This window comes from Electrona antarctica, assembly GCF_951216825.1.
Source record: "Electrona antarctica genome assembly, chromosome: 16".
In the NCBI taxonomy this organism is placed as follows: Eukaryota; Metazoa; Chordata; class Actinopteri; order Myctophiformes; family Myctophidae; genus Electrona; species Electrona antarctica.
Window position 1 is genome coordinate 32,743,139 of NC_136797.1, and position 123,940 is coordinate 32,867,078.

At 44.3% G+C, this 123,940-nt stretch overlaps 1 long non-coding RNA gene across 2 annotated transcripts; it reads left to right on the forward strand.

Annotated features, from left to right (window-relative positions):
• Positions 1-8,590: 8,590 nt before the first annotated feature.
• On the forward strand, positions 8,591-90,702 carry LOC306939626. Of its 2 annotated transcripts, none has more exons than XR_013791896.1 (5): positions 8,591-8,690; positions 35,236-35,286; positions 51,398-51,501; positions 84,840-84,949; positions 89,745-90,702. It is a non-coding gene; the product is annotated as an uncharacterized lncRNA (long non-coding RNA). The 2 variants fall into 2 exon arrangements; XR_013791897.1 differs by lacking the exon at positions 8,591-8,690 and adding an exon at positions 33,335-33,671.
• Positions 90,703-123,940: the final 33,238 nt, after the last annotated feature.

Consider the following 123,940-nt stretch of genomic DNA (forward strand, 5'->3'; position numbering starts at 1 on the left):
TGCATGCGCTAGCGTGTGTGTGTCTACTGTACGTGCATGTGCGTCTACAGCACACACGGATATGTGCATGTACAATTGAGTGTGCAAGTGTGTATGGACATGGTCGTTGGCCATTTATTTGGCCCATCTGTGTGTCTGCTGCAAGACTCCCTACATGAAATATTCAAGGTCCAGTGAAAATTGATCTGCTGATCTGGAGTCTGCCCCCTCTCTCTCTCTCTCTCCTCTCTCTCTCTCTCTCTCTCTCCCTCCCTCCCTCCCTCCCTCCCTCCCTCACTGACCATTCCCCATGGAGCTGCCCAGAAGAAGTATTCTAATATCACATATCATTTTAGATGACCAAGTTCAGGGCCTGCACGGCAGGTCAGCACACTGGATCCTGAATCAATGGAACACTGCTGGGGATATATGAATGACCCCACCCACATGCTGAACACACCCTCTGATTGGATATCACATGGACATTGCGACCACTGTCTGCCATTGGCTTCATGGCATGGAATATACAAACTGATAAAGGTAATTTTAGACACTTTAAAGCCAAGCACGGCTTGTTAAAGGAGTGAACTGCTGCTGTTTGGATTGTAATTTGTCCTGTAGGCCTACTCTGTGACACAGCGTGTGTGTGTGTGTGTGTGTGTGTGTGTGTGTGTGTGTGTGTGTGTGTGTGTGTGTGTGTGTGTGTGTGTGTGTGTGTGTGTGTGTGTGTGTGTGTGTGTGTGTGTGTGTGCGTGTGTGTGTGTGTATGTGTGTGTGTGTGTGTGTGTGTGTGTGTGTGGGGGGGGGGGGGGGGGGTAGTATACTTATAATTATGTTTATTTTGTTCTAAGCACGGCATCACTATACTGACTGACATCTTCATCCTGGCATTTTGCATCTCAGTACACTGCAGCTCTACCAGCAGATACACTTGCACACTGTTATTGCTGCTACAGCAGAGGTTCTCAAAACTTTTCATGTTAAGGACCCCCAAATTAATATGTATTTGGCTGCAGGCCCCATCTGAAAATATTGTTGGACCTCCAACAAGTTTTGTGTTGAAATGTGTTTTGTTTTATTTTATTTTATTTTATTTTATTTTATTTTATTTTATTTTATTTTATTTTATTTTATTTTACTTTACTTTACTTTACTTTACTTTACTTTACTTTACTTTACTTTACTTTACTTTACTTTACTTTACTTTACTTTACTTTACTTTATTAAAAAAAATACCAAGATCTCGGCTATCTTCAAATTGACAAGAATCTATAGGTTTAAAGTGGTTAAACTGATATTCATGCTGCATTAACTAATTTGGCTTGGGAGTCGGGACCCCCTTGAACCCCCTCAAGGACCCCTGTGGGTCCCTGGACCTCATTTTGAGAACCACTGCACTGGCCTACAGTATACCTTCTTATAGGCTACTTCTAATCACGCGTTTATACATTTCATTTCATCCAGGCTTTTAGAGAAATATGCAGTAGAGAAATCACACACCCATACATAGCACATGTCCACACGCACACACACGCACACGCGCACGCACGCACACACACACACACACACACACACACACACACACACACACACACACACACACACACACACACACACACACACACACACACACACACACACACACACACACACACACCCATTGTGGCCACCTACCCTGAGCGCAGGCGGGACGTGCTCTCCTAAATGTCTGTGGCAGTCCACCTCACCTTCTGAGAGCGGTGTGCGGCTGCACCCTGACTAAATGAAAAACAATCTGAGGAAACGGGGAACAATCCGAGGCAGGCTCCAGCGGGCTGCCATAAAAACAGAGGCTGCCTCGCTAGAGAGCCTCTCCTTTCGCCTCCTGTCCAACCTCTGTGGGCTGATGAAAGATCAATGGGTGCCACCGGTGCACTATAGGAAACAAGCCAATTAAAGGAAGTAAAATAGAAAAGAAAAGAAACCTTTTACTCTTTGGGAACTGTTTAAGGTCAGGGACAAGTGTTAATATGTCTGTGTTGTGTGTTATGTGTTTGTGTTTGTGTTTGTGCGTGTGTGTGCATGTGCGTGCATGCGTATGAATGTGCATGCCTGTAAAATTGCTTTCCCTATCTGATAGAACATAGCGTTGAGATTTCCCAGTTTTGGGAAACGTTGAGCGTTTCCATGACAGTGGATCATATGCCCCTCCTCCCTGCCCCCCAGTAGCCCCCCCCCCCCCCCCACACACACACACACCACCTAACCTGCTATCAGCCCTCTTTCACACCCCTCCACCCGCCCCCACAAACACACACCATGTCCAGGAGCCGATCTCCCAGACTGGGCCAACTAGCTCAGCCTCTCCCTGGATCTCTCCGGCAGGAGTAATGGGGCCTGGCTGGCGCTCAGGGTTTCGGCGCAAACACGCAGCAGCAGACAAACAAATCATGTTAAGTCTCTGCTGCCACGGCTGGCAGAACGCTCAAAGGAGAGCCGGAGCCCTGCCAGGGAGGTGTGGGCACCCATTTTCCCAGGGAGGGGGTGAGGTAGAGGAGGAGGAGGATGAGCAACAGGGAGGGCAGTGTTGAAGGGAGGGGAGGGGAGGCGGACCATGATCACGGACACCTCTGCCCCTTCTGGCAGGAATGCGTATAACCCTAGTGGGAGGAGGGATGGGTGGAGGGATGGGTGGAGGGGGTGCAGGAGGAGGAAACAACCAGACATAAAGAGGGGAAGTAAAAGGGAAAGAAAAGATCGAGTGAAGGGAACCTGAGTGACAGACTAAAAGGAGGGAGAGAGAACGACTGAGAGAGAGACCGGGCCGACATATCGGAGAGGGAGTCTCTCTGAACACACACACACACACACACACACACACACACACACACACACACACACACACACACACACACACACACACACACACACAATCATGCCACTCAACACACTCTCGCTGGGTTGAGAGCAGCACAGGGGGATTATGTAGGAAAACAAATAGGACATTATGCTCCCTAAATACAGCCCCAACCATGCAGTGGTGGTTATCACAATTACCTGCAGGTTTAACCCCTGTGTGTGTGTGTGTGTGTGTGTGTGTGTGTGTGTGTGTGTGTGTGTGTGTGTGTGTGTGTGTGTGTGTGTGTGTGTGTGTGTGTGTGTGTGTGTGTGTGTGTGTGTGTGTGTGTGTGTGTGTGTGTGTGTGTGTGTGTGTGTGTGTGTGTGTGTGTGTGTGTGATGACAGCTAGAAACAGAGCACAGGGCCAAAGTTGTGGTTACGTGTCACAGTGCTGTTGAAATTTCTAGGTTTTCACGAGGGTATCTAATGATAAACGCCGTCGCGGTCAGGCAGAAAAATGTGTATTTCCGTATATTTTCTTCATAAATTACTATACACAACCCAACGGGTTGAGATGCGACATGTCGTGAGCTTGTAGATCTGCTATTTAGTCACTATTTGGGAAAAACTGTGAAAATTGTCAAATGAACATGCTCAATATAGGGACACCACGTTGGAAGTGGTCTGTCTGTGGGTTTTATGCATATGAAAAGAGCTTGTAACTAAATAATAACTACATTGGATCCGTTGGACGATATGCTAGTTTGCTTTGCTTGCATTCTTTAAGTTGAAAATTGAAATATAAACTTCCCATTGTTGGGACGAGGCCAGTGAATGAGCATACAAGTTTATCATGTCTATAATTTGTTGACAGCCCCTTCACTGCTCCCATTGCGCCCCACAGAAAAAATAATAAATACTCTTCCTGAGTTGTCAATGATTCCCTCTACGAGAACCTAAGTACCAAGTATCATATCTCTGCATATTCATCTTTTATTTCTTCCGAAACAAACACATAAAGCTGGGAGGTGAAATATTGAGCGTATAAAGATTGTCTGCGACTGTGTTGTATAATGTTTCAATGTTGGCCTCTCTTGAGAGGGAAATATTTATTTGTAAGGCCTGTTCAGAAGCAAATGTAATCTTTAGATGGCATTCTTGTGTGCTGGTTACAAGTCTTTATGGCTATATGTCAGGGCGAGGAACAGATTTTGTCAGGTGGAGATCGAGGTTCGGGAGTTCATTCACAGTTCAAGCAGGAGCATTCCGTGCAATCTTTACATCTTTCACCCATACTCTTCTTCTCTCTTTTTGTTAGAGAAGTTCTCTTTTTTTTGTCTTTTTGTTTTGTCAAAATGCAAATCCCCTTAACCAGTTATTTCAGTATTGAATTCTGTATTATGTTTTTTAATTCTGTTTGACTGGACGTTGCTAAAGTGTAGAATTGTAGATCTTTCGATTTCCCCCCCCCTGCTGCACATTTATCTGAAAGCGCAGGAGCCTGTTATACTGTACCCGAGTTGGAAGTATGAGGGAGACTGTGTGTATACTGTAACTTCTGTACACAGGCCCGGCGGTTAACCTGAATAACCGCCAGGGTGTGTGTGTGTGTGTGTGTGTGTGTGTGTGTGTGTGTGTGTGTGTGTGTGTGTGTGTGTGTGTGTGTGTGTGTCTGTGTCTGTGTGTGTGTGTGTGTGTGTGTGTGTGTGTGTGTGTGTGTGTGTGTGAATACATGAATATAAATAAATAAATTATATATATTTATAACACGTATATCATTTCTTACATACATTTCATACAATCTTAAAACAATTTAATAACACCACATAGGAAAAAGAAAAACGTATTTCTAACCCCAAGAGTGTAAATATGTACCCTTACAGTATACTGTATATGGTTTTTGACTAATTAAATTAACACTTTTTTTGCTGTGCTCTTCTTTGTTTCTATTCTCAATCCCAATACATTTTGGAATAACCTTTGATCCTTTATGTTAATATTATAAGATGTGCCAACATTGATGAGGATGAAATATTTGTCTTAGCTGAGACTGATTACAAATAAAATAAAATAAACATCTTGAGATTTGTATTTATATGATGTCTATAAACTATATGATAAAATATCCAATCCTTTTTCAAATATATCTGAGCATTTATCCCTTATCCATTTATACCTGGGACCGATTCTAAAAAATTCCATTCTAAAACAGTTTTCTGAAAAACTCATGTTGCTATACAGCTAAAATCTAAAACATGACACGGATGCTTTGAATGTGTTCAAACATATAATTTTACCTTTCAGGACTCCATTCATATAGACAAAGCTGATTGTAGTTTTTCAGTAGGCTATTTTATGATGACTAAGCTTGTACTCAACATGCCGTGGTGCTATTGAGTACAAATCTATGTCTGAGTCATACAAGGATAATAATGCTAACTGTCTGAATACAAGCTATAGGGGAACATTTCATTGGTCACATATGTGGAATTTGTCCTCTGCAGGTACCCATCCAAACTATAGGCACAAAGGGCAAATATTGAACAACACCATAACCACTAATACTATTTTTTTGTTTTAGTTTTTTTAGATTTGTTTTTGGCTTTTCTGTCTTTATCGATAGTATCAAGTGAAGATAGACAGGAATGGGCGAGAGAGAAGGGGAGAGACATGCAGCAGACATGCAGCAAAGGTTGTCATGAACGAGACTCGAACACGCGGCGCACTGCGCCTGGACCAGCGGGCGCCCCACCACTAATACTATTAGTATTGTATCAACTGTTGATCACGATTGGGAGTCACAAATGCAATGTTGCAGAAATTATACCTTTCCTGGAGACTGTAATTTTTAATTTCTAATTGCTCCTCACCCCAACAAATATGAATTGTCATTTTCCCCCTAACCAAAGACCAAAGTTCCATCTCTCAATATTCCTTGAAAAACAAACTCAAAATTTTATTCTACTCTACTTTCAACATTAAAATGAATAAGGAATAGAAGCTGAAAAGCAATTATGGGTAAAGTTATGTACAGTATAACATCACCGATGCCAAATGCTATACTCCTGAAACAATACTAAAAGCTCTCATATATTATAATAATAGTTACTTTTCTAATTTGCACAACCTTTTTTGTTTTAACCCATTAAGCCCTGAGGCCGTTTCTAAAAATGACACAGATGCTTTCCCGGTTTTAATGGGTTTTTAATTCAACACTGCATACTTACTGTAGCACCCTATAATGCCAGAACAGTTTGAACAAAGAATTGCTGTTTTTGTCAGTGTTTTTACTTTCAGTGATATTTCCTGTCTCAGTTTAAAAAAAAGCCCTAACACAGTTCCATCTGTTTGTCTAACCAAAGTGGCAGCGAGGCTAACTTATTGCTAGCACATGTGACCGGGTGAGCGTGTGTATGTGCCACGACCTATCACACAGCAACCCCTTGCTTACGAGCCCCCCCCCCCCCCCCCCCCCCTACCACCCCCCAGATGGGTCTCCAACTTCATTAATGCAGGCCCACGGCAAGCACATATCTCCACATTTTGGGTCGGGATGCAAACATCTGGCTTATTTTGAATGTTGTGGGTCGCATTCCCTCCCTTACTCTCCCCCTGCACCTCGCGCTCTTTCCTGGTGCCCTAAAAGAGGTAAGCCACATTTTGCCTCTCTGGAGGAGAGGAAGTGGTGCCGGCCCATGTTGTGGTGGTGAAGGACTTCAAAGAGGTCAGGACGTCACTCATGAGCGCGCAGGAGGTAGAACCTGGTCAATACCAGGGATTTGTCGTCTAATGGCCCCTCTGGGGAGACTGCTGGTCTAATTTCGGAGGTGTTGAAAGTTGGTTTTATTGAGCATGCCGTGTCTCGGGGTCAAAATGCTTTTGTTTTCCGTGATTTTGCTGTTAAATGGAGTTATTTATGTGAAATTATAACACCTGTTTTCTTTCTCAGTTTGGTTAGTGTAGGGGAGATAAGTGTAGGTTTAACCACTTAAAGGACAACTTTGGTGTTTTTTCAACCAAGGTTCATGTTTAAGGTTGTTATTAGAGAAAGTAAAAGATGAGTGTTGTTTTTTTATTTGCTGCTTTCTTTCGTTTTAGCTATTTTTGACAGGGGGCGGGGGCATTCGAACAAGTGGCTAAATATGACTTTTTTTAAAAACATTTTACAGCGATTTCTTTATTGTTATTTATGTGGGGATGCTGTCATGGCGTGTGTCATGGGCTACCTCCCCCATCACATTCAGTAGATCCTGTGATCTTTTGTGGCTAGATGTAATTTACTGGGGTCTATAGAAGGACTATAGTGAATAATAATAAAGAAATCGCTGTGAAAGTTAGTTAAAAAAATAAACATATTTAGCCACTTGTTGGAATGCCCCGCCCCCCCTGTCAAAGAAAGCTAAAATCGTACGAAAGAAAGCAGCAAATGAAAATGAAAAATGTAACACTCACCTTTTACTTTCTCTAATAACAATCTAAAACATGAACCTTGGTTGAAAAAACAAAAAACAAAGTTGTCCTTTATATAAATATTATCGTATCGTTTGGAAAACTTAAAAATCGTGAAAAAATATTCGTCTTTCATTTATTTTCTTTCTTTCTTTCTTTCTTTCTTTCTTTCTTTCTTTCTTTCTAAAAAAAAGAATAAGCCTATTCGGTACATAAACACCATTAGGTCACGCGGCTAAATTCATGAGAGATTCAAGTAATTCAACACAAGTAGCTATAATTCATGGAATCTTTGGTATTATACATGTAACTTGGCAATGATGTCACGCACATGGGGATTAAGTGAGGGGCTATACCTGCTATATCTTCACTTCCCTTCCATATTGATGTCTCCCGCCCCTTGTCTCTCCATCAGCAATATATTTAATGGTCACATTCTGCGCTTATTCAGCAGGAGGAAAACACAGAGCTAGGTAAACATGTCAGCCACAGAGCACAAGACATTATTCTTGTTGGTTGAAATAACCGGATTGCACTGGATCGGACGGGCACATTTGTTTTGCTCCTGACAGCATACACCAAATTTGCTCACTCCTAGCAGACTTCTCAGATGTTGGGACTTTACAATGTCTCGGGTACACATCAAGACAAGCTACTGATCTGCAGAGTTTGTCGGTCACAAGGCCGTTTAGAATAAATGCTCCTTTAATTGTTTGATCCATTGTGATTGGAGTAGTTAATTGATGATCCGGTCATAAATCTCTGTTCTCCTGTCTTTCTTCCCTTCCTTTCTCTTATCCCTCCCTGTTTCCTTCCTCCACTTTTCCCTTTATCCCTCTCTCTCTCTCTCTCTCTCTCTCTCTCTCTCTCTCTCTCTCTCTCTCTCTCTCTCTCTCTCTCTCTCTCTCTCTCTCTCTCTCTCTCTCTGCTGTGTGGAGAGACTCCCTCTCTTCTCTGGTGTTCTTTTTTGCCGGATGGGAGGATGGAGATGCATAATCCACTTGAAATATTCACAGTTGAAATCCATCTAATTGCCCAGTTGAAATCCATCTAATAAAATTATTCACAGTTAAGGAGTGGGAACTGTTGTTGTTGGCTGCCCACCAACACACTGTATGGCGAATGCCAGATTCAGAGTTTGGGGTGGGTGGGGGGGTTGCTGCTGCAGCAGCAGCAGCAGATGTGCCGCCTAATTGCAGATCCCACCATGCGGAAACTATTCTCCACAACCATTTCAAAGCCTCTGCAATAGGTGTCACTGCAAGGTTAAGCCAACTTCAAAATGGAAGTCCCGTTTCCATTCCCCACTGTGGAATTGATTGTGCGGTGATTGTGTATTCTTACAGGAGAGAGGGATGGATGGAAGGAAGGCAGAAAATATGGAGGGAGAGACATCAGTCTGATATGCTGGCTGTTCACACATGCCTTTGACCTGAAACCTGGGGTAAGTATGTGCAAAACATTAAAAGTGATGGGCACTGTTACAGCTTCTTTTGAAGATATTTTTGTCCCAGCTGACTATATCTCCATAACTTTGGCATATGGGTTTGCTTGAGCACATCGCTTGAAACGTCAAGATACTTTCTTCTGACGAGACTATAGGTCGGATGCTGTCATACGTTCTTAGAACACAGCCCTTCGTGTTTATCGAAATCATTAACTGTTATTGGCATTGAATGTAGAACAGAGTTATATACTATATTTCATGCTGATTAGGATGCATTCTGGCATGGGTATTATTGATTACTTCTAATGAGTCGTCAATTAGCTAATGGCAATAGTAGATGCTAACTCAAGCCTGGCAAAGAAACTGATGACTTGATGAATATTAGGATCTACATGCATGTAGCTAAAGAATACTGGAGCAGAGGAAGGATAAACTACTCAATTATAAAACACAAACTGTTGTAGGACAGGGAGTGGGCAGACATTGTTTCCTCAAACGTAATGTGAATGCAAAATCTAGAAAGAAAACCACTGAGTCTGAAGCCCAATATTAAGAAAAAAGTAACCTGATGATCAACTAATTAAAGGGCCACTTCACACCTTTTGAAACCAGATCTTATTTGGATGCTATTTGGGAGACAAGAATCACTTTCCTGGGGTTTTTATGTGGGTAATATGTTTTTTTGAGATATTTTAGTATTTCAAAGTGTCTGTGATGTCACAGACACTGGTGTCACTTCCTTCCTGGACTATGTTGTCTCAGTAAGACCTCTCCACAAAGTGGGGTGAGTGCACCAAAGCATTGTGGTCATTGTAGTAATCCTACAATCCAGTCAAACCCTAGTCAAACACATAGACTACGTATTATTTTTCTTGCCATAGAGTGCACATTTCAAATTGTGCTACTGTTATCTACTACAAATACTAATAACATTGAGTGACTGGAGTTTCTTCCAGCGGTGAAATGTCCCGCTAACTAATAACAAAATACTAATGCAACCTGAAAAGAAATGATCAGGAGGCCAAAGGGTAGACTATATAATTTGTTTCTTATCACACTGATCCTGTACCCAACTGCCCACATCTCTTGCTTATATGATTCAATACTAACATTTTTTGCAACTAGGCAATGGACATTCATAACACAGCCACAAAACAGGATAGAAAGTTACTGTCAGATAATTTCTTAATGTGTGATACTTTTATAGAGAGATAATATAGAATAAATATGATCCAAATCCAGAGTGTTAATTGATGTAAACATTGGCCTCTAAGGTCTCAACTAAATAAACCAGATTTGACATCGTGCAGCCTCTAGCTTTTCACCAGAGGAGAAAAACTGAAATTATTTATTTTTTATCCAAAATGAGTAAGTAGCACAGACAGACTCTAGACTTTATTTAAGACATACTAGAGCATGTCTCAAATAAATGTCAGAGCTGAAATCAACATGTAAATATGAAATAAATGCTTAAACATGTAGCTAGGTGTAATGTTAGAGACCACAGAAGTGAACCTTTCAAGCCTGTTTTCTCAACTCGCTGTTTTCTGTAAGACATCACTCTATAAGCCATATCTCCAAAACTGGTGGGTCTAACAACTGAACAACCTATATGTCAATTTGAAGCTATGATTCCATGCTTTCATATGACATGAAAAAAAAAAAAAAAAGCAGTCCCTCAGTGAACTCTGGTCACTAATGAGCTACTGACAGCCACACTGGAACCTTGACAGCTTGTCCTACTTATCTATTTGAATGCATTGTTTTTTGCCTGAATGATTTTTATAGTTGCACTCCAATGTCCCACACTGAACATAGCCGATCTATACACATGCATACGATGCCTCACAGTGTGACGGATTGTGTGCTTGTAGGCTATTTTCCAGTTGTCAAATACTGTAGGCACAATGGGCTCATGTTGGCTGTCAGGCTTTTAGAGTCTGCAATGTATTCTGAATGACTGTTTGCCTGAAGATGATTGCCTGTTTGTATGAGTGTGTGTGGTTCAAGGTGTAAAGAGTGTTTGTTTATGCTTCCTCACAAATGTCTGTGTTTGACTCTTGAATTTGTCTTTGTATTTGGTCTGTTTGGTCTTTATCGTTTTGTTACTGTGCAGTAGGCTACCTTTTGTAATAGTGCAGTATTTAAAATCTAAGATCCGTATAAAATGCATCAATAAGTAAACCCATACAGCATTTTGTGCACAGTCGGTGAAGCCGTGTGTGGGTGTGTGGGTGTGTGTGTGTGTGTGTGTGTGGGTGTGCGTGTGTGTGTGCGTGCGTGCGTGCGTGTGTGCGTGCGTGCGTGCGTGCGTGCGTGCGTGCGTGCGTGCGTGCGTGCGTGCGTGCGTGCGCGCGTGCGCGAGCGTGAATGCGTATGCACACGTCTGGCCAGCCAGGGCCACATCTGTTTGTCATGTTTGCACTTAAGCGCCTGCAGGAGCCACAATACAAAGTGGAGACAGGGTCCGCTCTCTGTCTGTCTACCTCTGTCTGTCTGTCTGTCTGTCTGTCTGTCTGTCTGTCTGTCTGTCTGTCTGTCTGTCTGTCTGTCTGTCTGTCTGTCTGTCTGTCTGTCTGTCTGTCTGTCTGTCTGTCTGTCTGTCTGTCTGTCTGTCTGTCTCACTCACTCACTCACTCACTCACTCACTCACTCACTCATTCACGCACACTCACACTCACACTCACACTCACACACGCACACGCACACGTACACTTCTCACTTTCTACCTCTCTCCTGTTTTTCCTATAGTTACATTTGCCCGTAATCCATTTTCTGCCCACTTCTTCTTGTTTGTGTTCATGCTCTCATCCCCTTACACCAGCAGACACTGACCTTTAAGTAGATGCCAAAAGAGTCTGTGTAAGACAATGTTACCCCTTTACCCCTTCACCCCTGCATCACACACACACACACACACACACACACACACACACACACACACACACACACACACACACACACACACACACACACACACACACACACACACCTATGTACGTGCACACGCGCAGCCCCCACTTGGCCCCTGAGTATCCCCTCAGGCCATCTCCTTCAGAGTAGCTAATGGAGTTAGCCTAATGTCTGCACAGTGCCAGTCATAAAACTGATTTGGAGCTAAAGGCTTGGTGCCGAGACCACCACTCTGCCTACAAACAAGAGAGATGTGAGTGAGATGTTAAAAGAGACTGAGTGAGTGTATCTTTAGAGGGGAAGAGGTTGGGGTGGCGGTGGGGAGCGTGGGGGCCGAGACTGGCGTAACTAAGGCAACTGCAGACAATCTAATTGGTATTGACATCCTTGTCTCGGAGGAAATTTGACATCTAAGGGCAAATCATTCTATTTAGTCGCCTGAATAGTCTCCAAGGCGGGGCCTGAGGAGCACAATCACGCTGCCGCGTTGTTCTGGTTCCTCGTGTCTGGGGCCGGCGCTGCCGCCCCGCGCCGCCAATCGATGCTAATCCGATCTGGGGAGGGGAGGAGGACGAGGAACAGAGGGAGAGGGAAAAAATGAAAACAAAATCAAAAGCACTGTTGGGGTAATATTTAACAAGAGCGAGTACAATCAGGCCCCGTCGGGGCGCCGGCCCGTAATGCACTTGTGCTGCCGCAGTACGGCTAATGTATATAGGGGGGAAAAAGGTCTGGGAGTAATAGCTCTTCAGTCTAGGTGGCCAGGCTTCAAAGAAATGTGCTTGCTCCAGCTAAAAGACTGCTGGGCTGGATCGCCAAAGATCTTCATTTTGTTAGAGCATCAGATATGGCCCCTATACCCCGGACCCACACGCGCACGCACGCACACACACACCCTGATTTTATTAGGCCTCACCCCCATGACTGAAACTCATCTCATCCCTTTGTGTGTCCAGCCATCAATGTGAAAGAGTGAAGTAGTCCTGTCCACCACAAAACACACATACTCATGATGTATACCGTGTAAAGTGTGTGTGTGTGTGTGTGTGAGTGTGTGTGAGTGTGTGTGTGTGTGTGTGTGTGTGTGTGTGTGTGTGTGTGTGTGTGTGTGTGTGTGTGTGTGTGTGTGTGTGTGTGTGCGCGTATATATATATATATATATATATATATATATATATATATATTGAATGAGAGAGAGAGAGAGAGAGAGAGAACATGTTCTCTCCTCCGCGTCATCAGCGCCCATACTGTAGGTGGAGTTGGCAAAAGGGCCTTTCTGGAGTTTGCATGTTCTCCCTGTGTCCCCTAGGGTAGGTACCCTCACAAAAAACATGCAGTAATCCTGGTCTCCATACTGCCTCCCCCTGGTCAGCCGGGGCACCTGATGGAGTGGAAAGGCACTGGTTGGAATAACCTTCCACGTGAAAACAAAAAATCAATAAAACATTGTCTGTCTTTGACGGGCATACAGATAGGCCCATATATGGAATGGACATTCGTGACACGATGTCACAATAACCACAGAAATGGCGGTAGCTATAGATAACACTCTGCACTCAGTGCACTGTTATCGCCCCAATTAAAGACGGACACACCTGATGTCGGCTTAACAGCGGGCCTACATGCAGCGGCGACTTTGGGCGATAAAATCTCCTAGTGGGTGTTCCTCCTGTCATTACGATAAGTAAGTACCGTAATGACGCTGCTGTGGTCCTGTACATTTTGGTGGTATGGTTCCGCGTGGAGGGTAAACAAAGCAACAAATGAATAGCTATCGGCTATGTCGTCCAAAAGATAAAATACTTTCATGTTTTAGAACGACGTTCCTCCGCCCACTTTTCAACCATCGCCTCTTCGCCTGCTATCGCCAGTAGTTGCCGGCTCCCATATAAAATAACCCACTTCCGGAAAATAAGCCAGGCTGTCGCCTGCTGTTAAAACGCACCCTAAGAGTAGTAAGTAAAAGTAATATCATAGCACACTTTGAAGTGCTTGAAGATGAATTAACCTAAAAGTACAAGTACCGTATGTCCAAGTGTCTCCTTCACAAACAGGCCAGGCCTGGTTACACCAGCATTGGTTTGTAACTGTAACCAGTACCACTGTGAAGCAGTTGTTTAACTAGCCTACTCAGGAACCATGCAAATAGGAAACCATGCACGTTGGGAATGCATGCCCAACCCTTTAATGCATGTATCCGTTGTACACATTGGACAGATACCATATCTGATATCTGCGTAATTTATCATTTATCATTAGAAATGTGACAAAGGGTAAAGCTTTTGACACACAACATTTACAATAAAGGCACGGTGTCCAGTCAGGCACAATGTGGGGAAGGCTTTAGCGTATTTGGGTAAAGCTGGGTAGCTTGGGTGAAGTAAAAAAAAAAAAGGGCATTCATTGAAAAAAACAGTGCCCCCAGCAGCCAGAACAGTTCATTTATCATTGCACCTGACAAATGCTCAGAACAGTGAGAGAACTCAATCTGAGAGAATTATAAAAACCTTTATAAGGGCCTTAGCAATAGTGCAGTAATAGTGCACTGATGAGCACATTAGTGTTTAAATGAATCAATTATTTGTCCTTCACCTGATGCAGATCTACAAGCTCACAACGTGTTGCGACCTTGCAGATCATCTATTTTGGGCGCACAACACCCGCATGCAACTAAGTGTAACTCAGCTTTAATGGAGCAATCACTAAACCAAGAATCAAAGCTGTGTACCTGGGCGTCTCCATTGTGACGGCACCAGTGCTTATTATGCAGCTATTAAAGGGGACTTGATTTACGTTGTCTGTCTGTCATCTGTTAGTCACAGTTAGTGTGTGTGTTGTGTGTGGTGTGTGGTGTGTGTGTGTGTGTGTGTGTGTGTGTGTGTGTGTGTGTGTGTGTGTGTGTGTGTGTGTGTGTGTGTGTGTGTGTGTGTGTGTGTGTGTGTGTGTGTGTGTGTCTGTGTGTGTGTGTGTGTGTGTGTGTGTGTGCGCGCGCGCATGTGCGTGCGTGCGTGTGCACACGTGCACTGTGTGTTAGTAAGTATGTGACAAGGGTGTACTGAGCTGATGGCTGCAGATATCAGTCCTGGATACTTAAGTCATAAAAGTGTATCTCGGAGCCCCTTGGCTGCAGACACTGGTGCCTGATGTTATCAGGGTGAAACAGTGGCCACTCTATCAGGCCAGGAGAGTACTGAGGCATTCCTCAGTGGCTGGAGCTAGTGTGTAGGGTCTGGGACATACAAATGCACAGTAAAATCCTGAGTCTTAACTTAACTCTGAGAGTGTACACATGTAACCCATACGTGTTCATTTGGTTGCATTTGTACACATTCGTACACACATTTCTTTTTACACTACCAGGGTTAATGAACACTGAGGATTTTACTGCTTGGGGTTCTGGGGACCAGCGAGGGAGAGAGACAGATAAGAAACCGACAAGTTACAGCACAGTATTTTGGGCTTCATTCACTGCGTTGACTTGTCAGTGCAATGAACAAAAATTAAACTTGCCATAAAACATCTAACCGAAAGATACCGGTAGAAATAACAAATATACCGATTGACCCAGAGGGGGGAATTCAGTTGTCACTACAGTAGATAAACATAGAGGGATAGAGAGATGTATAGTTAATATAAACTAGCAATTTCTTAACCAAGAGGGGAGTTAACCATTTAAACTATATTTCTGCTGTCGGGAAGAAACTGCACTAACTCCAAAATGTTCATTTATCAGGAAATGAAAAATATAAATTTTTCAGGAAATGAATAAAACCGAGCCCCTTGGCTCGGTTTTAAAAGTCACAAAGTTGGTGTTGTGACTTTATATATTGTCAATGACTTGCATGAGGGGGGGGGAGAGGTGGTAGAGTTAGTTGCTTTAGCAGACAGTTTGAGGGTCCAATGGAGTTAAGAGGTCTTGTCAAAAGCGTTTTTTACTACTTTACATTGGTTCAATATTTTCTAAACAACACACAGACGAAAAGGGTGTTCAATAGCACTGATTTATGCAAAAAATAATAATCAAAAACCTCAAAAATGGAGTTAGGACGTTTCCTCCCGACAGCAACGATAATGAATTGACCACAGTAGGCCCCTTCCATTTCCCCCTCTACACCAAATCTCTTTGCCGAAAATAGCTCATCTACAAGCTCACAAATGTTCAACCCAGAATAGGGAATAGGGTCTGGTCTGGCCATATGTATCTGCCATATCTGCTGAATCGATCGGGATTTGCATTATGCATGGCTGATGAGGTAAACCTTTCTATTGCAAGTTATTACAAGTTACTCGGAACCTGATGAAGTAGCTGAACTACAAGAGGAAACAAGTGAAGGACTGCTGCTTTACCAGTTTACCATGTTCTTATCACTGCAATGCTTTGCAAAGCAAGGGTTTGCATAATGAGACAGGGAGAAATGGATCGAGTTAGAGGGGGCATATAGAGATAAGCTTTTACTTTTAGCTAACGTGTGTGTGTGTGTGTGTGTGTGTGTGTGTGTGTGTGTGTGTGTGTGTGTGTGTGTGTGTGTGTGTGTGTGTGTGCGCGCGCACGTGAGAGTGTGCATGCGCACGCGTGTTAGGGAAGATTATACTGTTAGTATAGTAATATATTCATATATATTTTTGCAATAACTTCTATTTTACTTCTATGTTTTGTCTTTGCCTATGAAATGTGCTATACATCAATACATTTAGTATGGTGGTGTGACAGGTTATGTCTTCATTAACCCCACCAACCCCTCCACACACACACACACACACACCCACCCGCACGCATGCACGCACGCACGCACGCACGCACGCACGCACGCACGCACGCACGCACGCACGCACGCACGCACGCACGCACGCACGCACTTGGTTGCCTCAAAGCAGGACTCATGGTCCTCGCCACAGAGACCAAATCTCGTCACAGGGGGGTATCAGCACCTCTCTGGTCCCTGTATGCCAGCAATTGTCCGTGGCCTGGATTAGTTTTTGTATCCAGTTACGGACTTTTATTCCTGTGGAGTCAAGTTCAGCAGGGCACTGCAGGCCAGCAGTGTTGCTGAGAGCCCAGTGATTTATGTGTTGCTGAGTGAGAGAAGCAGGTTCAAGTCAGAGGTCTCTGGGCAGGGTGAGCACACACGCATACAAGTGTGTGTGTGTGTGTGTGTGTGTGTGTGTGTGTGTGTGTGTGTGTGTGTGTGTGTGTGTGTGTGTGTGTGTGTGTGTGTGTGTGTGTGTGTGTGTGTGTGTGTGTGTGTGTGTGTGCATCTGTCGTCTGAATGAGAGCATGCGTCACTGTAAATGTATATGTGAATATGTGTGCATGGAATGTGTGTGCGTGCGTGCGTGCGTGCGTGCGTGCGTGCGTGCGTGCGTGCGTGCGTGCGTGCGAATGCAGGGGCAACCCAACGCTCATAGCAGGGTGCGTTGGTCTATTTGAGTTGGAGAGGCTTCATTCATTTGACTCAGAGCATACCTGGGAGGTTTGCAGTGCTGTCAAAATAATGACAGGGTCAGACAGGCAGGACTATCTGGGCATGTATTTGTTTTGCTGCACTGATTAGTTGAGGTGGGAGAGTGAATGATGGGTTTGGATTGTGAACTAAAATTCTGAAGTTTTATTTTGGCACAGCGTTCAGACAGGAAACTGAAGGCAGAGACAGGTCTTGGGCATTGTACTATGTGATGGACACACACCATCTAGTCAGCTATATACCGGAGGAAAGAAACAAATGTCTTTGGCAAACTTTCAAAGCCATCCATTGAGCAACAGTCCCTATAACCTTTTCAAAGAGAACAGTGAAATTGTAAATTGTCTTTAGCTATAGATTAGAGTTCCACACATCGACACTAAGCCCTTGTGACTCAATTACTTAGTCACGCCAATGAAGTCACTTCCTCCGGCTCTGGTTGGGCCTGTTTTCTGGTCTTTTTCTAAACCTTACATCATGGTCTGCTGCCAATAGCAACAATCTAGTCTAACTAGGCTGCTAATGTCATTGGCAGTGCAGTATATTGTACTGAGAAGAAGAGCTCTTATTTCTCTCACTATAAGCAGAGGTTGCTCTCTATATAACTATTTTTACATTTCAAGGAATGAACAACCGAAACACAAGATGTAGAGAAAGCAAAGCCTTTTCACAGTGATTGGACCGTGAATCAATGTGACACACTTAACACCTTCACTCATCCACTCCACTTCCACCGACATCCATATTGTTGGCCCTTTGAAATATGATGTCCCAAAGATGGAACCATATTTATTCTCTATGGTGGGCGTCTTGAATATTACAGATATTTCAAAGTGTGGCATCTGTCCGATGGCCCATGGGCCAGTGGCCCGGGCCATCTGGATGAGCCGTGGCAGGGAGGAGAAGATGATAATGCACTTCACGACCAGAGAGGAGGACGACACCTTTGACCTTCCCTAGCCTTTGACCTCCGTGGCTGATATGGAGCCACTGACACTATGGGTTTCCTATATCTAGCATATGCCAGCCAAGCCGATATGTTAAGAGAAATTCCTCATCTGCTCCACAATGTTTATATAGCCCCCTGTTGTAAACAGTCGGCCTGTAAGAAAATAGATATTTACTTCACAGGCTTTCTATTTGATTAGACACCGAGAGAAATTGACATGCATATTGGATATGTTCTTATTGCCACATATGCTAAAGGAGGCCGGGTCATGGATACCTGAACAGTTTGTGCAATGCGGGATTATAGTTGGAATTTCTGTGAGTGTTACTGTTGGTTGCCAGTCGATTTGCAAATCAATCAACCTTTATGGAAACCTTGGGAATGCATTGTGGGGTAAACCATGAGACCTTTTCACTTCCCCATGTGACCGGGTTGCAGCAAAACAAGCAACATCTGTTACTAACTTACTATAATATTATATACTGGTACAATTATAACAGTAAAAATATCAGTGGTTGTCATTTGTGTAGACGCACGCACGCAAGCACACACGCACACACACACACGCAGAAATTGGTTTCGCAAACTATATTGGTAACATTGCATATCTCACGTTTACTCCATATCTCCTACTCAACCATAACCATGCTTGACCCTAACCCCTCTATACCTAACTTTAAACCCTACCCTTAAAGCCTACCCTAACCGTATAACCACTACCCTAAGGTCAACCCCTACCCTAAACTTAAGCTCGACTGATACAGTTCAGGCCTAACATTAACCACTACTTTAACCCACCAGAACTGCTGTAAAATCTTATTGGGGATTTTCCCCCAATTAGACACACTAATTGTTGCCTAAAATGCAACGCACGCACGCACGCACGCACGCACGCACGCACGCACGCACGCACGCACGCACGCACGCACGCACGCACGCACGCACGCACGCACGCACGCACGCACGCACGCACGCACACACACACACACACACACACACACACACACACACACACATACACACACACAGCCATTAGTGATCTGTTGACAACAGAACAACAGTTCCAGCATTGTAAAATTCAGTATCAATTTCCTTTGCACATCATCACAATACCACATGTTTGGAGCAGCATGATACAGTATGTTAGTGTGGCCAACTCCTCCGCTCGTTAGCTCCATTCCTCCGTTATGAGCTTTTAGATCGCCTATTTTCGGCATGCAACACCCGCCCCGAGAAAAACAAAGTATAAATCACACTGGAGGGCTAGCACTCCCTGTACTTTGGTGCCTGTAACCCTTCCGGTGGTGCTCCAGAGTGCTCTGACATTTGTACTGACATTATTTCCCAGGGGGTACAGCCACAGGGCCATGGTGGGTGTCTGGGCACCAGGGTTGGCGGGCGGAGGGATTCAGTCCTTCTAAGTGTGAGGCCATCATAGCCTGGGACCTTGTCAATAGTGGCTTATAGGCAATGACAGATCACTTTTCTTCAATGAGATTTAATTAGAACCCCAACTGCATGTCACCCCTGACCTCGAAAGCTACACAGCCCTTGTTGTGGGGAGAGACTCCAAGGGTATTCAATTATAAGCTGCCTGTCTACCATAGATTTATGATGCAAGGAATGGTGCTTGTTACAGTATGATAGGCAAATGTACAGGGAGGGCAAGGCATTGTTAAAATCATTATTGATGCTATAGGGAGATTGTAAATCTTTTGAAAACCATCAAATATCTCCTCATCATCCAAGACTATATTCGTAGAAAAGCTATAGCAATATAATATTGGTTTAGATAGTAATGTCCTACGTACGACAGGTGTGTAGGAGAGAACAGGCAATGTAATCTCAGGTACAAGAAAAATCGAAATAAAACACAAAAGCGCAAACACAAAGCATATCTGAAAACCTGGCTATAAATAAGTGGTTAAAAAAACTTTTTGGAGGAGTGATGAGGAAAAGCCTGCGATGTAGATGTTCTATTATTATTATTAAATATGCACAGAGTTAAGACATATAGATAGAGACAGTGCCTAATAGACTGAGAGACAGAGACTGTCAATCAATGACAGAGGCTGCAACACGTCCTTCTCCCAGAGAACAGAGAACTGTCCTGGATGCATTTCTTGTCATCTGGCCGTACCAGCGTGCTGAGCATTGACATTGTGACCCCTGCTCATGGCCCCTGACCTGTGATGTTGACCTCTTGTCCAGGGGGATGGGTTTCTTATACATCTCCATCGGCCGTCTCCATTGACTACCTGCCAGGCACCTGCTCTGAGAAATGAAGCCAAGGGGAGAATGTCTCTCCTGGGAGCCTTTGGGGCTCTTGCAGACAACAAGGCCTGGCCTCAGCCCTGCATGTGAATGGGTCTTGAGTGGCCCTGGTAAACCAATCTCCCTAATTATCTATTGAAAGAACATTCTTTTTCCTTTCCCAGTCATTACCCTGATTTCAATTGCTGAAAAGTAACATGCAGGAGCTAAAAAGAAAGGAAAGGAAAGACAAGGGACAAAAACATATAGTAGGCTATATGCACAGACACACACACACACACACACACACACACACACACACACACACACACACACACACACACACACACACACACACACACACACACACACACACACACACACACACACACACGTACAGTATATGGAGAGACACTCAAACGATAATGTCCCCAATAGGATCAAGGTTAATTACAGGACGAGGGAGGGGTGCAGATGCCAGATATAAATCCACTGTTGGGGTGCAGGGCCAGACACTGAGGGGAAATTAAAGATGAAGATGGGCTTTTAGCTCTGCCTTGCTACAACAATGACTGCTCTCAGGGCAGGTCACCGGTCAGTCAAATGTGATTGGTTTGCCGACAGGCCATTGTTGAAGATGCCCAAACACTGGCTTTCGCTTGAATGTAAACAATTGTGTTGGTCTTCAATTATACATGGATTTAATATCACTATAGACCGGTGCACAAAACACCTACTCGGAAACAATGCAAGTCGGGAACGATGCAAGTTGGAATTTCATGCCAGCCCAGTTATGCAAACCTGTTGTACCCTCAGTCTTAACTGGCCACGTAGGTCTGACTAATGGGAGGTCGGACTTAATGGGCAGTACCCGTTAAATGTGTCCCTTTTATGCCCTATAGAGATCCCTGTGTCTGTCTGTCTGTCTGTCTGTCTGTCTGTCTGTCTGATGGGCATATTTAAAAAAAAAAAAAGAAAGGTGGAAGTCAATGGGGCTCAAATGTTTTTTCTATGTATTAATACAATGTGGAATTGTATATATATATAAGATTATACTATGGATGCCAAATACGAGATATCTCGTATGTATCTAGATATCTAGTATTTTAATGTACTTTATCGATATAAAAAGGTCTCGCTAAAATCAGCTTTTCAGCCCCGCCCGTTTTGAAATAACCTCCCGTCCACGTCCTGTTATACACTCCATTTTAAAATGCTTTTTTTCTCTGAATAGGCTCCATCTGCACTGATTGATCATAACGCGGACATTCTTGGCTAATCTTTTACTTTTTGCTGCATCGCGGTTACAATAGTAACGCTTCTAGAGAGAAATACAGTACGTTTATTAGCAGGACTTTCAGGACATTTTTGGGGAAAGGGAAAGTGGAACGCTTCAGAATGAAAGCTCCCTGCATCCGTCTGACGTTCAAGCGATAGCGCCAGGATGACTTTGGTGGCAGCCAAAGTGTTTTAACCAGTCCCATTTTATATTTCATCGTATGCCAGTGTCATGCCAAAAATAGGGACGCCAGGTTGAAAATGTTAACATACACAATACAGTATATCTTTACTGATATAAAGATAGACGATGGCGGTGGCTCAGGGGTAGAGTGGCCGGATGGTTACCGCAAGGTTGCCAGTTCGAACCGGGCTCCCCAGAGTTAGTGTCGAAGTGTCCTTGAACAAGACACTGCACCCCTAATTGCTCCTGATGTGCTGGTTGGTGCCTTGCATGGTTTCCGCCGTCATCGGTGTATGAATGTTTGTGTGAATGGGTGAATTGATGCACAATCTATGCAAAGCGCCTTGGATAAAGGCGCTATATAAATGCACCATTTACCATTTACCATAAATGTACCCAATGCAACTTGATATGAATCTTACCCCAGGAGAACACGAGAGTCAACCCAAAAACCCTGAAGGTTCTTTTTGAGTCTGAGGACCTGTACAGTAAAAGAAAATTGTCTGGCATCTCGGCAGAGATGGGAGACAACCAGGGAGCCAGTCGTTTGTGTCCTGTCTCTGTGTGTCAGTTACCGCTGACCCTGGGTCAAGAGCATGGAGATAGTGACAGAAGAGGAAGCTCTTAGGGTTCTAGGACTGTTCTCAGAAAGAACTCTTGGCTCGTGCGTGGCCTCCAAGAGGAGTGCACCACCATCAAGTGGAGCAGATAAGAGACAGAGGTACCCTTTGAAACCAAATATAGACTCAGATAAGCAGGGTTAGAGCCATATCCCTGCCTCTGTAATGTGTCCATATTGTGCATATTGTTCTTCCAAGTACCCAAATGGTGCTTGGATATGTACTGTACTATAGTCACTGTTGGGGGCTTGTTACAGTATTTTGCTGGACATTTGAAATATGTCAGGTGGATAGTGGATGTTGTGGAGATTAACCAAATCCTATTTGTACAATAGATAGAGTTTATAGACAATTTAGAAGCTCATGACATGTCTCATCGTAAGCTTGTAGATCTATGTATTCATATGAATTATCTATCTTTTATTATTAGTATTTATTCTACTTTATTTCACCTACAATGACATGAAAGTGGTTAAATAAACTCAAATGATGGAGTCATCAAGGATAGAAGGAATATACACTGATATATTCAGACATTGTTAGCATTAACACAACTCATGAAGGTTCAGTGTCTTTTTCCAGACATCCTGCTCCATATCTGTGTCTTTGAACTTCTGTGCGTGTCTGTGTTGAAGTTCTTTAACCCAGCCTGCCTGCCAAGTGACCAGCACCTCTAAATCTACACCGCTTCTAGACACTCTGACTGGTACTCAAATAACCCCCACTCTCTGATCTTACAACACTTACACACTCACTCACACAGACGCGCACACGCCCGCCCGCACGCACCCACCCACCCACGCACGCACGCACGCACGCACGCACGCACGCACGCACGCACGCACGCACGCACAATTTACAATTTAGGCATTTAGCAGACGCTCTTAATCAAAGCAAGAACAAAAAAAGCATGGCAATACATCATATACATACAAAGTAGTAATCACACACGCACACACGCGAACGCACGCACGCACGCGCACTCACACACAGACACATAATGTAATATACATGAATACTCACACACAGATGGCAGCATGGAAATACAAATGGATGTATACAGTATACAGACATGGACACAATGGACATGCATATCCACGTGCACGCTGCACACATTCATACAGATGCGCATATGCCACTCCATTTATTTTATTTAACCATTATTTACCTAGTAAAAAACACATTGACCCTATAAATGTCTCTTTTACGAGTGTGAACTTGTGTGCATTCAAAAGGCTATGATCCCGTTTAGCAAAGTGACTAATATAATATTCCTACATCTATAACCACACATCATCTATGAAACCCTCTATCTGAAGACATCTGCCTTGAGCCGTTTAGCCTTGGTCAGCTCTGACATCGAGTCAAAGCCCATTGAACCCTATATACCGACAAAACTGTCAGGATGCAATATAGCTGGCCATAGTGGTTAAAACAAATACCCCCATAACATGATATGGTGATTTTCTCAGCAGCTGTGACTGTACCCACAGCCCCAGTGTGAGAGCTGTCATGAACAATAAGCTCTGACTGTGTTTCAGCCCATGTTCTGAAGGCTTAGGAGACTCTGAGCTCATGCCCTCTACACCAACACCACAAGCTCCCCGTGCTGCCACTGGCACCAGTCAGCCACGCAGAGCAGACTTAGAGTCTACATGTGTTCACTGAAGCAGTGGTTCTCAAACATTTCCATATCAAGGACCCCGATATTGATATGTTATGGCCTGTGAATCTCTATATGGAATTTTGTGCCAGGGACATTTAAGTCAGGATTTGTCTAAATGAATAGCAGATAATACAAGCTTGTTCATTAAAAAAAAAGAAACAAAAAAATATATAGGGCTGAAGTTTTGTTACTCATTTTGGTGGGGACCCTATGCATGGAATGCCTTAAGTTGCCCTGGGGCTCTTCGGACACCACTTTGTGAACCATTGCCCTAAAGGGCATGTGTGTAGACTGTTATCACACACACACGCACGCACGCACGCAAACACGTGCGCGCGCATCACAAACACATAAAACTCTCCTCACACACGTGCAAATACACCAGCCATCTCGCACCTTCCATACGGACACACTCATCTGCCATGATGGAATGCTGTATAGAGGTTCCAGCCATTCTAGGCAGCTCTGACAGGCTCAAGCTTTGACACGGGCCTTCTCTGTAAGGTTCTGTGTGTCTGTGCATGTAGTACTGTGTGTGGCGGCTGCAGGAAGTAGTGCGACCGTCTCAGAAATCGGAAGGTTCATGGTTTTTGAGCTATGTAAAGCTCTGCTGGCTCTCTCGTTTTCTCCAATGTCTGTGAATGAACGTGTGTGAATCTCAAATACATTGCAAAGTGCTTTGGGTCAGAAAGACTATAGGAGGGTGCGATAGAGCGTCGCAGTCCCGCCCCCTACCATGGACCAGGAAATGAATCCCAATGCATTTTTCTCATAGACATTTCAAAAAGTATTTATTTAAAGACGGTTACGCCGCGGACAAAGCCAACTCGAGTCGTGACAACTCATGACAACACAAACAATATTTTGGACCAAACAAATAATTACAAAGAAGAAAAACAACAAAAAAAGTGTTGTAACCTGCCGTTTTTTTCTTCTTTCTAATTATTTGTTCGGCCCAAAACATTGTGTTTGTTGTCATGATTTGTCACGACTCGAGTTGGCTTTGTCCGCGGCGTAAACGTCTTTAAATAAATACTTTCTGAAATGTCTATGAGGAAAATGAACGGAGAATCATTTCCTGGTCCATGGTAGGGGGCGGGACTGCGACGCTCTATATGCAGTCTGTTTAGTGTTTACCCTTAACTGACAGGTTTCATGGGCTGTCTCCATCAGATTTCTTGGGCTGTCTGTCTTCATTAGGTGTCGGGGGCGGGGCCCTCTGCCTCTCAATCAGGTTTTCGTGAGGCCTTTCTACCAGGTTTCTTGTTCCCTCTCGGTTCGTTTTAGTAGACCCTTTCTGTCAGTGGTGTAAAGTAACTGGGCTATAGGGTGGGCTGACCAAAAAAATATAATAAATAAATAATTAATAAATAATGATGAAATTGTAAATTATTGCAACCCAATTTAAGTGAGATTTGTGTTTATTTAGTTTTTATTAGGGTGATTTTGCAGCTCCCCCCAGAATTATTCGGCCAAAACGAACGCACGTACTGCTTGCCGCTTGGTCGTAAGGGCCCGGGGGGGCTAAAAAAATACTCTAGCCCGGGGCCTCAACTCCTATAAATCCGGCACTGAAGTATATATGCCCAAGTACAATTCTGAGGGTTTTATTTTTAACTTTCTTCACTATTTACAATATTCAATACTTCTACTCCACTACATCTCAGAGGCAAATACTGTACTTTTTACTCCACCACAATTATATAACAGTGTTAGTTACTATGATTATTATCACAAAACATAGGCTACATTATGCACTTCAGCCCTATATATTTCAGCCATTTGAAAATAGCCGATCTACAAACTATAATGAGTACTTTCTACTTTTGGTATTATACATTTCGATACCAATACTTTTGTGTTTTTACTCAAGTACAGTACATTCTGAATACCGGACCTTTACTTGTAACAGAGTAGTTCTACATTGCAGTATTGATACTTTTACTTAAGTAACGAACATGAGTAGTTTACTTTGTCCATCACTGATCATGGTTTAGATCTTTCTGGCAGGTTTCTCTGGTTCTGTCTCTTATATGGTTCACGGCCTTTCTGTTTGATTTCGTGGACCCACTTCAGGTTTTGCGAGTTCTCACCCTCAGGTTTCATGGGCCCTCTCTGTCAGGTTTTCGTGGGCCCTCTCTGTCGGGTTTCAAAGGTGCTCCAATATAGCCTGGCTAATAAACCAGACTAATATCACACAACACTGTCGCGGTATATCAGTCTGGGCTGGCTCCACTTGGATTTCATTTCCCGGGGAACATTTTCTCTTTGACGCAATTGGTCAGAGCTACTGTCAGTCAAAAGTCTCAAGCATTGAACGTCACTGTACCAAAGCCCGCCTATATTGCATACCGTGTCCCGATTGGTCCGACCTGTTCTCTGCTGTAGGAAAGAGGCGTGCTACTGAGCCTCGCCAGACCGTAATCCGCTGGTAGGCAACTTTTTTTTGCCAACGACTGATTCGGTCTGGTTTATTAACCAGGCTAGCTCCAATAAGCCCTCTGTAGACAGTGGTTTCTCACTCACATCATTTGTCTTGTAGGCCGAGACTGCTCCATGGCCCTGGGAGGTATGTGAGGAGGAGGTCAGAGTGAGGCAGAGTAGGGCTGCAAGTTCACTGGATTGTCAAACTAAGAATGACTGGAGAGAAGAATGAGAGGGATGTGCTCACTCAGTGCCTTTGAATCAGTGGAAAACTAAAACATTTTTTACCCCTTATTTGTAGTTTGATTTCATATTTCACATGCTGTGAAATGTGGATGTATACAATTAATTAAATGATATAACACATGATGGGGCATGATGTATGCACTGTATGTTGCAATCAGCTGTACACTTATTCACACGGTTGGAAATGTGTTATTCAGTCTTGTAATATTATTACAAAACAATATTATGTCCTGTTATCACAGAGCTGATTGATTCATGAGCTTGATTGCAGTTTGCTTTGGTTTAGCTTAGCCGTACGTGTGAAACTGGCCTGTTTACCTATTGACAATGATCAAGCTCACCATGTATCACTAGGGAAACTCCACTGACCCTGTGTGTGCGTGCGTGCGTGCGTGCGTGCGTGCGTGCGTGCGTGCGTGCGTGCGTGCGTGCGTGCGTGCGTGGAGGTGGAGCTGTAGGGTGAGTGATGACACCAGGGTATAATCCCACCAACATCTGCTTCTAATCTGCAACATGAAAAAGACACAGTTGTGACCTGCCCTCCCCCCATACCTGAACCTCTCCCCCTTCAACCTCCTCCAACCACCGTGCTCCAATCCTTCAACCCAACATTGATACAAATACAAAGCAGAGAATAAAACATAGATTTGTTTGGGGCAGATCTCACAAACCGCTGGACTGATCAGCGCCAACTTTAGTGTGAACTGCCAGAAGGCCAAGGAAGTATAGCTTCCTGCATTTTTTCCGCATGTGTTTTATACAGTATATATATATTTATTTTAATTGAATATTGAACTTTAATTTTATAATGGAAGTCAATGAGTTTAAAACCATGCCCTACGGCATACATGGGCAACTGGCGGCCCGCGGGCCACATGCGGCCCCCACCTTCACTTAATGTGGCCCTCAGGTTAATGTCAGAATACTGATATAATATTGGTTTCAGCTGTTACAATTCCACAACATGCGAACATGACCCGCTTTAATTACTTACTGTCTAAATTAGTAGCTCATTGCGCAACACACGTATAATTAAAGGCATTTGAAATTACATAAAGATTTTCATTTTCAGGATTCCAATTAAAATCCTGAAAATTCGAATATAGCAAAAAAATAGCCGATCTACAAGCTCAAAACACGTCGCGCTGCGACGCGTTTTGAGCTTGTAGATCGGCTATTTTTGCTACGACAGTAAATATGGCCCTAGGGAGTGAGTATGGAAATAAAATGGCCCTCTCTATCGTCAAAGTTGCCCACCCCTGCCCTACGGAGTCATATCTCATTGGTACGTCATGACTGACCACATGAAGTCTGTGATCCACATGTGAGCCACGCCATTATTAGACCCATGTCTTGTTTTCTTTAAGCCATTTCTTTCACATCCACGGCTCCCTTATAACAACGGATACATGAAGTGTTAAGGCCAGGTTCTGCCTCGCCAGCATCAAGAAAAGCATTCTAAATCTCCTCCGAACATTTCCTCCTTCCTCAGTTACATCACTGCGGCACGCACCAGTGGTGGAAAGTAACTAATTACTTTTACTTAAGTACTGTACTTAAGTACAATGTTGAGGTATTTGTACTTTACTTGAGTATTTCCAATTTCCAGTACTTTTACTTCTACTCCACTACATCTCAGAGACAAAATTTTTACTTTTATTTCACTACAATTATTTGAAAACTTTAGTTACTAGTTACTTTGGCGATAAAAAATGTGATTTGAAAACATACATTAACCACTTCAACCCTATAATTTTGGCCATTTGAAAATAGCCGATCTACAAGCTCACAATGTGTCGCAACGCGACGCATTGTGAGCTTGTAGATCTGCTATTTTCAATAGACTTTGTACACATTTTGAACTTGTGAAGTGGGACATTCTGCAATATGAGTACTTTTACTTTTAGTACTTTAAGTACATTTTGATGCCGATACTTTTGTACTTTTACTCAAGGGCATTTTCAATTTCGTACTTTTATTTGTAACGGAGTAGTTCTAAATTGCAGTATTGGTACTTTTACTTAAGTAAAACAATTGAGTACTTTTTCCACCACTGGCACGCACACAGCTCAAAGCTTATTTTGAAATAACAACACGGGAGAGACGATGGGAAGGCTTCCAGTTGATGGAGATCTCGCCTCCCGAGAGGGAAGTATTTATTCAGGAGTAATTGTGGGAGGAATAACACTGCGGCCAAAACGGCGGCCTGGAGCGGATGGGCAAGCAAAGGACGTGTAGGTGATTTGTTTGAACTGGCTGTAGAAATAAGCATGGCGGAGAGGAGAGCTCTCTCAGTGCGCTGCATGCAGGGCTCGGTAGTTGTAAATCTAGAGGGTTCTCGTGGAAGCTCTGTCGGTCACTAACCTCTCTGTTTCATGCGCTCTCCCGTGCGCCTCCCAGGGGTACGTTTAGCTGGGGAAATGGAGCTTTTCTTCCCTTTATTTGACTTCCCTTGTCACTGGCAAACTCTCTCTCTCTCTCTCTCTCTCTCTCTCTCTCTCTCTCTCAGCATCCCCTTCCCCCTTGCTCTCTCTTTCTCAGTGACTCATACTCCCATATACCTCTCTCTCTCTCTATCTCTCTCTCTCTCTCTCTCTCACACACACACACACACACACACACACACACACACACACACACACACACACACACACACACACACACACACACACACACACACACACACATACACCCCCCCTGAACCGCTGTCCGGGACCCCTCGCTATGGGCATGCTGGAGGAGGGAGGGAGGACAAGGACAGAACGCAGAGACACATTAGAGAAAATCACTTCCTCTCCTCGGCCAACAATGGTTCTGGGAAGTCGTGTAACTCTACCCTGCTCCCTGTCTGCATGTCCCTCTCTGTGATCTGCATTGCTTCCAATGCTCCAGTGTATGTTTGAATAGTGTGTGTGTGTGTGTGTGTGTGTGTGTGTGTGTGTGTGTGTGTGTGTGTGTGTGTGTGTGTGTGTGTGTGTGTGTGTGTGTGTGTGCGTGCGTGTGCGTGTGCGTATTATTCAGTGTTTGTTTGAAGTAGCAGTGGCAGATATAGTTATTTAGCATATAAACGTCTCACCTGTCACACATGCCTATCCTTCTGTGGAAAGGAAGCGGTGAAAAGCGTTCCGTGGGTTAAGCGGATGTCCCGCCTCCTCCTAGCTTCCGTTTCGTCTTTGACGTCGTGTATATTTGTCTAACTGTAAAGCAAATTAATCAAAGCATATTTAGCTCATTGCCGCTCATAAAAAATGGGAATTCAATGATTTAAAGATAGCCTGTATACTTTAAGATATGATCTTCCTTTCTCAGCTTCCAGGAGGTGTAGTTCCAGACTCTTGTTAAATAATAGGAAAAAGTATGGTTGGAGTGCCAAATCCATTATAAGCAGATCTCTCTGTTCACACACTTTGGTTCAAGGCCCTTGTCGTGTCTACCCACTGGTCTGTGTGTTCATATACTGCGCACACACATCCTCACAAATACACTGGCACACGACCTGAATGCACTATAGTTTTACTTTAGAACATTGTTTCCCAAACAGTGGGTCGGTAGTCTCAGGACCCATTTGTGGGTCACGGACCAATTTTTATGGGTCCCATTTTCTTTTCCTACATTTATACATTTTTAGACAAACAAACAAAACAATCTAAGAAATTCCATACATACGAATAATAATAATAATGAATACGTTTTGAAAATAGCCGATCTAAGCTCACAACGTGGTGCGAAGCGACGCGTTGTGAGTTAGGTGAAAGTCAACAATACAAATGCAAAAAGTAAAAGTACAGATACTAAAAAAGCAAGTGCAGTACTCAAGGAATTAGTTACTGTCCACCACTGCCAACTATGAATTGGGCCTTTGGGCTTTGGGTCACTCTAAACCCTGTCTGCTGTGGGTCCGTACACAAGGTTTACACATGGGGCAAGGGTGTTAATGCTACATGCCTTAAAGAAGTACAACATGTCTTCACTTCGGGGTAAAAGCTGGAACCAATCTAAGAGATGTGGGTGTGCGTGCATGCGTGTGTGTGCGCATGCGTGCGTGCGTGTGCGTGCGTGCGTGCGTGCGTGCATGCATGCGTGCGTGCGTGTGTGTGTGTGTGAGAAAGAGAAGGTGTGAAAATTGAAACGAAATGAAGGGCCTCACAACTCACTCCAAACTTTATTTACAGCTACAGAAACGACATTTCGACCTTGCCGTCTTCTGCAAGTTGGAAACATTGTTTCTGTTGATGTAAATGAAGTGTGGAGCATTAAAAGTGAGTTGCAGCCCCCATTTTTTTCCGCGTATCATTTTTCTGCTTTGGCAGTTTGGCTCAGCACCGACACAGTCGTCTTTGAATTGAGAAATGCAGAAAATGCATGTGCACATTTCCAGAATAACCCACAAAGTGCACTTTCTCCAAATAACTTGGGAATAGATATTCATTTGGTGGGAAGAAATTTTATACATTTTCGGATTAGAAAGGTCAAGGTCACACTCACAGGTCAAGGTCACAATCAACTTAAGAGATGTAGTACACGAAATGCTGCATAAAGGTCCTCAGGTGCATTTGTTGTATGTACAGTAATGTACAAAGCTAGTCTAGAGATCCTTACACACCGGGGACGTTTCATTTGTGTGATTAATTTATTCGCCAGCATGAAGATGTTTTAACTGTTGCCTGTGTCATGATTACATCTATACACAAAGTGAATATCACATGGCGATATAAAGCAACAGAATTTGAATTAGGAAGTAGGTTGATTTTTTTACCGCAAATAAAGGCATCAAACTGCATGAATGAATCATCAACTATACAAATAGTTTTGACACAAAATATTTGCCGGAGATTTTCTGATCGTTTATCCGTCATGCCTTAAAGAAAGTGCCTTCCATTTCCCTGCTGACTCTTACATCCATTTCTGCACCCCTTCAGCACATAAGGTAGCTCTTTTATACTGCATTGAGGGTTTATAGAAATGCTTTATATGGCATTTTATAGGGCACAGGTATTTATATAACAGCATAGTAACATGTGTCTGTACATGTTTTCATATATTATGTCATGTATATCCCACAGGCTGCAACAAATAAACCAATATTACTGTAAATTATGTTTGCAATTTGTAGAATGTTCATAGTGTGTATTTTCAACTAAGAGATTTACAATATTTAACCATGAGGTGTATTTGGTGCATGCTCTTCTATTCTCTGTTTATTGATTTTTATCAGTCCCATAAACACGGCTGTGTCATTGTTTGCTTCAAGCTGCCAAGTCATTCTTACCTCATTAGGACAAATTGAATCTGTGCACCTGTTGCCAACTGCTGGGTATGTGCAGTGACAGTGTATTGTGTGTGTGTGTGTGTGTGCGTGCGTGCGTGCGTGCGTGCGTGCGTGCGTGCGTGCGTGCGTGCGTGCGTGCGTGTGCAGCGATATTTAGAAGGGTCTTTGTCATACAGTAGTGACAGTTGCCGTTGATAATTTAATCGGTTCCCTGAAGCAGTGGTGAAAAGTAACTAAGTACATCTACTCAAGTACTGTACATAAGTACAATTTTTACTTTACTGGAGTATTTCCAATTTTCAGTACTTTTGCTTCTACTCCACTACAATTATTTGAAAACTTACTTACTAGTTACTATAGTTACTTTGTAGATTTGGATTGTTATTACAACACATACAGTAACTGCCTCAGCCCTATATACATTTCGGCCATTTGAAAATAGCCGATCTACAAGCTCACAGTGCGTCGCATTGTGAGCTTGTATCCACTATTTTCAAAATATTTATTTTTTAACTTGTGAAACGAGACATTCTACATGAGTACTTTAACTTTTGGTATACTTAACTATTTTATTGCGGCTAGCTGTTAAGTTAAGCTATGCCACCATCAGCGTTCACTTTAAGAGTAGGAGTTTCCACCCCCCGTCAGCCCCGTACACACACTCACTGTAAACATTTGCTATCATTAGCATTAGTGCATACTGTTTACCTGTCGCCAGAAACGTGTACATGCCGGGAGCGATGCGGTACAAAGTCACCAATGACATCCGAACTTTGAATGGCAGAAAATCCACCAAGGACAGCTCTGCTGGATTTCGACTTATGGAGGTTTGAAAATCCTCCTTTGAACTGCGGTAAACGGAGTTCAGATGTAACGTCCCATAGCTGGTGGTGACGGAGGCGTTGCATAGCAACCGGATCTATGTAAAAAGCTGCCGTGGGGCTCAACCATTATATACACGGAGTCAGCGCCGGCCCAAACGGCAAGCAGGGCACGCAGCCGCCTGGGGAGCCAGGTCCTTAGGGGCGGCGCTGAAGCACTCCAAAAATATATATATATTTGAAATAATGAAATAAAATTAAAATAAATGAAATAAAATAAAATCTCTGGTGGGTGACTAAATATTGAACAAATATACAAGAATAAATACACCCCTGTTCTGCTCCTCACAACAATAATGTTTAATTTGCTGCACTATTTGCATGAAGTGGGGGATATCGTCACACACTTAAACAAACTGGCAACCCCCCAAAAAAGCCCTGTTAGTCTGTGTATTGGTTGCTTGGGTCACATGACCAGAAACAGGTACCAGGAAGCAGGTAACAGAATTGTGTACTGTAGAGACACACATGAATGAAAAAAGCTTTGTGTGTATATGACTCAATGCAGTCTGCACTAACTAATAAGTTATAAGTTAGGCACACAACATTGGCGATGAGGATTAGTGTGGACGTTTGAAAACTGAGTTGAACGTTAAAAGGAGTTGTAAAGTTACTCTCGGACCAAGAGTTGGCTCACTTCGAGTTCGAGTTGTTCGAGTTGTTTGCAGATGGAAAAGGACTAATAATAATTGACAGAGGGGATGATGATGGCGATGCCGAATTAATTAATTAAATTAAAGTGCGTCCAGCGATCCAGCGTGGCTTTTACTTGTGCCTGCAAAGTGCAAGCATAAGGCGTCCAAGTTCCAACTCCAAGCATCACTCAACAAAAATTGGTAAGTTAAAAATAAAATAGGATAGATGGGTATAGCCTAGGACGGTTAGAACCGTGCCTGATGTCTTAGAATTCGACTATATAACCGGGAGATACCCAAAATCGCACATGCACGCACATGCACGCACGTGTGTGGCGGCCGCTACGGATCTCGCTTGCAGTGCCACCTAGGTCCCAACCGGCCCTGCACAGAGTATACGTTGGGGTCCGTATATATACGGATAGCTGGGGAAAGAAAATATTTTTTTATGCCAATACTTTTGTACTTTTACTCAAGTACATTTGTAATACTTACAGATTATCTCTACATTGCAGTATTGATACTTTTACTTAACACCTATGATGCTAAAAACGTGTATACACGTCCTCTCAATTAAAACCGTGGGGTGCCTCGGACGTTGCTGTAATCCATTTTTTGACAGCTCCCGTTGCTAGGCAACGTCTTGAACAGAGCTCCTGGACACAGGCGCGCAGCCGTTCACTTCCTTGTTTACGGGCCAACAAATGTTGCTATTGGCTGGATTTCCCAAACGCATATATGGTGTAAGACTTGTAGTGCTGCACATGCTCAGATGCCCTCTAGGCCTGGTATGGTTTTTATTTTTTTATTTTTTTTAAGAGTAAAGAGAGCCTACTGTCAGCTGTCCAGCAGTCCAAATATTATTAAATAAAATTTCAGAATGGTAGACCTGAGGCCTACCATACCAGGCCTCAGGCCTGAGGCCTACCATTGCGTGGCACATCTATGCACGAAATGTCTATGTTCACAGGCTTCTGTGTGCGGCCTAGAGGGCATCTGAGCATGTGCAGCACTACAAGTCTCAAATTCTACGCGAGGTAGTAATGGAACATTATACCTCCCGGTTTTGGGGGGAAATGGAAGGCGTGGCTTTTCAGAATAAAATCTGCCCCTCTGCTTAGCACTATATAGTGCCTTTATTCTGAAGAACTCTGACAGCATTATTAGTGTTACAACATGTGAGTACTTTTTTAACCACTGCCCTAAAGTGATATGGCATGAGACAGGTCCCTCAAGGCTTGCTACTGTATGTTTTTAATTTTTGAATTCCACCTCGGCTACTCAAAATATCACTCTCAAATCCTGGGTATTAATTGGACTCTGAGGAGTGTACAAATGTAACCAAAAGGTTCAACCGGGTCCATTTGTTTCCGTTTTTGTGCAGTACATTCTTTGGAGTTAAATTAACACCGATGATTTTACTGTGCCGGTGGTGACACATTTGGTTCTGCAAGAGCTGCTTAGGTCATAGCAATGAGAACGAATGAAAACACATTCATGCGGCAGATCAATTTTTATAACCTTTGCCCGTTTACAAGATATTCCGAGGCAAACGCAATAAAGTGGCCAAAGCCAATATAATGCCAAGAGCGTAGGTGGAACGATTCCAAATAATAAATAAAGTCACCTCTGTGGACCGAGTGCAGATATTACACATGCAAGAAGCATTGGAATCAAAGTGGTGTATTTACAAGAGAATATCTTTGATTAAACCCATACCATACTGGAAATGACAAAACGGCCACTTTTTTTTCCTTCTTTGCAGTGCAATCATCTTTGGCTGATGAGAAGGATGGCGACACGCATCATGGATGTGGTGAGGAAATGAGCAAACGCACGCACATGCATGCACACACACACACACACACACACACACACACACACACACACACACACCCGCACACCCTCACACGCACACGCGCATGCACACACACACAACACGCGCGCACATGCACACATAGTACCCCATTCTACAGCCAAGGGAAGTAATGAAAACAAATGGCAGAGTTCTATTCCCGCCGGAGCCCAAGGAGGAACTTAGTCATCAAGCTAATTTTATTCTTGTCTGGCCCAGAGACTCCATTTCCTCTGGGTGTTTTTACAAACGCCGGGCTGCGCCACACCATGGGCCCAGTGATGGATATGAGGGCCTGATGGCCGGATGGCAGATGCTGGCCCTGTAACTCAAGCCCCCAAACGCTCAGCGATGACCCCCCCTGCACCCTGTGTGCTCCTCACCCTGCCCAATATTTCTTGCTCGGCACGTGTTGTACGCACACACACAAATATGGAGTATGTCTGTGTGTGTGAGCGCACATGTGCACGCACGCACACTGCACAACCACAAATCAGTTGGTACTCTCGACTAACAATTTGGGTTTTGAAATGTGCGTGCGTGCACACACACACACACACACACACACACACACACACACACACACACACACACACACACACACACACACACACACACACACACACAATGTATTACTTACTTCTCTTCTCTTCTTACATCACTTCTCATCCAGTAAAGACTCGGTGCGGACTTAATAGCTGCATACCTCAAATGACGTCATTCAGAACTTCGGTTTCAGAAGTCCGGCTGTTCTGCGCCTCTGAGATGTTCCGACTAGCAGAAGTAGCTCAGCTACTGTGATTGACCAGCAGTTGATCAGATGTTTGAGGTAGGCGTGATATATTTAGTTGTTAGTTATTTTCCACATTCCCCCTGGCTTCATTATGGCAGCAGTGACAGCATATCGCAAGAAATGGCAGAAGCCCCATATACCTAAGAATTCCCCACAGCACGTCAGAATATCCAGGTACTGCAGCCACTGGTTCCATCTCTGGATGTATACTTATTCATTGGCTTGAGCGACTGATTGTTGTTGTTGTTGGATAGATTAAAGATGGAGTGCCGTGATTTTTTTCCACCTTAAAACTTGATCATCAGGTCTTATTGTTATATAAGTTTTTATTTATTTTTTCAAAAAGGTGTACAGTATTTGTTAAAATGTTGTTTTTATGTGGGCACGCCCACCAGTTCATTAAGTATGCCTGGTTTGCCTGGTGGGTGGTGATGGGTGGTGATTCACCTGAACTGAAGCCGCACCCACAGCTGTAATTGTATGATAAAGGGGGAGGGGTTAGGGGAGGGGCTGATAGTGTGATAGTGTCACTATATTACTGTTTATTTCATTGGCCCGTTTGACTGTCAAGCGTTCAGCCTCCAGGAAGAAACCCTAAATACAAAGTTAATACACCATTGCACATAAAAACGACCCCAGCGTGTCTAATGAAGTACTGTCACCTCATAGACACATGAAAAACTGGAAGAATTGTGGAAAAATTGTGGCACTCCATCTTTAATTGATCAGATTTCTGAGTGGGTGGACTCTGGCATTCAGAACATAGAAGGGTTCGGTGGCAGTATGTACATATATTGGCATTTGTCTGTTGTCGGTTAGACTTTCTGTGAAGTATGTATAGTACTTACTGCATCTGTGCATCACATCTCTTGCAGTGAGAACTCAGTGTAGACTCATTGCATCAAGAGCTTGTCGTTTACATTACAGGATAGCAAGCAGCGGCAGCACAGCATCTGGAGCCTGAGAATTGTTCAATAGCGCATTTTCACATAACTCACTTTAGAGTAAACTCCTCAGACTTATGCTATTTCATCATCTAGAAACATTAGAGGAGAAATATGTTATAATACAGTAAAGTTCTCAATGAGACCTTAATGCTGAGTGTAAAAACAGACTTATGAGGCACTATAGGGACCTATACGCTTGTAAGTATAAGCGTCCATTTTGGTGCTCACTAATGCTCATGCTCATGCTTATAAGTTGGCACAATTTACAGCTATCCACTCTGCGACTCTATGGACAGTTCCGAAATTGCCTACCAATGACATCATTGATGGGGATTCCAAGCTTATAGAAACTGTCTCTACAGCCTCTCTTTTTCTTGGAAGGTTAGCATACTGAAATGGAAGTCATTGTTCTTGTGTAACGCCCTGGAAAGCTAACATCTTAACCACTGGAGTGAGTAGAGTAGACTAAAGGGACATCCCTATTATCTGGGAGACATATTAGTCTTTTAGGTCAATAGGCTGAGGTTGTGAGCCACTCTGCTACACTCACTCCCTTTTGACCTCCTCTCACAGGTGTGGATCCCAGGACAGGATCCACATAGAAATGGTGTGGCACAAAGTGGATCCCAGCCCGTGACATAAGCCATCTATTACCACAGTCGTCTTTGGCATATCTATGATGTATGTCTCCAAATTTGGGAGGTTTTCAACGCGTTCACAGCTGTATGAAAAATGATGGCGGTACATCTGTGGCCCACTGGCAGCGTGCATGCAAAGTGTGGCGCGGCGGTTTTGCTTCAGACAGACGGACACACCCTAGTCAAAAAAGACATGTCTGCAAAACATGCTCGCACATTGTAGATGATGGTTGGTTGATCATAAATGGTTGCAGCCGGCTCAATGTGTATTTTGATTTGAATGAGTTTTCTTTTGGAAAAATCTATTCAGTGGTCAGAAAATCCGAATCAAAATCCGTCAGTCGGTCACTTTTCAGTGACCGACTGACGGACGGACGGGCGGGTTTTGCAGGTTTTCATAGTAATCTGTGGTTGTAATTATGTCAATTTCGTTTTAATGCATTCATCATAAATGCTTGTAAGTTGTCAGTGACAAACCCAATTTCTTTTCAGCTTCAACTAAAGAAATTCAACCATATTTATAATATAAATATGGTTGAATTTCTTTAGTTGAAGCTGAAAAGAAATTTGGTTTCACATAACATACTAACATATTATGGATGTTTAACACAGTATGTTATGTGACAGTATGTTTTGTGACATGTCATTATAATAATAGCATTATCTTCTGGTTTAAAGTTGAAAACGTATACAAAATTCCAGCATAATAGAAAGCTTAATCTGAAAGGCAGAGAGCTAGATTAAATATTAATGCTAAATCTAATTGGTACAGAAGTTGGTGTAGATAGAGAAAATATGAGGCATAAAGGAGCTGACATTGTCATAACGCTTTTTGGATTAGTTGGATCAACACTACATCTTGCTGTCCTAACTCACACCATACTCCCTCTCTGCGTGGCACGCACGCACGCACGCACGCACGCACGCACGCACGCACGCACGCACGCACGCACGCACGCACGCACGCACGCACGCACGCACGCACGCACGCACACACACACACACACACACACACACACACACACACACACACACACACACACACACACACACACACACACCCATTGGGACTAAAGGACACTTGGGAGAGTATACAGAAGGAAAACCAAATGGACTCCCATTCCAAGTCCTTGAAATCTTCATTCCAATGCATCGTACATGGATTATTCAGTGGCTGTACCCTTTTAGTCTTGGTCGTGGCCCACAACAAGAGAGAAAAATAACTTATTCTTGTTGATTTGTTTATACGCGACAACATTCAGGAGAGAAGGGAAACATTAAAAAGCAATTAATATGCTGGAGTGCAAAGGGAAATAGGAGTCGCCTCGACCTCCGTGGGGACCGCCTTTACCCGCAGAACAATCCAAATTTGCGGGCAAACATGGAAAAGGCTGCTTTTAGTGTGACTTACGCTCATCCCTGTAGACGGATGACTGACAGGGGGGAGCGAGGGAAAAACAAAGGCAGTTTACGATCAGCATAATCAATGTGACATCAGCACAGACACATAATGCGCAAGAGTGGGTCGGGGGGAAGGGTGGAGCTGATAACAGAGGATGCTCTTCTGAAGAGAACGGCAAGTGTAATGTCAATTGTATGCTCTGCCCTACATCGGTGTCGCGCACATCCGCGGCGCGTTGTGAGCTTGTATATCGGTTATTTTAAACACGAAACCGCCGCACGACAAAGTATAATTCAGCCTGAACTTTTTCCTCTGATGTGCATACATTATATCTGTATTACACTGAAATAGCCCCTCCCCACACACACACCCACCCACCCGTCAGGGGAGACTTAGCACAATGGCAAGATATCAGTGGCACTTACTTTAAAAGCAATCAAGTATGCATTTAAATTTTAAGCTGACAGGCGCAGCTCAGCCCGTCTGTAGTTTATTGTGAAGAAAGTGCACCTCCCTGGGCTGTTCTGCTTGAGTGTTGCCCACAACTCATCATGAAGAAGGGAATCTTGGCTTGAGATTAAAGGTGTCTCATGCCACTTGAGTGGGTCCAACATGAAACAGCAGATAAAGTAGAATTATGCTTTCTGCAAAAAGCACGGAAGAGCCTTTACATATATTGAGGTGTTTCTGCGGTGAATCGCTCTTCTGAGGTACACGGAGTGTTGGACGTCATTTCTCTTGGTTCAAAAGAAAAATGACAGGAAATGTAAAAGCTTTACTTAAGCGTCAGCCTATAAGTACAAGAATGTAAAGTTGTTGCGCCATACTCTGTAGAGTAAAAGGTTTTACTCTCTTTTTTCTTTATTTTATCATTTTACAGTCGGAGTTGGATTAACTTCTGATTTTATTGTGTGGGAAAGGGGTGCTGGGACTTGCGGTGATAAACACTCATATTTAAAGGGGATAGTTCTAATATAACACATTTAAAATATGAGTTTCTCAGTGTATGAGAAACCCGCTCACACATACAGCACGCGCGCACACAAACACGCACGCACACGCACGCACGCACGCACGCACACACACACACACACACACACATGCACGGAGTCTCACACAGACGTGCGAGTGCCGCTCACACACACAGATACACGCACAGACACATACTGTACCCCGCATACAGTATGGGCGTTCATGTCCTTCAGCATTGACCATTCATTCACCATTCATTCACCATTCATTCACCATTCATTCACCATTCATTGACCATTCATTCACCATTCATTCACCATTCATTGACCATTCATTCACCATTCATTCACCATTCATTCACCATTCATTCACCATTCATTCACCATTCATTTGGCTGTCCTTCAGCATTGACCATTCATTCACCATTCATTCACCATTCATTGACCATTCATTGACCATTCATTCACCATTCATTCACCATTCATTCATACAGTATGGGCGTTCATGTCCTTCAGCATTGACCATTCATTCACCATTAATTTGGCTGAAGGGCATCAGGTTTTAGTGGAAACCACTTGAGGCTTGTGTTTGTCATATAAAAATGAAGTAAGTGAAATACATTTTGGCAGAGTTTCTCTCTGCATTGAACATGGAACTTTGAAGGAAACAATTTCAAATGTCCTGCTCTCAAATCAAACCCTGCAGTTCACTATCTGCAGGCATATAGAATGACAGTTATTCAACATAAGTAGACAGAAGTCACAACGTGTGTCCACCAGATTGAACATGATCAAACACTATTGGTATCAATCTGGGCTGTACAGCAGTGATTCTCTAATGTCAAGGACACCCAATTTGAAACACAATTAGGCCACAAACCCTCATTTGATATGATTGTATATCTCTGGCACCCCTACATTACCCCATATACAAGGTCTCTGAGACTGTACAAATGGACTGTACAAATGGTACAAATGGACCCTAACTATCAATCATTTTAGCTGGGGACCCCGCTGGAACCATGTCAACGACCCCTGCCGGTCCCCGGACCCCATGTCTCTTTTGACCTCCCATCATGTGACTTGGGCTGGGCATGCACTCCAAAACCCAGGTGTCATGTTGCCCCCTGTCACCAGCCACCAACATGATGGCTTTTTCCTGCAAAAGAAAAGAAGCATCCATCATCCAAGGGGCCTGTTGGATTTTATCTTTGCCTGGCTCACTTTGAAGCACTTGATCCTCCGTCGTGTCTGCTGTTTGGAGCTCATAGTGTCATGGAAGAGGTCACGGAGAGGGCATCATAGCCGGCTGCCCCTCTTCCCTTCATCCATTTATCTCCATTCCTATTCCACATCCATTGAAAGAGAGAGCGATAGGGGGGAGGGGGGAGGGGGGAGAGAGAGAGAGAGACACACACGGACGACACTGCCAGGCAGAGCTGAATCAATTAAGGCACATCAAATCAAGAATTCATGCACACTGAAAGTGACAAATATTGGCTGAGACTGTCAAAGCCGTCAGGGCCTGGACAGAGCTCCATCTTGCCTATGTGTCTCTCTCCCTCCCTCTGCATTCTCTCTCTCTCTCTCTCTCTCTCACCCCTCTCCCCGGTGGGCTGTGTGTTGCCTTCCAGCAATTGCTCAGCCAAGTGGAACCCTCAGTGGCGGTGCACTGTTGGAGATCTGGAACTTTGGCTTTGCTGGCTGGAACGTACATGCGGTCAAATGCCAAACGTCTCCCAATGAGCTGGTTGGTGTATTGCGTGGCTGACTTCGCTGTCAATGTGTGAATGTCTACTACCCTGTATTCCCATTCGCCTACTGTGTGTGTTACAACTAGGCATCGCAAGCAGTGTGATGTTGCATGGTACTATAGTGTCAACTTAACTAAGCCTACAGTAACTTTAATAATAACCTCACACTACCCTGACCATTTCGGGATGTCGGAATGATGGGCCGTCGTCATGGGCAGCCCCTGTAAGGCCATTTACATTTTCTACAGTAGATAACTAAAGCAACTTATATGGCTAGACCAATTCTCCAACGTTTGTTGAACCAGCCATTGAATTAAAAAAATGTAATTCCCGAAGAGAAAGCAGACATGCTATGCTATTCATCAATTAAGAGAGAGTTCAGACAAACCGTTGAACTCTAAGACCCATTAGAACATTAGAGGGAGTTACCTCACTATTCATCTGTGACCTCCTGCAGTTCATCCGGATGTCAACAGCTGATGGCACTATGTCCTGATTGTCCTCGGCCTCCCAACCATATGCTTTTCTGACATTTGTGTCTGCGTCTGCATGTGCCTCTATCTGTCTGTTATTATATGTCCGTGTCGGTGACAGTTCTATCTACTTTAAACTTGTTAGGACGGTTAATTGCGAGGAACATTTTCACATACAGTATGTGCAAATGTACAGTGACAAAAATAGCCCAGAAGAGTGGAAATTATTATTATTATTATTATGGTGCCCGTGTTGTGAGGTCAGAACAGGCCAGATTCATATATATGCATGGACCCTGGGCAGGGGCCCTGTCCAGAGCCCGGGCAGAGGCTCTTTTGGGGCGGTTCTGGACAACCGTGGGTCCGACCGACTCGACAACGGGCACTGCACTCCCTCTGGGGGTGTGGAACGAGTGTGTCGAATTTGAAGTCGGTGGAGTAAACGGTTCTCGAGTTACGTGGATTACACACAGACAGACGTACAGAGACTTGGTGCATTTATAGATAGCTATTTTGCCATAGTATTATAGGTCTTTTTTGTCTGCTCTGAAGAAGGCTGTTTGCCGAAATGCGCCAGCGGTCTCAAATAAACATGAGAAATTGCATCTGGGCCAGTCTTGCATCTTTTATTTTGGAGTGTCGCTTTTTTCACAGTTAGTTTATGAGTTAATATTATATGTCCTCATTTGTGCCTGTATGTGTCTACATCTGTGCCCATATGTCTGTGTCTCTGCCTATACCATGTACTGCATGTGTATGTGTGTCTCTCTGGGCATACATGTCAGTGTTATCTACTCCCCCCCCCTCCTTTTATCTTGATTGCTTCCCTCCAACACTTGAGTCACCGTCTCTGTCACTTTTTGGCGGGCCACGGCCCACGTAAACACGCAGCAACCATTTGATATGTTTGCACGGGGATTTGACCGTGAACATTATCGTGTTTTGGGAGAGGAACATCTGGCAGGGGTAAAAGGTTACAGTATAGGGATACCGTCAGCACCAGAGCCCTGTGCAGAATTCCTTCCATCAGATAAATCAAGCTCACAAGTCACTGCAAAACGAGAGGGGGGAGGATGAGATGGAAGCGTCGGGACGTTAACTCAATCGCTGCTGAAGGCAGAGGACCTCTGTACACCAGTGGTTCCCAATCTTTTTCATGTCAAGGACCCCCAAAATGATACTCATTAGCATGCGGACACCCCATTTGGAAATACATGCCAAAAACCCCCATAAGAGAAGATTTTTCCCGCTCTAGGGCCCCCAGTTTGACCTGAATTAGGCTACGGCCCCCTATTTAATGGCATTTATATCTCTGGGACCGCAATACATAGTAAAATCAAACTTAATTTAACTCTCAGAGCGGGTCCATTTGGTTCCATTGATACACTCTCTGAGTTACAGACCCATAAGGGTCCATTTGGTTCCTAACTATCATTTAGCTGGGGACCCCCTGGAACTCCCTCAAGGACCCCTGGGGGTCCCCGAACTCCACTTTGGGAACCACTGCTGTAAACCTCTCCCTGTAGCGGCGCTGATGAGAATCGAATTAGCCCAAACCCACAAGGTATAATGTTACTTTTATACACTGTAGGACTGCCACTTTTTCAGTCTGTTTGTCGTCCGCTTCTAAATACAAGCATGAGTTAGATGAATTCTTTAGATGATCTTCATTCCCACCCTTCCATCTGCTCATAATCAGCAAGTGACTATATAAGGCTTTGTTCAGACTGCAGGCGAACGTTGATTTGTTTCTCGTTCTTTATAAGACCTCCTACTGTCCCACACTGTTATTTGAAAGTATCGGATTTGTGCATTCAGACATCGCTGACCTGTCTGCATGGGTTGTTGGGGGTAATGACTTTTATGACACAATTTGCACAATTTATACTCTGTCCTGGCAGTGTCACTCGCCGAAAATAGCAGATCTAAAAGATCACGTAACGCCTTCTGAACTTGTAGATTTAAATTTGCAGTTTTTGGCATTGTAGTATGAGGTATCAATCAGGCTTCGGTGTCCGAGTGTCCAGATTGAGAAATCTTAGATGTCCTTAGAAATCTGATTTGATTCACATTTCAAACCACATAGGAATGTGGACAGAATCTGATTCTTCTTCTTCTTTTTTTTGTTCAGACTTGATAAAAACTAAACTGATTCTAATCTGGATATGCAAAAAATCTGGGCAGTCAGTCTGAACGTAGACTATAAGTAAGTACCCCCCATTCCACCCCTCTCTCTCTCTCTCTCTCTCTCTCTCTCTCTCTCTCACATGCACGCACGCACGTGCACACACACACCACCTCCATCACGCACACGCATGCACACACACGCACACCACCTCCATCGCACTGTCGCTCTCATCGTATCATCTCTCCTGGTCACTACCGATGATACATCTCATAACAAGTGACCTGTTGAATGCTTCTGAACACTCTTGCTGTTATCCCGACCAGCACTGTCCATCATCAGCACCGTGGCTCAGTATCCCTACCACCCACCTCCACCTCTCCTCCTGTCCCTCCCTCGCTCCCTCCCTCGGTTCGCTCCTGTCACGTTGAGGAAGCCCCGAATTGAGGTATAGGGATGAGTCAGGCACATGTCAGGAGACGTAAGAGTTGCTGCGGCGACCGCCAAGATGGAGCTGTCAGAGGGAATGCTGTCAGTGCCAATGCCAGAGTATCAGGGGCATCTTTGTGTCATCCCCTCCTATATGCCTGTCTTTTCTTGCCTTGCTTAATTACGCCACACACACTGCATGCGACTACTTCTGTTGCCAGGGGCTTTGACATAACTGGACTGTTTTGGCATGTGTGCATCTTTAACACGGTGCGCCGCTGATTTTCTGCTGTGCTGTTGGTTATGAAATGATGCGGTTCGTTGGAATGGCTTGTGTAGGATGGTTGATGGCTGATTTAAGCAGTCGCACCTGGCCTGAGTGAAACTTATTGGGCTCAGAGCTAGGTGTGACTACACAACAGTTGTGCAACTGTAATGAATGCATACAAGATAAATCAGCCATCTCCACATGTCACACACACACACGCACACACAGACACACAGACGCACGCACGCACGTCGCACGCACGCACGCACGCACGCACGCACGCACGCACGCACGCACGCACGCACGCACGCACGCACACACACACACACTCAGGAAGAGCCATTGTTTGGACAGAACACTATCTGCTCTGTAACAGTTTGTTCCTGTGTGCAGTTTATACCACAGCATGACAAGCAGAACTATATGATTCTGTATCACACGGGACATTAAAGCCCTTCAAGAAAGCTGAAGTCGCCTGAACACCACCTTTCAGCCTGTCACCTCTTCATTTCATTTCATTTTCATTTCAAACATTTATTTCAACTCGAAAATCCCTGATGGTACAATAATTTAAAGGGGAGTTCCGGACCACCCGTTTTCTTACCGTAATATGATGTATTGAACACTGGAAGTACAGCGGGGGAAAAACCCTCCATGCTGAGCGTTCCTCAGCGTTTTATACCCGCACGGCCGGTCAAACGCTAAATCTCTTCGTACAGTAAATCGCGCTTTAAAAAATATAATTGTTTACATCTGTTGTAGATGTTGTGGGATATAATGTCGCTTCCTGCTTACACAGCACAACGTTTGACAGGTTTGACCCCGCCTACCTTCTTAAAGCCGTAGCGCTCTATATATATATACACATATATATATATATATAATTATATATACAGTATATATATATATATATATATATATGTGTTTTTAAAGCGCCACTAATAGTGGTTCATACATACATTATCATCAGAATTCAATAAAAAAAAGAAAAAGAAAAAAAAGCTACTGCGGAACTCTCCTTTAAAATGTATACATAAAAATCAAATAACATCAGAGCCAAGGTAAAATTCACATGAAACGCAAGTAAAAACACAAATGAGCATCCCAATAGGTTATGTGCAGAGATGACGGATGTGGGAAAATGGAGATGGAGAAACACTTGTCTTATTTTATCAGCGGCAGTGGTTCGGGAGCTGGAGTTGTCTAGGAAGGTCTGGAAGGTTCCGTGTTAGAATCCTGGTATATAATAATGTGTGTCCTTGAGCAGACACTGAAGCGCTAACTTCTCTTGATTTGCAAATCAGTACCTTGCATCACTGCCTCCGCCGTCAGTGTGCGAATTGGTAATTAAATAAGCACTTAAGCGCTTTTTAATTTATTGTTTCCTGCAGTCAAGAATTTCAAAATGTGTCAATTCTACAAGTTGAATTCTTGTGGTGACATATATGATTCACCATTTCGGTCAGATAAATGCCTGCATGTGAAATGCCTGTCAGTGAGCAGAATAGTGCTGTGTGTGCGACGTGCGTGCGTGCGTGCGTGCGTGCGTGCGTATACTGTTGTTTATGTATGTTCAAGTGTGTATGTCCGCACATTTGTGTGCCTGTATGCCTGCATGTGGTAAGTATGTGCTGGAAGTTGTCTGCAGACTGGCAGTGGAGGCATACTTCACACCCCGGGCCAACCAGGAAGTAGTTGACAGCTTTCAGTGCCCCGGCCCGCTGCTAATTTCTCCACTTCCTTCCTTCTAGCCTAGCTTAGCATCAATCACCTCCCTCCAGTTACAGCCCTGGTGCAAACTAATTTCCTTAATGCTGATTGCACTGTAAACCAATGCTGGGCTCTCTCTTCGCCCTCTCTGGTTCTCTTTCCGTTTTACTCCGTTTCTCTCCTCACTTCCAGTGCTTTCATCTCTCAGAATATTTGTTTTGTCTATAGTTGGTGCAAAACCATCCGTAAGTTCCCTGATAGAATGGTTGTTTTGGTGAGTTCCACTCTGTTGCCGGCAGCTTCTGATAACGAGTGATATAAAAGGTCCCTGGAATATTTTTGGAATCGGACCACTCAGTCAGGTGACCTCATGGCCAGAGGCAGGAGAGAGTGTATAATACAGCCACCTCTAACCCTTGTCAGTGGCATATGAGATGGTGAGAGCGAGAGGGTATATCCCTGCCTCACACCGAGACATGAGACATTCCCTGGATGCTTCTCAAGCCTTGGAGCCTTCATCAACACTAGATGAGCCGAGCTATTTCTCACCTTCGCTGAATCTGTACACTCAGCTTTACTCTCAGGGGTCAGGGACTGTCTTATGTACGTGTGTGTGTGCGTGTGCGTGTGCGTGTGTGTGTGTGTGTGTGCGTGTGTGAGTGTTTGCGTGGGATTTGTGCATGATTCTATGTCTTTCCCAAACTAGTGACAGTGCCAGACAGAGACAGACAGGATTCTTCTCACCATGGCGACATGGCTGGTCAAAGGCCAACGTAGCCCAACCAGGAAGTAAACAACACATTAAAACCCTTCCTTTATTTGTTCCTTTATTGTATTATCATTGTCTTGGGGGTATTGTTAGCCCACTCGCTGCACAAAATCAGGATCCCACCCTTTTATTTGAATGGGATTTTCACGGCAGCACTGAACGCTGGTCCAAGCATGCCGTGCGAAGGGCTCCACTGCAGCGTTATGTGGTTATCGGCTCTTTCCTCATCGCCGCGCTGTCAAATACTCGGTGGTGCATTTAACTCTTAAGAGGGTGCAAATGGAACCCTCCTCATGGGTCCATTCGGTTAGATCTGTGTGTACCCTGTCAAGAGTTAAATGAACACCGAGCATTTGACTGTGTGTCTGTCATTCCAACCAATTATGGGATCCAAAGCCGGGAATTCTCTGACGCCACACGCCCACACCCTTTCACCAGAAGAATTAACACCACATCAGTCTAAGCATCTGACTCCACAAAGGGTTTATCACCTTTGCTTTCGCCATGTCTTTTGTTTGTAGATCAACGCAATGGAGAATTAGAACAGTATCTCTCATATATATATATATATATAAATATATATATATATATATATATATATATATAAATATAGTGGGTGGAGAGGTTTTCATAATCATGATCATGAGTGACCTATATGTATACACACAAATAACAAGCCCACTGCCTCTGTTGGATTGGACAAAACACTGTGGTCAGAACTGCATGGTTTGGTGTGTGTGTATACAAAAATAGCCCTTCGTTTAGGCATATAGTCATCGAATTGTGTGCGCGTGTGCTTGTGCGTGTGTGTGTGTGTGTGTGTGTGTGTGTGTGTGTGTGTGTGTGTGTGTGTGTGTGTGTGTGTGTGTGTGAGAGACAGAGAAAAAGCGTGCATATGTGCGTATGTGTTTGCACATGAAACCCCTGCTGTCCTAGGCCGTGGCAGGTCTTCCCCAGTGGAGAGATTGATGAAATGTGGTGGCCTGAGGGCCTCGGGAGGAGTGCTCCCCCGCTGGGACTTCACTCTGGCCTGCTGTGCACACCAACCACAGCCACACAGGATACATCACTCAATCTGCTGCTGGCAAGCACGCACGCACACACACACACACACACATGCACACACACACACACACACACACCCACACACACACACACACACCCCTGCACGCGCACACACACACACACACACACACACACACACACACACACACACACACACACACACACACACACACACACACACACACACACACACACACACGCACGCACGCACGCACGCACGCGCGCGCGCGTGCAGCCCTGGACAACATAAGGCGCGCATGGCAGGGAGGAAATTGTAGCTGAGTGTGCTGCTGTCCTAATGGCTGGTACAGGGCGGTTCATGTTTCGGTCTTGCTCCAGGGCCCACCACTGACATGCTGCTACATTATGTTAGCCTGTGTTTTATTTGGCTTTGTTTGGTTTAGAGTATTGAGATAGGATGTAGGGGTGGGGGTGAGCCGAGGGCCCAGCAGGAGGGCAAGTCCAACACAAACACTGGTAGCCTGATTCCTGGAGTGATTTTCTGGTAACGCATCCCTGTGTTATGTACAGTCCAAACCACAGCTGGGGGATTTATCACCGTGCACGCATGCCTGTGTGTGTGTGTGTGTGTGTGTGTGTGTGTGTGTGTGTGTGTGTGTGTGTGTGTGTGTGTGTGTGTGTGTGTGTGTGTGTGTGTGTGTGTGTGTGTGTGTGTGTGTGTGTGTGTGTGTGTGTGTGTGTGTGTGTGTGTGTGTGTGTGTGCGTGTTCAGTGTCAGTACATGTAATGTATATGTGTATATGGGGGCACACAGCAGCTATGTGGGTAGGGTAGCATTCACGTCACTGCAGGGTGATGAATAGCTCAGATTGGCATGCGAGCATGCATGCACTACCGTCTACTGCACGCCTGCTACCAACTGCACTGTACGCAGAGATGTATACGAAATACATGTCTTCGAAATACGTATTTTCTGTATTTTAAAATACAGAAAATACGTATTTTCTGTATTTTAAAATACAAAAAAAGTATTTCCAATCCATGCCCATCTCTGACTGTACGACTGCTACTGCACTGCACGACTGCTACTGCACTGCATGACTGCTACTGCACTGCATGACTGCTACTGCACTGCATGACTGCTACTGTACGACTGCTACTGCACTGCATGACTGCTACTGCACTGCATAACTGCTACTGCACGACTGCTACTGCACTGCATGACTGCTACTGTACGACTGCTACTGTACAACTGCACTGCATGACTGCTACTGCACTGCATAACTGCTACTGCACGACTGCTACTGCACTGCATGACTGCTACTGTACGACTGCTACTGCACTGCACGACTGCTACTGCACTGCATGACTGATGCTGCACTGCATGACTGCTACTGCACTGCACGACTGCTACTGTACGACTGCTACTGTACAACTGCATTGCTGCCAAGGCTAGCTGAAGCCCAATTTATACTTCATCACTCAACCGTATCGCCCGCCTCAAATAACTAATTTAATTTAAATAATAAATATATATATATATATTTTTTTTTTAATGCAATGGTGGTGAAAACATCTGTTATTTTCGGCGGGCGGCAGTGGATTGCGACAAAGTTATAAATTAGGCTTCATGCAGACCCTGACACTGCCTCGTCTGGGAACGCTTGGCCTGGCGACACAGTGTGATAGATTCCTGGAGAAAGCCCCCCAGCACGCACGCACGCACGCACGCACGCACGCACGCACGCACGCACGCACGCACGCACGCACGCGGGGGGAGGGTGTCCTGACAAATTACCCACATCGTCGGCACTCCAATATAGGAGCCTGAATGGTTGGGGATGAGGGCGCCAAACGCACTTTCTCTACATAATGCAAAGCAGAGGTTGATTGGTTATTTATATTATTACTTTATCCAGTCCATCACTAAAGCCTAGCCTGTGCTTGTCGGCAGAAGGGGACAGGGGCAGAACTGTGGGCGTGCGTGCGTGCGTGCGTGCGTGCGTGCGTGCGTGCGTGCGTGCGTGCGTGCGTGCGTGCGGGCGGGCATTCATGTGATGGTGTAACGAAGGCCAACGTTCCAGACTGCAGGGGGAGGATTAGGAGTCTGGAATGCAGGACACTCCTTGACCCTAGCGCGACCTTTGATGCTAAACCCCTTGCCCATATCTGTCCCTCATGGGTCATGATACAAATGGTCGCCCCCCTTTAGAATGCTGACCCCCTCTGTCGCCCGCCACCCAGCCCGTTTGATACATCTCTGTCCATCCACACTCGGACCTAGGCTATGTAGAAGCACTGCCAAACTACACAGCAGTGCTAACCTAAAGGCCTATTTGTTGTATATGTTGTACTGTACAGCAATTATCGAAGATAGCTGATCTCCGAGCTCACGGTGAATCACATTGTTAAGTGTTGTGAGCTTGTAGATCTGGTATTTTCGCAACTTTTTAAGATTTCGTAAATTCTTATGAACATTTTTGATTTATTTTTGTTTTAAATTCTTCAGAAAATATGACAAAAATGACCCCTAATTTCAAAGACATTTCAAAAACAACATGTTTGTGAGCCTGTAGATCCACATTTATTTATTCATTATTATTATTTATCTTTGAAAAATACTGAATAGGGCTTAAGTGGTTAAATATGTCAAAGCACAAGTCTACTTAAAAAATAATAATAAAGGAAAAACACTCTTGTACTGCCTTTAAAGTGTCCATGTTCGACTGAAACATGAATGAAGCATTTCCTTTTCCTCCGTCTTGCAGAGGCCCGCACAAACGTAGTACTGGAGAGGACTTCTATTCGCGAGCGTGTCGGCCATGAGTGACGCTAATGGAGCCTGAGAGGAGCGAACGCGTCAGCGTTGCGGGTGAGTGGCAGTGACACAGTGACACGGAGCAGCAGCAGAGAGCTGGGTGGGTGACGGGCGTGCGGGCGCGCGGGCACGCGGGCGATCACATACAAGCTCTTTCTCTTATACTCCCTCAGCCCCCGTGACTGACTGGGCCCGACTGACAAGGAATGACTTGACTGGTGAGACATGAGGCAGATGGGCGCCTGGATCGCCTCCGCCACTGCTTTCTGAATAAAATATCGCTCCTCTGATTAATTCATCATTCATCTGTATATAGAGTGAAAAGGGGACATTATATTGTCTTTAGATGTTGTTGTTGTTGGAACCCCCACACACACCCCTTTGCTAATATGAGATTCAGATTCCACTGCTGTATGGAGCACATTAAAAAATGAACAGCGATTGAAAGCAGGGGAGAACATGCACTGTTTTCTTTCTTTTTTTAACGAAATGAAAATAATGTTCTGTTACGAAAATGCTACATTTGGAGTAAAATATAATATAATTTGAGGATGCACGAATGCAGTAGATTAGACAGTATACCATGCTAATCATGTGCAGAAATGAAACTTGGCATGCTGTAGCACCACACCTCTACTGACTGTAAGTCGTGTACATAGTGTGGTGTTTTCATTGTTAAATTCTTGTATCGTGCTTTAGCTGGAGAGGGTCTGTGGGCCTCCAACATCTCAAGACTGTTCTTTGAATTACCAATTGATTGACCTACTTTTCTACTATACTACTATACCTCTTCTATATTCTCTCTCTCTCTCTCTCTCTCTCTCTCTCTCTCTCTCTCTGCTTCTCTCTGGTATAGTCTCAGTGTCTCATTGAGTAAGCCATCTTTTAATTATGTATCTTTTGCTGATCATTTAACAACACCCCACCCCTTTGACAGCTCGGCTTATTTTTGCTCCTTAATGTTTTTCTGTAATCCACAATGATGTTCCTTTCGGCGCTTGTTGTTTGGCATGATGTTCTGGAGGTACCGCAGAACATCAGTGGTATTATCTGCTGCTTTGATGGCCTGACTATAGAGGGCTGGCGGATCAGTGTGGCTCCTCTCAAAGCATTTCTCATGTCACCCGCTAGTCAAGGAAAATAAAAACAGATTGTGCCAATTCAACACAACATTATTTAGACCCTATTTAAGGAAATGATAGTGAACAGCTGGATGTACCGCTGGTGTCTAGCTAATTTATAGTTTCTGTTATGGCGGTGTCGTGCGATAAAAACAGCAATATATTTTGTCTATTTCTGTCCGACGGCGGCAACACACCATCGTACAACAAAATATAAAAACAGTGAGCCGGCAGACACCATGGAAAGCATTCGTGACAGAACATGTCTGCTGATGGTGCCTAGTGCCTACAGTAAATCCATCTAGTAATGCCTGGAGGCTTCAAAACCCAGACAAATACCAAATCCCTGCATGCATACATTCATGCAACCATCCATTCCTCCATCCACATGGAGTCAGTCAGATTGCTAGTCAATAGCCTGGTCTCTCTCTCTCTCTCTCTCTCTCTCTCTCTCTCTCTCTCTCTCTCTCTCTCTGAGTGTGTGTCTATGGCATAAGGCGACTTCCTTGTCGTCCCAAAAGAGGCGACCATGCAGGAGCCTGCAGGGATTCTCAACTCTGGCGTCACCTGTGTGTCACATCTGTGTGTCACATCTGCCTGCCAGTGCCATCAAGGCACCTGTGTGTCACATCTGCCTGCCAGTGCCATCAAGGTGCGTCAGTCCACCACCTTGGCATCTCCTAACCTGTGGCACCACACTGCACGTCTGTGGCTGGCACACTCTCCCCTTCCAAGTTCCTAACTCTCCCACCTCCAATCCCGCAAGGCATATGTCACTCACCTGTCGCTCCCTTCATAAATTCCTTCATTCCTTGTCCCTTCCACTCTGAGGCAGGAAAGGAATTGTTGAAGTGCAATAGTGGCCATTTTGTCCCAGTCTCTTAGCTTTGGATGCTAATTAACCACTTATACCTAGCCTTTTCCTAATCTTAAACTCATAAAACTATGCCCTAAACGTATTCCTACTCTTAACCTCTGTCAAAATGAATCCAAGAGTACAAGAACCGCTGGGGACGGAAAATAAAGTGTATTCCTGGGTCCCCATGCATGAGGGCTTTGTATTTGATCAAATCTTTTCACAGAAAATAGCCCTTCTACAAGTAGATTGGCTATATTGCAGAATGTTTGCCCATTTTCACACATGCACGGACATGCACGTACAGCCATACACATATACTGCTCTCACCTTACCTCTCTTTGACTGAGCTGTGGTTGAGTTTATAGGTTAAATGTCTGAGAGTCAATAATTCATCTTTTGGGGGTTAAAAGCAGCAACAAAACAAATATAAGAAGCTTCTAGATCTGGTTTACAAAGTCTATAGGATAATGTATATTGTAACTTTCTATCATAAGATCCATAGATTTATCTTCTTCCTGCTCCTTTTCTTTTCTTTTATGTAATATGTTAAAGTATATAAGGTAAAAATTTATATAATCATGTAAAACCATAAAAATGAAATGAAATAAATAAATGTGAAATGAAATGAAATAGGAGTGACATTAGAGGTTTCTTCCTTGTAGATCTCACGTCACCCTATCAGCTATCAGCTATTCACTTCCCTATCATGAGTGTTGTTTGAAATATTGCACAAATAACGATCAAAGGAGTTCACTGCACAGGCCAGGCAGTAAATCCAGCCTGGTGAGGGCCAGGCGGTCATTTTGTGTCACATTTCCGCGGAAGAAACAAGCACATGCAAGGAAGCCGAGAATAAAATACATCAGCAAAAGAGCCTCTGGCTTTTGCCCAAACTCAGGCATATCGGTGGGGCTTCGCTGCCACGTGGCATATGGCACAAGACAAAATGTCAGGCTTTTATTCTCTGCTCTGCTGAGGGACGACAGGAGCAAGCTCACATTTGTGTCCCAGCAGCAGGCGTCAGGCAGGCTTAGCAATGATTTGGGGGGAAAAGGGGAGAAAGGCCGAGCGTCTCGCTGTGGCGAGCGGTGACGCGTTCAAGTGGCTCGATCTGTGTGTGTGGGGGGGCTACACGGTTGCTGTGGGGGACAGCGCGGTGGCTGTGACTGTGAGGAAACTGCAAATTGATCAAATTGTAGAAGCAAGACTTTGGGCCAATTATCTGGGTCATGTCAATGTCTCTCTGGTCTCCTGTTTGTCGCAGTCTCACAGAGGGGACATATAGTGTGTGTATGTTTGTGTGCTTATCTGGACATGATGGCCTCTATGTATTTGCTGAAGAGTATGTTACTTTAAGCCAAGATGTATGTGTGTGCGTGTGTGTGCGTGCGTGCGTGCGCGCGTGTGTGTGTGTGTGTGTGTGTGTGTGTGTGTGTGTGTGTGTGTGTGTGTGTGTGTGTGTGTGTGTGTGTGTGTGTGTGTGTGTGTGTGTGTGTGTGTGTGTGTGCGTGCGCACGTGCATGCATGTGTGTGTACTGTATACATGTGCAGAGAGTTTACACCTCACTGTCACCAACAAATAGGTCTAACAAACACCATAAGCAAACATTCTTCATTAGCTCCTCAGTGACACTTCTGAATGCTTTGTGCTGAAGGTGAGCCTGAGGTCAAATCTGACACAAAATAATTTACATTGAATTTACTGCCATGACAACTGCATTTCGCACATTAAATCAATAAAGGTCTGATCGTCTATCAACAATTTATTCAGTTGTACAACTTCTGGGATGATCCAACCGTTTGCTGGATGTCATTCCCCTATACTCTCTCCAAATTTACTCTGTGTCTGTGTCTCCACTATCGCCGATTCGCCGTCAATATAAATGCTTACAACTAACATTTTCTTTTTGAACTTTGTTTTTATTTCAGTTTAGGCAACTTCACAGAATTAATAGCATACATTTTTCTTACAACTGCTTTTTTTCTTTTTTTTTCACAACCTCGGCTGTTTCATACTTTCACAGAATATATATATATTATACACTCATACACACAAACAACAACTAACATTTTGATGTTGCCACTAACATCAAGTTTGACATATGTGACTACAAGTTCCATCGCTCCTCCATCTGCAGTGATAGCAACTTGTCTCATTGCTGAGGGTGCTGTCCTATGTAGTAGCCTGCGCAGAGACACATGGATAAGGGAGGACGGTGGCAGCACTTGTCGCCATGATTCTGTCATGATCCCCGGAGTTTCTAGGGGCTCCCTCCGGTCCCCTGTCACTTTGCCTAGCTGGGGACAGTATAGCTCCAACCAGTACAGTGCCATGCTTGTTATCACTGAGGGGATAACTGCGGGTGCTAAGGAATTACAGCACCCAAGATATGATGCATGTATTTGCTTGCTCTTGTTATTTATCCTTTTTGTTCTTACATATAGTAAAAGCAAGAATGCACTTCTTGCATTTAGATACAGAATGTTTTACTACCAAAACCCCAGCGTTTATCTGCCAGTAAACTTGGGTGAGTTCTGGAGCCAAAAGGAAACCCAATGAACAATAAAGGCAGCCTCCACACACTAGAAAATCTGATTTTCTTCTTTAAAAAATTAAATAAAAAAGCAAGCCTTTGGTCATAGACCTTCTTCTGGGCTAATGATAGGTTTAAGATGAGCTGATAAATACTCCATCTGACATTTCAACGATGAGGTTACTATTTATTTTCTCTTTTCTCTTCATAGAATTCGTCCATTGATTCCAGCTGTTTTTATATGATGACTTTTTACAGATGAGTTGCAAGTATTTATTCTTATTACTTACTTTATATTATTATCATTATTATTAGGCTATGCTTTTTAGCTGGCTCACACTAAAATAACAAAATCACAAGGACACCAGGGGTAGAAACATAAGTCAGACTAGAGCTTAATGACTTACCAGTCTAATTCCTTGTAAATCAAGAGTGCTGATATTAGCTGTTGATGGCTAAACAGCCATTATGCATCCTCACACTCCTTCACGTCATGACCTGCCTTCTCTGAAGAGGTGTGTGGCGCTGTGTGTGGGATTGCACGCACGCACGCACGCACGCACGCACGCACGCACGCACGCACGCACGCACGCACGCACGCACGCACGCACGCACGCACACACGCACGCACGCACGCACGCACGCACGCACGCACACACACACACACACACACACGCACACACACACACACACACACACACACACACACACACACACACACACAGCCGCCACCCACAGCTCTGTGTGTGGGCTGTGTTTGCCACCACTTAGTGACAGGTCAGTCTCCAATAGTGTGATCAAACGGCAGCCACAGCTCTCTGGAGTTCACACAACGCCCTGCCTGCTGGAGAGTGGACAATAAAAACAAGATTGGTGGGCTTTCATCGCAGGCTTTATTGTAACCCAGGCGATGCTCGCACATGGACATTTGACCTAACTCTGTGAAGGCTCACCTGAGGAATACTGGTCATTGGTGTACATAAACTGGGTTGGCTATTAGCACCCGTGCATTCCGCGTTGTTTAATAAAAAGCATTTTAATCCAAACGCCCGGCTATCTCAGGATGGGGTGCTTTAGAAAATTCACAGTTGCCCACCGGGAGCGCACTCGTCTATTAGTTTGTATTGGCAGTGCAGTCAGTGTGCCTATATCAAACGCACCCAGTGTTTCAGAGTGCAACACACCTCCCAACCGATAGGGGTGTGTACTTCGTATATTGAAAGCCTATGGCGAAAAAACGGAGGAACTGGCGGTTAGATAAAAATGCTTTTTATTAAACAACGTGGAATGGACGGGTGCTAATAGCCGACCATGTGAACCATGGCTAGTGTCAGACGATGTGATTCAGATTTTCTGCCGTTTTATGGAAGTTCTGTATATATATTTACTCTCTCAGGTGTAGCTCAGTAGCCGAGCTATTTGGATTATCATGACCATGGTTTATACTCTGCAAAGCCCTTAAGAGCCCTGTGTAGGGCCTTGCCTACACAGTGAAATCCTCCGTGTTACAGTTCATTTAAAACAAATGTAACCAAGTGGACCCTCATATCCATGTGTAACTTTGAGAATGCCCATTCGGTTACATGTGTGCACTCTCTCAGAGTTGAATGAACACTGAGGATTTTTCAGTGTAGTTTTGCAGACGGCGATGATTTGCTCTATAAAGCTGGAGGCTAAGCAGACAGGCAGACAGTCAGCCAAGAGGTCTACTGTAGAGAGGAGGGGGTCCTATCTATAACGCCATCAGCCTCAGACCCCAGCCATGTCCTCCACTAATGGAATTGTACCCCCTCCAGGCTAGTATATTACCATAGAGCTGTGGGAGAGTCTCACTGCAGGAGGAGAGCCCACTGATTTAATAAAGGGTCCGGCAAATGAATTTGACTCCTCGGGCCCCTTTCTGACTCACTTATAGCACAGCGGCATCGGGACAAGCGATTTTGGACGCACAGCGAATAAATAAACCGAGGTTTCCACTTAAATGAGATTCGTGCACACACACACACACACACACACACACACACACACACACACACACCCGTGTGTGTGTGTGTGTGTGTGTGTGTGTGTGTGTGTGTGTGTGTGTGTGTGTGTGTGTGTGTGTGTCTGTCGCCAACTTGATTATTCAAATGAGGTGTTTAGCCCGTTGAAGTGACAAGCGGTCCATTGAGTATTGGTCTTATCAGTAGGCTACTCAATCCATATTTAACATTCAGTTTCATTCACGGTAAAAATGTACAATATACAGAATACTGTAATGAGTGTGTTTGTGTGTGTGTGCGTGCGTGTGTGCGTGCTTGCGTGCGTGTATGTGTGCGCTTAAGCTGCTCTTGAACCGAGGATGTTGCGATCCATTCATCTACTGTTGGCACACCTCTGCTATTATCATCTTGCAGGAGGTACCTGGAGTGGTATGAGACATAAATTAGAATTTCTATGTTTTCTATGCAACTGAAAATAATGCATTATATAAATTCTTCAAAGATAACGTGCACGTGTTGTTTTCATTATACCACGATGCCGCTTGTAGTCTGGAAACTATTCTTTTCCCCTTTAACCACTAGTTTTCAGTTGGCTGGCTGCCAAAGATGAGTGACAACCAACAAAATGATAGGCTACAGAAGAATGGTATAATGCAATTTAATGCTTTCCACTTGGAATCGATTGTTACACCTAGGGGTGCAACATTTTAAAATTATGTTGCTTTATCCAGCAGTTTAATATATTATTTTTGAAGAAACAGCAAATTTCGGCTCATTCTCTCATTGACTTCAAAAGAGCAGTAGCCACAAAGCGGCAGTCAGCAGAATTTGGACTGCATTTGGAACTCCTTTATTGCATCAGTGGTGTGAAAGGTATGGATTGTCCATGAGTTTAGAATCAATTACATTCCTCTGTCTACTTTTGCCCTTAGTCTTTATTCACAGAGCCTAGCAAAATTATATACGTCTCGTGAGAATGAATCTATTTATTTCACTCCGACGTTGCTCCCAATTCCATTCACTTCGAGTTATAGGTACAGCACCATATTAAGTTACATTGGCCCATTCTCTTTACACGTTAATTTTGCCGATATACTGTATTGAGTCCTTAAGCCGAATTTATACTTTGTCGTACATCATTGCCCTGTATCAGAAATAGCCGATCTGCAAGCTCACAACGCGTCACATTCACGTCACGTTGTGAGCTTGTAGATTCGCTGTTTTCGGTGTGAGACACCGCCGTACGACGGAGCATAAAAGGTGCATTATACAGTGGCATTCCAACGCGGTGTTTGTGTGGGCTGGGCTGGTGGGCCTCTGGCTCCAGGTTATGAGCTCCTGGTTCACAGTACTTTTACCTCCTCACACACCTAATGAAGTTACAGCAGGGCTACACCTCCCCATAGAGTCCCTGGTCTGGGCCCGAACGGGCACGCACGCACGCACACACACACACACACACACACACACACACACACACACACACACACACACACACACACACACGCGCGCACGCACACGCACACGCACACGCGCACACACACACTAATCGAGTGAATGGCTGTGGTATGTGCTGCCCTGAAGCATCTGAAGTTGGATGGTGAGTGTGCGGCTTCATGCTCCTTCAACCATTTCTCTCCACCCTTTTCCTAAATTGGGGAGGTGGGGCAGATTGATGTGTTATCTGGTGTCTAGCGGGCGGCTAGGTATAGAGCCTTGGTGTCTCCGTGTCGTGGTAAACACACATTAAGGCCCCCCTGACCACCCTGGAGTACTCGTTGGCTAACTCTTAAAAAGACCAGGCAGTGCAATTATCTTTTATGACCTGCCAGAAAACACCGGCTGTGGGGAGGCTGTGGCTGCGGTGGTCCTGTCACCATCTGTAGAGGAGGGACACGGGCTGCCACCTTAGTTCCTCTGTCCCTCTAACCTAGAGGACAACCAACCTTTCCATGTCTGTCCTTCTCCTCCTCTCCTTCTGTCTCTCTCCCTTTATTTGTGAATTACATCAGTAGCGTCACTATTATCTCAACCAGGGCAAAAGCAAAGGGGGAGATTTTGTTTTCATCCCTGTCTGTCTGTTAGCCCGGGGCTCATCTCGCAAACCACTGGACAGATGCTACATTTCTTGTGCGCACTGCCAGTAGACCAAGGAACTTAAGGAAGTAACTCCACACTATTTTATATATTTAAAATTTACATTTCATGATGGATGGAGTTAAAGAACTGTCATAGATGATTGATGTCATAACGGCATGACCTTATACTTACTGTTGGAGATACAGTACATAATGTTCTCAGAGTGCATTACCTTAAGAGTGCATTAACTTCTCCAGTTGTTGTTATCATTATTACGAGCAGAAAACATGACGATTGCCCGTGTCGTTGCTGGGGTTACGCTGACCATGCAACAAAGCGTCATGCTGATCAGCATGTTTCGGTACCCAGTATTGGCCGGATTATTGCAGAAAACAGACACACAGCCTGACTTTATCCCCCTGTCTCGCTCCCTCTCTCCCTCTTTCCTCCTCCCTCCCTTTCCCTCTCTCTCTCTCTCTCTCCCTCTCTCTCTCTCTCTCTCTCTCTCTCTCTCTCTCTCTCTTGTGTGTGTGTTTCTGCTTTTCACAATATAAATCCCACACTACCAATTCACATTCTCAAATAGGTTATTCCACTATTATAGCAAATTCGTGTTTTTGACAAGTTCCTAAATACTGTAGTTGTCTCAGGAAACCAGTGAAGTGCTGACGCTCAGATTCAGATTCATTAATCAACCTGACGCAACAATATAGTCTTTAGTCAACAATAGCTGACTATATAGAATACATTGAGTTATCTCTCTGTCTCTCTCTGTCTCACCAATATACATGAGAAAGTTTCCGTCCTCCCATCTCAATCAGCCACTTTGCAGAGACACAGCAGCAGCCATTGGATAGTACATAAAGCCTGTTGAAGGATAGTGACAGCCTGGTCATTCCACAAGAGTTGTTGTATGTCGGAGTTTCATTGCTCAGCGGAGGAACTATTTCCTACTGCTGATCAAGGGCGTGCCATGGTCCAGTATTGTAAATCAGAGGGAGATGGAGTGGGGTGGGTCAATATATACGGCCTGTACCTCCCCTAACTGTTGTGTTGGGGCAGGAGCGGGAGGCAACGTACAAGAAAGTCAGCTATCAATTGTTATGGCCAGCCCTCCCTCTAGCTCATCTCATTAAATGGCAGTAGAAAAGACCTGCTGGCTCCAGCACTTACATCATACCTGCAGCGATGACCGGAAGTCAGACTGCTTTTTACAACCGCAGAGGCACCGTGGAGAGCAGTGGATGTGAGATTTAAAGATTGTGCTGACACTCTGGAGATAACCATATACTGTATGGTGACCAGACGTCCTGGGTTGTCCCAGATTGTCCAGGTTTAAAGCTTCACCAAAATGGCCCCTTTTCATCATTTCATTTAAATTTGTTTTAGTTGTAAAAAATAACTGTCCCCCCTCCTGATGAAAACACAGATGGTACAGTAGTATGTATGTGCCTGAACATGCATGTATGATTGTGCAGGTTAATGGTCCCGCCTTGGCTGTTTGAAAATATGATTATCCTAAGATATAGTCAGACCCCTCTTTTCCTTTCAGAGATTCTGTTTATTTTTCTTTCTTTCTTTCTTTCTTTCTTTCTTTCTTTCTTTCTTTCTTTCTTTCTTTCTCTCTCCCACCCTTGCCTCTCCTCCCATGTCCTGCTTTCCCCCACTTCTCTCTCTAGCTCACGCCTCTCCGTAGTATTCCCTCCGTCCCGTCCATATGGTTCATATGTTCATTATGCTTAGTGCCTCTTAGTACCTTGACCTTAGCGATTTGTGCTGGGATTGAACTCAGGTCCCCTAATTAACAATGGTCCTGATGGCTCGTGACAACCCCAAGCTGAGGCTGCAGAGTTGCTACAGGGCTGTTAATCACAGCAAGAGTGTATGGTCATCGGTACTCATCGCTGCTCATTGCTTCTTTCCGTTAATCACTTGAACCCCAGCATCCATATACTGAGGGGAACTTTTGCCCCAAATAGCCGATCTTGTATTTATTTATTTTAAGATTTGTTTTTGGCTTTTTGCATTTATTGATAGTTATTAGTGAAGACAGAGAGGAAAGTGGGGGGGAGAGAAGGGGAGAGACATGCAGCAAAGGTCGTCATGAACACGTAACGTGCTGTCAGGCCAAAGCTACAGTATATGTGGCATGCGCCTGGACCACTTGGCCAGCGGGCGCCCCCGATCTTGTATTTTTAAGGGCCACTAGCCCCTTCTATAAACAGCTTTTGTCCCCACACGTCTCAAGATTTGCCATTGACCACGGTAAGAGAATTCCGGTCAAATGTCATCTAAATTTAGTCCTCTAAATTAAACATTAAACGCCATTGACATTGAAGGGAAGATTTACGTCATATGTAAACGAGAAAATCAGCTAACCAATCACAGGCAACGGGCATTCTGATTGGCCAGAATTAACCAATCACAGGCAACAGGCATTCTGATTGACCAATATGGGATGATGCATAATGATAATAACATAAATTGATGTACGATGACAAGAGCGCCCCTCATTTCACACAGGTGTGATTGTTTTAAGTAATGTTTGAATCAATTGGTTTATGTATACAGGTGTCAACAAATCAACACATATACATAGTAAACTAATACTTAGTTAGCTCTGTACCGATCTAAAGCTCACAATGTACTGTATTGTGTTGAAACACGCCGTGAACTTGTAGATCTGCGATGTGTGACACAATGTTTCTCCAGAACAGTGAGTGGTATTCAACCCTTTTCATATCAAGGCCCATTGTTTATTGGGTATTTGATGAGATTTAGCCTCTCAGACCCAAAACAGAATATTTTGTTGTCGTTGGACAAGATTTTGTCCACAATTCCATGCTGTATTAATTGATGTTGGTACCATAGGAGAGATAATTATTGTGTAGACTTAAGTAATGCAGATGTTTAACAATAATGTAACCCTTGAGAGCGTAACCGGGTCCATTTAGTTTGATTTTATGCTCTCAAGAGTTAAAGATCTATAAGGGTCCATTTGGTTACCAACTCTCCATCATTTAGCTGGGGACCACCTGGAACCCCCACAAGGCCCACTATAGTGGTCGGCGGACCACTGGTTGAAAACCACTGTCCTATATAGAATATGGATGGTTCAAGTGGTTAAGTCACGTTTTAGAATATGCTAGAATATATAGAATATATTATTTGCTATATTATTATTGATTAGTTTATATATTATTGCACATGTTCACAATATCATGTCTGCACTCGGAATGCACATATAGTATTTCAACACAAGCACAGAGCACAACTCTCCAAGCCCACTGCTCAGCCTCGTGTTTATCGTGATGGTCGGCAGACGCCGGCCTTGTGCCCTTTTGTTGCTAACCACCGGCAACAATCTTTCCAGATAAATATCCTTGATATCGGTAAAGCCGGGGCCTTCACAGACGTAGCCTGATTGCAGTGATGTGTGCATATGGAGGCCGTACGACCGCGGGGTGGGGGTGAACTGGTGTATCATATGGGACAGGCCGTGTCACACCAGGACCCGGCAGCGCCGCTCATTCTCCCTGTACAACGGAACGAGATTAGAGGAAGGTCTGACTCCAGCGTGTCCCCCAGGCCCTTTAAGAACTACTGGCGAGCCTGCCTGCTCAAGCTGGTACTGTGCCTGTTTACCATCTTACCAAGGGACCCCACAGCGTCTCATCCGCAACCCACTAGAAACGTCTCCCGAGCAAACACACTGTGAAGACAAGAATATGGAAGCTGACAGAAATAAACGTGGGTTTGGGGGTGGGGGGAAAGAGAGAGAGAGGGAGAGAGGAATGCATGGTGCGGCGGCTGGGGGTCCCGATGAGCTGAAGTGATTGTGCTGGCATGGTGGCCAGAGGCCTTTCAGCAGGGCTGGTTCCACTATACCTCTACGTATATGGCTGAATATCTGCGTGCTGGTGTCACAGATGCACACGCACAAGCACACGCACAAGCACACACACACACACACACACACACACACACACACACACACACACACACACACACACACACACACACACACACACATACACACACACACACACACACACACACACACACACACACACACACACACACCACACACACACAAACATAAAGCGATGTCCTGCCCACTTGCACTCACTTGCTGTCATTTATCTCATGGTGCGTGCATGTGCAAACATGCAGCGTGCGCAAAAGAGACAGACAGAGGGAGAGAGAGATTGTGCGTGCGTGAGTGTGCACGTCCGTGAAAAGATGATGTGTATGTTTTTGTTATAGTTCCCTACTAACAACCCCAGCATCGATTAACTGATGAGATCTCAAGTAATGTTGCAGGATACAGGATACAATATACAGTACAACAACATAACACATTCATTTAACTCTGATTGTGACATTTGACCCAAATGGACCGGTAAGGGTCCATTACTGCATGGTCCAATCGGAATTAAGAGCCACATCCTCATTTCTGTTTAGTCCTGTGCCACAGAAGATGTGTTAGTGACTGTGGTAACAGAGACAGACTATAAGAGCTGGGACCTGCACGATAGATTCTCTCCATTGTCTTGAACACATTATTTAAATGTGAACAATACTCTTACACATTTATAGAAACAAAACAAGTGCTGCCCCTTAACCCGACACACAGAGGGCCCCGTCCATGAGTAAGTGACTACTTGTTTGTTTGTGCTGTGTGGTTCGATTGATTGAATAGTTTATTAATGGTTTGCATGGACATAAGCACAGGGAAGTACAGTACAATACAAGGTCTGCTAAAAGCATTTATCCTATGGATAGCCATAACAACAACAACATGGATAAATGCTTTTTAGCCATAGCCTACAGTATATGGCTTCTTTCTTATACTTTTGTAGGCTATACTCAATTGAGAGACACATATACAATACTATGCTAAAACATAGTATTGAAAGAGAGTAGGCCTATAAGGATTCACACTTCTTTATGACTGTTGGTAGGGCATTCCATTTCCACATTTTGGTGGCAAGCAGGTGTGAACGAATTTAAACCCTTGTTTGAGCCAAATCTGTGATTTGTAGAGCTCCCTCTGGTGTTGTGATTTTGGACTTCATTGATGTTTTTGTAGTTAGACAGGGGTGTCACTGAGGTGTATGTTGCTGTACTCTGTCCTCTACCCTGAGCCATGCCTATATCAAAATGAGCAGGGGTATATGGTGTGTTTGGTATTACCCTATATTAAAATGAGCAGGGGTATATGGTGTGTTTGGTATTACCCTATATTAAAATGAGCAGGGGTATATGGTGTGTTTGGTATTACCCTATATCAAAATGAGCAGGGGTATATGGTGTGTTTGGTATTACCCTATATCAAAATGAGCAGGGGTATATGGTGTGTTTGGTATTACCCTATATCAAAATGAGCAGGGGTATATGGTGTGTTTGGTATTACCCTATATCAAAATGAGCAGGGGTATATGGTGTGTTTGGTATTACCCTATATCAAAATGAGCAGGGGTATATGGTGTGTTTGGTATTACCCTATATCAAAATGAGCAGGGGTATATGGTGTATTTGGTATTACCCTATATCAAAATGAGCAGGGGTATATGGTGTATTTGGTATTACCCTATATCAAAATGAGCAGGGGTATATGGTGTGTTTGGTATTACCCTATATCAAAATGAGCAGGGGTATATGGTGTGTTTGGTATTACCCTATATCAAAATGAGCAGGGGTATATGGTGTGTTTGGTATTACCCTATATCAAAATGAGCAGGGGTATATGGTGTGTTTGGTATTACCCTATATCAAAATGAGCAGGGGTATATGGTGTGTTTGGTATTACCCTATATCAAAATGAGCAGGGGTATATGGTGTGTTTGGTATTACCCTATATCAAAATGAGCAGGGGTATATGGTGTGTTTGGTATTACCCTATATCAAAATGAGCAGGGGTATATGGTGTGTTTGGTATTACCCTATATCAAAATGAACAGGGGTATATGGTGTATTTGGTATTACCCTATATCAAAATGAACAGGGGTATATGGTGTATTTGGTATTACCCTATAGCAAAATGAGCAGGGGTATATGGTGTGTTTGGTATTACCCTATATCAAAATGAGCAGGGGTATATGGTGTGTTTGGTATTACCCTATATCAAAATGAACAGGGGTATATGGTGTATTTGGTATTACCCTATATCAAAATGAACAGGGGTATATGGTGTATTTGGTATTACCCTATAGCAAAATGAGCAGGGGTATATGGTGTATTTGGTATTACCCTATAGCAAAATGAACAGGGGTATATGGTGTGTTTGGTATTACCCTATAGCAAAATGAGCAGGGGTATATGGTGCGTTTGGTATTTCTGTGGATACTTGTTGGATTTGCCGATCTTAGTGGAGTTCTGTAGGATCAAATGTATGTAATATGCATCAGTGGTGCATCAATGGTACATTGACTCAAGTACTGTACTCGAGTGCAATTTGGATTTATTTTCTTCCGTTTACTGGAGTATTTCCAATTTTCAGTACTTTTACTTCTACTCCACTACATCACACAGGCAAATATTATACTTTTACACCACTGCAATCATTTGAAAACCTTAGTTACTTAGTTATTTTGATTATTATTACAAAACATACATTAACCAGTAACCACTTCAACCCTATAAGATATTTTTTTTTACATTTAAAATGAAAACTGTACATTAAGTACATTTTGATACCAATACTTTTGTACTTTTTTGAATTCCGGACATTTACTTAATGTAACACAGTATTCCTACTACACTGCAGTATTGATACTTTTACTCAAATACAAAATGCGAGGACTTTTTCCACCACTGGTATGCATTGCTACTAGAATGCTTAATGAGGCCAAGAAAGAGGCTCTGTAAAGTTCCTTTAGGGACATTTTGGGGGGAGAGCGAAATAGTTGACATGCACATGTATCTCAGGGAAGATGTTTCTGTGGATTGAAACCACACCAGGGTACATGTCCAGTCCACATGTACCCTGGGCTTCCACCAGGGTACTGTTCTAGTAGCATGCTTCTTTCAGGACCTTCTGATGCAGTGGGCTGGGGCCAACTGGTGGTCTGTGAGGATACTGCAAGTGGTCCCCCAAATAATTGGCAAACATTATTATTTTAATGATAATATAACATAGGGGAAAATAGGGGACATTTTTTTTCCTTTAAAACCTTGACAAATGCATATGAGTTTCATTATTATACCATGATATAAGTAGGAACTTATAATGTTAGTTCCATTGATCCAAGCCAGAACTTGGATCAATGGATTGATCATTACAATAAAATGCTTTGAAAATGCACACAGCCCTCCCATCTGCAGTTAAGTGGGACTTAACAACTTATATTTTGTGGAACTTGTGTTCCGTTATTACAGTGTGTGTGTGTGTGTGTGTGTGTGTGTGTGTGTGTGTGTGTGTGTGTGTGTGTGTGTGTGTGTGTGTGTGTGTGTGTGTGTGTGTGTGTGTGTGTGTGTGTGTGTGTGTGTGTGTGCGTGCGTGTGCGTGTATGTGCGCATGTGTGTGCAGGCGTGTTTGCGTTTGAAAGTGAGAAAAGAAGTGCGAGATGGAATGGCGAATGGAAAGGGGAGGAGATGCTATGCTACAGTAGAGAGTATCAGTAGTTCCTCGTGCAGGCTCTCGTTCTATCTCCCTATGTCTCTTCCAGCTTAAAACTCTCTCTCTCTCTCTCTCTTTTTCTCTCTCTCTCTCTCTCTCTCTCTCCTAAACTAAGAGGGAGAAACCCCCCCTCAGTTTAGGGGGCTATAGCAGGGCAGAGTGGGGGGGTTTCTCCTCTCAGTTTAGGGGGCTATAGCAGGGCAGAGTGGGGGGGTTTCTCCCTCTCAGTTTAGGGGGCTATAGCAGGGCAGAGTGGGGGGTTTCTAGGGGCTGGGACTCGGGAGAGAAGCGGCGCCGGTCGCTGCCGATGCAGTAAAGCGATTCTGATTTGTGCCCACAGCCATCAGCGTCACTCGGCCGGGCTTGTCAGTCTGGGGGAGCATCAAAGGGCACTGTTCGGGACCGCTGTCACTAACAGTAATAGATATCATTTCAAAACCCTCGGACCTGCCCATTGTGTCTGGCTCAAGCCACTGGGCTGGGGCCCCACCTTGGCCACGGGTGGGTGGGTCCACTCCACACGCAGTGCACAGGGGGCCCGGCGCCGGCCTTAACTGCTGGGTCAAGGTCTGATATACAGACATGCACGGATGGTTGGCTCAGTAAATGTGTTGATATGACCAGAGAGCTCAAGTGAGTAGACGGGTTGAGCGATGCAGAGGTGGAAGTGAATATACTGCGACACCAGGTGGAATTATGTAGAAGAAAGGACTATTGTGGAATGCATCCATGAGGGCCAACAGTGTGTCATCATCAGATATGCGACCTGTGGAGTGGGATGTCTGTGTGCACACACACACACACACACACACACACACACACACACACACACACACACACACACACACACACACACACACACACACACACACACACACACACGTGCGCGACTGCACGTGTTGATATAATATAATTAGGACAACAACATTTTAGGATGACTATTTTTCATTATGAATGCCAAGTTTGCATTTTTTGTGTGCCATCTTCAACCCTGACGAACCCCCCCCTACCCCCCCCCCCCCCCGACACTCACACACACACACACACACACACCCACACACACACACACACACACACACACACACACACACACACACACACACACACACACACACACACACACACACACACACACACACACACACAGCATCAACATACTGTAGTCATCCTGCACCAATCCCAGCCTCTGTGTGGCCTCTAATGGCCATTAAGCACCCAGCCGGTGGTGCAAAGAATCTGACATCCCAGACGTCACTCTATATTAGACCCATCTCGTGTCAAGATTCCCTCCAAGACAACTAGTCTCCCTGGCACTCAGCACTAGCTCTTTGTGTTTGAGTGTGTGTGCGTACTCGTGGATGCTTTTGTGTATCTATGCAAGTGTGTGAGTGTGTGCATGCAAGTGTTTTGGGGTATGTCTGAACTTCGGCATCTGTATACTCTCATAATGTCTGTACTGTGTGTGCATGTGCGTCTGTCTGTCTGTCTGTCTGTCTGTCTGTCTGTCTGTCTGTCTGTCTGTCTGCCTGCCTGCCTGCCTGCCTGCCTGCCTGCCTGTCTGTCTGTCTGTCTGTCTGTCTGTCTGTCTGTCTGTCTGTCTGTCTGTCTGTCTGTCTGTCTGTCTGTCTGTCTGTCTGTCTCTGTGTTCACACATAATTACGCTATTAATACCACTGTAGCTTAGCCTCGTCGTGCTGCTGGGGCAGATCGGCGTGTCCACTGTCCACAAATCCGCTTGGGACTGCTGGGCGAGTGATGTTTCTTTGGCATGGGATCAACTTTGACCAAAGAATGCACAATGAAAGACAGCAGGTATGGCCTGCAGGGTTCATGGCCATGGCCAGGGTTCATGGCCATATAGCGTGTCTTGAGTGTAGAAGGTTTGATGATCTCAGACTGACATATGTGTGATCATATTATATGGAGACGTGATGTCACGATGCGTGACCATATATGGATTTGTGAGGTGACGGACGGACTGACTGACGGGAAATGCAAGTTTTCATAGTAAATGCGACCTGCAGTCGCAAATATACAGTATATTACATGTGATAAATGAGCATCGTGCCTGTCGCAGACATGCGCAGAGCATGTTCAGTCAGAAAACTCAGTGCTGTTGCTGCTGGCCGTTCATTGGGCCGCCTCAGCATCACATTCTCATTCACATGATTCCCTTCATCCAATCACACACTCAATCCATCTTCATACCGGCTATTTAAACTGGAAGTTTGGACTGCTCATCCTGCTTGCATGCTTGTTGCTGCTGCACACACTGATACTGCTGCGTTGCTGTCTGCTTAAACCTTTGCTGCTACCACCTGTCGTTTTGGATCTGCTGTTTAGGTACGGGGGATTCGGAGTCCCTATGGTTGGGACGGATGCGCTTCATCTGAATACCTAAAAGCAGATCCAATTCATCGCCAAAACATAATAAATATATTGCTAATTTTATATTCAATAAATATATATTCCATCCATTCATGAGTTAATCTGGATTAAATTAAATCATAAATACACTTGCAACATTAGATTGTATGTCATTTCTGTCTCATATATCTCTGTCGGTATATCTATTAAGATATTGGTATTAACTTTCCGCTAATACATACATTTCTGATCATGGCCGTTTTCATCAGCCATTGACGTTAAGTGAATTACATCTCACATCATATGGCTTAAACAGATCTGTTATGATTGTAATGAGTGTATACAGGCCTTGATTGGCACCTTGTCCAGAGTAAGCGTTGAGTTCAATGGCCCCCAGACCAAGACTTTTAAATGAGGTCATCTGAACGAGAGTCTGAGCGAGGGAGAGAGAGAGTGGGGGGAGGCGGGGTACAGAGAGCCAGAGAGAGAGAGAGAGAGAGAGAGAGAGAGAGAGTAGCAGAGATGTACAGATAGATAAGCTGGTGAGGGAGAGATCGACTGTAAGTTGACAAAAAATGCTTACGACGCTCGTGCCACTTCTCCTCGGCTCTCCCCTTCCTTGCCACCCACCCTACCCCCAGCCCCATGCCAACCCTCACCCATCCCCCCCCCCCCCCCCCCCCGCCCCCCGCCACCCTCGCCTCTCGCATGCTCTCGTCAGCTAATTATCCAGAATTAGAATCTTCGTTCACACCAGTGGTGTCAGGGCGCCTTAGCGTGATCCGTGGAGGCCTCTCATGACTGGGTGCTAAACTCACGACAGCTGATGAGCGCGAAGCCCGACGCGGCTAATTGTAAGTGAAAAGCTGGACGGACGGGACTGACATTGCAAAAAAAAGAAAAAAAGTGAAAGATGGTGGCAGTTGGGGCTCTTTGTTTAAGGGTAGAAGTATTAAGCCCATTATTATTATTAAGATGTTGAAGATGATATTATTTTGCAGATTTTCAGATGGTAGACCGTGTGCGTGCGTGCGTGCGTGCGTGCGTGCGTGCGTGCGTGCGTGCGTGCGTGCGTGCGTGCGTGCGTGCGTGCGTGTTGGGGGGATGCTTGTGTGAGATGACCTGTTGTGAGTGTGTGTGTGTGAGTGAGGCTCCTGAGGCGATTACTTATACAGTTTATGCGCGGGGAGGAGAGAACATGGGGACAGAGGGATAGTAGAAAAGGTGAAAAAGGAGGCGAGGAAGCCAAGTGTGAAAGAGCAGGTAGGTGTGATGAAGGAAGACAACAAATCTCTTCTTCCAGGGCATGTCTCCTGCGATTTCACTCATCAGCCCTCACTGCCCCTGACCACTGTCAGCGTGACAACAGAGGGGTGTGTGTGTGTGGGTGTGTGTGTGCGTGCGTGCGTGCGTGCGTGCGTGCGTGCGTGCGTGCGTGTGCGTGCGTGTGTGCGTGCATGCTTGCGTGTGTGCACGCTTCATGTTTGTGCCAGTTGGCCTGGTTCAAATGTCCCTTAATGTGGGCCCAGGTTAAATGCTTACTTGCCAGGCCAAATTAAGTGTGGCACCGCCATGGAGGGTGTGATGCAGCCTGATGGGAGCTTGTCACCTGTCTCTCCAGGGCATCAGGGTGTCTGCAGATGGCACGGTCCACCAGACTGAGACAGACTTTAGACGTGGGCACAGAAAAACAAAGCTCTACATGCTCTCATGTTATGTACTTTGAAATGTGCTTTGAATATCCCATGCACAGAATAGGGCGCATTACATCAATTCTTTACTCTGTTAGTGGTTATACATGCTAACCTTTGTAACAATCACAATAAGTTTGACCTTGTGTGTTTTCTGTAAATCTAAACACAGGCAACCTCCAGGATTCAACAGCCATCCATACATGCAGCTTCCACTTCAACAGTGCTTCCATCCACTTGAAGGCTGGGCGCAGCTTTTCTCTGGCTAGCTAGTGTAGATTTGTGTGGATTAGGCCACAGCTCTCATGCTGAGGACTTGAAGAGGCATAGGGAGAATAGGCCAGGAAGCTGTTTGGAATGGGATGTGGTCCCACCCCTCTCGTTCGTACCCTCAAACCTTTACCAAGGGCCCAAATCTCTGAGCCTCTTTGAACCTGCATTGCAAAATGAAAGACATTTCCAACGGACAGCTTTTCCCCATTGTCCTCTTCACTGAAAGGAGGAGCGAGAGAGGGAGAGAACAAGTGAGAGAGAGAAAAAGGGAGCTTTAGACATACATTTTCTCTCCTGTTCTTCGTCTTTCCTTCTCTTCCGGCCTCAAGCCACTTGTTGGAGGAAAAAGCCAGTCTCTGAAAATATGCTAGAGTGTTTTTTTTTCTTTTTTGCTATCAACAATCACCCTCATCCTCTCTTTTCTGAGACAGGGGAGGAGAAAGCAAGAGAGAGGAAAACAAAACAGAGAGGGGAAGCTAGGATAAAAGAGAGGAAGAAAGCGAGAGCATTATGGAGACAGCTGTTGGGGAGGTTACGTGGAGATTTCCAGCCATTAACTTCAGACTGAGCCGCCTCCTGCACTTGAATCAGACAAGGGCCAAAGCAAAGGCCTGGGCCTTGACATGAAAAGAGGCAGGACTTGGCTTGATCTTTTGGGGCAAATGTTTACAAGTATATGTGGGGGCGAAAATGGCACGATGAACAGACAGAGAAAGACAAGAAAATGAGAACAAGATAGCTGAGAAGAGAGAGAGTAGAAGATAAAAGATCAAAATGAAAGGCAAACAGAATGGATAAAGCAGATGAGTGAAAGTGAAAGATTGCTGACAAGGGCGAGAATTTGAATGAGCTATAGGACCTACATATGTGCGCGGGTGTCATATGTATCTCTGTCTCTCTCTCTCTCTCTCTCTCTCTCTCTCTCTCTCTCTCTCTTTTCAAAGGCTGCATAAACAAGGAAATGGGTCTGTAATCATTTCCAGAAATTGCCTTCCTTCTTCCTCTTCTACTGGGCAGACTCTCCGCCTCCGTTCATTAGCAGGCCCTTGCCTGATTAAAGCCTCTCACCATCCCAGATTCGAGAGAGAGAGAGAGAGAGAGAGAGAGAGAGAGAGAGAGAGAGAGAGAGAGAGAGAGAGAGAGAGAGAGAGAGAGAGAGAGAGAGAGAGAGAGAGAGAGAGAGAGAGAGAGAGAGAGAGAGAGAGAGAGAGAGGATACCCCAGTGCTGTCAAAGTGAGTGATACATCTGCCATGTTTTTTCATTTTCATGGCCGTTTTATCAATATCTCATGTGACAAGTGTTCACTGCCCTGAGCATGTGTCAAGCAACTAATCAAACAACCATTAATACAAGTTTGGCTGCACTGCTTGAACACTGTGTGTGTGTGTGTGTGTGTGTGTGTGTGTGTGTGTGCATGTGTGTGCATGTGTGTGTGTGTGTGTGTGTGTGTGTGTGTGTGTGTGTGTGTGTGTGTGTGTGTGTGTGTGTGTGTGTGTGTGTGTGTGTGTGTGTGTGTGTGTGTGTGTGTGTGTGTGTGTGTGTGTGTGACGCACGTTATATGCACATGACGTCACTGAACGTCCGTCCACCTCCATGAACGTGCTGCAGTTCCACTTTTGGCCAGTAGGTAGTGGCAGCTTCAACGTTGGCCAGCCCTTCTGGGGGTTTGTATATAAATCAGCCTTTAGTTTGGCATGTCAGTCCATTTGGTTTTGATCAGCCGAATCAAACACCCAGAATAGGGCTGGACAGAAAACACTGCATCAATATGGACAAACAATGCAATCCAAATAAAACCATCAGTAAGCATGCTGGAAAATATTTCCTACTGAAATAAAATACAATTCTTTACAAAGGTTTCTGATCACATTTTTACTTAGGAAGAACAGGTTGAGAGGTCAAACCTGGAACACTGAGGGTCATCACACTAAATATGAATGGTTTTAACGTTAAGCCTTATATATTTGGTGTCAGACATTAGTGGGAAAAAACATATATGTGCCTTTTCCACAAGTCCCATTTTTATCTTTAGAAAAAATATATTATATTATATATTTGAAATGGTTTCTTCTTTTAAATTGAAACATTTTGTATTTGTATTTGTATTTGCATTTGTATTATTATAAAACATTTTCAGGATTATCATTTCCTTTGCTGTGTTTCTGCGTTAAGGGGAACGGAACAATACTGTACACTCATGCAGCCATTCATGGTGCACATGAGGCCAGCATGTTCCACCACAAAGAAAATTTCCAGTGCTAATTGTAAATCCCATTGAGTAAATTAAAGAATCCATTTGTACTGTTCAATGTCCCAATGGTGAATGGAAAGGATCCATCACTGACATGATGTTACCCCCTACTTCCTTTGTCTTACCGGGGCCAGGCGAGTGTGGGAGTTTTCCTTTATGTGTGTGTGTACTGTGTACTGTGTACACATATTTCTGTGCGTGTGTGCGTGTGTGCGTGCGTGCGTGCGCATGTCTTTTTGTGTCCTAATATTTGCTGCATAATGTAAGTATGCTAGTATAATATATGCTCACTGAAATCTTTGAATTTGAGATGTACATGCATTTGTGCATGCGCGTGCGTGCGTGCGTGTGTGTTGTGTCCGTTGTCAAATTGGAGGAACCATAGAGGGTCATTACAGCTGTCTCATTATAAAACATGTGACTATCTTGCAGGCCCTTCATTTCCTTCCTATCAACTCATAATGCCTGCTCTGGCTTTGGAGGGACTACTGATCAATGTCATTGTCACGAAAGATGAAAAAGAACCGCGAACATTTTCAGAAGAAGACCCTTTTCATAAACACAGACACACACACGCACGCACGCACGCACGCACGCACGCACGCACGCGCGCACACGCACACGCACACGCACACGCACGTGCGCACGTCACTGGAAATAATGATGCAGACCAACAGAGGTATGTGTGGTTAGTTACACAAAAGGCTCCTATAGGAGGATGTCTTTGAGTTGATTCCTACCAGGACCGAGCTGTCGGGTGGAAACCTTGTATGTCCAAAACGCTCCTTTTTTCATTATTATTCTAAAAACATTTTAAAATAGTGAAAATGGCCATCTACGTATAAGCTCACAATCGCGAGCCGTTGTGAGCTTATAGATCGGCTATTTTCACTACTTTTGTGTGACACTCTTGTATGATGAAGCAAGACATTAATTTACAAAAAAACAGAAAAAGTTGAAATATGAATTGCTCTACGATAGTCTGTATAAAGGAAGTGTATCTCATTTCAGAGGATGCCTGATTTCTTTTTGGCACATCTGAAAAGAAAGGTGTTAACAGATGTACCCTGAAACCAACATGCAACATCTCTCAGTGAATTCAGAAAATTCTCACCTTACAGAAGAATGTTTGCTTAACTTGGACATTCCCAGGCACCGCAACCACTTTCAACCTGGTGTCAATATTTGTGGGCAAAACTGGTCAGAAATGATCACAAATACCTAAAATAGCTGATTTACAAGCTCACAAAGCAGCATGTTGCTACGCATTGTGAGCTTGTTGATCAGCTATTTTTTTGTACATCATACAACAAAGTATATATAGGGTTTAAGTGATTAACTACAGACAGACAGACAGACAGACAGGCAGGCAGGCAGGCAGGCAGGCATAAGGCAGGCAGGCAGGCAGACAAGCAGGCAGGCAGGCAGGCAGGCAGGCAGGCAGGCATAAGGCAGGCAGGCAAGCAGGCAGGCAGGCAGGCAGGCATAAGGCAGGCATAAGGCAGGCATAAGGCAGGCATAAGGCAGGCAGGCAAGCAGGCAGGCAGACAAACATACCGATACACACAAGGATGCAATTAAAGAAGTGACAGCCACTGTGGGGACACACCAAAGGCTGTGTTAATAGATTCATAACCACTCCTCAGCCGATTCATATTAAATAATGTATCACGGCTACTTTGGTGTTGCATATGTATTGCTATTTTGTGTGACTGTTACTGTTTTCAATTAACATTTTCTGTCCCAAATTAGAGAAGCCACCTAGTATAGCATATGACACTTTGGTCTTGATCAGATACAGGGTACAGCAATAAATAGAAGGCCATGACGCCTGCGACCATAATAAACAGACCACAGTGCTTATACACTGTGTTGTCAGACTTGATGACTTCATTGGCAAGATTTTATGAGAGATGGGGGCAAGAAGGGTCTTAATTGTTACTGCTTGCAATTCTTTCTTGTGTTTTCTTTCTTTTTGAGGGGCGCTAGCCCCTCCTGTATACAGCTTTAATGTTTGTGTTGTCTGAACAAACATTAAAAATGCCAATGTCAATGAACGGAGAATTTACGTCATATGTGTCTGAGCAAATCGGCATATGTGTGTCGGTGGGATCCCTTGGCCAATAAGGGACCACCATTCTTGATGATGATATGCGATGATGTACAAAGATATTCAGTGTAGACATAAATACAAGCAACCCTATAGGCCTACTATAGAGCCCTGGGGGACTTCCAGTGAATCTCTGACTTACAGTAATGTAATATGTCCAGTCTATGACGTACAGTGTAGGTAATCTATGACATGCAGAATCTACAATATGGCATATACTCAACCCGATCCGACCCTCCTTGACTACTACACCACCACTGCCCAAAACATGTAGTGTTGTTGTCAGTAGGAATAAACACAGAACCACCCAGGAGGAAGTGGACTAAGAAAGTGGGGGGAGCCAAACCAAGTTCCTGTTTCTACAGATTTTTTCAAAAAAAAGAATCTCACTTTTTTACCGAATGGGTTCCCAGATTTCGTTCAAACAGCAGGCCAGGGCTATACCAACACTAGACTTTTAACACATTAGATGTAATGTCCTGTGTTCTGTATAGAATTTGGGGATTTTATCAGGCTTGCTTTACTAGCATTGTAAAATGATGGGTTTCATCCATTAAAACGCAAAGAGAAATTGATTTGATGACTGAAGCAATCTTTCATAATAACCATTCATTATTTAAGTGAATATCTCTGTATATTTGCATGCACAGCATTGCATATCCTCCCCCAGAAACCTTTTAATTATTGTAGAGGCATTGTGAGATATCAAAGTTGATATTTTGAGGGTGGGGCTAAAGGAAAGGTCATGGGGTCACCATTTATGTGCTCAGTGAGTATCATGGCCTAATGGTGGCGCTACAGGAAAGACCATGGGTCATCAAAGTCAGTAGGGTTTATTCATCCTCTGCAGGGCATGAAAGGTGCACATAGGAATTCCAAGGAAATCACCACAGTTGTTAAAAAGAAGAGATCTGAGCACTCAGAAATGTGGAGGAGAGTACTTGTATCAGAAATTCCAACATGTTATGACCAAGAACAGTCTTCAATTCATACACCATCAGTATACTTTTACAACTTTTTATCTCCTTTGAGCACATGGCTGGCTTCTTTGTTTCTCTCTGCAAATCACCCCAGTACTGTTTGAAATATCTCCTATGGGAGTCAATTGTTGGACGGACAAATGGCTTGACCAACTGAGATTGCCGTCCTTATGCCCAATTCACGACAGCAGAAATTGTGGTTTTCCTCTGAGTGGTTTTCCATTATACATGATTGTGTATAAAACATCTGAAATAGTGGGTACGCCTTGTCCCTGTCGGGTTCAGACCATAGCGAGCTCCTGGTTGGTTGCCCCTTTGTCTTATCATGAAGCCAAACCTTCCTCAACTTTTTCATACTGTGTTTTGTTGGCTCCACCTCCTGAGGTCTCTTCTCACAGACAAAGCATGGAACCATGTTGCTTTCTCCAGACGTGGGAGTGGAATACCATGGTGTGAATTCAGCGCTAGAGCTGCTAGTGGGCATGTGGATAAAAAAACAGAATGAATAAAATAACAAAAATTAACAAGAAAAATAAAACAGATTGTCTAAGATTTGTATTGGCTGTCACTGTGTCAGTGGTTTGCATCATTCATTCGCTCTGAAAGTGATCCCAACTACATTGTTTGTCACTGTTTTTGTCGTTAGTTGTGGTGTAGACCCCACCATCCATTTATGTTAGAATGATTGTTAAAACAAAATTTATAGATATCTTTTAGTCATCGTTCTTGCTGTGGACGGCCCTTTAGTCTGGCTTGGTGGTTCCCCTCTGATGTAACTCTATTTTGCTCTTTTTTCACTTTCCTGTCGTGCCTCAAAGGAGTTCAGGCCACTCCTCTTGACCCTAAATCCTTGCAAGCTATGAATCAGCACCCATTTCCTGCCGCAACTGTATCCTCCTTCGCCTGCATTCAAAGAGTGAGCAAGACAGCGAGAAGGCATTCAGAGAGTGTGAGAGAGAAAATAAATGGTAGATAGAGAATAAATCAGAGCGAGAGGGGAGGGAGGATGAGAAGCAGAGAGGGAGAGAAAGGAAGAGAAAAATGTATATAGCTGAGCAGCAAAAGGCCGGTCTGGCGGGAGAAGGTGAGTTATAGCAGGTTAGACCTGCTATACTTAATTTATAATTTGTTGACCGACTGCTGCAGTTGCTATAGCTGAAATAACTAAAAACTAAAGTGAAAATCTGGTATTTTCAATGAGCAACACAGTCGTACGATGAAGAGAAAGAAATAGGCTTTAGGGGCCTTTCACTGCCTGTGAGGAAGTGTTTGGGTTTTATTGGTTTCATATGACACGACAGGGCCTTTTTAAGATGTTGTAGACGCGCTGGTAAAAAAGCAGTCTGCCCTCTCCTGCATTAAGTGCCCCTGTGATCTCGACCATATTTATAGGCACTGTCTTATGTCACATGGCTTCCATTTCTTCACTTGTTGGGACCCCCTGTGGCTGCTTTTACAAGCGCAGGGATGAAGAGGTCAAGAGATCCCTTGTCAATGACCTGAAGGCTGAGGAGAGGAGAGGAGAGGAGAGGAGAGGAGAGGAGAGGAGAGGAGAGGAGAGGAGAGGAGAGGAGAGGAGAGATGTACATTTATAGGTAAGTATAGCAGAAGACGTGACTGGACAGTAGAATGAGGAGGTTGTAACTTGAACTGTGTGATGGAACACAGAGAGGTTAATTATTGTGAAATGAAAATATTATTATTGTTTAAATTGTAAATGATCAAACTGAACTCCAACATGGTCGAGGCAGATGGCCGCCCACCCTAGAGCCTGGCTCTGCTCAATGCTTCTTTCCGTTTACAGCAGAGTTTTTCCTTGCCACTATTGCCAAATGCTTGCTCATACATGGGGGAAATGTTGGGTCTCTGCTCTACACGTAAAGTGCCTTGAGACTTGTGATTTGGCACTATAAGTATGGCTTGATTAAGCTGTCACCACTTAAGTCACAGGAAGTTATTGCATCCACCTTGTGTACAGCTAGTTGTGCAAATGCTAACTATTACAGTTCTGTGCTCCATTTCCAACTCAGAACCGAGGACAGCCTTGCTGTAGCAAGAGGCACTGCAACACAACAACTGTCCTTTAAAAGTCAAAGTCCACAGTCCAATCCTGGTCAGAGTCATAAATATTTACACCTTAATAGCAGTCCTTTATGACTTTCATTTTCATATCAACAAGATCCTTCAAGTTGATTAAAGCACTATATGGAAATGTGTCAGTTGTCACACCCTGAAATTGCCGACTAAGAAAACGACACACCCATATTGGTATTATTACAACAGATGTGTTGTAGAAGTACACACTTAAGTGTCTTAAAACATTTACTGGCTTTATGCGACATGTCATTAACATTTCCCAGCCTGTGTCACTGAATGATAAAAAGCCCTGAAATTATACCTGTACAAACAGCAGGTGTGGGGCTGTTATGCATACAATGAGATATAGAAATCCGGCTTTAGGTCATCTATGGTGATAAATACATTTAAAACACGCTAGCTCTCATTTAAAATAGGGCAATGGAATCTGAGTTCTGGGTGCTGACACTGAGTGAATGTCTCTCTCTATCGCCCTCTCTCTCTCTCTCTCTCTCTCTCTTAATTTCTCCCTCCGTCTTCAGGCCTCTGCATCTGCTCTCCTTCTCTAGCATGTGGTATGGCACAGAGGTTTTAGTGGGCACTAAAAATACACTGTTAAAACACAGTTTTAAAAGTTCCTAAAAGCATTTTTCCTCTCTGGGGTTGGCACTTTTATCCACGATCAGATTTCACATATGACATGAGCGCACCTGGGGAGGGGAATGAAAAGAAGGGGGGGGGGGGCTCCCACACATCGTGTGGAGAAGGGGGAAGGCTAATCAGATTTATTGTTTTAATCAGAGAGGGAGGTGTCTCTTTCCCTTTGTGGTGATGACTTTGTGACCTCCGAACAATCCCAGACTCGAGTCCTCTGCAGCCGAGATGTGAGAGACAGTCGGATGAAGTGAATGGCTGCCCTGGTTCGTCTCAGTGGCTGTGCGCCTTATGTATGTTGACACAGTTACCATCCAGCGCTGAAACTGAACTACTGCTTAACGATGCTTTATGATGATTACCGCCAACCCCAGAAAACTAGGTCACAGGACAAGAAGGAAAAAGGATCAGTATAGTGTAACAACTGATCATTGTGAAATGACTGATAAGGATGTTCTCATTAGCAATACAATACAATACAATACAATACAATACAATACAATACAATACAATACAATACAATACAATATTCAGGACACTCGTCTTCTAATCCATTATTTTTATATTTTTATCGAATGGGTTCCAAGATTACTTAAATCTGCTAAGGATGACAATTAGCTACAACAGATTCTGGACAGTTCTGGACAAGCATTTTGATTGGTCAAAATGATTCCAGATGTGCTCAAATCACAACATAGCCATGCTCAAAATACAATTCCATGGTTACAGGGATGCTAATCCCCCGCTTTGCTAGGCTAGAATCTTCAATGTCAAATCAAGTAGTACTCATTTACTTACTAGAACTTTTGAAATTTTCACCATTAAATATACTGTATGGTGAAGGTTAGATTTTGTTGAATTAGGCCTACAAGACAATATATATTGTTTTGGTGGTAACATGTAATTACACTCAAGGTTCATTACTGTTATTATACCACTTCATGCTAAATTGTTCTATTGCTTATCCACTTAAGCCCTTTGTCATGTTGTGGGGTCACAATGCGACAGGTTGTGAGCTTGTGTCTATTTAAAAATAGAAACATACTTTTGTGAACATTTCCACCTACAGTATAATGACATGCCCAAAATAGGGATGTTGAAAATGCTTAAATGTTCAATTCTTGGCTGAAAACATTGTATTTTCTTTAGTCAGTTTGAGTGTATTAGCCAGTGTGAAACTGTCCATGCTGCTCAGGAGGGAGTGGGTACACTGGGGTCAAATCCAAATGTGACAAGACTCACAGGGACGGGGCCCTTGACCCCTTCTACCATCTCGTAAAAATGATTTTTATTTGCACTTTTTCCCCTTTTATAGTACTCTCTGTGTGTGCAGGAAGGCATTTGAGAGCAGGAAGAGGTAAAAGAAAAAAGACTCAAAGTCCTCTCTCTGTGTGTGTCTCTCTCTCTCTCTCTCTCTCTCTCTCTCTCTCTCTCTCTCTCTCTCTCTCCGTGGGGATAGCACAGTGACAAGGGGAAGGGGTTAAGGCTGAGTTCAAGGGGGTCAACATTCCCAAAGGTCAAAGGTCAGGTTCAGACAGGAGAGAGGTGAGCTGCACTGTGTTTTAAGGACTTCTTTTTATATAGTGTTTCGGATAAAGACACGTGTGAAGTGTGTGTGTGTGTGTGTGTGTGTGTGTGTGTGTGTGTGTGTGTGTGTGTGTGTGTGTGTGTGTGTGTGTGTGTGTGCGTGTGCGTGTGCGCATGCGCGTGTGTGCGTGCGTGTGTGTGCGTGTGTGTTTGGGGAGGGGGCATGGTCCTTTTAAAAGTCAGTGTCGCACAAGTGGGGAATGAGAGCTGGACCTCGTAGGAGTAAAAAGGGAGCATGGATGAAAATCTATAGCCACTCATTGATGTCCGTGGAGTGGAACATAAAGTGTAGAGCGATGAGTATGGGACCTGTGCCCAGAACGAGGGAGAAGATTGTGGCTTTGAATCGCACATGGCCACAGAGCTAAGAGAAAGAGTAAAGACGTTATATACATTTTCAGATAACTGTATTGTGGGTTTTGAATGTTTTTCTTGGCTGCCCGAACACACATCCACGTTACCGCGGCCTCTACCAGGGCTTGTAGCGATGGAACCGAGCTGAGGAAATGAATCGCAGTTACACAAACACAACCTGCAATTTGCAATGTTCCCTTGGACATTCTGAATTGTTCAAGACGAGACAGTGCTATGGTGGAAATTCAGGACAATAAAAGATAAATCACAAAGAGGACGTTCAACTCAGTATTGAAGGGATTAGAGGTGTTCTTCACTAGCCAATGACAATAAGTCCCTGCCGCTATACAAACAAAAGTTGTTTCAGTGAATCGTAATCAGAGATGCAATCAAAGCCAATGGCGATATCTCTGCTGTGATTAGATTTTGGTTAATTTATTTAGTCTCAGATTTGGGGAAACCGTTTGATCCTCCCAGTGGTCAGGAATGACCACATGCATGCAGCACTAAATACAATCCATTTGTTACATCTCATATACTGTATATATTGTACAGGTACACACACCCCTTGACAGTGCAGCAACAATAGTTTGTCCACTCTGAGAATCAGTTCACTATTATCTTCATGTAAACTGAAAAAGAAGATGCATAAATGTCTTGTGTAACAGCATTTCAAGCCTTAATTTGCTGCCTTCAATTTCAATTTCCCATACATTTGTGCTCTTAGCACATTTTACATTATGCAATTGTTTGTCATAATTGGTATATAACTTGAATAACAGCCCACTGAACCCAGCCGCCCCACCCCATACACACACAATTTTGGTGTGATTGTTAACAAAAAACATTACACATGCTACGAAACGGAAATCGGAGAAAATATCCAAAATGACCCCCTCACCTCTGTGTGCTTCTCTTGCATGTGGAGGCCTAATTCTCCACGCAGTGATCACTATATAGATGGGATTAGATTAGGTTAGATAAGATTAGGGATTGTTTGAGAATAAACATTCAATGTGATTCCGAACACGTAATCCTTGCACTATAGCCTGTAATCCCTGTAATCCATGGGCAGGCTTGTTTACACAATGCAATCCTTAGTGATATTTAATGTAACTCGGAAGAGAGTACAAACGTAACCAAATGGACCTGGGTCCATTTGGTTCCGTTTGTAGTAGTACTCTCTCCCGTGTTAGGAGTTGTAGGAAAGGGACGGAGCAAAAGGGGTTGTGGATATAAATTAGGATTTATGATCCCTAACCTGAACCTCGCGTCCACAGGGCGGTTTTCGTTCCGAATTGACAGTGTGATCTGGTCTAGAGCCCTCTTTCTATATATACACGGTCATTTGCACACACACATATTATATCTCTAAGACCAAGACTGGATCAGCAAACTGCGAAGCGACTTGATCCCAGTCTAGTAATCCCTGGTGTCCGATCCCTCTGCGGTGTCTCAGGATGTGTCTGATTAGGCCCAGTGGGTGTCCGTCTTCCCTCCAAACAACGTGAACTCTGTAGGGTCACCAGCTGTCCTCAGTACACACTACAGGAAAACCATCCTGGCCGTGACACATGATATGCGATGTGTAACTGTATCGGATTATTTATATAAAATCTTTATCAGCAAATGTGGCAGAAGAACACTGAAACCCTGCCACGTCTTTCAGTGAGAGTAAACGCCATCCTCTGAGACGCCGATACGCGATACACGTTGTGGTAAATGTATCTGTCTCTCAGTATGAAATTCTCATCTAAAATGTGACATTGTTTAACTTTGGATCATATAATTTGTGCACGGTTTTGTTGCTTAATATAAAAAAGAAATGGGGGTCGAAGGATTACCGTGATCCCATTTGTGGACATTTATGATAGCAGTCGTTAGGCTGGCCTTGAAGATATTGTAAAAACTCACAGCTATAGTGCAACTTTTATTTATGATGTCACTGATTTTGTGATGGCTGGCACATGTAGCAAAGTGGTCGTTTTTTGAAAAGGCCAATCATCTCAGCTTCATTGGTCTAGTGCTGAAGAAAGATTATTTATAAGTCCCAATCAAAAAAGCTGTGACCGAAAAGCTGTTGCATCACGTCTCTCTGGCACCCATAACTCACTATACACTGGGAGATTAAATGTGGAGCTCGGTGAATTAAAATGGACTGACCGGCGCTTGTTTAGAGGCTGGCCGTGGCATGCACAAACACATACACACTCACGTGCACATGCCGACACAAAACCTGGAACGTGCGCGCGTGTGCGCACACACACACACACACACACACACACACACACACACACACACACACACACACACACACACACACACACACACACACACACACACACACACACACACACACTCTCTCGCGTGAGTGAGTGAGTGAGTGAATCAATTCCTGTCTCCGCTATCAATCCATATCCCGAACGTTTGGCCTCTTTCTGTGAATAAACTGAGCTACAGTCCTAACAGCAACCCAATATTTTATATATTTCACTGGTGTCAAAGTCTCAAACTGAGCTGATACCTTCTGGCACTTGGCAGAAATGTCTCCCCACTTGAAAGGTGCTTGGCCGAGAATAGCTCGAGTTTTGTGTCTGTCAATGTGAAAATGTGTGACGCTGAAAACCGATGATCAGTGGCCTATCGTATAAGATGCTGCACTGTAAACTCCTCGGTGTTCATTTGACCCTGCAGAGTGTGCAAATCGGTCCATTTGGTTCCATCTGTTCCCTCTCAAGTAACCCTCAGGACTTTGCGGTGTATTCTCAACACAAAAAAAAGTCTCTATTCACCTTGAAAGACAACCGAAACAATTTGTACTTTGCAAATGTCCTTTTTGTTCTACTTCCCAGAAAGCCCTCCATGTGGTGATGTCCTCAATCAGTGGGAAACGGAGCACCGGTCAGGGCCGGGAGGGGCCTCGCTCACCCGGCGTACACGGCGGCGACAGAGACGGACTCAGGTAACCAGGAAAGTGTAATTACGAGTCCGCCTGATCCCTGTGAGTGCTCCCAGTGACCACTTTCTCCGCCGGCGGCACCGCAGGCTTTGGCACGGGTGGCAGAGAGGGTCACTGTTTAATAATGAACAGGTCGAGCCCGCTGTAACGGATACATGCACCTGCTTTATGCATCAGTCAATTACCTAATTAGAACTCTCTCCCTCAGGGGAAAGCTAATACCTGTCTCGCTGGAGCGGCAGGACAAGCCCTCCATGTGAACGGAGGCGCTTAGCAGACAGACAGATACCTGTGTGTGAGGCTTTTGTGTGTGTGTGTGTGTGTGTGTGTGTGTGTGTGTGTGTGTGTGTGTGTGTGTGTGTGTGTGTGTGTGTGTGTGTGTGTGTGTGTGTGTGTGTGTGTGTGTGTGTGTGTGTGTGTGTGTGTGTGTGTGTGTGTGTGTGTGTGTGTGTGGGTGTGCGTGGGTGTAAGTGTGAGCAACAATAGAAAGGGGGTCCCGTATTGCTTTGCGCAGATCAGGTACCCAAGGACACTCATGGGAAATTGTGCTCTCTGAGATTGTGATCCACTGACTATCCAACCCCCCCTCCCCCCCAACACACACACACACACACACACACACACACACACACACACACACACACACACACACACACACACACACACACACACACACACACACACACACACACACACAGAGAGAGAGAGAGAGAGACCCCCCCTACACACACACACGCATACATACACACCTGCCGCCCTCGACTATTCAACTCACCCTGAGAAAGTGATCCATGAAACTCAGATGACGGGGGGGGTCTGGGGAGTTTGTACCCTGGTTCTTTGTGAGAGGATTTAGATATACAGTATTTACTTAAAGTGGGCACGCTCACCGGAGCTCCGTGATGAGCCAATCATCGAGTGGTGCTGAGGGTGGTTTCTGAGGGTGCGGCCGACTGATTGCGAGGTCAGACCGTAATAGTCTCCTGGTGGACGCTGGCGTGCACGGCTGTGCAGGGCCCACGCTTTAATGACGCAAGGACAGCTGTGTCCAAAGTGTTCACTTGAAGCGTTCAGCATGGGAACACTGAGGTGGAGCCAGGGGCAGGCAGAGGAGGGAGAGTGATGACGAGGCCGCCTCTCACACGGTACTATCTGCCACGTTAATTGTGTCCATTTGTAACTCTGAGAGTGCACAAATGTTATACGGGTCCTTCTGGTTCCACTTGTGCACTCTCAGAGATAAAAGGAACACTTTACCGATGTAAAACTTTATCTTGATATCCTGATCTGGTCCTCACCAGAGCCATTGAGAGAGAGAGTTACAAGTCGTAACTCTCTCTCTCTCAATAGCTCTGGTGAGGACCAGATCAGGATATGGGCTGATTGGCTTTGGTATGTCGTAACTTACGACATACCAAAGCCAATCTGTTGTAAATAGAGAATATTATTCGTCCAATATTCAGTATTCAATAATGTTTTGCCAAAACCACCTAACAGTTATTGTGTAATTTGTTTCGGTGTGCTCAGACATAAAGACAACAAGAATAAGAAGAATGCAGACGTAACACTTGCCATCGGGCGACCAACAGTTCCAAACACTATATTGTGCATGCAGTTCCAAACATTGAATCCTTATAGTGGGTGTTGATGAAGCGCGCGTGATACATCAACCACGTGATAGCACTGCGGCGAGGTGAAAGAGTGGCATAGCTCTCTCTTACAACGGTCTGGTCCTGCAATAATGCTCATTATACGACAGATACCATTTCTGTCTTGCTCTGTGTACCAGAGGTGGGCTGTGGATAGTTCGGAAATCGGCCTACCAGTGATATCATCGGTGATGATTCCAAACGAATGGAAAATACAGCCTCTCTCTTCCTGGCAAGTATAGCACGCTGAAATAGAAGTCACTGTTGTTGCATCAATAAGACACTGAAAAAAGTTTTGATGATGTCATCAGTAGACTAATTCCCAAACGAGCCACTCCACCTCTGAGGCACAGAGCGTGTAGACAGAAATGTCCATTTGGTTACATTTGTAACACTCTCAGAGTTAAATAAACGTATTGCTGTCCATATACAGTAAGAGCAGAGACGGAGGAAGGAGAGTTGGAGTGATGAGACTCTCACTTTCTCAGAGGCAGAAGGGGGCGGGGGAGGGGTGGACATTCAGGATCGGTCCGATGTTTGGTCCATATATCTTCATCACGGTATCCCATGATCCCACACTCTGCCCCACCCACCTCGCTCTGTCAGGGAATGAGAATGACAATCAGGGAAATGCACAAACATCACTCCCCCTTTCCCAACCAAACCAACAAGACATTGCCGTCACCGATAGCCCGCACGCACGCACGCACGCACGCACGCCCGCACGCACGCACGCACGCACGCAGCCACGCACGCAGCCACGCACGCACGCACGCACGCACGCACGCACGCACGCACGCACGCACGCACACACACACACACAGTGTTTTACTACACAAAAAAAATCAATTCCTGCTTATTAATAATGACTATGGTGTAAATCTCAGTGCTCCAAGGGAGAAGGATAAAATGGAGAAAAGAACTGGGGCTGGAGATGGGGGGGCGGGGGGGGGGGGGGGGTGCATGTTCCTAAAAATCAATTTTCACACAACAGAACTATTACGTTATTGAGAAGTGGGATGACTGATTGGGAGGCTGTAGCGGGAAGGGAGATGTAGAGATGAATTGCCTACTCACACTTTTTGTGTGTGTGCGCGCGTGTGTGTGTGCGTGCATGCATGTAAGGGTGTGAGCTGTGTCTATGCCTAGCTGTGCATGCACAAGGGTGGTCATTTCTTTATTTTACTTTGGTGTGACTGCCATGTATGTGTGACTGTTTCGGTATATTAAACCATCTCGCAAGAGTAACAGGGTTTATAATTAATTACTCTTCATTCCTCGTAGAGTACATATACTGTATATTGCTGATGGTTATATTTTGCCAATTAAGTTAGTATTCAAAGCACCTAATTATGTTGTCAACCATCACTGTTTATTAAACATATGTCCTTCCTTCTTCCCACCCTTCATTCCTTTATTCCTTCATTGGTTGGTTAATACTTCTTCCTTCCTTCCTTCCTTCCTTCCTTCCTTCCTTCCTTCCTTCCTTCCTTCCTTCCTTATACGTCCTTCCTTCCGTTGTTTTCTTGCACATATTGTAATGGCTGAGATGAAGAAGTGACACCAAGCCCACTTCTTCTGCTTAGCATCCTGAAGTAAAGAGAGGGATGTGGCCTGTCTCAGCGAGAAATCCCAAAGTGCTTGCAGACTCCTAGCTGCTAATACAGCTAATGCAGTAATGTAAGGGCCGAGGCGATTAATGAGAGCGCTCTGGCCCTGACATCTCAGACACCCTAATGTTACTGCAGCGTCTCCCTGGTCGTGCTTTAATCCATCACCGGCCACCATAACCCAATTACAGCCTGACGCTTTACTTTTAGCTCCTCTGCTGGGTCGTTCACACACATCTGTAGAGGGCACACAACCACACACACACACACACACACACACACACACACACACACACACACACACACACACACACACACACACACACACACACATTTAAATAAGTGTTTGAGCATAGACAGACATACACATTTTGGGGAGCGAAAAGGCTCTGTAATGGCATAGTTATAGACACACGCACGCGTGTGCACACACACACACACACACACACACACACACACACACACACACACACACACACACACACACACACACACACATAGAGTCTCGACGGATTCAGTCATGCAAACTACAAACAACAACTTATTTTTTCATACAAATCCCTATATTACTTTAGATGTCGGCTATTATCCTTCTTATGTCAACGGGGTGATCACCATGTAGGTATTGTGGTAAACCATTTGTCCCCATGCACATCACCCAATGTGATCACCATGCAGGTATTGTGGTAAACCATTTGTCCCCATGCACATCACCCAATGTGATCACCATGTAGGTATTGTGGTAAACCATTTGTCCCCATGCACATCACCCAATGTGATCACCATGTAGGTATTGTGGTAAACCATTTGTCCCCATGCACATCACCCAATGTGATCACCATGTAGGTATTGTGGTAAACCATTTGTCCCCATGCACATCACCCAATGTGATCACCATGTAGGTATTGTGGTAAACCATTTGTCCCCATGCACATCACCCAATGTGATCACCATGTAGGTATTGTGGTAAACCATTTGTCCCCATGCACATCACCCAATGTGATCACCATGTAGGTATTGTGGTAAACCATTTGTCCCCATGCACATCACTGAATGTGATCACTCAGAATCACTTAGCAGAGTACAAACATGCAAACGATATGTTGAATATGACTTACTTACATTTGTAATATGTCCAACATTAGCCTATTACCCTCAAAACAGTTCACCTATACTGCAGTGAAGTAGGTGAAGTAGGAGTATAAAGTAGTAGGTTTGAAACTCGTAGATATTCTGGCCTTTTGACCACTGCTCATTCAGAGTACTGTACTCTGATTTATATTATAGTCAGCTAATTTCCTCATTTCCTGGATCCCCCCATTGTGTAACTGGCAGAACCCCTGTCTTGTTTTGATAGTAATCTTAGCATTATGCCCGGTTCCCAGAGGTGCATCAGCATATAGGCTCCAGTCATGGGGTTGGGGGGGGGGGCGGCGGGAGGGGGCATGCACTGCATTTTTCATGAGACCCTCCTGTGCAATATTTATGATCCACCCTGATTCATTCAAAAACAATACTTAACTTTTTTTCTTCCAACAGGATCACTGTGACAAGATCCAGCTGCCAAACCCTGGAGCACGAACAAAGAAAGTTTGATGTGATGCAGTGCAGGAACGAGAAGACCTTTGCATGCTCCTCATGTATACTTCATTGTACAGCAGTGCCGCACGGCAAAACAGGCGACCTGCAAGCTCACAAAGTTCAGTGAGCTTGTAGATCTAGATCGGCTGTCTTTGCCCTGCGATAACATAACCCGACAGGGTACAAATTAAAGCAATAAGCTCTAAGAGGGCGCGGTTTACAGTGATTTTAGAACAGCTACTGTAAGTGGCGTTGTTAGGTACAATGCAGACTCAGACTGTACTGTAAATCACGGCCTCATATGGTGCCTATTGCTTTTATAAAACTGTTACAAAATATGGCATGAAAATCATAGACATAATATATCATTTGATCATTTGATATGATCATATCATATCATTTTAATAACATTTTCACCACAAGAGTAATTGCTCAAAGGAATCAGTCCCCCCATAACTTTCTGAATGGTGAACAAGCCGTTGGAGCAGTCATTATAGATACTTACCACTGATGTATTTATGGATTCTTTTAAACACTGCTTTTAAAATGCATCTTAAAACATTTTTTCATTCCTTGGCTTTTGAGTTTAGTAACCTACTAATGTTTGTTTGTATTTTTATTGTGCTTTTGAGGTGTTATTGTACTTAGTTCGGGTGTACAGCAATTTAGTCAACTCTGCTGTTTTAAATATGCTTTATAAATAAAGTTGGAATGGATCAAATTTTTTCCCCAATGTTCCTCCCTGCCTGTATCCCTCTCTCTTTCTCTGTCTCTCTTTCACTTCCGTCTGTTATGTCACAGACTCACAGCACTGTAACCGCATTGTCAATCCAAAGATCTATGTACTGGCTTCCTTTAAATCAGGTGGATTGACTTCTTAAGAGTTACTGGAGTAGCCTATTTCCATTAGCCACTCCCCAACTACTGCAAATTAACTTAAATGTACCGCTCAATAAAGTTCAAGACAATCATTTGCATGTCAATGTCCTCTTTTCTTTCAGGGCTCCCAAACATACAGCTGACTCGTGCAAATCCTCCAGCAAAGTTAAGATGGCTGTGATTTTGCCCTACTGTTGCCAATTATACAATTATTAGCTGATTGCTAAGGGAAATGGAGTTTAATTGGAATGGGAACTTAGCAATCTGGTATAATAATAATAATAATAATAATAATAATAATATATGAATAATGATTAAAAATGTCTTCAATTTGAAAATCAGTTTCATTTATTTATTTCCATCTCTTTCAGTTACATTATTTGCTGTTGTGAAAGGGGTGTATTGTGATGTTGTATAGGGGTGTATTGTGAATGTGTATCTTTGTGGGGGTTCTCTCTCCTGATTGGATAAAAGTAGTATCCCAACCTGAAAATGTATTTTCTGTGTACTAAAGAGTTGGAGAGATAGGGAAGTTACTGAACTCTTCATAGCAATGATTACTATTGGAATATATAGAGCTAACCTTTCCACAACAAATTTACTTTGTCGTCTGTTGATCCTGTTTGGAGTTGTCTGTTAGTCATCAGACTATACAGCTAATGATGACTCTGCCGTTGACGACAATTGACAACATGAAGCATTAGTTAATGTCTCCATCAATATTATAGGTGTCCAGTAGGCCTAATCATATTACGGATGGCTCCGAACAGTTTAGACCAGTGAAATGCATGTCAGCCTATACCTCTGGATAACAACATAGTAGCGTATCTGGGAGAGTGTGTTCCACATTTACATCCTCATACATCATAGAACTTACCCATATAGTTTCATTTGACTAGCAGCGATTAATTGTATGTCTTAATATGACATTCAATGCCACTGCCCATCTTCCAATCAATAGATTGAAAGACGCGTTTCTGATTACACTCCCCCAAACCGCTGCTCTTCTTTCCCAACTCTATACCATCGTCCCTATAGCGTCTGTGTCATCATCATTAACACGTGTTTGAGCTGGATTCATGTCACTAAATGAGTTACCTCGCATCATTAGTGGCTGAGATCATGTTCACACCAATCTAGCAATACTGGAATCATTGAAGAAATGGGTGTGATGTTAGGGGTGAGTGCGTGGGGTTCTATTTAGGGGAGTCACTGGGGTTGGGGCGGCTAGAATGATACCCCCCCCCACCACCACCTGCCCACCACCTGGAGAGTAGACTGCAGGTGTTGACCAGGCCCCTGCAGGTAAAGTGAAGAAGGTTTGATCAGATGAACAATGCCAAGGCTAGGGCTGACTTTATCTGTCATGATATTCTACAGTACACCATATAAAATCCCCAGTGTTATCCATTTGTAACTCTGGGTGCACAAATTACTCTTACAGCCTTGTAAGCAAAAAATGTGTCTCTCCACTATCTCTCTCTCTCTCTCCCTCTCTCTCTCTCTCTCTCTCTCTCTCTCTCTCCCCGTCCCTCTCAGATGTCAGCCTGCCAGAGACAAAGTTCGTCAGAGAAACAAGAGGGGTGGAGTCGTGGACCTCTAAGGAGGAGACCTCGCAGCACGCTCAAGTGCTATAAGTGCCCGGGAGTCGTCTTACAAGAAACACTTATTGCATTTTGTATTGAGCATGATGTTATGAAAAATTAATGTAGTGATGGTGCTCCCGCTTCTCCAGTGTGTGTGTGTGTGTGTGTGTGTGTGTGTGTGTGTGTGTGTGTGTGTGTGTGCGTGTGCGTGAGCGTGCATGTGTGTGTGTGAGTGAGTGTGCGGATGAACACATGTGGCTGAATGTGTGTGCTGTGCAAATATTTGGTCTTGATTTCTGTGTGTCTGTGCGTGTGTGTATGTGCACGCGTGTGTGCGCGCGCACGTGTGTGTGTGTGTGTGTGTGTGTGTGTGTGTGTGTGTGTGTGTGTGTGTGTATTGAAACTGGTGCCAGTTGAACGTGGGGGACTTCCTTGCATAACTAAATACAGTACATATCATGCAGATTTCCATCTCCAGAGGCCTGACATGTCAATTAAAAGTACCCAATGAATCAATGACAGGCACTTTATTGACAATCGTTACTGTACAGGCTTCCCTGGATTTGGAGCTTATATTCCCTCGGTTCATGCATAGTATTGACTTCAGTATTGGCAAAGCAATAGTATAAAAATACTATACCCGAAAGTGGGACGATACAGTATACACAAAAACAATAACGACAGAAAGTAATGCTTGCAGTGCAATGCAACATGCCATAATATTTGCAGCACTTTAAAGTGAGCGTGGTATGGGACGTGTGCTACTGTAGTGTATGTCATGGTGTTGGATTATGTTACATGCTGTAAACCAGTGATTCCCAACGTTTAAAAATGTAAGTACTCCCATTTTATATATGTACATATTTTTATCTTTGGGCCGCATTCTACAATGTAAAATCCTCAGTCTGAATTAAACTCTGACAGTATACAAATGGAACCTTACATGCCCAATTGGTTCCATTTGTATGGACTTACAGACTCGTAAGGGTTCATTTGGTTCCTAACTAAAAATAATTTACTTGGGGACCCCCTGAAACCTCCTTACAGACCCCTGGGGGTCAATTGAACCCACCTTGAGACCACGCTGGGCAAGACCCACTGTAGAGTGTATTGGCGGAAGTACCACTCAAGGAAATGACGTTGACGCTTTACAAATCTGTTTACATTCTCTGTGAATGAAACAATGTTGTGATTGGTCAAAAAATATCCTATCCGTGAGAAATACAACTGATAGATGTTCCGGCCCGACACTTCCGCCGATACACTCTCTGCCTTAGGTTGTGACCAGGCTTTTCTCTTCGCAGATGAGTAAGGCTGCCTTGAGAACCAGTGCACTACAAATTCAGCAAAGTAGTATATCCTCCAATAGTAAGAATGGGAATTCAATTAAGTTCATTACATTCTCACAGAGATAGCTCAGGGTGGAAGAGTACAGCAACTTGCAATGGGTCTGGTCTTCAAGATACTCAGAAGAAACCGGGGGCAGCAGTGGCTCAAGGGTATAGACTAGAGTCGTTCGATACTGGGCTCCACCAGAGTTTGTGTCGAAGTGTCCTTGAGCAAGATGCTGAACCCCTGCCATCAGTGTGTGAATGTGCGTGTGAATGGGTGAACGTAATGCACAATCTATGTAAAGCGAAGAAGCGTCCGTCTCCCCCTAAATTCAACACGTGTTATCCTTTTGCTATAGTCTGTACTGTACTGCTGTACTGCTTCAAACTGCTTATAAAGTATTACTGTATTTTTTGTGAATCTACGGGTAAACCAGCTGTAGATTCACAAAGGTACTCCCCACCTGTATTCCATTTCATTGTGGAAAATAATGCAGCCTGTACCCAATAAATGGTTGTGTATTATTTTGAGTAGATCAAAAGAAATCTTATATGAAGGGATTTGGCAAAAATTATATGTTCTGTGCAATTTTCTTAAGTTACCAAAATGTGGCCTGGCATTGAATCAACCAGGATTAGGGACCTTTTGAAATGCTTTTTTTTAATGTGCGGCCATTTACAACAGATATTCTGTCCACCTTAGCTGCATATTGCATGAATCCAAAAATGTGTAGGCCTACATGTCCAACATTCATATGAAAATCTGTCAAATTCACAAAATAAAGCGGGGAAAAATTGCGAAAACAGCAAATCTACAAGTTCACAACACGTCACAATGCAACGAGTGGTGACCTAGTACTGCTATGTTCAGTAAGTACATAGGGCTTTAATAAGTGGTTAAAGGTTCTCAAGGTCGCACATAGGGGAGATGTGGTGGTCTTGTGCAAACTGTGGATGTTACGGTAATGAAATGCAAAGTGGGTTCGACAGCTAGAGGCTGCAATAGTTATGGCCCACATCTGTTAGATCATTAACAGCTGAGGTGAAACGGGAAATGATGTTGGTCTGACCCCTGGGCACAGGGGTTGGCAACCCCTGACGTGACACACAGGCACTTTAAACATGGTGTGGCTCTGAATCAGTGGGGTCAAGTGGAGGAGAGGGCCAGCGCCAGGTTAGCAGAAACCAGATCTAGCTGACCAGGGGAGGGATCAGACGTTAAGTCTTCCGGCTGTTTCTGACACCAGACCTGCTGCGCTGCTGCTCTGGGATAAGCATGGATAACAGGCGACAGAGGTAGGTATTAGATCTGAATGTTTCTTCTCTTCTCTTCTCTTCTCTTCTCTTCTCTTCTCTTCTCTTCTCTTCTCCTTTACGCTCTCAGTATCTCTGAAAGTAGGTGTCAAACATCTCTCTAAAGTGATGGATGGGATGTGAACTACTGACCCAATCAAACGCACCCAGAAGCCCTCCTGCCAAGTAACACAAACAACAGCCACAAGACATGCACAGTGACAGGGGTCACTATGTGCTAACAATCTTCTCTACATCGTGCATAAAGGAGATGAGCTGGATAAAACATGGGCAGTCTTTCACATGGCGCCTGAATTACTTATTTAAACACACATATACGCAGAAAGGAAGTCAGCAGACAGTCGCTTAAGGCTATAGAGCTCAGCTTCTGATTGGGCCACACAGTAGAGATCAGCAGAGTATGTCTGGAAGGCTCCACAAGACACAAGTAATATCATATATCTGAGAATCTGTCTTGTACCTCCACAGAACGAACAGCTCATTTTAGGAGTGCCATTATGAAGTTGTTGTAACCAGATTTAGATTTAGATTATTAGATTTAGACTTACTTAAAAATGCAACATCCTCAGTTTTTGGGAATGCTGATTTAGGATGTAAAAATAATTGACATATGCCTATAGTTTTTTCCCCAGAGGGTGAGAAGGCCCTGGCCTCCTTGGCGTGTTAATGGATCAGTAGGATTTTCTCATTGGTCTCCCCCGGGGGTTAAACTGGTGAAAAAACATGTCACTTTGCAAACACATAATTAAAAGCTTACTGTAGCCTAAGCCAGTCTTTTGTGGTGTTATGATAGGCAGCCTACTCCATCCTCTTCATCACGTTATCTGCCCAGGTCAGGATCAGTGAATGAACAAAACAAACTGAGTCTTTGGCCATATATCATAGCCATGCCATAGGCATATCTCTTTATTTATTTGTAAATGTTGTGTTTGTTTTACAGTATCTTGAAATAAACAGATCATGTCGTTGGATACGATAATCATTTTAATCGGCGCGCTTCAGATGCATTTTGACTGCGTCACAATCACTGCATTAAGGTCTAGGGCGGTCACCTGGCGCTTGATAGTGAAGTTGGTGAGGTGATTTCCGGTATCAGACTGTGACAGTGTGTATAGTATATTATTAGCAAAATAAGCCTACACTACATGAGACGTATATCGCAGTAATACAATCAGTCGAATGACATCAACACTGTGACACTTATCACCACCGTCCAGCAAGCAATTGGAACTGTTGCTGAAGCGGAGCCGTTCTGACTGCAAGAGTTGGTGTGCTGGAATCGCAGAATAATGGTAGAATATTTCATTTTATTTCCTCATCTGGTTTGGGGTTATTGTAGCCCTGGTCCAGTGCGTGGTCCAGTGCGCACTGGACCAGGGCTAGGGTTACTGTAGCGGCTTGGTTTGGTCTGGCTGTTTGTTGCTGTGGGCTAATATGAGTCTGTTTGTTAATTTGCACAGGTGTTGTTACTATCTTAAATTAGGCCTACATTGTTCTTATTATGATGCTGCTCGATTGCTCGCGACGCTCTGAATAATGGGCGCGCGTGGGCCGTGGCACAGCGCGTGGCACAGTAGCGGCGTGGGGCAGGGCAGGTTACTGTACAATGTGTACTGTACGTGTGTGCAAGTGTGCAGTAGGCTATGTCCGCCCAGGACACGCATCACCTTGTGTCCTATAGAAAAACGGGTAGAAAAAAAATCTTCCAGCCTTGCTGTTGGCAGGAGGCAGGAGGTCTGTCACAGTTGTGACGGCCTGTCATTTTACAAAGAAGGTGATGACTGTGATATGATGGTCTACTAACTGTGATGATGATGATGATGTTGTTATTGTTGATGTTGATGACTTATTGACACAAGAACAGGTTCCTTGTTCCGAAATTACTATCCCTATCTCTAATCCTAACCTAAACATAACCGCAAGCACGGGAGCAGTGCATGTTCGGACTAACGGGACTTCGGATCTATGGGTAGTTCCCTTACTGACTGTGGACACTCATCTTGTCAGAATGACAACTGAAGAGACAGTAGTCTAGACAGAAACAGTTTGTCTCTGTGTGGTAGGTTATCATGTAGGCTAGGCCTATACAGTGTGTCTGTTTTTATACTTGCTGAAGAACACATTTCCTGTCCTGGCCTGGGGATAAAAGACATTTGAAAGTACACTGCAAACTTGAACGTACTTGTAGAATATGTTGGTTACTTATAGCTTACTGTTTTCTTGTCCACAAATGCTAAGAGTGATATTTTGGTATAGAGCACTGTCAATATCGGTAGAGGGCGCAAGTCCACAGGTTCATGTACTTTTTATTTGCATTGTAATCCCCATAGGGGGATTTTAGATTGCCTCATATAAGAATATAAGAATCAACTGACTGAGAGAAAACGCTAATGTTACTGCTGCTGAATTAGTTTGATTTTCGCTAGAAACAGACTGTATCAAATATGAGTGACTGACTGTCGTAAACGATACAGAGACACCTCCCTAACAATATCGCAGAGACAGCTTGTTTATTTTTGAACCACAATTCTTATATGAGAAGATTTTAGAAATTACTTCCGTGAACCAGGGGATGAGCGAGTGACGTCAGGACTATAGAATGTTGTTTAGATCATGGACATATGCCAGGTTTGAATATATTAACATGGTGTCCTATAGTTACTTTGTAGAACTGAATAGTTTGTTGACGATTCATGCCACTTGCTACAATATTGCACTAATTTGCTCTGTATAAGAGAGTCTGCTAAACGCCTACATTGTAAATCGTACCCACACTTATTCTCATTCCTTTTTATTCTCTGACTATCCCCTGCATGCCCTCTTTGCTCCATCCATCCATCTATTTGCCTGATGGCCTATCCCAGGTTATTTCCACCACAGCAGAGGCAGCTTGGGGTTTAACACACACCCAGCTACAACCCCCCCACCCCACCCCCTTGGACAGCCCCATGCCCACACTGCACCCTCCGACCACACAGTCTTAACAAACACCCCCAGGGGTGATCCGATGCGTCCACTGTGTGTGAGTCGCGGTGGCGTTGGCGGATGCTCTCCACCTCGGTGTGTCATTGCTCCCTGCCTCTGGGGCTCCAACGCTGCCTATAATTCGCAGTCCACATAACCTTTAAGTGGGGCTGTACGAGGGAGGAATGGACAAATAAGCCTGTTTGCTGCTTTTGTTGAGGAGTAGCCAGCCTATCACTATAGCTTCATCATGGGCCTCTGTTGCTTAAAGCCATGATAGGGCTGTGTGTGTGTGTGTGTGTGTGTGTGTGTGTGTGTGTGTGTGTGTGTGTGTGTGTGTGTGTGTGTGTGTGTGTGTGTGTGTGTGTGTGTGTGTGTGTGTGTGTGTGTGTGTGTGTGTGTGTGTGTGTGTGTGTGTGTGTGTGTGTGTGTGTGTGTTTAAGTGCACTGAGAAGAAGGACATGGAGCAGTGTCACATCTGTATCATGTATCATGTATGTCTTCGGGGGTTGGATGGATTCAGGTCCAGCGTCTGGCTCCTTCATATCCCTGCAGGGCATAAAGGACACTACAGGCAGATGGATGCGGTATACTGTGCAAGGCCATTCAGTTTCAAGAGCTACATTACAATTAGGGGTGTAACAATACATTTTAACAGCGATACGATACATATCACGACACATGGTTGATGATACGATACATGGACGATATTGGTTCATTATGGCGATACGATACGATTCAATGATTTGAATCGTATCGTTTACATATCAATATACTTAGATTTTTTTTAATTAAAATCGATATTTCGATACAGTTACTATATCGTTACACCCCTAATTACAATGCATCTTACCGTCTTACCATATCATGAACTTCAAAAGGAATATGCACAGAGAGACGGAACATTGCTTGTTTGTTTTGCTATTGATTGCATCACTGTGTCCACTTAGAAAATTAAATGTACAGTAATTTCTTTGACTATTACAAATATCCCAAAATTGTGTAATTTTCTAAATCTTCAATATGAGCAGATCTATAAATCTCACAGTGCATTGCGATGCAGTGCATTGGGAGCTTGTTGATCATCTAATTTCACAATTCGATATTGTAAGTAGAGCTTAAGAGGTTAAGGCTCTCAAAGCCAACAATAAAGTGCTCCATCATTAATTGATGGTTGATATTGCTCCTACACAACCCTCCTCCCCGGCTTCCTCTTGACTCCTTGATATTAACTGTGTAAATTTGTATTGACATAAGGTGTTTTTGTATCCTGATTGACTTGGAGTAAGATAGTCATAGCTGCTCTAAGAGCTTTAAAGATAAAAGGAGGATGCTCTTGGTGAGTGCCAGAAGAGGCATTAAGAGCTCTTTATTAGGTAATCACACAGAGACAATGGACATAAAGCACTCCTGTAAAACAGCATAACGATGAAGGCGGAGGCCGGATTCTTTACAAGGCTCAACGTTCACTTTATCCATTAGCATTAATTAAGTAAATGGAAGTCATCTGTATTGTAGCATGGCAATTAAGAGAGTGGATCAGCATGGTTAAGTGATGACACGATGGCACTGATGATTAAATGAGTACGTGTTAACGCTCGTTTTACTATACACATCTAACTAATATCTTCATGCTTGGTTGGTTGGAATAATTAGTAAAATAAATATAATAGAGTAAAAGCACCCATTGAATGTAGTCGTGAGGAAATTTAACTAGTTAGAATCAGCCACAGTTTAATCCCTCCCCTCTCTCTCAACAACTACAGTGATTGATTGATTGATTGAAGAATTTATTAACAGTTTGCAGAATTACAGTACATTTCAAGCACAAACTCAATACAAAGGCTGTTAACTGTGAGTGGACGACCCAATTAAGCATTACACTTGTTTCCAACAGGGTCCACCATGTTCAAATCATCAAAACATTTAGAGACGTACAAATAGACACTTCTATAGACAGAACAGGAATTCATCAAAAAAAGAATTCATCAAAAAGGAGGTAAAAAGGGAAAAGAAAAATATATAGTGAGGGGAAAAAAAAGGGGGGGGCGGGGGGGGGGATTCACGTTCAGCTCCGTTAAATTGTTTGTTTTCCTTGGAGGAGCTGCGTTGGGTCCCCAAGTCGGCTCCGTGGCCGTACCTTGAGTTGGCTGTGTGGCCGTGACCATCTCTTGTGTTGTCCTTGCGTTGGGTCCCCAAGTTGGCTCAGTGGCCATACCTTGAGTTGGCTGTGTGGCCGCGACCGTCTCTTGTGTTGTCATTGCGTTCGTGTTTGAGGGATTCCGTGTATGTGTATGTGTATGTCATGTGTGTATATGACATAGAGACAGAGCTCTTCTATTCAGCTATCAATCATTCACAACCTAGAATCATCTATAGCCATTAGCTGTCCATCACACACTGACATGGTGTGAAGAGGCAGAGATGAATAGCAGTCATATCACTTTGGTTTTATCACCCTGTGCCCCTTCTTGCTCACTGACGATTAGAGCGCTAGCAGGAAGTTTAGCACACAGCTGTGATGTGTGAAACCCTCAGCACCCTGTCACCCCCCGTTGCCTGTCCGCCAACACCAGGCACAAGCCACCATCTAGACCCAGACTCAAGCCACAATCTAAGCCCAGGCACTAGGCACAAGCCACCATGAGCCACCACTTTGCCTAGTCGCCAACACCGATCAGACACAAGTTACCATCTAGGCCCAGACACCGCCCAGGTGCCGCCCAGACTCAGCAGCGACAAGCCTCCATTCTAGACCCATGCACCCTGGGCCTAGAAACCATCATCTAGGCCCAGGCACCAGACATGCCACCATCAATTCTAGACCAATACTAACAATTGTCTTTATTGTCTTCTCAGGGAGACTATTCATCTTCAGTCTGTTCCAACAGAAAAACACAACCATATAGCACAGTACAACAACATAACAACATAACACCAAGACAATACATTAAGTCCTGCAGTACACACCAGTAAGACGCCCTGAGGGCATGATGAGGGGTCAGATCAACATATGGAATTAATTCTGTACTGGCCATATATGGAGCGTGTCTTGAGTGTACAGGCTTTGATGAGGCCAGATCAACATATGAAATGTCAGAACAGGAAGGACAATTGTTATTGTTCATATCAGAAAGTGTGGTTGTTGGAAGTCTGATAATCTTAGCAGCAATACAGGTAAATGGACTATACACAAGCCACCACCTATAGGCTCAGAAACAAGCCAGCCACCAACTAGACCCAGGCAGCAGACCCAGGCCATCATCTACTGTGTAGACCCAGATACCAGACATAAGCCACTGCTAATTCCCGCACAGAGCTGGCAAGACTGGCCCGCAATGTTGAGTGTACAGTAAGGGTATCTCATCTTCGTGGGATGGATTGAGAAAGACTGGAAGGTATTGAGCTTAGTCATGGCATCATACATGTGTATACTGTCTGGCAGGGTTAGTGCTATGATTGTATATGTTCTTTTATGTCCACAGTTTGGAAAGATTATAAATGTGGTTAGGGAAAATATGTGCAATAGGCAGCACAGTATTTGTTTACAGTATGTTAAGAATGTGCTGTCAGGAGGACTGAACACAATAGCAAACATTCTTCATCTTAAAATGACCTTTCACAAAGTGAATGAACAAAGACAGAATGTCCTGAGGGATTTGTCCACACATCTATATATATATGTGTCATACATTTGAGCTATATGGGAAGAATCAGGCCGCCTAACTTGCTAATAAATGGTTATTATCGTGTGTGTGTGTGTGTGTGTGTGTGTGTGTGTGTGTGTGTGTGTGTGTGTGTGTGTGTGTGTGTGTGTGTGTGTGTGTGTGTGTGTGTGTGTGTGTGTGTGTGTGTGTGTGTGTGTGTGTGTGTGTGTGTGTGTGTGTGTCCGTGTCCCAAGGGTATGGCTGCAGTAATGATTTACTAAATGTCAAATGAACAGTAGTGAGGTTGAAACACCAGGCAGGCGTGTTGGCTGGGAGCTCTTAGCATTTCACGCCCTGATTGTGCGACTGGCTCCTTTTGGTCATCACACATACAATCCTCGGTGTTATTTTAAAGGGACATTTTCACCTTTTTTTCAACATTCTCTCTGTGGTCATTTAAAAAACTTTTTTCAAAGTTTTTATTGATGCAACAGTGGATTCTATTTTCCTGTGCTCACTTTTTCCCAGAAAGAGAAATATTGTACTTTGCATTAGCTTGGAATCATCACCAATGATGCCATTGCGGCAGTTTTCTGAAACGCCCGCAGTCCACCTCTGAAATGCAGAGAAACGGTGCCATCTTATGATGAGCATTAGTGAGATCCAATTATACGAAGACGAGGTTGAATATATTTAAAGTGTTCCTTTAACTCTGAGAGTGTATAAATGTACACTCTCGAGGGCCCTATGTGGCCCATATGTGTGTCGCCTTACCCCTTATCCCTAAACTGTTTTGCAATTTTTTACTATTTTGAAAAACATTTTAAAATAGCCGATCTACAAGCTCACAACATGTCGATGTAGATTGGCTAGTTGAACTATTTTAAAATGTTTTTCAAAATAGGGCTAATATATTTATGGATAAGGGGTAAGGTCAGGTGGTGCGCAAGATAGGGACCACTGAGTTACAAATGGATAAAACGAGCACATTTTGACATGGATGAGAAATCTTGTAGGCTACACGTGCACACTCTGAGAGTTGTACTGGTGCTGCCTGATATGAATTCAGAACAAACCTCAGTAGATATGGACTCTACCACCCCCCATAGACACACACACACACACGCGCAGTCTACATTTCTGTATCTTTACTCACACTAGTGACAAACGCTGTGTCCTGAAGCTGACAGCTTTTGAGGAGGGAAGAGTAGAAACCATCTGTGCAATAATAGCTTTTCTGAGTTTGTTCCCTTTCATTGAGAGCTCACTGCGGTCTCTGGGGTGGACATCACAGTCGACGGCCGCCTGATGCAGGCTGAGAGGTTGCCATGTCTGCTGCTTATACTCACTTTTTCAGGTTCATCTTCCCGGTCCACAGAGACCGTGGGGAGAGAAGCCTATATCGCCCCCTGCTCTCAATGCCTTCTTAATCACTGTCGACCCTCACTTCTCTTCTCTCTCCTCTCCTCTGCCAAGTTTACACTGCCACACGCATTGCACTCTGTCCCCACGCCATCATTTATTTATTCATCCCTTTTCCCAGGACTGTTTTTCCTTTCAGTGCTCTGATTTTTTCCCATGTTTGTGAAGAAAGGGACCCAGATGTCACCAAAGGCGAGGTCTAAGACACGCAAATGTAAAAAGTCTAAAAATCATATGGAAACACATTATTCTATATCCACGCACGCACGCACGCACGCACACACACACACACACACACACACACACACACACACACACACACACACACACACACACACACACACACACACACACATACACACATGCCCGCATACTGTACTCCTGAAGCACAAATACTGTGTTCGCACTGGTACAGATACAAAGATGCAAAGCTACACCACATATTTGTACCTTTGTATACTAGTGCATTTGTAGCTGAAGTTGAAACCAGCTCAACTTTATTGCTGTTGTATCTTTTGCAGCAGCTAGCTACAAATGCTGGATGTATCTTTGTATCTTCATGTCGCTGGCTTCCATTGAAAATGAAGGGTAGGCTGTATCTTTGCATCTACCTGTCTGAACGCAGAAAAACAGTAAATGCACAAAAGCTAACATTTAGCCCATGCACTTGCATGATACCCCTATTCCCTACTGGTATTAAAATTGGTAGTACAAAATCATTTTTTGTATTCAATACGTTTAATATAGTCCTGTTTGCCTCGATACAATTATTATTATTTTTTTAAATAGCGGTATGTATATTTGTGTCTACATTTTAGTTTGTCTTATCCTCCTCTCTCGTCAAGCTTACTTGCTACCTGTTCTGTTGATGATGATGATGTGTGTTGTTGACCAGCCAGCTAAATATAGACTGCGGGGGTCTTCTAAGTAAAGGTGGCTGACCACTCCAATCTGGCAACCTGCACTATGCAAATGTAGGTCATCATCATGCTTGGCAACATGCAAATGACATGCAGGGACAGCCTGACATGATCGGGGAGGGAGGGGGTATGTTATTGGGGTGTGGTTGAGGGGGGTTAAATGGGGGTGTTGGCGAGTTGAGGGTATGGGTGGGAGTGCTGTGGTGATGGTCCTCCATCTTGAAGTGACAGCGGCTTTTGCTGTCACTAATGAGAGTGACCTCTCACCTCTGCTCTGCTACACGCACGCGCGCGCACACACACACACACACACACACACACACACACACACACACACACACACACACACACACACACACACACACACACACACGCACACGTCACCCTGTTCCCCCATGTCTCCCAGGACCGGCTGTCAGAGAGTAGACAGTGCTCACAACAGTTCAGCATGTTGTCATCATGGCGTTGTCCTCGATGCATCACGACAGCTCGCTTGAACGCTGTGTAGAGTGAAGAGTATGGGTGGGGGGGAGGTTTCAGGTTAGGGAATGGCAATTGAGGGGGGGGGGGGGGGGGGGGGAGCGACATGATGGCATAGGCAAAACCAGGGGAAATTCCATTAGTCCCACAATAGCAAGAGCAAGGGGACAGATTCCCCTCACTTCAGTCTACCTGTGGAAATACATTTGTGGTTATTATCACTATTATCCCCTCACTCTCAGCACAAAGTAATTAAAACCCTCACTGTTCATTTTGTTTAGTTTAGGAAGAAAAGTAAGGAAGCCAGTAGGCTCATGCCTAGTAGCGCGCGCAAAATGATCAAATGAATCAGGCAGCATAAGCAAGTATTATCTAAAACACAAAACAGGACAAGTATAGAAAAAATTAAAAGACCATAAAAAACAAATCCATTGAGTGAAAATGACATAACCATAGATAAACATCAATACACTACAATTTAGATTAGGCTGGGACACCTTCACCATTATTTGACAATATTGCGGTGCGACAAAGGTTGTACGTTATGTGGTTGCAGGATTGGCTGACTGGTTGGCACCTAGCAACAGACTAGCCAGTAATAGAACACACACACCTCTAGGCCATGCGATATGAATCGTCAGGCTATGGGATGAGAGAGAGTCATAGGATTGGTCAACTGGTTGGCTTCTAGCAACAGACTAGCCAATCACTGTGTGTGTGTGTGTGCGTGCGTGCGTGCGTGCGTGCGTGCGTAGGTGCGTGCGAGCCACAGAGGGTCCTATTTTGCGTGTCTTGAGTTTCAGCCTCAGACGGCAGGATCTAAGTTTCTGAACCAATCAGAGCGTTGCATCCCTCGAGGCTATGGGCCGTAGGTCCATGCGTATGCAGAGTGGTTTGTTTACAAAGTGACAGAGAGATGACAGAAAAGCCAGGGGATTTTATTCTAACCTGTACACAACCTATAGGATTCAGGATTCAGTCATCAGTGCCCATACCCGAGGTGGGGTTGGCGAAAGGGCCTTTCTGTGTGGAGTTTGCATGTTCTCCCCGTGTCCCCTAGGGTAGGTACCCTCACAAAAAACATGCAGTAATCCTGGTCTCTAAACTGCCTCCCCCTGGCCAGCCGGGGCGCCTGATGGAGGGGAAAGGAACTGGTTGGAATAACGTGTTCCTTCCACACGCTACGTCCAACCAGGGAAACTCCCCTCTGTCAGGTGTAAAGGAGCAACTTGGACACTCAGGCATGAAGGAAGCATGAGTTCAAGTCCGTTGCTCTCCCCATGTCCCCCATATATGGGGACTAGGTTGGCAGAGGGTGTGTAGGATCACATTAGATAATTGACACAGGGGTGAAAAATTGGTTAAAAAAATCGTGGGATATTCACCCTCCCAATGACTGATTGTGGGGGTTAGCAGAGATGGAGTACTTGTAGAGAGGCTGGGGAATTGGGAATTGGCTATACTAAATTGGGACTAGAAGGGGAGAAAATGTTTTTCTTTTATCTTGAAGGGGCATGTTTTGCCCATAATGCATCTTTTCATTATGTCTGCCCACGATCTCTGTGATTTATACAGTACGTTTGTTTACCTCAGTCACTGATACTAAAATCTGATATTTTATTTTTATTTTTTCTATGAACCTGTGACCACCCATACTGTTATAAAAAGGAAATAAAAAGATTTTGAAAAGAAAAAAATCGTGGGATAAAAATTATCGAAAAAAAGAAAACGGGAGGATTTCTATAATCAGAAGCAGCTGTGTTTGGAGGACGTGCAGCAATGGGAATTAAATGGGTGAGCTTCATTTTTATTGGCTTTTATTGATGTGTAGCTCTACACGTCATTACGCAGCACGTTTTCGTTTTAAGAAAGTAATTACATTTTTATTTTTAAAACAGTGAGAATTGTCCCATTTTTTTTGGCATCCATTGTTAGGTATGATATGATGACCACGGATATGGTCTAAACGTGTGAAAAACTTATTTTTCATTTCACTACACCTTTAAGTACCAGGGGTCCTATTTTAGCCAGTGCCTTTTTAACCCTTAGCCGACCTACACGTTCACAACGTGTTGATGTAGCTCTGCTATTTGAAGTATTTTAAAATGTTTTTCAAAATAGTAGAAAAAGTGGAATAACTTAAGACCGGGAGGTGTGGCCAATGCTATTTAGCTGTTGTGGCCAAACAGCATTGGCCACGCCTACAGGTCTTAAGTTAAGTCATAAGACCTGGTACTTACTGTATGACACGCAAAATAGGGCCCAGAATCTCACAAAACTGTGTTGCAGGCATTGACACTATGGGTTGCCCAGATAAATACAACTTTTGGGCAGGTGGAGTTTGCTCCCAGGTTGCCCGCCCAGGCAAGTGCTTGTCTATCTATCTTTTTTTTAATGATTTCCTTTTCGGGAAAGTGGGCATGACCTTTGGGCCAGTAGAGCATGACCTGTACTTGCTCAACGGCTGTGAGACCTTATAGTGTCAACCCCTGGAGCACAGCAACAGTGTCCACAAAACAACTACTTAGGTTTGAGTACATTTATTTAAAAATTGTATTGTTTTTATTAATATTTTAATATTTATTTTACATAATTGCTATAACAGTTATATATTAAAGACCATAAAATACTTGGAGAATCAGGCTAAATGGCAACAGGTTCCAAAGGTCAAATAAAATAAAATCTGGTGGTCGTATTGTCGTACGTATTGTCGTACACATGAGAGTATAAATTATGACACATTAGTCATACTATGATTTGTAACATTATCTTATAATGGAGAAATGGCTCAACTTACTAACCGTAAATGTAAAGTATGTAAAGTATTTTTATGAGAACTAAAAAGGAGTCTGCTTTTGGTGCACTGTTTTATTAGCCTTGCTATTAAAGGCATTAAATACATTATTATGTGTTTACAAAGAATTGTAAATGTTTTCCTCCGACCTGATGCTGTGTTTTAGTGTAGTGATACAAGTTCCAGATAGAACCTTAATAATGCTGACCTTTCACTTGCAGGTATTGGTAAATTGGGTGTAGAATTGGAGACAGCTGCATGCACTATTTTGTTTGCGTGGAAATTGTCCGCTTTGTTTTTGAAGTAATGGTTTGCACATTTCCAAGTATACACAAAGGGTGATACAGTATGTGCCAGATTTGGGTTTATTCCATGTCACTTCTCAATTAACAAGGTATTCCTAAATTTCATAAACACCAGCTGTTTCCTTTAAAAAGCTGCCTTAAAAGCTTGGCCATCTGACAACATCATATTGGAGACAGGTGAATCAATCAATCAGGTGTGTTCTAATGGCAGGAGATACTGTACAGACACATTCACCCCCGACCAACAACTGTGGCACTACAAGAAAGCTACAATTTACGTGTGTGTGTGTGTGTGTGGGTGTGGGTGTGTGTGTGCGTGTGTGCGTGCGTGCGTGTGTGTGTGTGTTTTGTAAGAGTTTAGGGGTGGGGGGGGGGGTTAGATTTCACCCTGATAGCAGGGGCAGCCATGGAGGAGGGCCAAACATATGTTCCGAGGGCCAGGAACAAAAGCACTGACACGTTAGCCTTTTCACGGAGATGACCTTTCCGCCGCTTCCCATCCCTGCCCCGCTGCCTGCCGCTGTCCTTTTGTCTGCCAGCTCGCCGCGGGCCAGCTCAAGCCGAGCGCTAGAATTTCTTCTCATCTCACCCAAATCTCCCTTGACTAAATGTCAGGATTACATATTTCTAGGCTTGCACTGCAAGGGCTTTAATTAGCGCGTGAGATAAAAGGATAGTGTGTATGTGTGTGTGTGTGTGTGTGTGTGTGTGTGCGTGTGTGCGTGTGTGCGTGCGTGCGTGCGTGCGTGCGTGCGTGCGTGCGTGCGTGCGCGCGTGCGTGCGTGCGTGCGTGCGTGCGGATATGGAATAATATATAGAATGTGTGCATGAGGTTACGTATGTGTCATTATGCATGTCTTCATGCCCTGTGCTTGATACCCTACCTTCTGTATCTTCAGGCGATACAATAATAGGAGGGAGGCAGAGAGACCTAGGTGAGAAAAAGATGAAGGATCACACTTAATAGTGGCAGCAGATTTGCTAATGTGCAAAACAACTGACGTATACACAGGCAAGCAAGCATGCACGCACACACGCACACACGCAACCACATTGTCACATTTGAAACCACTGTAATGACCAGGGGGGAGTCTATGCACAATTTTCAAAAAACATGATGAAAGAATTGCTTTTATTAACGGAATAATTTGGAAACAACATAATTGATCATATTTGCCCAATAATTTTATACTAACCATTCTCTGTTGTCTACTCTAAACTAACTTCAGACCCCAATTTGATGTGCATGATTAGGCCATGGGCCCCATTTAGATGTAATCTCTGCAGAGCACAATCTAAGAATATTTTGATTTCTATTGTAGATATCATTTGCTTCAGAAATTAGCACGACTAAATTTATTGATAGCATTCCGATTAATACAGGACTTATGGTTTGGTACTATGCGCTTGCTCCTAGCCTACTAACTTGCTAACCTCTTTAGCAAAAGCCAAACATGCTGTCCTATAGAGGCATTATAGACACACATAAAGTTTTAAAGCAGCCACAACCTAAAAGGTCCTGAGGTTCAGTAGCCCCAGGATAATGTTAATGTGCCACCATAAACCCCTCAAACGGGTCATTGTTTACACTCTTGAGAGTTACATAACACTCAAGAGTGTGACTTCTCCTTTCTTTTTTTCTTTTTGTTTGAGCGTAGATGTGTGGTTCCATGTGTTGGAGAAATGGGATCAGACATATGCCATTCACATCCATGGTTACAGCACTTATCTTTAATCCTCATCTTGTCACATCTATAAGGGCTGATATTAACAAGAGGCATAGTTATTAACCTCAATGTTAAAATTGTTCTGTACTTGAGAGTCTATTGTGTGCCTATGGCCAGATATTAATTGGGAAACAATAATTCAATAATTCACGCTCATCTGCCCTGCCCACTGGCGTTGTTCTCACCAGCCCTAGATGACAACCGTAGCTTCACACAGCATTATTGCAAATTAACAAAAGATCCACACTCCCGGAAAATGGTTGTGACATAGCATGCCACCGCTAAAATGAAGATGCTCCATGATTTCAGAGCTAGTTTATCTAGAAGCAATGCTAATGACGGACACGGGGGAAAGCAGCAGAAACAGGCCCTATGTGTGCATCTGTATTTGTGTTGGCGTGTGTTGGCACGTCACGTCACACTGTCAAGCCAGACCCTTCCACTCCTCCCCATGCACTCGGCTAAGCTGGCAGTCACCCAGTACCACATGAGCGCGCGCTGCAGACTGGTTCTGAACTGGTTCCCTCACTTGGGGCTAGCCTGGAATGAAACCCTGTGTCGCCTCTAATTAAGGAGAGGCGCCCGGGTGCGGGCATAACGAGCTGATGAATAATTAGAATTGGAGGAAATTGTGCAGCCAGGGTGGCAAATCTGGAGGGACAAGTGCTGAAAACAAGGCGAGCGGCATTAAGTCCACAGTCAGTCAAATCTGTGAACTTGGCCAGAGGCGTTGACACTAGGTCTGTGTGAAGAACAAGAAAGCTCCAGCACTGGTGGCTGGCTGAGGCCAGAGCTGGACCCCCAGGGCCGATTAAGAGAAACAAAATAAGATATGGGTGATAAATGAAGTCGTGAATTGTCAGCAATGAATATTAAATCCTCATTGCTCCATGGCTGGCTTTGTGAAAATGCTAAACGATGTGTGAGAGTATGGAGAGATTTGATACAGTGATACAACGTTGCAGCTTAGTTTGTACACAGCCCCAACACCAGCAGATGATTGACAGGCATGTTTGGTACAAAGGTAGCATCCATGTTTTAAGTGAAACTTGCACTGCTAACAGTGATGGGAAAGTATGCTGAAGTGCACCTTAAGTGTTGGCCGGAGAGTAGACGGTATAAGTAGCCTACGTTATGATTTATTTAAAGGGTTGGGCAAGCAAAAGTTTACAGTAATGATAATCTGATCTGTCTGAAGTCTGAAGTTCAAGTAACAGCCTATATTTATTTTCAGATGTAACACTTATCACATACATGTATAATGCAATTACACATTGAATAATATCATAATAACAATTTATTGGGGAAAGAAGAACCGGTATCATTTGTGTGTCAGAAACATGAGGTGCCAGTAATTATGCTAGTGCGTTAGCTAGCTTGCTAGTACTTTTCGTTGACATTTAAGCCTGACTTGTACTTAGTTGTGCACGGGTGTTATGTCTCTGCGACACACAGAGACATAACAGAGATTGGCTATTTTTAGTGCACGACACCCACACGCAACTACTGTAAGTATAAATCGGGCTTTAGGGGTAATCCTCTCCTCACACAAACATTCCCCTCATTATCATGCAAGGGGTCGAGGATGGCGTGAGTGGGGGTGAGCAGTCCTCCTATAGGGACGGGGTACTGGCCTGGGTGAGCAGTCCTCCTGGGGGATGGGGTGGGGGAGTGACGAGGACATCCGCGAGGGGGAATCCAAGGACTGTGTCCCTGACAGCCAAAATGGCCGCTTGGCGCTAATTAGTGCTGGCCTTCCCCAGTCACCAAGGTTGTCCACCTCCCTGGGTCATTTAACACGCTGCCTGCTGCCGCCTGCTCTTTTCTCTGCCAGCAGAGTGGGCATCGCGCCTCGTGACACGGGGCGTCAGACGTGTGACTTTCATGTTTTCACTGAGCATCGGTGGCCTGTTTGTTTTGTCACGTTGTGCTGTTGTATGAGTGGTTGACATGCAGTCAAAGAGGTTTCCTTTGGTCCGTTTTGGCATTTATACAATATGATTCACCATTATTATAAGCTTTCTTCTATGGTGGCTTCTGACCTTTTTCGCTATAATATTATTATGGCCAAGGTTTCCTTTCATTGAGGTTTTCCCTCGACAGTGCCTTTCTCTCCCTCTTAAGTTTAATCCAAGCTGTTGGTAAGCAAATGGCTCATAATAAAGGATGTCATGAAGAATAGATTTCTATTTGAGCAGCGAATATGCAGCCCATGAAAAAAAGGATAACAAAGGATTGCATCCAATCTCACAGAAACTATTGTAACCCTTTTCAGGCAAAGGTTCTTATAATGAAGCTTTGGAGATGAATAGAGATAGGCGAGGCATTTTCAAGGTCAGGATACAGAGGGTTTGATGCACAGTATCTCGGGCCTGATCTCAACCTATTTCTATTTTTTTTACATTTATGTAAAGCCGATGTCTGCTTTTCCAAGCTAATCACCATTGTTTTCCAAATGCTCTCTACAGCTCTCTACCACTGCAAGCATCCCATTCCCTCAATTTAATTGAGTTTATAAATGCATTCGTGTGTGTCTGTTTGTTGCAGATCACAGTCGTATTACACATTTAGCGAATATTTGAAAACATACGGCCGATATAATAAGCAGCTCTCGTGTAATGTGAAGCAGAAAATAGGACCAAATCATGCAACAATAAATTGGAATTTCCCCCTGAAGTCTTCCAACTCATTTGAACTTAATACTGCATTCATCATTTTGATAAGCATCATCATGCAGCCAATATGGTAGCTGAGGAAGGCAGATATAAAAGCGAGGCCAAAAACCTTGTTAGGGCCACCTATTATAAGGAGTGTTCTTAATAGAAACATGCCTCAGAGCTGATTGCTTTTAAAAGGAGAGGGTTTTTTGGTTTTCCGTGTGGCATGTCATATCATTAACCGTGAGAGGAAGAGCGTAGAGTGTCTCACGTCCTTGCTTTCCGTCCCTTTTCCACATACATTAGTGTCCCCATGTCACATTTCATGTGTAGCGGAAGAGAAAACGCGTTGGTTTTCCAGCCAAATGTGGGCTAAGGGGAAAAAGCCCAGCCTTGGGCAATCAGAGCAAGACAGAATCGTGGCATTAATGGTGATGAGTAGTGATCACAAACTCTGGTCATTAGTCTAATAAGACTGTATTTAAATTAGCCAGGGATGTTTTTCTTTCCCCTCCAGCCCCCCCTCCCTTTCTTTTTATGGTTATGCATCGGAAAACAGGAAAATATTTCAGTCACAGGGTCTCTGGCTTCATTTCCTTAACGATAGAACTAATTAAATGAAGCGATGCTTTCTAATGAATAATTATTTGTTCTCTGTGAGGCGGAATAATCTCCTTTTTCCCCCTTTGCTTGCCATTATAACATTTACGTGCCGAACTTGTTATATTTATTGATTGTACATATGGTTGATTGTACATGTAAACAACGTGTTTTATTGTAAAGCTATATTCAAAAACGATGACTGAATCTCGACAAAATGCTAATATTTATTTTTCATTGCTGTAGGCTACTTACATTTTATATTCAGGTCTTACCATTTTATATGATTTTATCTATTGCTTTTGCATTTTATATTTTCATTTTGCTCTAATGAACATAGCCACTGGTAAGTGATTGTGTTGAGTCGTACATTGTATTGGTCGTACACAGCATCTTTCCTTGGTGGATTTCATGATCAATCTTTTAATGTCAATTAAGGCTTCGTTATTATGGTATTAAACTGTCTACCTCTCTTCCTCAATCAATGGACCTCATGAAGATTAGATAACGGATGCATACTGTATGTAATTTCCTTTCTATTATGTGGCAAGGTTCATTGGTGGAGTGTGCTTTACAGTAAACTAAATATGGAGGACCAGGCACCATATTTGCAATAGGCTGAATTAAGACAGCCTATTGCAAATGAACGCATCGTCAATTAAACACTGAAGGTCTGAAAGTATAAAAGGGTAAAATGTATACCTCTTTCGTGCAACATATAGTTTCATAGTTTCTTTACACGTAGTTCAGGGCCGTACTCTATAGGAGAGTATGGTCAGCCTGTGATGTCAGTCACCTATAACCTATTTGTCATGTACGATATGGCTCCAGATTTGGGCAAGGTTTCAGACCAATCAGAGCCCAATTTTGTCTTGCAAGTTAAATATTAAACAAAAAAAAGTTAAGTGGAGGTACCGTACTTCCTGAGACCTACTGGCAGTGTGCACAAGAAATGTGGCACTGATTGGTCCAGCGCTTTGCAGGATTATCTCCTGACACATGCCTTCTTACAGCTAGCCTCCTGCAGAGTCACGCTGTAAAAATAGCAGAAATTGCCGATATACGTACAGTACAAGAACATTTTTTAAAACATGCCCAGCATACTTTGTGGTGGTCGTTTTGGATATGATTTTGGATATGATCTATATGTGTTTATGGCTCTGAATGCCCATGAGTTATACGAGTTATGGAGCTTCAGGTACAGGCGGTGTTAAGGTCTCGGTGGTCTGTCTCTGCAATGCCGTGCCAAGCCTGCGCACCCTGTGATCACGGCTGACAGAACCCTTGGCTACGGTGTGATCAACAGGGTGCCTCCGGTGATGGGCTGCAGTGGAAATGCCATCCTCTCGCCCAATTTCTGACTGGATATGCACTCTTTTGGCTCCCATCCCGGTTCACAGCAGCCAATTTAAGGGGCGCACCCTGAACCCTGGCGCTCTCCTGCCCCCCAGACCCATGACTTAAGGCACTGGTGTGATTTTGCAGACTGACAGTGACCCTGGCAGGGATGATGTTACCCTGAGACTGAGGATCCAGAGGGGGGGGGTGGGGGGGGGTGGGGTCAGGTTGTATTCAGCTTCCCTCGGCCCCGTTTTGCTCTGCGGTGACCTTGCTGTGGTGCTTTGCCCACTGGGGGAGAACATGGGAAGGGGAAGTGGAGGGTCATGATCCCTGCGGTGCATGCGCCGGACGCAGATGCTAACGCAGCCTGACGAGGGTCTATTGGAAACATATTCTCCAGGCCCTCGCCACTTTATCCCCTCTCTCTCTTAATCTCTCTCTCTCTCTCTCTCTCTCTCTCTCTCTCTCTCTCTCTCTGTCTCTGTCCTGATGTGGCTGAGAAGCGATAGCTGACCTTTTCCCTGATGCTGAACTGTTCCGCCCAGCACCATGGGATCACTGTTTACTCACCCTTGGCTCTGCCTTCAGGGAGGAAAGAGCACTGCCTACACCACACACGCGCGCACACGCGCGCACACACACACGAGCGCGCGTGCTCTCACTAACTGAATTGTCTCACTGAGCTCTCTAATTTTCTGTGTGAGTCCTTTGTATCTGAGACCTGTTATGCAAGTCCACCCATGAGAGGAGTACAGAGCAATTCCTCATCACATAATCGACAATGTCTTATTGTATTGAAGCATCAGAGGATACTCGTATATTCTCCGTCTGACACATGCAGAGGGCTTCATGTGCTCGTATTGTCTCTTAAATGCTTATATTGGGACCAGATACACAAATCCTTCGTGCTATTTTAACTATGAATTTTGTATAAATGGACCCATAAGGATCCACATTTGGTTCAATTTGTACACTCTTCTGAGTTAAGTCAACATGGAGGATTTCACTATGTACAGTGTCTACTGTAAATGGCACAGATGTCTCCCATATTTCCATCTCAAGTCTCCCACAAAAGCTTGAATTTATGGCTCCTTTTGTGCTTTTGTTTGTTTGTGACCGAGCTTTTTTAATGCATACATGCATGCGAAGAGGATCCTGGTCCAAGAGGAGGAGGCGGGGGTGGCTGGGACTGGGTGGGTGGACGGGCGGGAGGCGGGGGTGGCTGGGACTGGGTGGGTGGACGGGCGGATGGAGCAGGGTGGGGTGGGGTGGGGTGGGGGCTCTCCTTCAGCGCTTCACCGCAGTGCTGTAATCTCCCATCTGGACTGTGTAAATCAAGGCTCTGTATATGCTCAGCTCCGCGCCTCTGACAGATTTACGCAGCTCGAGCTTGTGTTTCCAAGGCTCCAGAGGCAAAGAAAATGTAAACTTTTTGAAACAGTTTATCACAGGAACCAGCGTTGTATCAAAAGTCAAAGATGATAGCCTCCTCAGATGAGGGATGGCTGCTTTGCAGGGTTGCAGATTTATCTTTATTAGGCGGTGTGTTCCTGGAGAGCGTACACTGTATCTGACTCTAGGTCTGGCCGTTTGGGTTTCGTGAAGCGAGGTCAAGTGAACGTTCTGCTGGCTATCACGGTTGTATCTGTGCCTTTTCCTGTAGAGCTCCGTTTGAGCTGTCATGTATCCATGTCTCTGTTCATAGTTCATCACTATGCCAGGGCAATTACCTTGAACATACGTAAGTGTGTTGCACAACCACAAACAAAATATCCATTTATCCTACAGAGATTGTCTCACCTCTCTGTTGTGTTCTCTTTTCCCCGCCTCTTTCTCTTTACACATGCACACGCATGCATGCACATGCATGCACGCACGCACGCACACACGCACACACAGAAACGGTCAGACAGACACAGACACACAGACCGACACATACAGTGAGTACATAAATAGAGAGACAGAGAGGCTTCTCTTTCTATCTTCACTTTGATCTTTTCCACAACTCAACGACACATTCAACCGAACTATTCAAATGAACGATTATTTTCCGTAATGCTTTTTCTTTCCTTCGGCTCCCCCAGTTTGAGGTCAGGACCTCGCAACAGCACGTGTGTCGCGGCGGTGTCGGGGGTTCAGGCGATTGAGCTGTGTCGGCAGGGGAGCTGACATCTAACATGCAGGTTAAGTGACAGCCGGGGCACAATAAGGTCAGCGTTGGCGTGTCACCCTTCCAGACCTCTCAGGAACACTGCAAGCGGCAGGAACAGGCCCCAGTCAGTCAACTGCTTGCAGATGTGTCCGGACGCATGTTTCACCGACAAACACACACGAGGCAGGCGCTGCCTCTCTGTTGGAGCCGTCCGGTCACTTCTAATCTGCGTCTCGCTGGCATGCAGGGAGAACCGCGGTCACCACCACCGCGCGCGTGTGTAACCTCAGACACCCGAACCGCTTGATGGGAATGTTTTGACCAATCTCCTGACGGCGTGCATATTTACACGAGTTCACTAATAGATTGTTCAGCGCTGTGGCGGGGAGTTTCAGTAGCACACACATGCTCGGTGCTCATTTAAAGGTCCCATAACATTCCACTCTTTCAGTGTTTTTCAGGGTCTCTGGTAATCATGGTAGGGGAAACGCTGGATCACGCCCCGAGTTCCTCACCACTTGTTCCTGCACTACATATTTGTGCAAGAGCAACTTATTTTCTCGTATTTCCATCAAGCTCAACTGCAGTTTGAGAAAGCGACATCATAAAAGGTCTCAGGAGAACAGTTATTTTGATTGGTTTTCTCTTGCATAACAGTTGCAGTCCTGAGATGGAACCATTTACTTGAGATGTTCAACAGTGATTCTCAAACTTTGTATTTCTAGTTGGATATGCGTTAGTGTTAAGACAAGGACCCCCATTTGTTATTATTTTTTATTATATTTTTTGTATCTCTGGGTATCTCTTTATCTTTGGGTATCTCTTTATCTCTATCCCATCCTAAAGTAAAATCATCTTAATCTACCTCTGAGAGAGTACAAATGGAACCATAGATAGACTCCTAACTATCAAATATTTATCTGGGCACCCACTAAAAACTCCTGAAGGACCCCACATCGAATGGTAGGGGAGTTAACCTCACCTCAAGTGCTAACGAGTGAAGACATCTTGCACAGACGTAGTTTTAAACAAAAGCGAGAGATGAAACTAAATATTGCTGAATGTTGTGTGTGTAAGTTGGGGAGTGGAAATGGGCGAAACAAAAACAGATGATTGATTGACGTTTCACCGCGTCATTGGAGCGCTGAAAAAAACTGAAGCCTGCTCAACCTTTTTTCGTTCCGTATCGCGTCACGCACGTCACGCAGTGACAAGTTTCGGGCCGTCTGTTTGTAGAATCATGTCGCCGGCCTCCATCGAAAATGACTCATAGGCTGTTTGTTGCTTTATCGCGGCTACAGTGTGAACGAAGCAGGAAGTAGCTTCCCCGGGCGGCATCATCAAACCCTCCACTCATGCCCTCACATGTCACACAGACGCCACAGAGGTGTCACCGTGCCCTCAGATGCCAAAGAGATGTCACGGAGGTGTCACCATGCACGGCCTCAAATGTTGCAGAGATGTCAGAGAGGTGTCACAGAGGTGTCCAGAGGACAGAAGAGAAGAGTCAGAACGGCTCTTTCCTTCCTGACAAAAAAAAAATACATGATGCAAGTGTTTATATAAGGAAGTAAGGGTGAACAACTTGGCTACAGTTCCCACCTGGGGTATGTACAGTATGTGTACACAGACACACGCACGCATGTGTGCACACGAACGCATACATGCACGCACGCACGCGTACACGTACACGTACACGCACAGCTACCGTACCGTTGACTGGTGAAAGCATTAGATGGTGTATTGATGATCCCCTCCTCCACCCAGGGAGTGCCTCGGTGCACTTTAGACAATGAGGCCTACATAGTGTACACTCTGCTACAACCTTGATCTGAAAAGAATAGAGGGAATAGAAATACAGAGCATAGAGTGTGTGTGTGTGTGTGTGTGTGTGTGTGTGTGTGTGTGTGTGTGTGTGTGTGTGTGTGTGTGTGTGTGTGTGTGTGTGTGTGTGTGTGTGTGTGTGTGTGTGTGTGTGTGTGTGTGTGTGTGTGTGTGTGTGTGTGTGCGCGCGCCACTTAACTGAATACACTGTCACGTTTCTTATTGTATCTGGTGCTATTTTCAAATGCCGTATTATTATTTTTTAAACCATGCACCTTATGCACACATAGTGCCTGTTATTATATCTGCTGCTATTTTAACTCCCTCATTCCAATTCTATTTTTATCCATGCACCTTTTTGTCTATATTTTACACTTCTCATATTGTCTGACCGGTTTTCCTGTTGCTGTTTTTCTCTTTTCCCACTTTCTTGAAGCTGCAAATGATGGGAGCTTGTACGACAAAGAACTTTATTTTACACTTGTACGATGCGACAATGAAGTTGAAGTTGAATTTTTATGTGTGTGTGTGTGTGTGTGTGTGAGAGAGAGAGAGAGACGCCAATAAAGCTCCTTTGAATTGAATAGAGAGAGAGAGAGAGAGAGAGAGAGAGAGAGAGAGAGAGAGAGAGAGAGAGAGAGAGAGAGAGAGAAGGAGAGAGAGAGAGAGAAGGAGAGAGAGAGAGAGAGAGGGAGGTCGTGTAAAAAGATAAATCAAAGGATGAGTCTAAACACCGGGCTTAAAAAAAAGAGAAGAAAAAGAAAAACAGAGAGAATATCTGTCAATATTTTCCACCCTCTGTCATCATCAGGGTCTCTCCTCCCGTTCCAGGTCTTGTTTTGGCGTGATTGTGTGCACCTATTGATTGACAACTGGCTCCAGAGCCACTCAGCCCTCTTAAAATACCAGTCCGGGGCTTCGGGTTTCAGGCCCAGGCCTCGGGGCCCGCTATTGTCTGTGTCTGGGAGGTTGGCTCCACGCGGAGCCCAACCCCGTCCAAGCCCCATTCAGCCGGGGCTGCTCGCTTTGTTGCACCTCCACCTCAGCCTGCCTGCCCGCCCCGCTCCCGCTCCCCACAGGGCCCCGACTGGAGGTGAGGCTGACAGGGTGTCAGGCCTGACATGAACATGGCAGTTTAGGGGGAGAGGGGCAGGTAGACAGACACTCAGACAGACAGACACACGGGGCCAGGCGCCTAGCGTGGCAGCCGCGTTCTCAAGAGGCTTCTCTTTCTGAGGCCCCTTCACTCACCCCTTTTGTCTCCCGTGGTGTTGGCATTCTGTTCCGCTTGTTACGGCTTCACACAAGTCTCCCGGCTGGGGTGGTTGTATGGGGCATGATGGTTATCAGACTTATCACTCTGCAGGGTAAAGTCCTTAGTGTTCATTTGACTCCGAAGAGTGCACAAATGGACCCGGAAGGGTCCATTGGGTTCCATCTGTGCACTCTTCGGAGTCGTGTGTGTGTGTGTGTGTGTGTGTGTGTGTGTGTGTGTGTGTGTGTGTGTGTGTGTGTGTGTGTGTGTGTGTGTGTGTGTGTGTGTGTGTGTGTGTGTGTGTGTGTGTGTGTGTGTGTGTGTGTGTGTGTGTGTGTGTGTGTGTGTGTGTGTGTGTGTGTGTGTGTGTGTGTGTGTGTGGCAAAAGGCTCACGTTACCTTTTGCGCGAAGGGTAATTTCGTAGATCCAAATGTACAGTACTACACACAGTATCATAGTGGGATACACAGAGCCAAGTTTGTGCTTTCCTGAAAAGTGAAAACCAAAGTTGTTCTCATGGAATATCTATGTCCCATTCCAGCCTATTGTCCTTATCAACCATACACTTACAGTACATGTAAGACATACAGTAGCCTACTACAGTACATTGCGATTTCATATGCTGAGAATGATTTAGCCAATCAGTCCTCGCGTAGACAGACGATCAGAGATATCTGCCAACAAACACATCTGGTGACATCAAAATTCAATGCGGTGGCTAGAACAGTGGTGTAGAAATGGCTGACAACAAAGCTACGCCTCCTGCTTTGAAACCCACCCCAGATACCGTCCCAATATGAAGGACTGCCCTATAGTCACTCTGCATTGCAGTCGTTTTTATTCTTTTTTTTTTTTTAACTCCAAATTGCTTCCACCCATTGTCAGCCTCTACATTAAGATGTCACCAGACGTATCGGAGAAGGCGGAGACCTCCGATCGTCTGGCAATATACGCGAGACTAACCCTGATGAATCAAAGTCAGGAAACGGCCGGCGTATCCACAAGAGACGTTGGCTGTCATCTCAGCTGACATCTTAATCAGACTGAGTCGTTGCAGTGCCACGTCCTTTTTAGTCAACAGTCTCATCCGGAGAATGCATGTAATGAAATTTGCCCTAAATCACGGACATCGGGCCGGAGGTCCCAAAGGTTAAGAGGTGCACGGGGTCAGGTCCTCCCTGGACACAATTAAAAGGGAAAGGCTCCCTTTGTCCGAGTCGCCCCGGAGGTCAAGTAGGTCAAGGGGTCAGTGTCAGGGGGAAGGCCCGGCTCCTCGGTTCCTACATGTTGCAGCCCCCCTCACCCCCCCACCCCGCGGAAAAAAATCGAAGAAGCCGACCCCCAAAAATTAGTGTTTTTTTTACTACCGAGGTTCAACCAGGGGCAAGGTGACGTGATTTGGCGTGCCTTAATCGAGAGAAAAGGAAGCCCACCGCCGTGAAAACACTCACTTCTAAGGTCAGAGGACAGCACGGGCACCTGTCACAATCTTGTCGGCTGCTGTGTGTGTGTGTGTGTGTGTGTGTGTGTGTGTGTGTGTGTGTGTGTGTGTGTGTGTGTGTGTGTGTGTGTGTGTGTGTGTGTGTGTGTGTGTGTGTGTGTGTGTGTGTGTGTGTGTGTGTGTGTGTGTGTGTGTGTGTGTGTGTGTGTGTGTGTGTGTGTGTGTGCATGTTTCTATTTGAATGTAGATGACACAGGGACAAAAGATTTTGAGGAGCAAATTGGATTCATGTCAGAGGTTCTGCTTCTTGATAAAGATGACAGATGCTCTCATAGGCAGGGTAAGCTGGATTCAGATGTTAACACAGTTAAGTGCTATTTGCTCACAATGCTATTATTCTAAATGGCATTATGGCGGGGTGCATGGCTGCGAGAGATGCTGGTGTTCTGCGTGCGTGCGTGCGTGCGTGCGTGCGTGAGTGAGTGTGTTCGTGCGTGCGTGAGTGCATGCGTGCATGGTTGAGTGTCTGAGGTATACGCTGCTGGTTTCAATATTGAATGGGTATTAAGGACCAAATGGAAACAGTGAGAGTTGATTGAGACAAATGGTGTTGAGGCCTGGGGTCTCAAGTGGGAGAGAGAGAAACAGAGTAAGAGAGAGAGAGAGGAGGGGCAGAGAGAGAGCGAGGAGGGGCAGAGAGAGAGAGAGAGAGAGAGAGAGGGCAGAAGGTGGACACACTCAGGATAATGATATCATGTTGGATAAATACTGCATTAGTGCTTTTGTTGACCACATGGACCAACTGAAAGCCTGCCTAAATGGATCGCCAGAACAGCAGAACTTTGATATCGAAGACAATACAACAGATAATGATCACCATTAAATTCAGTTTTAAATGTGAAATGTGCACTTGTATAAATTGCAGACTTATAAACCTGTATGGATCCTTGAACACCACAGCCTAACAAGGTAAAGCAGGACAGATCTGATCAAATAGACGGAGTCTGGCCTTGTGTCTTCGGGGCAGATGAAGAGATGTCTGCCATGTTTACTGACCATTCACTTCAGGGACCCTCAAACTCTCCCCCTAACCACCCCAGGCAAATTCATAGACTCCCCCCCCCCTCTCTCTCTTTCTCTCTCACACACACTCTCTCTCAGTCGGTTTCTCTGTCTATTTTATTTCTTTGCTCTTTTGTTTCTTTCCTTCTCTTTCCTTCTGTCTCTGTTGTTCTAACTTCATGTCTTTCTTTCTCTCTCTCTCTCTTTCTCTCTCTCTCTCTCTCTCTCTCTCTCTCTCTCTCTCTCTCTCTCTCTCTCTATCATCCAGTGCACCCTATACAGTATGCGAGACAGTTGTAAGTCCTCTCCAGGCGTCAGTAAGGCAATCTGCAGGCTGACCGTAAATCACCCGTCAGGCCCTACTATCAGTGAGTGGCACATTCAACATCTAAGCAAAGTTTAATGGTGAGCCATAAAGATTTATGAGTATTCCCTCTCATAGAGGCCGTCTGCTTTAGTATCTCTGAGGATCTGTATCAATGACCCTTTATCATACACATGGTGTTGGAAATTCAAAGAGTTCAGGCAAAAAAAATGTGCTACTAATTTAACCACTTGTGGTAAGAAAATTGCCGATCCACAAGCTTGTGTTGGGATTCAATTCAAACATTATGAAATAGTTTTTGAAAATGTTTTCATCTATATTATGACATGCCCAAAAGAGACACCACAGGTTGTATGCTTTATTGCTTGGTCCAATGTAATCTATTGATTGAGGATTTGAGATAAGGGTCTTTCTGATAATATATTATTGACTCTGTTTAGCTAGGAGATTGAATAGTTTCTGGGCGGAAAGGCACAGATAAGAAATGAGAAAAGGTGTGAAATATTTAATAAAAAAATCCTCGCACACAAAGCTCAGTTGAATACGCGTGGAAATTGATGTTGATGTTAAGTAGCGGTAAATACAAAATAATACCAGATAACTCATTGCACACCACTCCCACTTTGTAATCACTTTACAGAGATAAGGATGAGGAGAAATGTGTTGAGTGTTGTGGAGCCGTCAGGGCCATTAACCAGCGCTGGTGAACGCAAGCCTTAATGCGATAAGACTCGTCATTAGAAACATTAAGTATAACAACGACAGTTGCTAATTGAATAACAAACATTTTCATTCCCCACTTGAGCTGTGAAACATGCTTTACAGATGCATTTTTCAACACATTTATTTTTTTCGCTCCGCTTATCAGCGGAGCAAACGGGATCACAATACACACAGTCGCGTGTGTGTGTGTGTGTGTGTGTGTGTGTGTGTGTGTGCGTGTGCGTGTGCGTGTGCGTGTGCGCGTGTGCACGCATGTGTGTTTCTAATGCCTACAATGTCTAGGGCCCAAAGTGGCGTCAGGCAGAAGACTCCAGGCTCTTGAAGAGAATATTAAGATACAGAGATGAAGAGAAGAGAAAACAAAAGGTACTTATATGGATTTTGGTCTCTTAATAACTTATTTTTGCAACAATCCCATTAAGACACAGCAAGACATTAGTGCAGTACCACACAATCTCTCATACAATATCTAGCATTGACATGCACCAGTATCGGCTGCCATGTCAAGTGGTCAGATGGGTGGGCCTTGTGCATTTTCAGAGCATGTTTATTTTAATGGTGAAACAATTATGTGCAGGTAACAGGTTTTGGATCAATGGAACCAACGTAGTATATTTTAAGTTCTTATTTATTTGTATCACCATGATAAATATCACTGTCATATTATTTTATTTTGCCTATTGTGTTGAGGGTCAACTTGCAAACCCCTTGCGACCCAGTTTGAGAACCACTGGTGTAGGCCAGTGTTTAAACGTTTTAGCTCAAGAAAGACCCAAAAGAGAAATTTGACGGGACCCAAACTATTTTCAATACTTCTTAAACTTGTTTTTTGGAGTGGTGCAACCACTCCATTACAGAGCTGTGTGTGTCCCTGGGTTTGTCTCTGGCTGGCTTGCTGGGTCTGTCCGAGAAAATGTGGGGGTCTGGATGTTCCGGGGACCCCCACACGGTAAATCTGTCATTTCTCGACCGTTTCGGACACGGGGCGGCTCGCCGGAACCGGGCCGGCACCCTGGGCATGTTCCTGTGGGTCTGGAAGTTCCACAGACCCCCGCGGACCCCCACGTGGAGTCACTTCACACAGGTCAAAATTTAGGAAACCAAAAATACAGGGACACATAAAAATGTGTACGCGGCCAACAAATGGGTCCCAACCCAGTCTTTGGAAAACATTGGTGTAGAAGACGGTAAGGTGGAGGTTAGTGTGTGTGTGGTGTGTGCGCGCGCTCGCGCGCGTGTGTGTGTGTGTGTGTGTGTGGGGAGGGTTTAATTAGAGCTTCAACACTGCCGTCCTAGCTGCAGTGGCCAGCCAGCTGATAAGGACAGCAGACAGATGACAGGAGGTGTGCGAGGCTGGCTGGAGACAGCCTTATCTCTGGGCGGAGAAAGACTGCAGCCGCCCTG